The sequence below is a fragment of the Rhinoderma darwinii genome, chromosome 9 (assembly GCF_050947455.1).
Source record: "Rhinoderma darwinii isolate aRhiDar2 chromosome 9, aRhiDar2.hap1, whole genome shotgun sequence".
Taxonomy (NCBI): domain Eukaryota; kingdom Metazoa; phylum Chordata; class Amphibia; order Anura; family Rhinodermatidae; genus Rhinoderma; species Rhinoderma darwinii.
Window position 1 is genome coordinate 16,838,028 of NC_134695.1, and position 144,179 is coordinate 16,982,206.

Consider the following 144,179-nt stretch of genomic DNA (forward strand, 5'->3'; position numbering starts at 1 on the left):
TTTACTTCCACAAATATGGCACCGCCATACCCGTGAGAACCCTTTTAACAATTTTTGAGGTGTGTCTTTCCAGTGGCATAAGCTGGGCACGACATATTTGCCACTGAATTGGCATATCTGGGGATAAAATGGTAATTTTTACTTTGTACCATCTGCAGCGCATTCATTTATGGAAAAGACCTGTGGGTGGAAAATGCTCACTACAGCACTTAATAAATGCCTTGAGGGATGTCGTTTCCAAAATGGGTCACTTGTCAGGGATTTCTTTTATTATTTCACATCAGAGCCTCTGCAATTGTGAACCAATACTTTGTAAATCACCAAATTAGGCCTCAATTTTGCATGGTACTCTTTCACTACTGTGCCCTGTCGAATGTCCAGGCCAAAGATTAGTGCCCCATGTAGGGTGATTTTAAAATCTGGAAACACAGCATAATACTTAGAGAGCTGTCTTATTATGGTGGCACAAGCTGGGCACCACATATTGGCATATCTATGGAAAAAAGACAATTTTCACTTTACAACATCGAGTGCACACCAATTTCTGCAAAACAACTGCAGGGTTAACATGCTCACTCCACCCCTAGGTGAATACCTTGAGGGGTGTAGTTTCCAAAATGGGGTCACTTCTGGGAGGTTTCCACTGTTTTGGACCCACAGGGGTTTTGCAAATGCGACATAGCGCCCAGAAACCAATACAGAAAAATCTGCAATCTAAAAGCGAAATGGCGCTCCTTCCCTTCTGAGCCCTGCCGTGTGCCAAAAAAGCAGTTTATGACCACATATGGGGTATTGCCGTACTCGGGAGAAATTGATTTACAAATGTTGTGGTTCTTTTTCTCCTTTATTTTGAGAAAATGAAATTTTTTTCGCTAAATCTACATCTTATTGGAGAAAAAAATTTATTTTTATTTTTACTGCCCAATTCAAATAAAATCTATGAAACACCTGTGGGGTCAAAATGCTCACTAGACCCCCTAGAATAATTCCTCAAGGGGTGTAGTATCCCAAATGGAGTCCCTTTTGGGTAGTTTCCACTGTACTGGTACCTTAGGGGTTTTGCAAATGCGACATGGTGTCAAGAAACCAATCCAGCAAAATCTGTTTTTGAAAAGCCAAATGGCGCTCCTTCTCTTCTGATCCTTGCCGTGTGCCCAAACAGCAGTTTATGACCACATATGGGGTATTTCTATACTCCAGAAAAGTTGCTTTACAAATGAAGGGGCTCTTTTTTTCCTTTACTTGTTGAGAAATTGAAAAATTTTGAGCTAAAGCTACGTCTTTTTGAAGAAAAAGGGTTGTTTTTATTTTCACTGCCCAATTCTAATAAATTCTATGAAACACCTGTGGGGTCAAAATACTCACTACACCCCTAGATTAATTCCTCAAGGGGTTTAGTTTCCTAAATGGAGTCACTTTTTGGGCGTTTTCACTGTTTTGGTCCCACAGGGGCTTTGCAAATGCGATATGGCCTCCGCAAACCATTCCTGCTAAATTTGAGCTCCAAAAGCCAAATCGCGCTCATTCCCTTCTAAGCCCTGCCGTGTGTCCAAACAGCCATTTATGACCACATGTAGGGTATTTTTTTACTCGGGAGAAATTACTTTACAAATGTTGTGGTGCTTTTTCTCCTTTAGTCCTTGTGGAAATGAGAACAAATTAGCTAAGCCTACATTTTCTTTGAAAGAATGTAGATTTTCATTTTCACAACTTACTTCTAATAATTTATGCAAAACACTGCTGGGTCAAAATGCTCACTATACCCCTAGATAATTTCCTCAAGGGTTGTCGTTTCCAAAATGGGGTCACTTGTGGGGGGTTTCAACTCTTTTGTCCCCTCAGGGGCTTTGCAAATGCTACATGGCCTCCACAAACCATTCCTGCTAAATTTGAGCTCCAAAAGCCAAATTGTAATGACGGGGGTGGGGAGACAGACAAGTGAGCCCTAATCTACCCGCCACTCAGTCCCTGCCTACTTGCAACGACCCGCCCTAGGTGACGGGGTACAACTGGGTGACGGTCCCTACGCTCAATAAGTGCACGACAGACAAACAGACAAGGGTACACAGAGCTAGGGGGAGAAAGGGGCAACACCATGAGCAACAAGAGAAGTGAACAAGCCGAGTCAAACCAGGAGTGTACGAGGTACCAAACGTAGAGCAGGAGAGTAGTCAGCAAGCCGGGGTCAATATGAGCAAGGACAATAGTACAAGAAGCTGCAGCAGGGCCAGGAAACCACATGAGAAGAATCACAAGCAAAGGAGGAACAGGAAAGGCAGGTATAAATAGACAGAGGGCGGGAGCTAGCTCCGTCTGGCCAGGCTGTGATAGGTTCTCCCACTCCTAAGCCTGCCACCCTGAGTGGTGGAAGATGGAGTCACTCTCACAGAGATAGAAGCAGGTGCAGACTGATTATCTATGGGTGTTAACCCCGAAGCTGTGCCTGGCAGATCCTTTACAGTACCCCCCCTTTTATGAGGGGCCACCGGACCCTTTCTAAGTGGACTTGGTTTACTGGGGAAACGAAGGTGAAACCTCCTGACCAATCTCCCAGCGTGAACATCCCGAGCGGGTACCCAAGTCCTCTCCTCAGGCCCTTATCCTCTCCAATGGACCAGGTACTGGAGGGAGCCTTGGACCATCCTGCTGTCCACAATCTTGGCCACCTCGAATTCTGCCCCCTCAGGGGTGAGAACAGGGACTGGAGGTTTCCTCGAGGGAGCCAAGGACGGGGAGCAGCATTTAAGGAGGGAGGCATGGAACACGTTGTGTACTCGAAAAGATGGGGGCAACTCAAGTCGGAAGGAGACAGGATTGAGAACTTCAATGACCTTGTACGGCCCTATAAACTGGGGAGCAAACTTCTTGGACGGGACCTTAAGGCGCAAATTTTTAGACGATAGCCACACCAGATCCCCGACCACAAACAAGGGGTTAGCAGAACGTTTTCTATCTGCCTGAATTTTTTGTATGCTCTGGGACGCCTCTAGGTTCTTCTGAACCTGAGCCCAGACTGTGCACAGTTCTCGATGAATGACCTCTACCTCGGGATTGTTGGAACTACCAGGTGAAACGGAAGAGAACCGTGGATTAAACCCAAAATTACAGAAAAAGGGGGAGACCCCTGACGAGTTAGTGACCCGGTTATTAAGGGAAAATTCGGCGAGGTGAATGAATGAGACCCAATCATATTGACAGTCAGAGATAAAACACCTTAAATATTGTTCTAGAGACTGATTAGTCCTCTCAGTTTGGCCATTAGTTTCAGGATGGAAGGCAGAGGAGAAGGACAGATCAATCTCCAACTTTTTACAGAAAGCTCTCCAAAACAATGAAACAAATTGTACCCCTCTATCAGAAACAATATTGACAGAGACCCCATGGAGACAGTGGCGGATCCTCATATGGGCGTTTCGGGCGGCCGCCCGGGTTCCAAGGCTGCACGGGTGCCCATAGCTGCCCAAACCGCACACAAGTGAAAAAAAAACTCTCCAGGGCTGCTGCCGGCCGCATTCTAGCGGTCATCGGTCCCACGTGCTGCTGATGAAGAGGAGGGGGGAATGTGCAGGGGGAGTCATTTGCGGCCAGGGAACAGGGCCACAGCACATCAGCTGTAGAGAGCAGACTGTCAGAGATTGTGATTGGCAGGTGGTGGAGTCTCCCTGACAGTCTGCTCCTCTGTTTTGCTGTGCACTGTCCCTCCTGTTTAAATCTCCAGCAGCTGCCTGATAATGGCAAAACTGAAACTAGAGGGTGAAGGACCTGTGGTGACGTCACAGTCACATGATTAAGGTCCTGGAGGCTGCCAGAGACAATCACCGCAGAGGAAGAGACTGTGGTAAGTGTGTGTGTGTGTGTGTGTGTGTGTGTGTGTGTGTGTGTGTTTGTGTGTGTTTATGTGTTTATGTGTGTGTGTCATAATGTAAGTCTATATAGTGTGTGCTGTGTATATAGTGTGTGCTGTGTCTATAGTCTATATAGTGTGTGCTGTGTATATAGTGTGTGCTGTGTATATAGTGTGTGCTGTGTATATAGTGTGTGCTGTGTATATAGTGTGTGCTGTGTATATAGTGTATATAGTGTGTGCTGTGTATATAGTGTGTGCTGTGTATATAGTGTGTGCTGTGTATATAGTGTGTGCTGTGTATATAGTGTGTGCTGTGTATATAGTCTATATAGTGTGTGCTGTGTATATAGTGTGTGCTGTGTATATAGTCTATATAGTGTGTGCTGTGTATATAGTCTATATAGTGTGTGCTGTGTATATAGTGTGTGCTGTGTATATAGTCTATATAGTGTGTGCTGTGTATATAGTGTGTGCTGTGTATATAGTCTATATAGTGTGTGCTGTGTATATAGTGTGTGCTGTGTTTATAGTGTCTATAATGTAAGTCTATATAGTGTGTGCGTGTAGTGTGTGTGGTTTGAATATATAGTGTGTGGTGTTAGTGTGAATTGTATATAGGGTGTTTAATCTCACATTTTTTGTGTGTGAAATAATTTCCCACCCATAGAGCCCTCTGCAGTAAGTCAGATGCTCAGAACCCCCCAAGCAATATAATCTCCCCCATATAGCCCTCAGTAGTTATTATACTGCTGGGGGTCAGAGCGTTTGATTGACTGTTGAGGGTTCTATAGGGGAATAACTCCTTCCCCCCAGAGCCATAAGGGCGGATTTACACGAACGTGTAATACGTCCGTGCAACGTGCGTGCTTTTTACGCGTGTCGTACGGACCTATGTAAGTCTATGGGGCAGTGCAGACCGTCAGTGATTTTTGCGCAGCGTGTGTCCGCTGCGTAAATCTCACGACATATCCTATATTTCTGCGTTTTTTGTGCATCACACACCCATTGAAGTCAATGGGTGCGTGAAAATCACGCATGCCACACGGAGGCACCTACGTGTGACATGCGTGATTTGCTCAACAGCAGTAAAACTATGATTGCAAACAGAAAAGCACCACGTGCTACAAACATACAGAGTGTCATAATGATGGCGGCTGTGCGAAAGGCACGCAGCCGCGCATCATATGGTGATGACACACGGAGCTGTTAAGTGTCTTTTGCGCGCGCAAAACGCCGCATTTTTTGCGTACGCAAAACGCACACGCTCGTGTAAATCCGCCCTAAGTGTCAGACGCTTAGACCCTCCCATAGGGCACTCAGCAGTCAGTCAGATGCACTGGGGAGGGGTGTCTGACTGCTTAAAGGGTAACTAACGAAACTTTAAAAAAAAAATTACATGTCATAGTGACATGTCAAATGTTCTAATCGGTGGGGGTCCGGGCACTGAGACCCCACCAATCGCTGAAACAAAGTGGCAGAAGCGCTCAGGTGAGTGAGGAGCCACTTTGTTTCTGATCGTCTTTCCTCTGATAGCCGAGCATGCTGTCTATGGGCACAACAGAAAGTCTATGAGTCCGTACACCGCGACGAGGAAAGACAATCAGAAATGAAGTGGAACAGCGCTCACCCGAGCACTCCTGCTGCTTTGTTTCAGTGATCGGTGGTGGTCTCAATGCTGGGACCCCCATCGATCAAAACTTCTGACATATCACTCTCACTATGACACGCCAAATCTTTTTTAAAAGTTTAGTTACCTCTTGGGGACTGAATTTATTGGTTTGAGTTAATGTATGGGCCTGGGTCTTAATTTGCTTAGGGGTCTGGGGTATAAGACAATTTATGGTGTTCATGTCTGAATTTTTATGTTGCTATAGATGCTGAAAATGGCTACAGAATCAAGGGGAAAAGATTTCTCATCAGGAAACTCTGCAGTCATCAGGAGAAGTCGCCATAACGGTCTGTGTCAGATGGAGAAGAAAAGAGAATGACCCATCAGTGAAGACATCACCTGTGAGTCATTGCATTTATAGATCTGTCACCTCTCCTGACATGTCAGTTATCGGAAATCCTTGTATTCCACATAAAGTCTTTGTGTACCCAGGACTAATAGACACATGCGTGTTACCATTCCCCTTGTCAGGAGGATGTGTCCCTACACAGTGTGATACTGTCAGCGATGGTTGGAGACTGTCAATATGTAGGGACACAGCCCTTTGACATGGGGAATCGTAGCACTCATTTGTCAATGCTCACACAGAAAGGTGGTGTTTAATATAGACATGACGTGGCAGGGCGGTGGTGGACAAGGGGGCCCAAGCTTGAGGAACAGCCCAGGGCCCATGGTTTACTTAATCCGCCAGTGCATGGAGACGCAGGATGTGTTTGACAAACAAGGTAGCTAACGTCTTAGCATTGGGTAGTTTCTTGAGGGGCACAAAATGGCACATCTTACTGAAGCGGTCTACTACAACCCACACCACCGACTTGCCTTGAGATGGAGGCAAATCGGTGATAAAATCCATGGAGATATGGGTCCAAGGTCTCAGGGGAATGGGCAAAGAACATAATAAGCCCGCTGGTCGGGACCTGGGAGTCTTGGACCTAGCACAAACTTCACAAGCGGCGACGTAGGCCTTAACGTCTTTAGGCAACCCAGGCCACCAATAGTTTCTGGCAATGAGGTGCTTGGTACCCAGGATGCCTGGATGGCCAGATAGTGCAGAGTCATGATTTTCCCTAAGTACCCTTAGCCGGAATTGCAGGGGAACAAACAGCTTGTTCTCAGGAAGGCTCCCGGGAGCTGAACCTTGATCAGCCGCAATTTCAGAGACTAAATCAGAATCAATAGCGGAAATGATTATACCTGGAGCCAAAATACAAGCAGGATCTTCCTCCGAAGGAGGGCTGGCCATGAAGCTACGTGACAGTGCATCAGCCTTAACATTTTTAGACCCAGCCCTATAGGTAACCACAAAGTTGAATCTGGTAAAAAAATAACGCCCAACGAGCTTGTCTCGGGTTTAGCCTCCGGGCAGATTCTAGGAAAACCAGATTCTTGTGGTCGGTAAGGACTGTTACCTGGTGCCTAGCCCCCTCCAGGAAGTGGCACCACTCTTCAAATGCCCATTTAATGGCTAAGAGTTTGCGGTTGCCAATATCATAGTTACTCTCAGTGGGTGAAAACTTCCTGGAGAAGTAGGCCCAGGGACGGAGATGGGTGAGGGACCTGGTACCATGGGACAAGACAGCCCCCACTCCCACCTCGGACGCGTCAACCTCCACGATAAATGGCTCCATTTGGTTGGGCTGAACCAGCACCGGGGCCGGGATAAAGCACTTCTTAGACCTCAAAAGCCTGGACAGCCTCAGGAGGCCAGTGGAGGAGATCAGCACCTTTGCGAGTGAGATCCGTAAGAGGCTTAGCGATGACCGAGAAGTTAGCAATAAACCTCCTGTAATAATTAGCGAACCCCAGGAAGCACTGTAATGCCTTCAGGGAGGCAGGTTGGACCCATTCCGCCACAGCCTGGACCTTGGCAGGGTCCATGCGGAATTCATGAGGAGTGAGGATTTGGCCCAAAAATGGTATCTCCTGCACCCCAAACACACATTTTTTGGTCTTCACAAACAGTTTGTTTTCCCGAAGGACCTGGAGCACCTTCCTGAAATGCTCAATGTGGGAGGACCAGTCCTTGGAAAACACAAGTATGTCATCAAGGTACACTACAAGAAATACCCCCAGGTAGTCTCTTAAAATCTCATTTATTATATTCTGCAAGACCGCGGGAGCATTACACAACCCAAAGGGCATGACGAGGTATTCGAAATGACCTTCGGGCGTGTTAAACGCAGTCTTCCACTCATCCCCCTCTTTGATGCGGATAAGGTTATACGCCCCCCGTAGATCAAACTTAGAGAACCATTGGGCCCCCTGAACCTGATTAAAGAGATCAGGAATCAGAGGAAGGGGATACTGGTTCCTTACAGTGACCTTATTCAAGCTTCGGTAGTCAATGCATGGCCTAAGACCACCATCCTTCTTCCCTACGAAGTAGAAGCCAGCACCTACCGGAGAAGTAGAGGGGCGAATGTAACCCTTGGCCAGGCATTCCTGGATATACTCTCTCATGGCTTCACGTTCGAGACAAAGAGAGATTAAATATCCTACCCTTAGGGAGCTTAGCTCCTGGTACCAAATTGATTGCGCAATCATATTCTCTATGAGGAGGTAACACTTCGGAGGCCTCCTTAGAGAAAACATCGGCGAAGTCCTGAACAAACTCAGGTAGCGTGTTCACCTCCTCAGGAGGAGAAATAGAATTAACAGAAAAACATGACGTCAAGCATTCATTACCCCACTTGGTAAGGTCCCCAGAATTCCAGTCAAACGTGGGATTATGCAACTGTAACCAGGGAAGGCCTAAAACCAAATCGGACGATAATCCCTGCATTAACAGTACAGAGCACTGCTCCAAATGCATGGAGCCAACAAGGAGTTCAAAGACAGGGGTATGCTGTGTAAAATAACCATTAGCAAGAGGAGTGGAGTCGATACCCACTACCGGGACAGGTTTAGTCAAATTAATAAAACAGACATGATATTAGCAGAAGACCCTGAATCCACGAAGGCACTGCCGGTAGCAGACCTACCACCAAAAGAGACCTGAAAGGGAAGCAAGATTTTATTACGTTTCATATTTACGGGAAATACCTGTGCGCCCAAGTGACCTCCCCAATGATCACTTAGGCGCGGAAGTTCTCCGGCTGCATTCTTACGCTTAGGACAGTTGTTCACTTGATGCTTGTCAACCCCACAGTAGAAGCAGAGACCATTCTTCCTGCGGAAATCTCTACTTTGTTGGGGGGACACGGAGGCCCCGAGTTGCATAGGTAACTCCGAGTCTTCCGGGGAGGAACGAAGCAACGGAACCTCGGGAGGCATCATGGGGGAGTCAGAGGAGAAAACATCAAGACGTTCAAGTCGTCGTTCCCTGAGACGTCGGTCAAGTCGTACCGCTAAAGCCATAACCTGGTCTAGGGAGTCAGAAGAGGGATAACTAACTAGCAGATCTTTCAGGGCGTTCGACAGACCCAACCTAAACTGGCACCTTAAGGCAGGGTCATTCCACCGAGAAGCTACGCACCACTTCCTAAAGTCAGAGCAATACTCCTCAACAGGTCTCTTACCCTGACGTAAGGTCACCAGCTGACTCTCGGCAAAAGCAGTCTTGTCAGTCTCGTCATAGATGAGTCCGAGAGCAGAAAAGAAAAGATCAACGGAGGAAAGTTCAGGGGCATCAGGAGCCAAGGAGAAGGCCCATTCTTGGGGCCCTTCCTGGAGCCGGGACATAATTATACCCACCCGCTGGCTCTCAGAACCTGAGGAGTGGGGCTTTAAACGAAAATATAGCCTACAACTCTCCCGAAAGGAGAAAATAGTCTTCCGGTCCCCTGAGAACCGGTCAGGCAACTTGAGGTGGGGTTCAAGAGGTGAGGTGAGGGGGACTACCATGGTAGCATCAGGCTGGTTGACCCTCTGAGCCAGGGCCTGGACCTGTAGTGAGAGACCCTGCATTTGCTGAGCCAGGGTCTCAAGGGGGTCCATAGTGGTGTCAGGGACCAGGGTAGACTAGGTATGGGCTTGTGATTATGTAATGACGGGGGTGGTGAGACAGACAAGTGAGCCCTAATCTACCCGCCACTCAGTCCCTGCCTACTTGCAACGACCCGCCCTAGGTGATGGGGTACAACTGGGCGACGGTCCCTACGCTCAATAAGTGCACGACAGACAAACAGACAAGGGTACACAGAGCTAGGGGGAGAAAGGGGCAGTTGCCCACGGCAACACCGTGAGCAACAAGAGAAGTGAACAAGCCGAGTCAAACCAGGAGTGTACGAGGTACCAAACGCAGAGCAGGAGAGTAGTCAGCAAGCCGGGGTCAATATGAGCAAGGACAATAGTACAAGAAGCTGCAGCAGGGCCAGTAAACCACACGAGAAGAATCACAAGCAAAGGAGGAACAGGAAAGGCAGGTATAAATAGACAGAGGGCGGGAGCTAGCTCCGTCTGGCCAGGCTGTGATAGGTTCTCCCACTCCTAAGCCTGCCACCCTGAGTGGTGGAAGATGGAGTCAGTCTCACAGACATAGAAGCAGGTGCAGACTGATTATCTATGGGTGTTAACCCCGAAGCTGTGCCTGGCAGATCCTTTACACAAATGGCGCCCTTTCCCTCCTGAGCCCTGCGGTGTGTTCAAACAGCCGTTTATTACCACATATTGGGTACTGTTTTACTCGGGAGAAATTGTTTTACAAATGTTGTGGTGCTTTTTCTCCTTTAGTCCTTGTGGAAATGAGACAAAATTAGCTAAACCTACATTTTCTTTGAAAGAATGTCGATTTTCATTTTCACGGCCTACTTCCAATAATTTCTGCAAAAAAATTGCAGGGTCAAAAATTTTCACTATACCCCTAGATAATTTCCTGAAGGGGTGTAGGTTCCCAAATGGGGTCATTTTTGGGGGATTTCCACTGTTTTAGCAGTGCAAGATCCCTTCAAATCTGACATGGTGCCTACAATACATGCTAATAAAAAGGAGGCCCAAAACCCTCTAGGTGCTCCTTTGCTTCTGAGGCCTGTACTTCAGTCCAGTAGCACACTAGGGCCACATGTTGGATATTTCCTAAAACTGCAGAATCTGGACAATAAATATTAAGTTGCGGTTCTCTGGTAAAACTTTGTGTCACAACAAAAATGGATTAAAAATAAATTTCGAAAAGCATTCCGAAGTTATTACCACATAAATTGAAACATGTCAGATTTGAAAAATGAGGCTCTGTCAGGAAGTTCAAAAGTGGCCAAAGCGGGAAGGGGTTAACAGTGTCTAGAAAAAGCAACATAGAGGAGTTGTAAAATGCATAATATTGCTGTCAATTTCTGTCAGCCATGAATTTATTTGAAAATCGTCACAAACACCATTTTGCTAAATTTGTTGCTATTTTTGTTGTCTTGTAATTTCCACTTAACATGACGTTTGTGTTCTATGTTTATCATGTACATCAGGAAAGCTCATTGGGAAAGATGAACGTATCCATAGGGCTCCATTAGCCCAACAGAGACCAAAAGAGTGTACACTTGGGCTCCGTCGGGCTGGTATATGTCAATATACTGTACTTGTTTGTTTTTTTTTAAGGATGGAATAACGCAGTAGACTACACCAGGGTCTTCTCCAGGGCCGAACCCGCGGACAGAGCTCTTCTGATAGTCAGGCCGGGACTCCGGCATTGTTGCCCCTGACATAACTGTCCATATATAGACATCAATTCCAGAGTTTCCCCCTTCACAGCGCTTTAGGTAGAAACTTTTGCAATTAAGCAAATTTGCAAACATATCCTACCATATTGTGTCTAGAAATTCTATGCAAACTAATGTGTCTTCATGGTATCAGACTACAAATAATCCCTGCGTAGGCTGATCCTGCATTCCTACTTGCTCAATGGACATAAAGATGAACAATATTCAGTAGATGATCAAGGATTTTCTGAGATCATTTGCATCATGATGAATAATTATTCTGCTTGTGTGACAATGTAGTAATTTGAAAATAAAAATCATGTGCTGATATATAGGATTTTTAGTTGATATATAGGATAATTTTTAGTTTTTGTCAAAATTGTTTCCTCTATAGAAAGCACTAAGTACCGTCCACGGCCACGGACCGTCGGGATTACTCACCCCCCGACGTCTGCAGCCTTGGACGTTGGCCCGCATCTCCTCCCTAGGAGACGCCAGCGCTCACTTCCGCTCCGTTCTGCTGTGACCCGTAGAGTGCACGTGCACGTGCCCGGCCTTAAAGGGCCAGCACGTGCACATGAAAATGATCATCTATTAGCCCAGGATCACCCTGGACTAGAGAAGGGCCCTGCCCCTGAACTCCTTGCCGGAGCGTTATTGTGTTTGCCCGTGTTAGTATTGCAAATGGCCCCTTAGTGTTATGCTTTTCCCAGTGTTCCCGTACCTGCTACCTGTATCCTGTATTCCTGTGCCTTGGAAAGTTGGAGTTGTGTTGTGCCACCGATCACGCCTGCTGTGTTAAACCACGCCTGGTGTCTGCTGCCAAGGTCCCATCTGAGTCTAGCCAATGCTACTGTTCGAACTACTACAAGTACCCTTGTGCTTGGACTATATATACATTGACTTGGTACACTGTTTGGCCAGCTGCTATCCCGCTACTGCGGTACGGCCCAGTGGGCCCACATATTCACAGATCGTGACAGCACGCTCAGGCCCTGGACCCTGCTGGTCAACCCAAGACTGCAGGTGGAGATGCTTGACCTCCAGTCTAGACAGGACCAACTCCTCCAGGCGGTGAACATTAGTGCGCATCGGATGGATACGCAAGCTGCAACCATCCCGGCACCTGCTCCTATTGCTCCTCCTACTACACCTCTCTGCCACTGCCTCCCCGTTACGACGGAGACGCGAGGACATGCAGGGGATTTCTGAAGCAGTGTCAGATCCACTTCAGCCTACATGCCAGTGCATTTCCTTTTGATGGCGCAAAGTCCTACGGACTTAGCCAAAGGGTTGCCTCCATGGGCAAAGCTGCAGACTTAGCCAAAGGGTTACCTCCATGGCGGCAGAGCTGATCTAGAACAACAAAGCCTTAGTGGCTACATTCTGGCAAGGTCTTTCCTCTGATATCAAAGACGAGCTTTCCGCTCGAGACCTACCCTCTACCCTAGATGACTTCATCCTTCTAGCCACCGGGATTGACATGAGGATCCAGGAATGGTCTCAAGAGATTCACAGGGTCAGGAGATTGTCCAGGCTGGCTCCTACATTCCAGCAACCCCTGCTGCCCTCATCAGCTCTCCAATCAGAGGAGTCCAGTTGTCTGTCCAGGAGAAACAGCGCATACGCACTTCAGGACCCCTTCTGTAATGCGGCCTCGGAGGCCATTTTGTGCGTCTGTGTCCCCAAAAGCCTAAAAAACTCCAGAGTCTAGGATTGGTTGGAGAAAAAACCCTAGAAGGAAAAGGACTAAATAATAAATTCTCTCCCAAATTGTCCCTTCCCGTGACCATAGTGTCTGGTGAGAAGATGCACAGGGTCTCTGCGTACCTGGACTCCGGTTCCTCGGCAAACTTCATCCAACAGGACTTAGTGGATCAGCTCCAGTTGCCTATCGTTCCCTTGGAGACACCCCTGGCTGTTGCCTCGGTGAATGGATTTCCTCTGCTCAACCTGATTGTATCTGAAACCAAGCCGCTGAAGCTCCAAGTTGGAGCCCTTCATTCTGAACTAATTTTGTTTCTTGTTTTGCCTAAAGCCGTCAATCCTGTCCTACTGGGCCTGCCTTGGCTCCAACTACATGCCCCAGTCCTGGACTAGAATTCCAGAGAGGTTCTCCAATGGGGCTCCAAATGTCGCAGACGCTGTCTATTAGAGATCCATCCTGTCCAGCCTCCTCTGCCTCAGTCATTGGCAGGACTACCCCCTCATTGCTCTCAGTTTGCGGATCTCTTCAGCAAGAAGGAGGCTGAGACGCTTCCTCCACACCGGGCTTATGACTGCCCCATTGAACTGGTTCCAAATGTGTCCCCTCCCCGTGGACAGGTATACCCTCTCTCCTTGCCGGAGACTCAGTCTATGTCAGCCTAAATCAAAGAGAATCTGGAGAGGGGTTTCATACAAAAATCCTCCTTCAAAAACCCTCATATAAAAAAGACGGCTCTCCTCGCCCTTGCATTGAATTCCGTGGTCTCAATCAAATCACGGTCGAGAACAAATATCGGTTGCGACTAATTTCCAAACTATTTGACCGCATACGAGGAGCCAAGATTTTTTCTAAACTAGACTTGAGTGGGGCTTACAATTTGATCCGAATCCATCAGTGGAAGACGGCGTTTAACACTCGAGATGGGCACAGCGAATACCTGGTGACGCCCTTCGGTCTCTGTAACGCTCCCGCGATCTTCCAGGAATTCATCAATGATATCTTCCAAGATCATCTCTATGTCTGTGTTGTGGTCTATCTCGATGATATTCAGATTTTCTCTCCAGATCCGACGAACCATCGGAGGCATGTTCGTCAAGTTCTGCTGCGTTTAAGGGAGAATCGTCTGTATGCCAAGCTGGAGTAGTGCATTTTTGAGAAGAATTCTCTACCCTTCCTGGGCTACATGGGCTACATCATCTTGGATCAAGGACTCAAGATGGATCCTGAGAAGGTAAAGTCCATCCTGGAATGGCCATGTCCTCAGTGTTTTTTTGGGATTCGCCAACTTCTACCTGCAGTTTATCCCAAACTTCTCTTCACTGATGGCTCCCATCTCTAACCTCACCAAAAAAGGAATGAATGCCAAGATGTGGAGTCCAGAGGCAGAATCTGCATTCAATAGCCTTAAGAGTGCCTTCATGTCAACCTCCACCCTTCATCATCCTGACGTATCTCAACATTTTTCGTTTGAGGTGGACACCTCCTCTGTTGGTGCTGGTTCACTTCTGTTCCAGAGAGGTTCCAAAGGGAAGGCAGTGGTATGTGGCTATTATTCTACACTTTTTTCTCCCGCAGAGCGCTATTACTCTTTTGAGGATCGGGAGTTACTGGCCATCAAATTGTCTCTGGAGGCATGGAGACATCTACTAGAGGGCGCAGTTCACCCCATACTGATATAAACCCAAACCACAAGAACCTCACCCATCTCCAGTCAGCCCAACGGCTGAATACCAGTCAAGCCAGGTGGTCACTGTTCTTCTCCCGGTTCCAGTTTGTGCTCCACTACTGTCCTGGTGACAAAAATGTGAGGGCCGATGCCCTGTCCAGGTAATTTCAAACAGAGTACACTGTGGAGTCTCCGCAAAGTATTATTGATCCATCCTGTATTGTTTCTGTTAATCCTCTGCAAGTTAGAGACATCCCTTCGAGGAGGACTTTTGTGCGGTTGGTAGACAGGAGGAGAATCCTTCGCTGAGGCACAGCTCCAAATTGGCTGGGCACACTGGTGCTCGTAAAACCCCAAATCTGATTGTCTGTCATTTCTGGTGGCCCACGGTGCCCAAAGATATTGTGGACTTTGTCTCGTCTGGCACTGTGTGTGCTTCCAACAAAGTTGCTCACTCCAAGACTGCCGGTCTGCTCCAACATCTGCCTGTGCCCAATGCTCCCTGGCAGCATTCAGCAATGGACTTTGTCACTGACCTCCCTTCCTCTTCCTATGGCCTGGGTCGTGGTGAACTTGTTCTCGAAGATGGCTCATTTTGTTTCGCTGCCCGGCCTACCTTCTGCTTCTCGACTGGTCATGATGACTGGGTACAGCTTCTTCCAGGGGCTGAGTTCTCATAAAACAACCACACAATTGAGTCCACTGCTTCTACACCATTCTTCATTGTGTACGGCCAACATCCACGAATCTCTCTTCCTGTTCCGGCTACATCCCAGGTACCCGCAGCTGACTCTGCATTTTGAGACTTTCTACAGGTCTGGCAGCAAACCTGGTCCTCTATTCTGCAGGAAGTTGATCGCATGAAGCGAAAGGTGGATACTACGAGAAGAGAGCCGCCTCGGTATCTGTCGGGGACCAAACTCTAAACGGAAAAAGGAAAACAGAACAAAGCGCACATAGTGCATGAACCAGTAGGAAAACAATAAATGTGGGGAACGGTGGTCAAATATGCTGACCTGGTGTGGTTATGTTAGGACCACAACATCCATTAGAGCATACTCCAGTAGTCCACCGAGGCAAAATAGTTAGGATAAGGTTGCAGCCCAATTTCCAATCCGAGGGCAGTGGTAGTCTCGATATATATACTGGAGGTTAGGAAAGAACAGCGGAATATTCAAGGGCGCAGCCGTGAGGTATTTACTCTGTTGCCATGTGGGTACGGTGTAAACGATAATAAGCAAAATCAGATAAAGTTCAAAGGTAATTTATTTGCACAGGTAAAATGACGTGTTTCAAGGCTGAACCGGCCTCTTCATCATGTTAGGTACAAATGATGTGTGAGTTCCAGGTACATACTTTTTTGTATCCAAAGTTTAGGTCGGCCCTAACAAAGACTACCGGGTCAAGGTTACAGGTCAGATTCATTATAACATGCGGTCAATGTCAAACAAGAAACACAGTCGATTCCCCTTGTAGGAAATATAAAAATACAAGTATCACAAATTAAAATAGTAATAATATAAGTATAAATATACACCATATGTATTATATATAAAAAAGATGTACATATATATATATATATGTAAATAAAAATGTATATTTGCAGTTATATCACAGCATTTTAAAATATTAAAATTTCTATAAATGCACAGAGCAAGCATCGGGGTCACTATGTTCACAGAGATTAGATGAATATTGTGGACATGTGTGAGTTTTTTATAGATTGAAAGAGACGGACAATATTGTGTAAATATATAGTCGTCATAGTGATGTGACGCTAAGATGCTATGGAAGCCTAAGAGGCTAAAATCTGAACAGTGTGATAAGCGTCGGCATGAGTGACATTGAATGCCATATTTTCATGATTGAACAAAGGGAAAACAACCCAAAGAGAGGGGAGTTTTTCCTTTTATAGAAAGCTCTAAAGGTAAGTATGGAATTAGATGTAAAGTGCAAATATAGTTTATTTACTCGTTTCATGAAAACACAGGGCCATTTGTGTATCCCATCTCAATGTGTAACTTAGTAGCAGTAGCCACTAAAATTAAAGTTATAATGAATAATCTATACTCTTTATTGAACTTGAGGTCTCTAAATTTAAAACAAGGGGTATACTTTTTTTGGGAGTGATTATTTTTGGGCATACATGTGTATATCCATATACGCAGACAATGCACACAATAGACTGTAGTCATGATCAGGGGACTGTAGAGTGCGTTCACTCTCATAAGGGTAATGCTACTATAACTACTACCCCTCCCTCCTTCAGTGGCCATACCACCTACCCCACCCATCAGCTATAAGAAAAACGTGGAAAACTTGGGTTGGATAAATTTGGCCAAAGCAGCCATTTTATTTACAAACAAACATAATGGAAACAACAATTTACATATAAGAATAACAATGGAAGGGGAGTCCTTGGAGCTACAAAAGTCTGTCAACAAAATGGCCCACCTGCATCGTATTTTACTCCCAGCCGTCACCCTACAGGCTCAGGGGCACCGTCATACCTGCAGTTGGCTGACCTAAACCGCAACCACTCCCCGGGACACTACCCAGCAGGAGCCCAAATTGACCATAATAAATTAGGAAGGGACCATACCCCGATGAATCCCCCCCCACACCAATTTACCACCAACTGCAAGGACCCCCAATCCGCCACACGAACATCCTTAGACAACCTTTGTGTATGAGAGCCCCCACCCAGCAAGAGAGCTCGCTCGATCCCCTCCTGCTGGCACAGCGTCCAAAGATCAATCCCCACAGCCGTCAGGTGAACACCATCACCTAACCAGAAATGACCTTGGCCATCTTCAAAGTCATAATGACGCACGAAGATGCCCCCTTTCCTCACCACAAACCCCGAAACCGCCCTACTGACCGTCACCCGGGCCTTATTTAAGCGCGCCACAGACCTGGCATGCCGCTAGGCCTTACGTGGGACAATTTCTAACCACACCACCTTAACCCCTGGGAAACTGGACCACAACTTAAGTAGATCATACTTAATATCCCTGATCAATTCCCGAAAGGGGCGACGACCCAAATCATTACCCCCCCCCCCCCCACGTGCAACACTAAAACATCAGAGGCTCTATCCAACTGAGCAATCCTATGGACGTCAGGCAACACCTGACTCCACACCATACCTCTACTCCCCAGCCACCAAACCAATACCTCCTCCCACCGAAAACCCAACTGCCGCCCGTCCGGACGAACATCGGCCAGCTCCGCCCCCCAATGCACGTAAGAATGCCCGATAATCCACACCAACCGGCAAGGGAAACCTAGGATGATAAAAGCAAAGGGTAATAAAAACAAACCATATGAAGGGAAGGAGGAAAGAGGGAGAGGGTGGGGTAAAGAACCAACACACACATAATAAACATAAATACTGCAGGCGCACATACAACTGGAAACGGCAGGAATCCCACCGACCTATCCACTTTACCACGTCCGACCACAACCCCCAGGACACTGCCTCCATTGCCGCCCCAATACGAAATGAATGGGGGGAAAATAAAGACCCATCCAACCCCAACTGCTCAAAACACCTACGAAAAACCCAGGTAAACTGATAATGGGACAAAAAGGTCCCATCCACGTGACACAAAAGTTGCCCACTCGCAACAGGCCGAACATCCCTATAACCCGCAAAGCAGTCGACCGGGCACATCCTGGCCCCCCCCCCCCTGCTGCCTCCAACACCACTCGCTTACCAAGTCCACCCTGATCCGTCTTAGAACGGCAGATCCAGAACTCCACACTCCTGTCCGCCAGCAAAATATCCTCCATCCACAACCCCCCAGCCCCCCAGAACGCCAATCTATACAAGGTCACCTCAAAATCTGAAAAGCACACATCCACCAACTCCCCCCACAACTATTCCAATAACACAAAAGACACGGGGTGTCGACGATCAGGTAACACTCTCCCCTTTCTATAACCCTTCAGGGCCTGGCCAACCCAAAAACTTTTTGTAATATCCCTGCAACCCCCGGAGCTTAAAACCAAAGGCCAGGGCTACCACAAAACGACTAATCTTGGATACGGACCAGCCCGCAATAGAAGCCTGTCCCAGAAAAACCAGCAGCGCAACCACGCGATCCTCATCTGTCCTTACCCCATCCAGATATGCCAGCCAACCTTCCCAATCCCTCCACGCAGAGTCATAAGCAGACTAAGTCCCGGGTGCATGAGAAGATCGAATCAATCCTCCCGCGGCTCGTAACCCAGCCCCCACAGCCACTCGGGGAAAGACATCCCTTCCGAATCCGCGTCCGGAGCCAACAAGCGAAAACGATCCCACTGCAATCGAGAAAAAGAATCCGCAATGTCATTCTGGACTCCTGGCACATGGACTGCAACTATCCACGCGTTCAGGGACAGGCAACGTAACACTAAGTGTCTCAACAGGCGGACGACCGGGGGGGAAGAAGCTGACACATTGTTAATGGCCACCACCACCCCCAAATTGTCACAATGAAAACGGACCTTGCTGTCCCAAAACCTCTCGCTACCAAATCTCCACCGCAACCAGAATAGGAAAGAGTTCAAGGAAAGCAAGGTTCCTTACCAATCCCAGATCCACCCACTCCTGCGGCCAGCGAGCCACGCACCACTACCCCCTGCAGTAAGCACCGAAACCCATGCCCCCTGCCGCGTCTGTAAATAACTCCCAATCAACACTGTCCACCACCACATAATAAAGGACTTCCCATTGTACTTGAACAAAAAAAAACTCAAACCAAACCCCCAAATCCGCCCTGAGCTCTTTATTCAGCCGAATAAAATGATGTGGGGCCTTCACCCCGGCTGTCGCTCCCGACAGCCGGCCTACTAAAAATCCGACCCATGGGCATAATTCAGCAAGTAAAATTGAGTTTGCCTAACAAGGACTTAAACTCCCGCAAGGAGATCTTTCGCAATTGCCTGGTCCGCACAGCCTCTAGTTTTTCCCTAGGAAGCTGACACTCCAGCCTTACGGAATCAATCGTGATTCCCAGAAAGACCAGACAGGAGCTAAACCCCTCTGTTTTGTCCAGGGCCAATGCTACACCGAACCTACTCGCCACCCACTCAATCGTGCGCAGCAAATTAAAACAATCTGAGGAACCTGCCGAACCAACACATAATAAATCGTCTAAGTAGTGTATTACTGTCGAGACGCCGACCACATCACAGACCACCCACCCCAGGAAGGAACTAAAGGCTTCAAAATAGGCACAGGAAATCGAACAACCCATCGGGAGGCAACGATCCACAAAATAAGCCCCGTCCCAATAACACCCTAACAGCCTTATGCTATCAGGATGCAGCGGGAGGAGGCGAGAAGCCAATTCGATATCCGTTTTCACCATCAAAGTCCCCGCACCATAACGACGCACCGAGTCAACCGCCGCATCAAACGAGGTATAAACCATCGAGCAGAGTTCAGGAGAGATCCCATCGTTAACCGACCGCCCCCATGGATAAGTTGAATGATGTATGAGCCAAAATTTATTCGGATCCTTCTTGGGCACCACCCCAAGTGGAGATACCACTAGATCCGGTAAGGGCAATACACAAATGGACCCGCCATACGCCCTAACTCAACCTCTTTCCGTAACTTATCCCCAACCACCCCCGCATACTGCAACGCCGAACGCAGATTCCGCAAGAAAAACGGAACCTCGTGAGAGGGGGCAGGAATATGGAAACCAATCCGAAAACCATTTAACAACAAAACCGCTCACGATCCATCAAGGGATCTATTTAGGAAGGGCACAATTTCTTCCCACTTCACCGGAGTCAGGCCCTTGGCTAGCGTCCCCTGCCCCCCATCCTTTACCTTTTCGAAAAGACTTGGTGGACCCGTGGGAAGTCCCGCCGCATGAGGAACAGCCATATTTAAACTTACAACCCAGTCCGAACTTACACTGGCCCTCATTAAGCTGCCAACAGAACCTGGATTTCCCTCCTGCCCCACCTGACCCCCCACTAGAAGGCGCTGAGGGGCCGGCGGGACCGGCCCAACCTGCCGGAAAGGACTCGCCATAACGCACTGGTGCCATGACCTGCAACCACAACCCTATGTCCTTATTATCCTATCTAATGTCAGGCCGCACGACTTTCCGCTGCCGAAAATGCTCATCATAGCGCAGCCATGTCTGCCCGCCGTATACTCGATAAGCTTCCCCGATAGCATCCATATAACAGAAGAGCGCAGAACAATGCTCCGGCGTCTTCTGGCCTATCACGCTTGCCAAAATCGCAAATGCCTGCAACCAATTAACAAAAGTTTGGGGAATCAAGCGATAGCTTTGTTTTTCTTCCTTCTCCTTTTTACTTTCCAACCACTTCCCCTTATCTAAGTTGAACTTCTCTAACGGTAACAATGAAAAAATTTCGACGTATACGTACTTCCATATTTTTTCCCTAACTTCCGGCTTCAGATAAGCATCTAACGGGCCCTCAAAGCAGACATACACTTCACCCTTCGCCTTATCATCCAACCGCACCTCATCAACCTCCCCATTCTTCTCCGTCTGCACCGACACCGCCACACACGCTTCCCCAGCCCACCCCCAGTACCTCCCGGCAGACTATCCACCATTGCAGGCCCAACCGACGGCGGCACCCATGCCGAAACAGGAGAAGAGGACCTTAACGACCCCCTCCCGCAACGCACCAACAGCTCCCGCACACAACCCAGCAATTTCCGAATCTCTCCCCCATCACCTACCCCACAACTGGACCCACCCCCACCCCTGGGGACCGAAAATATAGCAGGCAATGCAAATGTAGGGGATATCAACTCACCGGGCTGCGTAGGTTCTGTGTCCACACCAGCCGGGGTGAAGGATTCATCCAGACGTCCATCCTGTCCACCGACCTCCCAGTCGTCAGCTTCATCCGGACCGATCGAACTCGGACAAGCGCCACACAACCGACACCCACGAATCTTCACGGAAGTGTTCTGGGCCAGCGCGGACGAACTGGGCCTCTCTGCCCGACAGTTGGGGGCCTCATCCACCCCGCGGCCCGCAGGTAGCCGTCCACCTGCCCGCCATGTCACCACCAACCGTGGCACACATCTGGAACTCAGTACATCATCCAGACGACAGGCAGGCCGCCCGACTGGATCATTGCCAGCACGGCCCGCCGAAAATCCAGGATCTCATCAACTGGTGGTAGAGGGCAGCCCCAGATGCAAGGGAGTCTGTCCTCCCACATCCACTGAGGCAGGCCGGCTACCAGGATTCCTCTCAGACTGGGCCGTCCTGATCCTGGCAGCAGAGCGGGGAGCCAGACCTGGAGGGTCCCTTGAGGGGCTCCTTACCCGGCGCCTGGCTCGCGGCAGCACTTCAGGGCTCAAGCACTCCGGAGGCCTCCTGCGATGGGACTGCTGCCGAGGAGGAGATGACGTCACCACCTGAGCCCCGGATCCACATGCCGACACACCACGTCTCCTGCCGCCGGAGCAGAAGGCCCCAACAGCTACTCTCCACCTCCGCTCACCGCCGAGCTCGGAGCCAAAGGCAAAGGGTCGGATAGCCCTAGCCCTTCCGCAAGCCACGCCATCCCCTGCTCTGCCAAAGCAGCCCGGAGCTGGGTAAGTAGGGCCTACATTGTAGTTTCGGCAGACAGTTTTCAAGCTTCACTGTCTGCTCTGTAATGGCGTCGCTCAACTCTCCCCACCCTTAAGTACACCTAGCCTCGCCCCACTAACCTCCGCCCCCCACTACCTCTTAACCACCCCTCCTAACTCCCTTAATTCTTTACCTGCCTACATCCCTGATCATGGTGGCCTCCCCCTATGGCCTTCTGCCGGGTCCGGCCTGTACGTGACCCTTATAGGGGTGGCCCATTTCAGTAATAAAAAAATATATATACAAATAAATAAATAAATAAATTAGATAATAGTTTCTATAATCTCATTGAGACCCACTGGCGTGAATGTCTTCAGTTTATAAATACAAAAAACCTTCTGTTTACATAGAGAATTGAAACGGTCTGCTTGACTTTCATCTATTTGGTCGATTGGTGTGGTGGTAAAGCAATCAAATTTACTATCATGTGCAAAAGTACAGTGTGCAGGAGAAATTTGTGTTTACAATTTGATCTGTGCTTATTTAGCTGACAGTGCAGAGATCGGATGGTCCTTCCAACATATTGGAGCCCACATTTACAGTTCATTAGATAAATCATGAATTGTGACTGACAATTCAACTTTTTTTCAATTTTGAATTATTTTCCAGTTTGTTGAGAGTAAAATGTATCAGAGTTATTAGTAATAATTTGACAGCACAAACATCTAGTTCTTCTGTATTTAAAACTGCCCATTTTACTTATACATGCATTTTGATATTTATTTTGCTTAGAGCTATGTAGTGTTCTGGAAAAGTTCACAGGAGCCAAGATGTTTTTAATCGTCTTTGCCCTTTTGAAAGTAATTTTTGGTTTTGGTGGTAAAATGGTTCGGAGAAAGGGATCAATTTGTAAAATATGCCATTGTTTGTTTAGAATATCCCCAATTTTCTCGTGAGCAAAATTATATTTTGTAATAAAATTAAAACTGAAATTGGGGTAGTTTTTAACAACTTTGTTGTTCCGTTTTGGTCTTCTTTTTTGTTTATTTATCAGTATTGTTGACCAATAAACAATCCCCTTGTGTTAGGGTCTCAGTTCTTTTATATGCATCAGACAAAAGTGCACGGGGATAATGAACTTTTGTGCAGAAAGAGCTATGGTAAGATCCAGAAAATCTATCTCATCATTTTGAATGTTAAAAGTAAAATTAATCCTACACATATTATCGTTTAGTGAATGACAGAAATTAGTGGTACTCAGTAGATCCCCTTCCCATATGAGGAACTGGTCGTCTATATATCATTTGTAGAGTAGGATATGATTGGTCACCCAAGGGTGTTTCCAAATATGATGTTCTTCGAAGGCCCCCATAAAAATATTAGCATAACTGGTTGCTACTCCTGTGCCCATCGCAGTCCCTTTGATCTGATGGTATATAGTGTGGTCAAAGGAAAATACATTATTTTTAAGAATGAACTCCATACTTTTACAAATAAATTCCGTTTGGAGTGGTTGTAGCTCCATATGACTCTCAAGAATATATTTAAGATGTTTTAGGCCTAGAGTGTGTTCTATATTACTGAAATGGGCCACCCCTATAAGGGTCATGACTACAGTCTATTGTGTGCATTGTCTGCCTATATGGATATACACATGTATGCCCAGAAATAATCACTCCCCAAAAAACTATAACCCTTGTTTTCAATTTAGAGACCTCGAGTTCAATATAGATTATTCATTATAACTTTAATTTTAGTGGCTACTGCTAGTACGTTACACATTGAGATGGCATACACAAATGGCCCTGTGTTTTCATGAAACGAGTAAATAAACTATCTTTGCACTTTACATCTAATTCCATACTTCCATTTAGAGCTTTCTATAAAAGGAAAAACTCCCCTCTCTTTGGTTTGTTTCTCCCTTTGTTCAATCATAAAAATATGGCATTCAATGTCATTCATGCTGGCGCTTATCACACTGTTCAGATTTGAGCCTCTTAGGCTTCCGTAGCATCTTAGCGTCACATCACCATGACGACTATATATTTACACAATATTGTCCATCTCTTTCAATCTATAAAAAACTCACATATATCCACAATATTCATCTAATCTCTGCGAACATAGTCACCCCGATGCTTGCTCTGTGCATTTATAGAAATGTTAATATTTTAAAATGCCGTTATATAACTGCAAATTACATTTTTATTTACATATATATACGTACATATTTTTTTAATAAATAATACATATGGTGTATATTTATACTCATCTTATTACTATTTTAATTTGTGATACTTGTATTTTTATATTCCCTACAAGGGGAATCGACTGTTTCTTGTTTGACATTGACCTTATGTTATAATGAATGTGACCTGTAACCTTGACCCGGTAGTCTTTGTTACAGCCGACCTAAACTTTGGATATAAAAAAGTATGTACCTGGAACTCACACATCATTTGTACCTAACCTGATGACGAGGCAGGTTCGGCCTTGAAACGCGTCGTTTTACCTGTGCAAATAAATTACCTTTGAACTTTATCTGATTTCGCTTATCAACGTTTACACCCTACCCACACGGCAACAGAGTAAATACCTCACGGCTGCACACTTGAATATGCCGCTGTTCTTTCCTAACCTACAGGGTACCAAAGTCTGGCTGTCCTCTTGGAATATCCGTCTAAAGGTGCCTTCCTACAAGTTTGCTCCCAGGTTCCTCAGACCCTTTGAGATACTACAACAAATAAACCCTGTCTCCTATAAACTTTGGCTGCCTCCTACCCTCAGAATCCCCAACTCCTTTCATGTATCCCTCCTGAAGCCTGTGGTCCTGAACTGCTGTAGTAAGTGGTTCCACAGTGGCTCCCAGCGGTTCATCTGACGTGTTCGAGGTTAAGGAGATCCTGGACTTCAAAAAAGTAGGAGGAAGAACTTTTTATTTGGTGGATTGGAAAGGGTTTGGTCCAGAGGACAGGTCCTGGCAGCCAGAAGAGAACCTCAATGCTCCTACCCTCATTAAGAGGTTCCTCTCTCGCTCTGGTGCCAAGAAGAGGGGGGCGTAACAGGGGGGGGATATTGTAGCATCACCACTCACCCCCCGACGGCCGCAGCCATGAATCTGTGAGCGTTGGCCCATATCTCCTCCCTAGGAGGCGCCAGCGCTCACTTCCACTCCGATCTGCTGTGTCCCGTAGGGTGCACGCGCACGTTCGTGCCCGGCCTTAAAGGGCCAGCGTGCGCACATGAAAATAATAATCTATTAGCCATGATCACCCTGGACTACGAGAAGGGCCCTGCCCCTTTACTCCTTGCTTGAGCGTTGTTGTGTTTACCCGTGTTAGTCTTACAAATGGCCCCTTAGTGTTATCCTGTTCCCATTGTTCCCATACCTGATATCTGTATCCTGTATCCCGTGCTACCTTGTTCCTGTGCTTTAGAAAGTTGGAGTCGTGTTGTGCCACCGGTCACGCCTGCTGTGTTACACCACGCATGGTGTCTGCTGCCAAGGTCCTATCTGAGCCTAGCCGTTGCTACTGTCTGTACTACTACAGGTACCCTTGTGCTTGGACTATATATACATTGACTTGATACACTGTTTGGCCAGCTGCTATCCCGCTACGGCGGTACGGCCCAGTGGGTCCACCTACCCACAAATCGTGACACACTAGATGGTGTCTAGATTGAGTTATATAGGTAATCAGGTTTTCTGCTTAGTTCTAGATTTTCCATGGATAAAGAGATGAGAAATGTTAGTTCTGTGCGGGTCAGGAGGAAAGGTAATATGAAGGAAACTATTGTACTGGGAAGGTGATGGGGAGAGTTGCTGGAGATGAGATTAGGATACTCTTGTACTGAGGAAGGGATGAAGAGATCATGTCTTATGTTGGGTAATGTTGCCATGTATGATACTGTTGCATGATGGACAAAGTTGGAAGATACTGACACATCTGGGGAGTGGTGAAACTATTGTGATGTGAAAAGTTTGGGACATAAGTTATTTCAATTGGGTTGTTTCTTTCATTTTCTTTAAAAAATATCATATTTAGAAACATTATGGAGGCTCCTGCTTTGCATTATAGTGACTATTTTTGAGAAGGAATACTTAAACAAAAGTGGTAAAAGACCCCAGTAATTAGATCATCTTGTTCTTTTCTCCTTCCTTGCTTTTAAGGCTCTGCCCTTAACAACATGAAGTGACATGGAACAGGGCAGTTAGTCCTCTGCCACATTCCTCATTAGCACTTGTGGAAAAGTCCAGGAAAGTCATGCAGACTGAATAGTTGGTAATGTGGAATATAAGATCTCAGTGGCTAGGCTATTAGTTAAAGGGGTTGTCTGGGATTAGAAAAAAAGGTCTATATTGTTTCTAGGAACAGAGCTACCATTGCTATTGGTTTTGTCGAGTATTCCTTTCACTTGAGAAACAGACTCTTTTTTTTCCTAATCCAGGACAAACCCTTTCAATTGAAAGGATTGTCTTTTTAGTTAGGGATTGTTTGGGCAATAGTGTGGGTCCCCTCTTTTACCTGACAACTCCTTTAAAGAGGCTCTGTCTCCACATTATATGTGTCCTATCTCCTACATAATGTTATCGGCGCTGTAATGTAGATTACAGCAGTGGTTTTTATTTAGACAAACAATCAAGTTTGTAAGCTCTTGCGAGCAGGGTCCTCACTCCCCAGGTTTGAATTGTAAATGAACTTTGTCACTATGTAATGTCTGATATTGTTTTCATGTTCCCTCTACATTGTAAAGTGCTGCGTAATATGTTGGCGCTATATAAATAAAGATTATTATTATTATTATTATTAAGTTTGACCAAGTTAAGACCTATTTTAGATTTATGCTTATGACTTTCTTAATACCCAACTGGGCGTTTTTTTAGCTTTTTACCAAGTGGGCGTTGTAAGGAGAATCAGCGTCATACACTTCATTCCATTCATGTACTCAGCACATAGTGATCTTGCGAGATCACGATGTGCTGTCACTTACTCACACATTAACGTTACCAAAGTGTCGGGATTGTGAATAGACATCGCGTTCTGGCTGGAAGCGATGTCTATTCACTCTCAAGACACTTCAGTAAAGTTAATGTGAGTGTAAGTGACAGCACATTGGGATCTCGCATGATCACTATGTGCTGAGTACATGAATGGAGAGAAGTGTATGATGCTGATTGGTTAGCGTCATACACTCCTCTTTACAACGCCCACTTGGTCAAAAGTTAAAAAACGCCCAGTTGGGCATTAAGAAAGTCATTAGCATAAATCTAAAATAGGTCATAACTTGGTAAAAATTGATGGTTTTTCTAAATAAAAACCACTGCTGTTATCCACATTACAGCGCCGATCATATTATGTAAGAGATAGGGCACTTATAATATGGTAACAGAGCCTCTTTAAATAGAACCTGTCCTCTCTCTCTGTTTTAGTAAATACTTGTATTTCCTGGGAAATAACATATTTTCTGAGAACTTATGTTGTGCCCTTCCTCTGTTAATTGCTTCTAAAACTGTATTAATAAATTGACAACTGGGTGTTAACCATGAGCTTGTTAAAGGGGCGTGTCCCTACACAGTGTGAGACTGTGAGTGCTTATTGGACAGTGTCAGAATGTGTAGGGGCAACCCTCCTCCAACTGATAACACCCAGTTTTCAATTTATTCATACATTTGTAGGAAGAATAATAGAGGAACGGTACACCACAGAGTTCTAAGATGCTCCAGAATTGTTATTTCATGGGGAATACAAGTATTTACTAAAACAGATGTTTCAGGAGAGCTGACAAGTCCTTTTAAACATATATGCGGGAGTTTAGAGATACCTGAGTTTTCACCTTTTTGGCAGGGTTTCCTTTAAGATGCCTGTTCACATAACTGGTACATATCAAAGGTGCAAAAAAATAAAATAATTTGCAGCATGGCAGCTCTGTGGTCAGCTATACTGCCTTGCAGCTTTAGGGCATGACCACACATGGCGGAATTCCTCCGCAACTGTCCGCATCGATGCCGCACAGAATCTGCGTTGCAGATTCTGCAGCGGATCTGCACAAAATGTGCAGTACATTGATGCGGACTAGCTGCTGCAGACTGCGGGAAAAGTGCTTCCCTTCTCCCTATCAGTGCAGGATAGAGAGAAGGGACAGCACTTTCCCTAGTGAAAGGAAACGATTTTCATACTTACCGGCCCTTGTCTTGGTGACGCGTCCCTCTTTCGGCATCCAGCCCGACCTCCCTGGATGACGCGCCAGTCCATGTGACCGCTGCAGCCTGTGCTTGGCCTGTGATTGGCTGCAGCCGTCACTTAGAATGAAACGTCATCCTGGGAGGCCGGACTGGAGACAGACGAAGGGAGTTCTCGGTAAGTATGAACTTATATGTTTTTTTACAGATACATGTATATTGGGATCGGTAGTCACTGTCCCGGGTGCAGAAACAGTTACTGCCGATCGCTTAACTCTTTCAGCACCCTGGACAGTGACTATTTACAGACGTCTCCTAGCAACGCTCCCGTCATTACGGGAGCCCCATTGACTTCCTCAGTCTGGCTGTAGACCTAGAAATACATAGGTCCAGCCAGAATGAAGAAATGTCAAGTTAAAAAAGCAAGACGCATCCGCAGCACACATGACATGTGCATGACAGCTGCGGACTTCATTGCGGAACTTAGAATCTCCATTGAAGTCAATGGAGAAATTCCGCCATGAGTCCGCCACTGCTCCGCAACAGACAGAGCATGCTGCGGACACCAAATTCCGCTCCGCAGCCTATGCTCCGCAGCGGAATTGTACGCATCGTGTAAACGAACACTGCTAAATTAAAGTGAAAGTCAATGGAGAAACGGCTCCGCTGCGGATTAACGCTGCGGAGTGTCCGCAGCGGAATTTAAGTGGAATTCCGCCATGTGTGAACCCGCCCTTAGGGTCAAGGTGTATGAAATCCACTATTTACATGGAGTTAAGATGTTTTTTTTATGTTAGTAGAGCTTGCCTTCCTCACATGCTTTCCTTATTTAGATATATTTTGTATATAGGAACAGATAAAAATGTTGAATACCCTGAATGAACAGGTGCAGAAAAAATAGTGAATTTTTACTCTGCATCTCATACTCTATGGTTCATTCTGTTTGTGTAGCATATCCACAATGAGAAATTCTTTGGCTAACATAATTACAGCGATCACTTGATGCCATTACTCACACTAAGTTAGATGATATCTCATGACATTTTGTATCACGTGTGAATGCCAGACCCTACATTTAACCTATGATCAGCTAGTCTTATTTTTATGATTATTATTATTTTTACTGTTGTTGTTGTTGTTGTTGTTGTTGTTGTTATATGTTTCTTTTACTTTTCTTATGTTCTTTCAATTACACTATCAGTACAATTAAAGTCTCTGCAGAGTGATTTTCCATCAATTCTTTTTCTCATATAAAACCTCTCCGGCAGCAGCTCTTTGCCAAACTAATCTTGTAAACAAATTATTGGGCTTGTGACCCAGGGAACAAATTTATCCAGAGTTGCAATGACATTTCAGCTGAAAACAAGGTGAACAGCACTGCCTTCTCTGTTTTACAGGGTGCTCAAGCTTAGTTTATATATGGATCTATAAAACTACAGGCTGGTTAGAGCATTTTATGCTTTTTGAATAATATTGTATATAATCGCCATAGATCAGTCTTAATAATATTACATCATGTATTGTATTAGTCATATGAGATATCATTAGAATTATATATTCTATGCTAATTTTTATGCTAATCTAATACTTTACCTGTTATAAACCAACTTTGTCATTTACTTACAGTTAAGATGTAGTTGTTTTATTCAGGCAAGTTCTATGTGAAGTTACAGCCACTAGATGCCTCCCTTCCTATAATCTGCTGTCCACCCCCTGTTGTCAAGCATTGGCCGTCCGTGGTTACAGAGTAGAGGAGATAGAGACTGACTACAGAAGGTGGGGATGTGTCACTTCACTGCCTGGCTATATCTTTCTTTGGGGAGGGGAGAAGGGAGCAGGAACAGGGAGCAGAGAAAGAGTGTGACTCAGCAACACACGCTTCATGTAAGTCTATGGAGGGGGCAGGGGTGAGCATGGGGAGGCAGCCGGAGCAAAGAAAAACACACACACACACACACACACACACACACACACACACGCATACGCACACGCACACAATGGTAAGCTTTCTATGTCACACCAGTGCTGGATTTTAAGCTACACTACACAGTACTGCTGTATAATCTCCTCTATGCTGCTGCAGCTTCTATATATGTGATAGATAAAGAAAGGGGAGTCGAATTCTCCTCCTCTATGTGTGCAGTGTATAGAAGACATGAAAGCAGCAGTTAGGCTCCGATCACTAGAGTTGAGACAACTGAGAATTAGAGTTAGAGTGTAAAGGATTTGCCAGACACAGGTTCTGTGTCGACGCCCGTGGGCAATCAGTCTGCACCTGCTCCTATGTCTGTGAGACTGACTCCATCTTCCACCACTCAGGATGGCGGGCTTAGGAGTGGGAGAGCCTATCACAGCCCGGCCTGACGGAGCTAGTTCCCGCCCACTGTCTATTTATACCTGCCTTTCCTGTTCCTCCTTTGCCTGTGATTCTTCTATGCTTGTTTCCTGGCTTGCTGCTGCTGCTGCTTGTACTACTGATCCTCTGCTTGTTATTGACATTGGCTTTCTGACCACTCTCCTGCTCAGCGTTTTGTACCTCGCTCAATCCTGGTTTGACTCGGCTCGTTCACTACTCTTGTTGCTCACAGTGTCTCCGTGGGCAGCTGCCCCGTTTCCCTAGCTTCTGTGTACCCCTGTCTGTTTTGTCTGTCTTGCAATTACTGAGCGTATGGACCGTCGCCCAGTTGTACCACGTCGCTTAGGATGGGTCGTTGCAAGTAGGCAGGGACTGAGTGGCGGGTAGATTAGGGCTCACCTGTCTGTCTCCCTACCTTGTCATTACATAATCACAGGCCCATATACCTAGTCTAACCTAGTCCCTGACACATCTATGGACCCCCTTGAGACCCTGGCTCAGCAGATGCACGGCCTCTCCCTACAGGTCCAGGCCCTGGCTCAGAGGGACAATCTGCGTGATGCTTCCCTGGTAGTGCCCCCCACCTCACCTCTTGAACCCCACCTCAAGTTGCCTGACCGGTTCTCAGGGGACCGGAAGACTATTTTCTCCTTTCGGGAGAGTTGTAGGCTATATTTTCGCTTGAAGCCCCACTCCTCAGGTTCTGAGAGACAGCGGGTGGGTATAATTATGTCCCGGCTCCAGGACGGGCCCCAAGAATGGGCCTTCTCCTTGGCTCCTGACGCCCCTGAACTTTCCTCCGTTGATCTTTTCTTTTCTGCTCTCGGGCTCATTTATGACGAGACTGACAAGACTGCCTTTGCCGTGAGTCAGCTGGTGACCTTACGTCAGGGTAAGAGACCTGTAGAAGAGTATTGTTCTGACTTTAGGAAGTGGTGTGTAGCTTCTCGGTGGAATGACCCTGCCTTGAGGTGCCAGTTTAGATTGGGTCTGTCGAACGCCCTGAGAGACCTGCTAGTTAGCTATCCCTCTGCTGACTCCCTAGATCAGGTTATGGCTTTAGCGGTACGACTTGACCGACGTCTCAGGGAACGACGACTCGAATGTTTTTGTGCCTTCTCCTCTGACTCCCCCATGATGGCTCCCGAGGTTCCGTTGCTTCATTCTTGCACGGAAAACTCGGATGAACCTATGCAACTCGGGGCCTCCGTGTCCCCCCAACAATGTAGAGAGTTCCGCAGGAAGAATGGTCTCTGCTTCTACTGTGGGGATGACAAGCATCAAGTGAACAACTGTCCTGGGCATAAGAATAAGCAGCTGGAAGAACTTCCGCGCCTAAGTGATCATCGGGGAGGTCACTTGGGCGCACAGGTATTTCCCTTAAAGATGAAACCTAATAAAATCTTGCTTCCCTTTCAGGTCTCTTTTGGTGGTAGGTCTGCTACCGGCAGTGCCTTCGTGGATTCAGGGTCTTCTGCTAATATTATGTCTGTGGAATTTTCTATGTCTCTAGCTATGCCATTGATTGATTTGCCTAAACCTGTCCCGGTAGTGGGTATCGACTCCACTCCTCTTGCTAATGGTTATTTTACACAGCATACCCCTGTTTTTGAACTCCTTGTTGGCTCCATGCATTCAGAGCAGTGCTCTTTACTGATGATGCAGGGATTATCATCCGTTTTGGTTTTAGGCCTCCCCTGGTTGCAGTTGCATTGTCCCACGTTTAACTGGAATACTGGGGATCTTACCAAATGGGGTAATGAATGCATGACGTCATGTTTTTCTGTTAATTCTATTTCTCTCCCTGAGGAGGTGAACACTCTACCTGAGTTTGTTCAGGACTTCGCTGATGTTTTCTTTAAAGAGGCCTCCGAAGTGTTACCTCCTCATAGTGAATACGATTGCGCAATCGATTTGGTACCAGGAGCAAAGCTCCCTAAGGGTAGGAAGCCATGAGAGAGTATATCCAGGAATGCCTGGCCAAGGGTTACATTCGCCCCTCTACTTCTCCGGTAGGTGCTGGCTTCTTCTTCGTAGGGAAGAAGGATGGTGGTCTTAGGCCATGCATTGACTACCGAAACTTGAATAAGGTCACTGTAAGGAACCAGTATCCCCTTCCTTTGATTTCTGATCTCTTCAATCAGGTTCAGGGGGCCCAATGGTTCTCTAAGTTTGATCTTCGGGGGGCTTATAACCTTATCCGAGTCAGAGAAGGGGATGAGTGGAAGACTGCGTTTAACACGCCCGAAGGTCATTTCGAATACCTCGTCATGCCCTTTGGGTTGTGTAATGCTCCCGCGGTCTTCCAGAATATCATAAATGAGATTTTAAGAGACTACCTGGGGGTATTTCTTGTAGTGTACCTTGATGACATACTTGTGTTTTCCAAGGACTGGTCCTCCCACATTGAGCATGTCAGGAAGGTGCTCCAGGCCCTTCGGGAAAACAAACTGTTTGCTAAAACCGAAAAATGTGTGTTTGGGGTGCAGGAGATACCATTTTTGGGTCAAATCCTCACTCCTCATGAATTCCGCATGGACCCTGCCAAGGTTCAGGCTGTGGCTGAATGGGTTCAACCTGCCTCCCTGAAGGCGTTACAGTGCTTCCTGGGGTTTGCTAATCATTACAGGAAATTTATTGCTAACTTCTCGGTCATCGCTAAGCCTCTTACGGATCTCACTCGCAAAGGTGCTGATCTCCTCCACTGGCCTCCAGAGGCGGTTCAGGCTTTTGAGGTCCTTAAGAAGTGCTTTATCTCAGCCCCTGTGCTGATTCAGTCTAACCAAATGGAGCCATTCATCGTGGAGGTCGACGCCTCCGAGGTGGGAGTGGGTGCTGTCTTGTCCCAGGGTACTAGGTCCCTCACCCATCTCCGTCCCTGTGCCTACTGCTCCAGGAAGTTCTGACCCACTAAGAGTAACTATGATATTGGCAACCGCGAACTCTTAGCCATTAAATGGGCATTTGAAGAGTGGCGCCACTTCCTGCAGGGGGCTAGGCACCAGGTAACAGTCCTTACCGACCACAAGAATCTGGTTTTTCTTAGATTCTGTCCGGAGGCTAAACCCGAGACAAGCTCGATGGGCGTTATTTTTTACTAGATTCAACTTTTTGGTCACCTATAGGGCTGGGTCTAAAAATATTAAGGCTGATGCACTGTCGCGTAGCTTCATGGCCAGCCCTCCTTCGGAGGAAGATCCTGCTTGTGTTTTGCCCCCAGGTATAATCATTTCCTTTGTTGATTCTGATCTAGTCTCTGAAATTGCGGCTGATCAAGGTTCAGCTCCCGGGAACCTTCCTGAGAACAAGCTGTTTGTTCCCCTGCAATTCCGGCTAAGGGTACTCAGGGAAAATCATGACTCTGCACTATCTGGCCATCCAGGCATCCTGGGTACCAAGCATCTCATTGCCAGAAACTATTGGTGGCCTGGGTTGCTTAGAGACGTTAAGGCCTACGTCGCCGCTTGTGAAATTTCTGCTAGGTCCAAGACTCCCAGGTCCCGACCAGTGGGCTTACTATGTTCTTTGCCCATTCCTCAGAGACCTTGGACCCATATCTCCATGGATTTTATCACCGATTTGCCTCAATCTCAAGGCAAGTCGGTGGTGTGGGTTGTAGTAGACCGCTTCAGTAAGATGTGCCATTTTGTGCCCCTCAAGAAACTACCCAATGCTAAGACGTTAGCTACCTTGTTTGTCAAACACATCCTGCATCTCCATGGGGTTCCTGTCAATATTGTTTCTGACAGAGGGGTAAAATTTGTTTAATTGTTTTGGAGAGCCTTCTGTAAAAAGTTGAAGATTGATCTCTCCTTCTCCTCAGCCTTCCATCCTGAAACTAATGGCCAAACGAAGAGGACTAATCAGTCTCTAGAACAATATTTAAGGTGTTTTATCTCTGACTGTCAATATTATTGGGTCTCCTTCATTTCCCTCACCGAATTTTCCCTTAATAACCGGGTCAGTAACTCGTCAGGGGTCTCCCCCTTTTTCTGTAATTTTGGGTTTAATCCACGGTTCTCCTCCATTTCACCTGGTGGTTCCAACAATCATGAGGTAGATGTCGTTCATCGGGAACTGTGCACAGTCTGGGCCCAGGTTCAGAAGAACATACAGGCGTCCCAGAGCATACAAAAGACTCAGGCAGATAGAAGACGTTCTGCTAACCCCTTGTTTGTGGTCGGGGATCTGGTGTGGCTGTCTTCAAAAAATTTGCGCCTTAAAGTCACGTCCAAAAAGTTTGCTCCCCGGTATATAGGGCCGTACAAGGTCATTGAAGTCCTTAACCCTGTCTCCTTCCGACTGGAGTTACTCCCGTCTTTTCGAATACACGACGTGTTTCATGCCTCCCTCCTGAAACGCTGCTCCCTGTCCTTGGCTCCCTCGAGGAAACCTCCGGTCCCTGTTCTCACCCCTGAAGGGGTAGAATTCGAGGTGGCCAAGATTGTGGACAGCTGGATGGTCCAAGGCTCTCTCCAGTACCTGGTCCATTGGAGAGCATAGGGGCCTGTGGAGAGGGCTTGGGTACCCGCCCGGGATGTTCACGCTGCAGTATTGCTCAGGAGGTTCCATCTTCCGTTCCCCAATAAGCCAGGTCCACCTAGAAAGGGTCCATTGGCCCCTCATAAAAGGGGGGCTACTGTAAAGGATCTGCCAGACACAGCTTCTGTGTCGACGCCCGTGGTTAGTCAGTCTGCACCTGCTCCTAAGTCTGATCAAGTGACCCCCCTCCTTCTACCAATCAGGCTGGGAGGCTGAGGAGTGGGAGAGCCTGTCACAGCCTGGTCAGACGGAGCTAGCTCCCACCCTCTGTCTATTTATACCTTCACTTCCTGCTCCTCCTTTGCCTGTGATTCTCCTGTTTCCTGGCTCTGCTGCTGCTTGAACTATTTGTCCCTGCTTCATATTGACCCTGGCTTACTGACTACTCTCCTGCTCATCGTTTGGTACCTCGTACACTCCTGGTTTGACTCGGCTCGTTCACTACTCTCCTGCTCTGAGTTTGGTACCTCGTACACTCCTGGTTTGACTCGGCTCGTTCACTTCTCTTGTTGCTCACGGTGTTGCCGTGGGAAACTGCCCCATTTCCCTTAGCTTCTGTGTACCCATGTCTGTTTGTCTGTCGTGCACTTATTGAGCGTAGGGACCGTCGCCCAGTTGTACGCCGTCGCCTAGGACGGGCCGTTGCAAGTAGGCAGGGACTGAGTGGCGGATAGATTAGGGCTCACCTCTCTGTCTCCCTTCCCCGTCATTACACCTCCTCTATGTTTGTATTGTGGTCTATCTTGATGACATCTTCATTTTTTTCTCCATATATTATGACTCATCAGAGACATGTCCGTCAAGTTCTGCTACGGTTAAGTGAGAATCGTCAGTACGCCGAGTTGGAGAAGTGCGTGTTTGACATAGATGCTCTACCCTTCCTGGGCTACATCGTCTCGAAACGAGGTCTCGGGATGGATCCTGAGAAGGTAAAGTCTGTCCTGGAATGGTCACGCTCTCATACTCTATCCTCCATTATGCGGATGTCTCTTTACAGTTCTCGTTGGAGGTGGACGCATCCTCTATCGGTGCTGGCGCACTCCTGTTCCAGAGAGGTCCCAAGGGCAAGTCAAGGGTATGTGGATATTTCTCTAAGCTCTTCTCTTCCGCAGAACGCAACTACTCGATTGGGGATCGGGAGTTACTGGCCATCAAATTGGCTCTGGAAGAGTGGAGACATCTACTAGAGGGCGCTGCTCATCCGATCCTATTTTTTACAGACCACAAGAATCTGACCTCTCTCCGGACAGCCCAACGTCTAAACCCTCGTCAGGCCAGGTGGTCACTGTTCTTTACCAGGTTCCAGTTTGAGCTTCATTATCGCCCGGCCGACAAGAATGTGAGGGCCGATGCCTTGTCAAGGTCTTTCGAGACAGAAGACACCATGGAGATTCCACAGAATATTATTGATCCGTCTTGCATTGTCTCTGTCAATCCCCTGCAAGTTGGGGGCATTCCTCGAGGGAGGACTTTTGTGCGCCTGCCTGATCGTGGAAGAATCCTACGCTGGGGACATTCCTCTAGACTGGCAGGTCACGCGGTGGTCCGTAAGACCCGGGATCTGATCGCTCGTTATTTCTGGTGGCCCACACTGCCCAAGGACATTATGGACTTTGTATCTTCCTGTTCTGTATGTGCAGCGAACAAGGCCGCTCACTCCAGACCTGCTGGTCTCCTTCAGCCATTGCCTGTGCCCAATGTTCCCTGGCAGCATATAGCTATGGACTTTATTATGGATCTGCCTCTCTCTGCCGGATGCAGTACTGTCTGGGTGGTGCTGGACCGATTTTTCGAAGATGGCCCACTTCGTTCCTCTGACCAGTCTTCCTTCTGCTTCTCAGCTGGCCAAGCTGTTCATCCAACACATCTTCTGCCTGCACGGCTTGTCGCAGCATATTGTGTCTGATCGAGGGGTTCAGTTTAACCTCTAAGTTCAGGAGAGCCCTCTGTAGACTCCTCGGTGGGAAGTTTGACTTTTCCTCAGCCTACCATCCTCAGTCCAATGGTCAGGTCGAGAGGATCAATCAGATCTTGGAGAACTACCTATGCCACTTCATCTCCAAGCAGCATGATGACTGGGTGCAGTTGCTCCCATGGGCTGAATTTTCCTACAATAATCACACCAGCGAGTCCACAAGTAATTCACCCACAAATTCCTCTCCCAGTGCCCGATACTGCCGAGGTATCAGCGGCTGACTCCGCTTTTAGAACCTTTCCTGCAGACCTGGCAGCAGACTCGATCCTCCATCCTAATGGCAGTCGACCGCATGAAATGGAAGGCTGACACAAGGAGAAGAGAACCCCTCAGTTTCTTCCTGGCACGAGGATCTGGCTGTCTTCCAGGAATATCCGACTAAGGGTGCCTTCATGCAAATTTGCTCCCAGGTTCCTCGGACCCTTCGAGATCCTACAGCAGATCTACCCTGTCGCCTACAAGCTTCGGCTGCCTCCTACCCTCAAGATCCCCAACTCCTTCCACGTCTCCCTCCTGAAGCCGGTGGTTCTGAACCGCTATACCAAAACTCCAACCCCTATGGTTGCCTCCAGCGGCCCTAAAGACACCTTTGAGGTTAAGGATATCTTGGACACCAAAAAAGTGAGAGGAAAGACTTTTTATTTGGTGGCTTGGAGGGGGTTTGGTCCTGAAGAGAGGTCTTTGGAGCAAGAGGAGAACCTCAATGCTTCTACTCTTCTGAAGAAGCCCCTTCTAAGCCCCGTTCCCACGACGAATGGAGCTGCTCCACAATGCCGACGACAGGATCCTTGCATAGGCCAAGGTGATCCAGTGTTGCTGAATGCCCTTTAGCCTAGTACAGAGTTTCCCTACCTTTTCGGACATGAGGCACCCTTGGAAAAAATAAATTCCTCAGGGCACCCCTGCCAAAAATTGTTTAGAGATACAGACAGTAAACGGCTAAAAATAAGCACCACACTCTTAGGGTATGTTCACACAGCGTTTTTTTGTATGGTAAATTTTGAATTGACAGATTTCTTTAACGTTTTTTATGCGGTTTTTTAACCCGTTGAAGCTAATACAAAAGACGCAGGCAAAAAAGCACTCCAAACGAGCACCGCAGGTATTTTCTGCCTCCTATTAATTTCAATTGGAGGTCAGAGGTGGAAACCACTTGAAGACCGTCAGCCCCCCACAACTCACAGTAAAATGACCATCAGCCCCCCACTTATAGTAAAATGACCTTCAGCCCCCTTCACAGTAAAATGACCATCAGCCCACCACTCACAGATGTCCCTTGTAGATAGTGCCGCACAGCCACCTTGTAGGTAGTACCACCACAGATGCCCCCTGTAGATAGTGCCACACAACCCCGTGTAGATAGTGCCACACAGCCCACTTGTAGGTAGTGCCACACAGCCCCCTTGTAGGTAGTGCCACACAGCTCCCCTGTAGGTAGTGCCACACAGCCACCTGCAGGTAGTGCCATACAGCCCCTGTAGGTAGTGCCACACAGCCTCTTTGTAGGTAGTGCCACACAGCCCCCTTGTAGTGCCACACACCCTCTTGTAGGTAGCGCCACACAGCCCCCTTGTAGATATCACCCCCCCTTCCTGTAGATAGTGCCACTGTAGCTTCCTGAAGGAGCGGAATTCCGCTGTGGCCGGGGATATTCCGCTCCTGGACAGAGTGCTTGTTTTCTCTGTCCATATATGGACAGTGACATCAGCGGAAACTCCTGAAGTGGAATCCCCATCCACAGCGTTGCTGATGCGATGACCAGGGATTCCATTCCAGGAGAAATGCCTGATGTATCTGTCCATTTATGGATAGTAACGTCAGAGGCTTCTCCTGGAGCCGAATCATTGGCCACCGCGTCGGTAATGCAGTGGGCGGGGATTGCGCTTCAGGAGTTGCCCCTGATGTCACTGTCCATACAGCGGGATTCTCCTCCTTCAGGGAGCTACAGTGGCGCTATGTAAAGGAAGCGGGGTGGCGGGTGCCATCTATGGAGTCAGGGGCTGTTATCTACAAGGGGTCTGCAAAAAATCTTCTCCTCACAACCACTTCGCGCTGTGAGGAGTAGGAGAGAAAGCACGGCCGTGGCAATGGTTCAGACCAGTGTCACGGCACCCCTGGAGGGTTCTCAAAGCACCCCAGGGTGTCACGGCATCCCGGTTGGGAACCACTGGCCTAGTAGATAGCAGAGCAGGGAGATACCTCCCTGATCTGCTATAGTGTTCAAAAGTATCTGCGTTCTTAGCAGGGCCGTATTTATAGCTCACGCTGCCCTAGGCACTAAGCCTTAATACGCCCCCATGAAAGGACTATTTACTTTAGCCAATTATCATCATGATTCGCTAGCCTATGACCAATTATAATGATATTTTGTCAGTGTTAACAAAGGAGAATATCAACGACAAAACCTTTGCTTATCGTTGCTCTGCAATTGGGAACTAAAAATAATTGTTATCAGTGACACGATTGATAAATGTGAATGCCGCTCATAGTGAAATTTACACTTGGCTTTGATGCCCAGTGCACAGTCTGGCCCTGGTGTCAGGTGGTGTGGACTGTGTTCCCCAAAACTCATGTGTTCTATTGGGAAAAACAGGCCACACTATGCCGTACCAAAATATGGAATCTGCATACATGGATTAGCCCTACCCGCAAATTATAATAATCCAGTGCTTGAAAATTACCACTATGGCTAAGTAATATCCCCATACAGTGACTAGATAACACTGCCATACACTGACTAAATAATACCACCATACACTGAATAATACCTCCATACAATGACTGGATAACACTATTGGAAGAAAAAAGTGGTGCGCGATCTTGCGAACCTTTCAAAATGTCTGTTGAGAAACATTGTTGCATTCATATTTTGCTGCAATTTTCACAAAATTAAATGCAGTAAAAACTGCACAATGGCGGCAACACATGAATATATTCTTAGGGTAGTAATACACACAGCGTAAACACTGCAGATTCTCCGCAACGGATTTCATTGCGGAAAATTCGTAGCATAATACAGTAACAGCAGAGTGGATGAGATAAAACAAATCTCACCTGCACAGAAACTGTACATAAATTGACCTTCGTTTTTTTAATCTGCAGCATGTCAATTTATTCTACAGAATCGCTGCTCTTGTATTGTAGGATTTCACCATTAAATTCAATGGGAGGCAAAACCCGCAACAAAGTCATGTGTTGCGCAGAAATGCTGCGATTCCACCTCAAAAATCTCAAATGAGAAAAGAAAAAGGTAATACTCCCGGCCGTAGTCATAGCAATGCGTATTCTGTTGTGAGCGTAGCCTCGCCTCCTGGGATGATGATTTATTCCATGTTACTGCTGCAGCCAATCAAAGGCTGCAGCGGTCACATGGACTACAGCATCATCCCAAGAGGCCGAGCTACTCTCAGAAAATAGCATTTTTTTTTATTTATGCATTCTTTCCGCTGTGGACATGCCGCCCGAAAAACTGCACCAAAATTTGGTGCTGTTTTTCAGGTGGAAATCCCTGCAGTTTCCAGGACGGATACTCTGTGTAGTTTTATGCATCGTATCTGCCCTGTGTGTTCCTACCCTTATAATCAAGTTGCTCTCCCCACAAAAAATTATCCTAACGAATCCTTTCTCCCCCATACATAACATTTGCAGCCAAGTTCCCCTCCCCATATAATTCATAATTTGCTCCTACACCACATATTAAACTATACAGAAGACCACTCCCCCACAAAATAGATTTATAAAGAATCCAGCCACACTCCTATAGCATTTAGAGCAACGTCTCCTCTGCCACAAAATCTATCTATAAAGAATCACCACACACAGTGCACTTATAACCTAGTCTCCCTTCCCCCACAAAATCGATCTATGAAAAAAAAAACATCCTGTTACACATATCATTTTTAGATCAATCTTCCATCTGCTGGAGTGATGCGCCCTGTGCAATAGCACAGGTCACAGACCCCTAAGGCCAACCCTGTGTGGACCCACTAGGTCGCACCACCGTAGCGATGTAGCAGCTGGCCAAACAACAGTGTACCAAGTTTATACAAAGTCCAAGCACAAGGGTACTTGTAAGTAATAGTCCAGACAGTAGCAGAGGTTTAGGCATAGCTGGAACTTGAAGGCAGATGACGCCACACGTGGCAGATGATATCAGGCATGGCAGATGACACTAGATGTGTTGTATGAAAGTAGGCGTGACAGGTGGCAAAACATGACTCCAACACTAGATAAGGCTCAGGAACAAACACAGCACGGGATACAGGATACAGGTAGCAGGGCACGGGAATACTGGGAACAGGATAACACTAAGGAACCATTTGCTAAGACTAATATGGGGAAACACAACAACGCTGTTAGGGATCTGCCAGGTACTTCATCTAGCTATACTCCTGGGATTAATCAATCCACACCTGAGGCCAGACCTGTTCGACTGACACCATCTCCCACCAACCAGGGTGGCAGGCTCAGGAGTGGGAGAGCCTATCGCGGCCTGGTCTCTCGGAGTTAGCTCCGCCCCCTGCCCTTTATTACCTGCCCTGTGCTCTCCCTCAGTGCTTGTAATTCTTTTGGATTCCTGGCCCCACTGCTGCTTGCTCCAGCCTGCTTCTGCCGTGCTTCTGCCTTGCTGCAGTTCTGCTTGACCTGCTTGCTTGCCCTGACTTGCTTCTGTCTCCGTGCCCGCTCGGGTGTACTCACTTCGTCCTGGTCCTGACTGTTCGTTCGCCGCCCCGTTTCCTCGTGGCGTTCCGTGGCAACTGCCCCTTCCCTTGCGTGTTCCCTGTTTGTCTTCCTGTGCACTTAGCCAGCGTAGGGACCGCCGCCCAGTTGTACCTCGTCGCCTAGGGCGGGTCGTTGCAAGTAGGCAGGGACAGGGCGGTGGGTAGATTAGGGCTCACTTTCCGTTCACCTCCTTCCTGCCATTACATAATTACAAGCCTACATAATTACAAGCCCTTACCTAGTCTACCATTTCTCCTACGCTGACGCTATCATGGACCCCCTTGAGACCCTGACCCAGCAGATGCAGGGCCTCTCCCTACAGGTCCAGGCCCTGGCCCAAAGGGTCAATCAGGGTGACGCTGCTTTAGTAGTACCCCTCACCTCACCTCTAGAACCCGACCTCAAGTTACCTGACCGGTCTTCAGGGGACCGTAAGACGTTTCTCTCCTTCCGGGAGAGTTGCAGACTGTATTTCCGCCTAAAGCCCCACTCCTCAGGTTCCGAGAACCAGCGGGTGGGTATCATCATATCCCGACTCCAGGAAGGGCCCCAAGAGTGGGCCTTCTCCTTGGCTCCTGACGCCCCTGAACTTTCCTCTGTTGATCGTTTTTTCTCTGCCCTCGGACTCATTTACGACGAGACTGACAGGACTGCTTTAGCCGAGAGTCAGCTGGTGACCTTACGTCAGGGTAGGAGACCGGTTGAGGAATACTGTTCTGATTTTAGGAAGTGGTGCGTAGCTTCTCAGTGGAACGATCCGGCCCTAAGGTGCCAGTTTAGGTTAGGATTATCTGACGCCCTGAAGGATCTGCTGGTTAGCTACCCCTCGCCTGACTCCCTTGACCAGGTTATGGCCCTAGCAGTACGACTTGACCGACGTCTCAGGGAACGTCAGCTAGAACGCTTCAGTGTGCTCCCCTCTGACTTTTCTGCGATCCCCCCCGAGGTCCCGTCTCCTCGCCCCTCCACGGAGGACTCTGAGGTACCTATGCAACTCGGGGCCTCCATGTCCCCTCGACAACGTAGGGAGTTTCGCAGAATGAATGGTCTCTGCTTCTACTGTGGGGACGACAAGCATCTACTGAACACCTGTCCCAGGCGCAAGAATAAGAAGCCGGAAAACTTCCGCGCCTAAGTGATCATCGGGGAGGTCACTTGGGCGCACAGGTATTTCCCGTTAATGTGAAACGCAATAAAATTTTGCTTCCCTTTCAGGTCTCGTTTGCTGGCCGGTCTGCCACGGGCAGTGCTTTCGTGGATTCTGGCTCATCTGCTAATATCATGTCTGTGGAATTTGCTATGTCTCTAAAGATGCCTTGTATTGATTTACCTTATCCTATCCCTGTAGTAGGTATCGACTCAACTCCCCTTGCTAATGGTTATTTTACTCAGCATACTCCTGTTTTTGAACTCCTGGTTGGCTCCATGCATTTGGAGCAGTGCTCTGTACTGGTGATGCAGGGATTATCGTCTGATCTGGTTTTAGGCCTTCCCTGGTTGCAGTTGCATAATCCCACATTTGATTGGAATACTGGGGATCTCACCAAATGGGGTAATGAATGTCTTATGTCATGTCTTTCTGTTAACTCTATTTCTCCCCGGGAGGAGGTAAACACGCTTCCTGAGTTTGTTCAGGACTTCGCCGATGTGTTTTCTAAGGAGGCCTCCGAGGTGTTGCCCCCCCATAGAGATTACGATTGCGCTATCGATTTGGTGCCTGGTGCCAAGCTTCCTAAGGGTAGGATATTTAATCTTTCATGTCCTGAACGTGAAGCGATGAGGGTGTATATCCAAGAATGCCTGGCCAAGGGTTTCATTCGCCCCTCGACTTCTCCTGTAGGTGCTGGCTTCTTCTTCGTGGGGAAGAAGGATGGTGGTCTTAGGCCGTGCATTGATTATCGTAACCTGAATAAGGTCACCGTAAGGAACCAGTACCCACTTCCTTTGATTCCGGATCTTTTTAATCAGGTTCAGGGAGCCCAATGGTTTTCTAAGTTCGATCTACGGGGGGCATATAACCTTATCCGCATCAAAGAGGGGGATGAGTGGAAAACTGCGTTCAACACACCCGAGGGTCATTTCGAATACCTGGTCATGCCCTTTGGGTTGTGTAATGCCCCTGCTGTCTTCCAGAATTTTATTAATGAAATCCTGAGAGAGTACCTGGGTAATTTTCTTGTTGTGTACCTTGATGACATACTGGTGTTTTCCAAGGACTGGTCCTCCCACGTGGAGCATGTCAGGAAGGTGCTCCAGGTCCTTCGGGAGAATAATCTGTTTGCTAAGACTGAAAAATGTGTCTTTGGGGTACAGGAGATACCATTTTTAGGGCAAATCCTCACTCCTCATGAATTCCGCATGGACCCTGCCAAGGTTCAAGCTGTGGCGGAATGGGTCCAACCTGCCTCCCTTAAGGCGTTACAGTGTTTTTTAGGGTTCGCCAACTATTACAGGAGATTTATTGCCAACTTCTCGGTCGTCGCTAAGCCTCTTACGGACCTTACCCGCAAGGGTGCCGATGTACTCCATTGGCCCCCTGAGGCCGTCCAGGCCTTTGAGACTCTCAAGAAGTGCTTTATCTCGGCCCCCGTGCTGATTCAGCCCAACCAAGAGGAGCCATTTATTGTGGAGGTTGACGCTTCCGAGGTGGGAGTGGGGGCCGTCTTGTCCCAGGGTACCAGCTCCCTCACCCATCTCCGCCCCTGTGCTTACTTCTCTAGGAAGTTTTCGCCCACGGAGAGTAACTATGATATTGGCAACCGCGAACTTCTAGCCATTAAATGGGCTTTTGAGGAGTGGCGGCACTTCCTGGAGGGGGCCAGACACCAGGTAACGGTCCTTACGGATCACAAGAATCTGGTTTTCCTAGAATCGGCCCGGAGGCTTAATCCTAGACAAGCTCGGTGGGCACTATTCTTTACCAGATTTAATTTCTTGGTTACCTATAGGGCTGGGTCCAAGAATATTAAGGCTGACGCTCTGTCACGTAGTTTCATGGCCAATCCTCCTTCCGAGAAGGATCCCGCTTGTATTTTACCCCCTGGTATAATCGTCTCTGCCACGGATTCTGATTTAGCTTCTGATATCGCGGCTGATCAGGGTGCAGCTCCCGGGAACGTCCCTGGGGACAAACTGTTTGTTCCCCTGCAATACCGGCTGAGGGTACTCAGGGAAAACCATGACTCCGCTCTATCTGGTCATCCTGGCATCTTGGGCACCAAACACCTCATTACCAGAAACTATTGGTGGCCTGGGTTGCCTAAAGATGTTAGGGCTTACGTCGCCGCTTGTGAGGTTTGCGCTAGGTCCAAAACCCCTAGGTCCCGACCTGCGGGCCTACTACGTTCCTTGCCCATTCCCCAGAGACCTTGGACCCATATCTCCATGGATTTTATCACCGATTTGCCTCCATCTCAGGGCAAGTCGGTGGTGTGGGTGGTAGTCGACCGCTTCAGCAAGATGTGCCACTTTGTGCCCCTTAAGAAGCTACCTAACGCCAAGACGTTAGCTTCTTTGTTTGTGAAACACATCCTGCGTCTCCATGGGGCCCCAGTCAATATAGTTTCTGACAGAGGGGTACAATTTGTTTCCTTATTTTGGAGAGCTTTTTGTAAAAAGTTGGAGATTGATCTGTCCTTCTCCTCCGCCTTCCATCCCGAAACTAATGGCCAAACGGAAAGGACCAACCAATCCCTGGAACAATATTTAAGGTGTTTCATCTCTGACTGTCAATTCGATTGGGTCTCATTCCTTCCCCTTGCTGAATTTTCCCTGAATAACCGGGTCAGTAACTCGTCAGGGGTCTCCCCGTTTTTCTGTAATTTCGGGTTTAACCCAAGGTTCTCCTCCGTCTCCCCTGGTTGTTCCAATAATCCTGAGGTAGAGGAGGTTCATCGGGAACTGTGCACTGTCTGGGCCCAGGTTCAGAAGAACCTAGAGGCGTCCCAGAGCGCACAAAAGATTCAGGCGGATAGTAGACGTTCTGCTAACCCCCGGTTTGTCGTCGGGGATTTGGTCTGGTTGTCGTCCAGGAACTTGCGCCTTAAGGTCCCGTCCAGGAAGTTTGCTCCCCGATTTATTGGACCTTATAAGATCATTGAAGTCCTCAACCCTGTATCCTTCCGTCTGGAGCTCCCCCCATCCTTTCGCATACATGACGTCTTCCATGCCTCCCTCCTTAAACGCTGCTCCCCGTCCTGGTCCCCCTCGAGGATACCTCCTGTTCCCGTTCTCACCCCTGAGGGGGTGGAATTCGAGGTGGCCAAGATTATGGACAGTAGGATGGTCCAGGGCTCCCTCCAGTACCTGGTCCATTGGAGAGGATACGGGCCGGAGGAGAGGACTTGGGTACCTGCCCGTGATGTTCACGCTGGGGTATTGATCAGGAGGTTCCACCTCCTCTTCCCCACTAAACCGGGTCCCCTTAGTAAGGGTCCGGTGGCCCCTCATAAAAGGGGGAGTACTGTTAGGGATCTGCCAGGTACTTCATCTAGCTATACTCCTGGGATTAATCAATCCACACCTGAGGCCAGACCTGTTCGACTGACACCATCTCCCACCAACCAGGGTGGCAGGCTCAGGAGTGGGAGAGCCTATCGCGGCCTGGTCTCTCGGAGTTAGCTCCGCCCCCTGCCCTTTATTACCTGCCCTGTGCTCTCCCTCAGTGCTTGTAATTCTTTTGGATTCCTGGCCCCACTGCTGCTTGCTCCAGCCTGCTTCTGCCGTGCTTCTGCCTTGCTGCAGTTCTGCTTGACCTGCTTGCTTGCCCTGACTTGCTTCTGTCTCCGTGCCCGCTCGGGTGTACTCACTTCGTCCTGGTCCTGACTGTTCGTTCGCCGCCCCGTTTCCTCGTGGCGTTCCGTGGCAACTGCCCCTTCCCTTGCGTGTTCCCTGTTTGTCTTCCTGTGCACTTAGCCAGCGTAGGGGCCGCCCAGTTGTACCTCGTCGCCTAGGGCGGGTCGTTGCAAGTAGGCAGGGACAGGGCGGTGGGTAGATTAGGGCTCACTTTCCGTTCACCTCCTTCCTGCCATTACAAACGCTTAGGCAATGAGTGAAAGGCCAGGGCCCTTGTTTTAGTCCAGGGTGATCTGGGGATAATTAATTAATCAATTACATATGTGCATGCTGACCCTTTAATGCCAGGAACGAGCATGCACCCTGGAGACTAGTGCAGAGCTGGGCGGAGCGCTGGCATATCCTGGGAGAGAGGCACCGGGCCGAACATGGAAGTCTGCGGTCACGGCCGTTCAGTGGTGAGTAAGAGCGATGGTCCACGGCCGCGGACGTTACAATTTATATTTCAAAGTATATGTAGATTGCAGATTGTAACGCCCATGGCCACGGACCGTCGGGATTACTCACCTCCCAACGACCGCAGCCATGGATCTGTGAACGCTGGCCCGCATCCCCTCCTCAGCGCTCACTTCCGCTTAACTCTGCTGTGTCCCGTAGAGTGATTGTTGCTTTTACACAGCACATACAAGTGGCGCACAATTTGTAGAGAACCGGCTTTGAGCAGGGTGCCACCATCTTGGGGGCTAGCCCGTGCCTGCAAGAGAGGGGTGAAGAACCACCAGTGGGAAGAAAGGACTTCGGGAGGCACCTTATTAGTCATTTGATACATAAACTGATATCATCTCGTTTTAGTTATTTTTTTTCCATAAAAATAACATGTTTCATGTTTTTGGGGATCTGTGAAAATAAATCCTGAGGGAATAGATGCAAACTGAGATTAGTCAAAGAATCTTTCAAACAAAATATATGTCAAAACACCATACGTAAAATCACTAGTGTAAACCAGGTCTTAAAATCTTTTATTCAGCCATGTCTTAGTTTTTATTTATTTAGTTGTTGTTGTTGTTTTTTTTTTGTAAATTCAGGTGACAACCAATATGGTTGTCATTACAGCTCCTACATGAGTTTTCACTCAGTTTTTCTAGCATTCGTAACATGGGGGATGCATCACTTCATAACTAGGCAAAGTTGATGTTCTTTAAAGGAAAGCTTTAACATGCTCAGTTCTTATTTTACACAATTTTACCTTTAATATATTTTCCTGTTAGCTGTAGAAGGTATTTCATTTATTGGTGGGTCCTGAATAATGTAGTCCAAGAATGAACAAGACTGAGTATCAGCAAGAGCTCAACAATCCCTACTAAAGCATAACCTCAAAGATGCATCTGATTTGATGAGCTCAAGAAGGCACATGTACAGGCCCGTCTGAAGTTTGCAAATGAACATCTGGATGATTCTGAGAGTGATTGGGAGAAGGTGCTGTGGTCAGATGAGACTAAAATTGAGCTCTTTGGCATTAACTCAACTCGCCGTGTTTGGAGGAAGAGAAATGCTGCCTATGACCCAAAGAACACCGTCCCCACTGTCAAGCATGGAGGTGTAAACATTATGTTTTGGGGGTGTTTCTCTGCTAAGGGCACATGACTACTTCACCGCATCAATGTGAGAATGGATGGAGCCATGTACCGTCAAATCCTGAGTGACAACCTCCTTCCCTCCACCAGGACATTAAAAATGGCTCGTGGCTGGGTCTTCCAGCACGACAATGACCCGAAACATACAGCCAAGGCAACAAAGGAGTGGCTCAAAAAGAAGCACATTAGGGTCATGGAGTGGCCTAGCCAGTCTCCAGACCTTAATCCCATCGAAAACTTATGGAGGGAGCTGAAGATCCGAGTTGCCAAGCGACAGCCTCGAAATCTTAATGATTTACGGATGATCTGCAAAGAGGGGTGGGCCAAAATTCCATCTAACATGTGTGCAAACCTCATCATCAACTACAAAAAAACGTCTGACTGCTGTGCTTGCCAACAATGGTTTTGCCACCAAGTATTAAGTCTTGTTTGCCAAAGGGATCAAATACTTATTTCTCTGTGCACAATGCAAATAAATATATATCATTTTGACAATGTGATTTTCGTTTTTTTTTTAAATATAATCTATCTCTCACTGGTAAAATTAACCTAGCCTAAAAATTCTAGACTGTTCATGTCTTTGACAGTGGGCAAACTAACAAAATCTGCAAGGGATCAAATACTTATTTCCTTCACTGTATATATTTCTTGTTTTAATATTTTATTTAGTAAAATAATGCAAAATAACAATCTAGCAATACCCTCCAAATCGCCCACCCTCCAAATCCAAGGAATGAAGAAGAAAAAAAATGAATAAAGCCCCAACCGCTTCTCCACTTCACCTCAGTTCCAGATACCCCAATGTTCCTCCCATTTATGCAATTGATTCCCCTTTTTAGCTCTAATTTTCTAATACATTATGATTTTAATAATAATATTTCTCTGAATCTGTGATCCATTTCCTTTCACTAACTAATTTTACAAGCAGTAGAACGCTCAAGATAAGCCAAATTTGCATTTGCGAAAACTCCGCCATTACTAACTCTTTGGTGCAATTCAAAAGTGCTGACTGAGCAGACTTTAGGATCTCACGATCTAACTTGGACGCAACTTCTTTAAATATCAAAGACCAATATGAATTAATAGCTGGGCATTCCAATACCATATGCCAGAACTCCACTACTGGGAATTGGCATGTATGGCATTTTGAATCCACAGTTAAGCCCATTTTATAAAGTAAAGAAGAAGTATAGTAAAAACGATGCGTAATTTTAAACTGAATCATTAGACGGTTTACGCTAACCGAAATCTCCTTCCCATTCTTTTACATTTTAAAAAAATTATTATTTTATATATACTTGAGGGAGAAGTCTTACCTGCATTCATCTTAAGAATACAAATTTCTTATTTACCCCATACCCGGATTGTAAGTCCTCAAAATAGATTAATTGCCCTTGTTTAAAAATGTCACGCACCAATGTAATACCAACTCTTTCCCAAAAACTATAATTAGGAATTGTCATAAATTGTTTATAGTTATAATTATTCCAAATTGGAGTGAAAGATACGGCCCCCCTAATCCCACATAACCTCTTAAAATCCGCCCAGCTTTTAGAGAGTAAGCTACTAATATGAAGGGATTTAAACCAGCCATGGTTCAGTTGCCAAGATTTCAAAAGTTAAACAATATTTTGTACGTTACCAACCACATTATCAATTTAGAATCCTAAGGGCAAGAGAGTTCTACCAGCTCACCACGAATTGAAGTTGATTGGCCAAAAAGTAACCCTGCATCCAAGGAAGGGCTAAACCTCCCTCTCTAACCTTAATTCATAAATACTTCTGTTTGAACCTACCCCATTTTCTGCCCCAAATAAGATCATTGATAATTACTTCTATCAGCTTAAATATCTTACTAATGATCCATACCGGACAGGATGATAAAACATATAAAAATTGGGGAAACAAAACCAGTTTAACAAGAGATATTCTGTCGCTCCTTGATAGGGGTAGTTTACCCCAAGTATGCACCTTCGCTTTAATTTTCTAGATCAGCAGCATAATATTCAAACATATATTGTTTTCCAGGTTACCATCAGTCTTAATTCCAAAGTATTCAAAGTTTTGGGAGGGATTCAAGACAGATGGAAGCAGAGTCGATTTGTTCCACTTAATCTCTAATCCAGAGAAAGAACCAAATTCTTCTATTACAGACCTCACTGCATCGTTCAGGCATAATAACACATCATCCGCATATGAAAGGATATTATCCCTCACCCCTCCACAACCAAATCCGGAAATTGACTCATCCTCTCTTATTAGAATCGCCAAAGTTTCAATAAATATGTTGAATAGAAGTGGAGAGAGGGGATTCCCCTACCGTGTTCCACTGAAGAGCTCAAAAGGGTGAGATAATATTTTATGTTGCAATTTCTTTAAATAATAGAACCTCCTGCTCCTTCTGTTTGTCATTCAGGATCCCCCAGGCTGCCTCAGATTGATGTGCTAAGAAGGCCTTCTCGCATCCAGGTTCAGCAAATTACTTTCCTGCTCCCGAAATGACTTTCTAGGATGGCTGATATTCTTGAGCAATAAGCCCCTCAAATAAGATTTGAATGCACCCTAAACAAAATAGATATGAGTAGAGTTCAAATTAGTCTTTCAAAACATTGTGATTTCCCTGCGAACATTCTCGAAAATGTCTACGTACATTCAACACAGCAAGCCAAAACAGATTCAATCTAAACACAGGTATTATGCCCCCTCAACCCCCAACAGATTTCATGACCATCATAACAATACAGTTAACTGAGATACTGTTGGGTTCATATTTCATTCTTTGAATGCGATCAGCAAAGACATTATTAATAAGAGCCATATCAATTCGGGACATTGATTTATATGTGCGGCTAAAGGAAGAAAAAATTAGTTTGTCCCAAAATTCAAATTACTTTTTAACAAAATACTATTTAATGCTTCATTTGTCCCGTGGTGACGCTGCACGGAAAATTAACACTTGCTTTCGACTTCCCCCACAGATTACATCTGATTGCTGATTAACTCTGGGAGCCATTCTAGCACAAAGGCATTGTCCAAAGTAGACAACATATTTAACCGCTTCCACTCTTTCACAGATTTAGGCTTCGTTCACATCTGTGTAAGGGTCCTGTTCTGACGTTCCGTCGGAGCGTCCGTTCAGAACAGGACTCTGACTGAAACAAATGAAAACCATAGGTTCCCAAATTCACAAGCAGGCAAACCAAGGTATCTCAAACTTGACTTAAAAGCTGAGTCAAATTGGAAACACGTGAGAGGGGATCCATTCTTGTGCAATAAAAATTTTTGAACCATCAACCCGAACCGAAACAAAGTTATTGACCATTATCACAGGGCAATACGGGCCACCAACTCTCCAAACCGACAACCAAGAACCCCTCCCAGCTTGATCAGTTTTTGACTTGCGTACACAAACCCTAAGAGAATCCCCAAAAAGCACCACATCAGACCCTAAGAGTCTGCCGACATCCTACCGCTCGGCACAACCAACTCACTGATACACAACGCTGCAAAGAAAGCTAATAGAAAGGCTGCACTGAAGAAACAACATTCATATGCATCACGACATACACAGTTTAATATAGACAAAATTCTACCCAGTAATGCAAAAGAAACAGGGCGTCTGGTGTCAAGGGAAACACCCTCCTTCTTCCAGCCCTTAAGCGCCTGGTGCACTACAAATTATTTAGTGACATCCCTAACCCCCTATAATTTAAACATAAAAGCCACACCGGCCAAATGCTTACCGACCGTGGCAGCACTACAACTATCCCGACGCAACTTTACCAAGAAATCTAGCGTGAAATCAAGGTACAAACGATCATCCGCTGGAAAGTTAACCTCAGCTGTCTCCAACCACAAGTCCCATGCTCTACAATGATTCCTCCACATCGCTGGTACCCCAGAATCCTGCAACAGATTCACAAGTTCGCCTTGACCAGGGACCACAAGTGTGGAGGGGGAGCTCCCCTTCTGTCGTTGCTTCTGGACGCAATACCCGGAAAAATGACATCTGTGAACGAGACAAAGCGTCACCCATCTCATTACAAACACCCGGGACATGTTTAGCACAAAACCATATATTCAGTTGTCAACACCTCAAAACTAAATAACGTAACAATGCAAGAACAAGCAAAGAATGGGACGACAAACCATTCACTGCATGAACAACAGCCATATTATCAGTACAGAAGAGAATGCACTTATTAACCATTCTATGTCCCCAGAAATCTACAGCGACTAATATCGGAAAAAGTTCTAACAACGTCAAATTCTTTAACAGACGGATATCACCCCAAAGAGGATTTACACCAACTACGACCCAAAATCGCATCAAAACCGCTGCTCCCAGCAGCATCCGTGAATAGCTGGAAATCCACACTTGACACTCTGGGATCCTGACAGACTGCCCGCCCATTAATAGAGCCCAGAAACTACTGCCAAACAATCAAATCATTCCGCATATTTGAAGTCACTCTAATGAAATGGTCTGGTTTACGCACTCCCCTAGTCGCCAAAGACAAACGCTGAGAAAAAACACGCCCCATGGGGATGATGCGACAAGCGAAAACCATTAAACCTAACAAGGATTGAAGCTGTTTCAAAGTCACTTTTCTATACCCTATCACCTGGTCAATTTGGGACACCAAACTCACCAATTTATCATTGGGCAGCCGAAAAAACATGTGTACAGTGTCAATCTCTATACCTAAAAATGACAAAACAGTCACTGGACCTTCCGTCTTCTCTCAGATATTGGCACGCCAAAACGATCCATCATTTGGCGAAACACATGTAACAAATAACTACACAACCCGGAGCCCTTAGGACCAACAAAAAGAAAATCATCCAAATAATGAATGCTCAAAGAGCACCCAAATTCAAAATGAACTATCCATTCCAAAACAGGTTTGCTAACCTCCACTTCAGAAATTTCTGGACAACTGAGCTAAAATTCATGGACAGACCAACATTTTTACGGACATATTACAAAATCGTGTAGTGTAGTGTGCTAGGAGTAACTCACCAGTCACAGCTCCGCTTCTAGCTTTCCCCCCGCTAAATTAGGTGATGTTTTCTCTTATTAGAGTCGTTTACTTTCCCTTTTTCTCCATACGGCTCAGACCACTGTGACGACTTATTCCAGCCACGACTCGTCCCTGTAAAATTTGACACATAGACATGTTGGTTTCTTGCTATTACAGCATTCTCCTCACATATACCCCATCCTCTAAACAAACTCGTAATCCAGAGTGCCCCTGCTGGTAATAATGATCCCTCAGTGCTGACACAATAAAAGTGCCCCATCAGTAACCGAGCCCCCTGTAGACAACACCACACACAGCCCCCAATGTAGAAAGCCACACACAGCCCCCCTTGTAGATAGCCATACACAGCCCCCCCCCCTTGTAGGTAGCCACACACATCCCCCCTTTGTAGATAGCCACACACAGCCCTCCCCTTGTAGATAGCCACACACAGCCCCCTTGTAGATAGTCACACACAGCCCCCCTTTGTAGATAGTCACACACAGCCTCCTCTTCTAGATAGCCACACACAGCCCCCCCCCCCCTTGTAGATTGCCACACACAGCCCCCCCTTGTAGATAAACACACCCTGCCACCCCTTGTAGATAGCAACACAGCCCTCCTTCCCTTGTAAGTAGCGCTGCGCCGCACAGCCTCCCTCCCCCTTCCCTTCCACTTAGTGCAAACAGAGTAGAGCGGTAGTCTACCGCTACCACTCTCTGCTCTGCCTGACACCACTCACCATCAGGAGCAGGTGGTCATGCGGTGGATGATCACTATTGAATGGGGTCGGTGATGGCAAAGGACTGGGCCAGTCCAGTAACCTGAGCTGAGTCACCTGACCTCATGTCAGGTGACTGGATTGGTCCACTCCCGGCACCGACCTCACTTGGCAGCGGCCGGCCTGCATATTTTTAGATTCCGCAGAATCTGCAAATATGCCCGGCCGCACTACTATTCCTTTGCACTGCGCATGTACATTTTGGCGCATGCACATTGCAAATTTCTGGGAGACTGCCGAAAATCCCGGATGGTGTTTTTTTCTGCCGGACGCTACAGACGGCAGAAAAAAACACCCATTTTTGCAGACAGCCCTTAAATTTACGGACGGTTTGCAACCCTATTCCAAAAACGAACCAAACATTTCAAAATAGCTGCAAAATATTGAACAGCCCATGGGGAGGCACATGTCAACGTAGAAAAAACCTTCCAAACTACAACCTAACAAGTGAAAGCACTCCGAAAGAAACGGCAACAACCAAAACGCAACTTCAATATCTGTTTTAGCCAAAAGAGTGCCCTGACCCGCAACACGCACAAAATTAACCGCGGCATCAAATGAAGTGTACGAAACCGCTGCATTCTCCCTAGAGATCCCGTCATTGATCGATCCCCCATGAGGGAAGGAAAGATGGTGAATAAGTATAAACTTCCCTCACTCCTTTTAGGAACCAGTCCAAGGGGAGAGACCCTCAGGTTGGGATAAGGCGGTTCCCGGAACCGGCCAGCCATTCTACCCAAATCCACTTCTTTAGCCAGCTTTTCACGCGCTACATCAACATTCTCATTGAGCGACTTCAAATCGTCAGGCAATAACAAGGTTGATGAGTATTCAAAAGGAATAACAAAACCATAGGAAATACCGCTAGTGAGCACCTCGGCCTCCTGCTTCCTGTGGTAACGATCTAACCACAGGTCCATTTAGAAGGCGCTCACCAGCGTCCTCCACTGCGTTGGAAGGAGGTGCCTTGGCAGGCGGCTTTCCTCTCCGGAAAAATTGAAGTGCCGAATGAGCGCCCCCGCAGATGGAGCACTCATGTCGGAACTTGCATGTAGCAAAGAACCGGCAATGATTCTCGTTGTAGAGCCAACAGGCTCTTGTGGGTCGTACAGCCGCAGCCCCAGGTGTGGATCCTGGAGCCGCGGCCGCACTTGGAAAGTGCCTAGACTGTCTACTACCCTGTACTAAAATAAGCTGCAAACAGACATCGGTTGCCTTTGATGCCCAACCAATGTCCAGCGTCAAAGCCAAACGACGATGAAATTCTTCATCGTCACAGTACCAGGCTGCACCACCTGTGGGTGCTGAATATCGTGTCAAAGAACACTAATAATTTAGACCCCTTTTCTGGGTACTGTTGGCAGATAACATGGGCCAAGGTAGAATAAGCCAGGAGCAAGTTACTAAAAGTCGCAACTTTTACTTTTTTGTCTGAAACCTTTTTCAAAAACTCGCTCCTTATCGACCGAAACAAAAGACCAAATATCTATAAATTTATTTTTCCAAATTTTTTTTCTGGTCTCTGTCGACAAATCAGATCCGAGGGGAGAAACCCCACAAAACAAAGAATCACAAAATGTTACACGCAATAAATTAGCCTCTCTTTCAGTCGGGGGTTTTGCCCCCCTGCAGGAACAGAGGGAACAGCCGCTCCCTCATTTGTACTCAAACCAGCCACCACGGCTTTCAACACTGAAACTAGATCATTACCTGATAATAAATTCTTATTAAGCCATGTGTCACCTCATGTAGACTCACCAAGTCCAGAGGTCCCGTCGACTCCAGAGGATATTTCTTCTGCTGAAGGGTGCACCGTTGCTATGGCCTGATCCCCACTAACTGAGCTGGCAGGTGGGACGTCTGGTCAGCCTCTGGGGACAAATGAAGAACCTCCTGGCGTCGACCACTTCCCAGCCTCCGCAACGACTTCCTGGAAGAACACTGTGGCGAACCATATGAGGAAGAGGATGAAGAGGAATAGGGTACATCTCTGGACGAAGAAGATGAAGATTGACGTTCATGTGCCCTGCTTCTACCAGACCTGTGATATCTGCAACAGTCATGGTGGCGATGCTTCCCGGAACGACATTTCCTCCCTCTTCTGGAAGGTTCCTTCTCCAGACCTGCAAGAGAAATTGAGGACAGGGCAGAAGAAGGACAACAAGCACAACTAATCTCCCTGGTACTACGAACTTGAGAGCCAGCGCCACTCTGCACCAACCCCTGTGATAAGGAGCATGAGGGCCTATTCAACAAAGGATATGTAGCAGGCGGTGCAGCGGAAGCCCCGGCGATGGATCCAGGCGGAACACTACTCACCGCACGTATCACCTGATCAGAACCTCTGTCCATCCCGGTCAAGCAGTCATCCTGCCTCCTGGTCTGAGGATGACGTCTCCTATTAGGTATAGCCTCCACATTCTCTCTCCCCTCATCCTGCAGGAGAGAAGTGTCAGCGCTGTGTAGTGACGTCAATGGTGGAACCACCCGCAAGGTCTCAGCGAGGCCCAACTTCTGAGCGCAGGCCTCGTGATAGGCCATCATGACTACCATGTCGTCTACACCTATCTCACCCCTTCCGAGTTCCAGGCACGCTGCGCAAGTGGTCCCGTTCCTCAACTGCTGGCAGAGGAGTATTGTGCCGAACTGCCGTCATTTTAACTGCAACCGTCCGAGCACTGTGAAAAGGGATACCAGAGCGGCAGAAGGGTATTGGGGAGGGAGGCACCACATCCACCAACGATGCACCGGATTAAACAAGCATACGGCCTGTGCTGATCGCAGCAGCCGCTGCAGGCTGTTCTAGGACCGTCACAGTCACATCCCCCTCTCCTCTTGCCAACAGGGATTCCAGCCAGGCAGTCCCTTCTGAAGCCACCCGCTGTGCAACCTGGCACAAGAGATCTTCACAAAGAAAATAGAGAGACCGCAGCACACACAGTTGTCAAGGTATCAAAAAAGGTGTCTTTATTCCACCATAAATAGCGAAGTTTCAACCCAAGTGAGGGTCTTTCTCAAGAGATCTTCAGCTATCGGGAGAAATGGAGTCCTAACAACGAGAAGGGGAAAAGCTCAAGATCTTCAAGCCACAACCCAAGTGTGTACCTCACGCTAGAGCTGAAGGTAAGAGGGCGTTCTGCTCAAGACCTCTTACTTTTATCACCTTTACCACGCCCCTCCCAAACATTGAAAACCAATCATCTTCCCAGGCATTTTTTTTATAAGTTAACTCCTTTCTACCTTAACCCTTACAGTCCCTGACACTTTCCCTAATCAGTTCAGTGTCTACAAGAATCAGGGTTGTTCAACACTCATTTTGGTTGCTGTACCCAGCAAGGCTCACATTCCACAGTAATATACAATAACAAGAAAATAATTAGTACGTTAAGGATCTGCCAGGCACAGCTTCTGTATCCACGCCCATAGGTAATCAGTCTGCACCTGCTTCTATGTCTGTGAGACTGACTCCATCTTCCACCACTCAGGATGGCAGGCTTAGGAGTGGGAGAGCCTATCACAGCCTGGCCAGACGGAGCTAGCTCCAGCCCTCTGTCTATTTATACCTGCCTTTCCTGTTCCTCCTTGCTTGTGATTCTTGTTTTGTTTCCTGGCCCTGCTGCAGCTTCTTGAACCATTTGACCCTGCTTCATATTGACCCAGGCTTACTGACTACTCTCCTGCTCTGCGTTTGGTACCTCGTACACTCCTGGTTTGACTCGGCTCGTTCACCACTCTTGTTGCTCACGGTGTTGCCGTGGGCAACTGCGCCTTTTCCCTTGCTTCTGTGTACCCTTGTCTGTTTGTCTGTCGGGCACTTATTGAGCGTAGGGACCGACGCCCAGTTGTACCCCGTCGCCTAGGGCGGGTCGTTGCAAGTAGGCAGGGACTGAGTGGCGGGTAGATTAGGGCTCACTTGTCTGTTTCCTTACCCCCCATCATTACAGTACGAAGCTTTGTACTTTTGAAGGGGTATTCCAACTTAGACATTTATGGCATAACCACATATATGGGCATCTCTTTCCACTCACTTCTATTAGTTACAGGAACAGCTGAAAAAGCGGGTAAACATGTGCAGCCACCTCGCCATTAATTCTCCACCTGGAAGTGGCAGCCTCCTACTCACTAGGTGGGGCAGGGGTCAGGTGATACCCATTCTGGAGATAGGTGCAAGTCCCAGAGAAGTGAACATATATACCTACAAGGTGTAACGTCTATGGCCACGGCCCGTCGATCGGTCGTTAACCCCGACGGCCGTGGCCATGGACAGCTTACCTGCCTGCAGCGTTGTCCCCCAGTCAGGCGCCGGCACTCTCTTCCGGGTTCCGAGTGTCTCCGGCGGGTGCGCGCGCCCGCCCGTGCACGGCCTTAAAGGGCCAGTGCGCGCGTTTTGCAAAAACCTACAATCTGGCCCAGGATACCCTGGGCTATAAAAAGGGCTCTGCCCTCTTGCCCTTTGCCAGAGCGTTGTTAGTTTTCCCGTTGTTCGTCTTGCTTATGGTCTCCCGGTGTCTTCCAGCCTCCCAGTGTACCTTGCTCCTGTATTCCGTATCCCGTATCCTGTTTCCGTGCTACCTAGTGCTATTGCCGTGCTGTGCTACCTACCGTGCTGTGCTACAGTCTACGCTACCCTGCTACGCCTCACCGAACGACTTCCCACCGCCTGGTTCTGGACGTGTCCGCCTCGCCACTGCCTACGATTGCCTCAGGTACTCTCGCTGAACCATTGAACTGTGTACTTTACGGTTTGGCCAGCTGCCATCCCCGCTACGCGGTACGGCCCAGTGGGTCCACACCCCGCATCGTGACAGTACGCTCTGGCCATGGACCCCGCTGGCCAATTCAAGGGCTTGTCACCCTCCCAAGCCATGCAGGCGGATCTGCTGGATCTCCGAGCTAGGCAGGACCAGCTCCTCGTGGCCGTGGACTCTATGGCGCAGCAGCTAGGGACGCTAGTTGCCTCCATTCCTGCTTCTATGCAAGTTCCTCAAGCCGACCCTCCTGTTGCTCCTCCTGGCAGTTCCTGTACGGACCCTCGGTTCTCGCTGCCATTGCCCTCTCGGTTCGATGGAGACGCCAGTGCTTGTCGGGGGTTCCTGAACCAATGCCACATTCATTTTACCCTGCACTCTCGGGCATTTCCGTCAGATGGAGCCAAGATCGCATTTATCATCTCCCTCCTGACCGGCAAGGCCCTGGCATGGGCTAACCCTATCTGGGAACGTCAGGGACCCGAGACTTCCTGGAGTTCGCACGAATATTCCGAACTGTTTTTGAGGAACCAGGACGAGTCTCATCAGCCGCCACAGCCATATTCAACCTTCGCCAAGAGGACAACTCCGTGGGCGAGTATACTATTCAGTTCCGGACTCTGGCAGGAGAGCTATCCTAGAACAATGAGGCATTTGTGGCATCCTATTGGCATGGCCTGTCGCCCGATATCAAGGACGAACTGGCTGCTCGAGACCTGCCTCCCGCGTTGGACGACTTGATTCTGCTTGCCACTCGGGTTGACATAAGGCTGAGGGAGAGATCCCATGAGGTTCGTCAGGAGCGCCGGCGTCCTAGACTGGCGCCCAACTTTCAGCAACCCCTCTTGCCTGCTTCTATCGCTTTGCCTGAGGTTCCGATGCAAGTTGACCGACTAAAATTATCGGTCCAGGAGAAACAGCGCAGGCGCACCTCTGGACTGTGCTTATATTGCGGCCTCGCTAGCCACATCGTGTGTCTGTGTCCTCACAAGCCAAAAAACCCCAGCGCCTAGGCTTGGTTGGAGAGACAACCCTGGGTGTCAACACATTGAAGCAAGAACTCTCCTCCAAACTATTTATCCCTGTAACCATTATTGCTGGCGAGAGGTCTCATCAGGTCTCCGCATATCTGGACTCCGGCTCTGCAGCCAACTTCATCTGCCAGGATCTTGTGGATCTCCTACAGTTGCCCACTATCCCGCTTGAAAGGCCGCTGCCTCGTTGGATGGACTGCCATTACCAGACCCAGTTGTGTCCGTAACCAAGCCGTTGAAACTCCAAGTGGGAGCCCTTCATGCTGAGATCATCTCTCTGTTCGTCCTGTCCAAGGCCGTCAACCCCGTGCTGCTGGGGTTGCCTTGGCTTCATCTGCACGCCCCCGTCCTGGATTGGAACTCTGGAGAGGTTCCGAAGTGTCTTGACCGCTGTCTGAGTCACATCCAGTCGCCACAGCCCGCTCCTCTTCAGTCGTTGGCAGGTTTGCCCCTCTGTTTCTCTATGTTCGGCGATGTCTTCAATAAAAAGGAGGCCGAGACCTTGCCGCCACACCGGGCATATGACTGCCCAATCGACCTGGTTCCGGAATCGTCTCCCCCTCATGGTAGAGTGTATCCTCTCTCCTTGCCAGAGACCCAGTCCATGTCGGCTTACATCAAGGAGAACCTGGAGAGGGGTTTCATTCGTAAATCTTCATCCCCGGCCGGAGCAGGGTTCTTCTTTGTTAAAAAGAAAGATGGATCATTACGACCTTGCATCGACTACCGAGGTCTAAATCAGATCACGGTGAAGAACAGGTATGCTCTGCCTTTAATTTCTGAACTGTTTGATCACATACGGGGGGCAAAAAATTTTTCTAAACTGGACCTGCGGGGGGCCTATAATCTGATTCGGATTCGTCGAGGTGACGAGTGGAAGACTGCCTTTAATACTCGTGATGGGCATTACGAATACTTAGTCATGCCCTTCGGCCTGTGTAACGCTCCCGCAGTATTCCAAGAATTTGTCAATGACATTTTTCGTGATCTCCTGTATGTTTGTGTTGTGGTGTATCTCGATGACATTCTGATTTTTTCCCCAGACCCAGTAACTCATCAAAGTCATGTCCGCCAGGTGTTGCTCCGTCTAAGAGAGAATCGACTTTACACCAAATTGGAGAAGTGTGTGTTCAAGAAGAAGTCTCTATCCTTCCTGGGCTATATTATCTCAGATCAGGGTCTCAAGATGGACCCCCAGAAGGTAAAGGCCGTCCTGGAGTGGCCACGCCCCCAAGGCTTAAGGGCCATCCAACGCTTTCTAGGATTCGCCAACTTCTACCGACTCTTCATCCCCAACTTCTCATCTTTGACAGCACCTATCTCCACCCTCACTAAGAAAGGTATGAATGCCAAGTTGTGGACCCCGGAGGCTGAAGCCGCATTTGAATCCTTAAAGAAAGCCTTCACATCTGCCTCCATTCTGCACCATCCGGACGTATACTTACAGTTTTCGTTAGAGGTGGACGCCTCCTTGGTGGGTGCTGGTGCACTGTTGTTCCAGAAAAGACCGAGAGGCAAGGCCGTGGTATGCGGTTACTATTCCAAGCTGTTTTCTCCCGCAGAGCGTAACTACTCGATTGGGGACCGGGAGTTACTGGCCATCAAACTGGCTCTGCAGGAGTGGAGACACCTACTGGAAGGCGCGGTTCATCCTATCCTGATCTTCACGGATCACAAGAATTTGACCTACATACAGACGGCCCAGCGGTTGAATCCTCGTCAAGCCAGGTGGTCGTTGTTCTTTGCTCGGTTCCGGTTCGAACTCCACTACCGTCCCGCCAACAAGAATGTGAGGGCCGATGCCTTGTCTAGATCTTTTGAAACCGAGGACGCCATGGAATCTCCACAGAATATCATTGACCCATCCTGTATCTTCTCTGTGAATCCCCTGCAAGTCAGAGACATTCCTCCGGGTAGGACTTTTGTGCGTCGGGGTGACCGAGGAAGAATTCTTCGCTGGGGTCACAACTCTAAGCTGGCAGGTCACGCGGGTGCTCGTAAGACCCAAGATTTAATCACCCGTCAGTTCTGGTGGCCCACGCTGCCCAAGGATGTCATGGACTTTGTCTCCTCTTGCACAGTCTGTGCAGCAAATAAAGTTGCTCACTCCAGACCTGCGGGCCTGCTCCAACCACTGCCTGTGCCCATTGCCCCGTGGCAACGTGTCGCTATGGACTTCGTCACGGATCTTCCTCCTTCTGCGAGTTGCAGTGTGATCTGGGTGGTGGTGGATCGATTTTCCAAGATGGCTCACTTCATCCCGTTGACCGCTCTGCCGTCTGCTACGCGGTTGGCTGACCTCTTCATACAGCACATCTTCCGTCTGCACGGATTGCCCCTGCATATTGTCTCGGACAGAGGTGTCCAGTTCACCTCGAAGTTTTGGAGAGCACTCTGCGGGCTCCTTGGTGTGAAATTGGACTTCTCTTCGGCCTATCATCCCCAGTCCAACGGGCAAGTCGAGAGAGTTAACCAGATTATGGAGAACTACCTACGTCACTTTGTGTCCAGGTGCCATGATGATTGGGTGCAGTTGCTCCCGTGGGCAGAGTTCTCCTATAACAACCACACCAGTGAGTCGACCACATCCAGTCCATTTTTCATCGTCTATGGCCAACATCCTCATATACCTCTTCCTGTTTCTACAATGTCACAGGTGCCTGCAGCCGACTCCACCTTCAGGGACTTTCTACAGATATGGCAACAGACCCGATCTTCTATCCTCTTGGCGGTGGACCGCATGAAGAGAAAGGCAGATACAAGAAGACGGGTTCCTCCGCAGTTCCTTCCAGGGACTAAAGTCTGGCTGTCTTCTAGGAATATCCGGCTGAAGGTGCCGTCATGCAAATTTGCCCCGAGGTTCCTTGGTCGCTTTGAAGTCCTGCTACAAATTAACCCGGTATCCTACAAGCTGCGGCTCCCCCCCACTCTCAGGATCCCTAACTCCTTTCACGTCTCCCTGCTAAAACCGGTGGTCCTGAACCGCTACTCCAGGACTCCTAGTCCCACAGTGGTTCCTGGCGGCCCCTCTGGGACTTTCGAGGTAAAGGAGATTCTGGCTACCAAGAAGGTGGGAGGAAGGACATTTTATTTGGTGGACTGGAGGGGGTTCGGCCCAGAAGAGAGGTCTTGGGAGCCAGAGGAGAACATCGATGCCCCTGTCCTTGTGAGGAAGTTTCTCTCTCGCTCTGGTCCCAAGAAGAGGGGGCGTAAGAGGGGGGATACTGTAACGTCTATGGCCACAGCCCGTCGATCGGTCGTTAACCCCGACGGCCGTTGCCATGGACAGCTTACCTGCCTGCAGCGTCGTCCCCCAGTCAGGCGCCGGCACTCTCTTCTGGGTTCCGAGTGTCTCCGGCGGGTGCAGTTGCTCCCGTGGGCAGAGTTCTCCTATAACAACCACACCAGTGAGTCGACCACATCCAGTCCATTTTTCATCGTCTACGGCCAACATCCTCGTATACCTCTTCCTGTTTCTACAATGTCACAGGTGCCTGCAGCCGACTCCACCTTCAGGGACTTTCTACAGATATGGCAACAGACCCGATCTTCTATCCTCTTGGCGGTGGACCGCATGAAGAGAAAGGCAGATACAAGAAGACGGGTTCCTCCGCAGTTCCTTCCAGGGACTAAAGTCTGGCTGTCTTCTAGGAATATCCGGCTGAAGGTGCCGTCATGCAAATTTGCCCCGAGGTTCCTTGGTCGCTTTGAAGTCCTGCTACAAATTAACCCGGTATCCTACAAGCTGCGGCTCCCCCCCCCCCACTCTCAGGATCCCTAACTCCTTTCACGTCTCCCTGCTAAAACCGGTGGTCCTGAACCGCTACTCCAGGACTCCTAGTCCCACAGTGGTTCCTGGCGGCCCCTCTGGGACTTTCGAGGTAAAGGAGATTCTGGCTACCAAGAAGGTGGGAGGAAGGACATTTTATTTGGTGGACTGGAGGGGGTTCGGCCCAGAAGAGAGGTCTTGGGAGCCAGAGGAGAACATCGATGCCCCTGTCCTTGTGAGGAAGTTTCTCTCTCGCTCTGGTCCCAAGAAGAGGGGGCGTAAGAGGGGGGATACTGTAACGTCTATGGCCACAGCCCGTCGATCGGTCGTTAACCCCGACGGCCGTTGCCATGGACAGCTTACCTGCCTGCAGCGTCATCCCCCAGTCAGGCGCCGGCACTCTCTTCCGGGTTCCGAGTGTCTCCGGCGGGTGCGCACGCCCGCGCGTGCACGGCCTTAAAGGGCCAGTGCGCGCGTTTTGCAAAAAACTACAATCTGGCCCAGGATACCCTGGGCTATAAAAAGGGCTCTGCCCTCTTGTCCTTTGCCAGAGCGTTGTTAGTTTTCCCGTTGTCCGTCTTGCTTATGGTCTCCCAGTGTCTTCCAGCCTCCCAGTGTACCTTGCTCCTTTATTCCGTATCCCGTATCCTGTTTCCGTGCTACCTAGTGCTATTGCCGTGTTGTGCTACCTACCGTGCTGTGCTACAGTCTACGCTACCCTGCTACGCCTCACCGAACGACTTCCCACCGCCTGGTTCTGGACGTGTCCGCCTCGCCACTGCCTACGATTGCCTCAGGTACTCTCGCTGAACCATTGAACTGTGTACTTTCCGGTTTGGCCAGCTGCCATCCCCGCTACGCGGTACGGCCCAGTGGGTCCACACCCCGCATCGTGACACAAGGCCATGCAAAAGTAATTACCTCCTTCCACCCTTGGTGTTTTTCCTGTTTTGTTGCATTACAACCTGGATTTAAAATGGATTTTAGATAAAATGTTATTTAATGGACAAAATAGTCCAAATTGTCACAGTGGAATAAAAAAAAAAAAAAAAAAAACCTTGTTTAAAAAGAATAATAAGGGGGGGGCGGAGCTTGCCGCTGACTGAGATGGCGGTGTAAGACAAGTTCTCCTGCATACCGAGTAGCTAAGTAGCGGCTCACAGCGACAGATCGCCTTGAAAAGAAGCAGAAAAAAGAGGGTTCCACTCAAACTTCCTAGCACCGGGGAGCAACATGACTAAGAGGAGGGGAGCAAAGGTAGAGCTGAAAAAGCTCCCGGACTACTTCCCAGCGACGGACCGCATCCAAGATGGCGCCGGCTCGCCTCATGAGAGGGAAGACACGCGTCCCTGTGCCTCAACAATGGCTAACCCAGGTTAGTCAGCAGACAGGGATATATCTATCCAGGGGAGCTCAAAAGATGTGGGCACCCCGGCCAAACTGGGGGCGACTCGTTCAGCACCCTCCCCGCCTAATAGCATGAACCCGAGTCAGGAGAAAGCACAGTCCGCTGCTCCATTAACGGCCTGCGTGGGCGGCCCCACAGCAACCAGCGTTCCTGAAATGGCAGCCATCTCAGACGATGCACCCCTTACTACTGCTATCATGAAGGGATTAATACAGTCGTTGCAAAGCTCAATATCGGAGACATTACATAAAATGATGTCACAGATTCAAACGTCGGTGGATGACCTGGGGTGCCGCACCGACCACATTGAACGCAAAATGGGTGACTATGCTGCAGCCCATAATACGCTTATAGATGCTCACTCTGCCCTTAAAGACGAAGTGGTATGGCTGAAGTCCAAACTAATGGATGAGGAAGATAGATCCAGACGTAATAACTTGAAGGTACGGGGGGTCCCAGAGACCGTCTCCCCTGGGGACTTGCAGAATTATCTACAGGACATGTTTAAGGCCTTGTCTCCTACGATAGCTCCTCTAGACCTGACTCTAGATAGAATGCACAGGATCCCTAAATCCCGCTCAGCTCCTATTGATTCTCCAAGAGATGTATTAACAAGAGTACATTTTTATCAAACTAAAGACCGCATCCTTCAAGAGTCCAGAGGATTGGGAAAACTTCCTGAACCCTACACCCAAGTCTCGATTTTTCCGGATTTATCTGCTTCTACGTTGATGCTTCGCAAGCAATTCCAACCAATTACAGTCACTCTCAGGGAGCACAATTTCAAGTATAAATGGGGATTCCCGGTCAAGTTGATCGTCAATAAGAATGGTTCTTCTCATGTGATATCGTCCCCTTCGGATGGAGTATCGCTGCTGCGAAAATGGAATATCCCGATCACTAACTTGGCGGCCGTCCCTTCAAGAGCATCTCCACGCCGTATTCCCCCCGAGTGGGAAACGAATTAAGGACACCCTACGGATGGACTCTCAAAGGTGACTGTCTGATAATAAACGCGCGACATATGCTACCTTGATGCCTTTTTCTCTCCCCCCATGGAGGTTCTTTCGGCGCAGTGTAGGCGCCATGTGTTTCTCATTTATGCTTTAATGCTTTTGGTTTTTATGTTTAATGTTGCCAGGTTTTGTCCATCCAGATGTCTTGATTGGATCACCCGCAGCCAGCGGGCGACAACCAGGTATTTAGCTCTCACTAACGCACCTTCAGATTTAACACTATGCCGGTTACAATATCCTCCTTGAATGTCAAAGGGCTTAACAGCCCCTTCAAGTGCCAAATGATGTGGAAAGAGGCGCTAAACTTGAAATGTGAGGTTTTCTTTGCACAAGAAACTAATTTCTCGCAACTCAACCCCCCTAAATGCACACACTCTAAATTTGCGCATGTTTATCAGGCCAATAGCTCCAAGAAAACCAAAGGAGTCCTTACGGCAATTAAGGAATCGGTGGTTTTTAAAGAGCACGAGGTGATATTAGATCCCCAGGGCAGATTCTTGATCCTCATTTGTGATATTAATCATATTACGTATACTTTGGTTAATCTATATCTCCCGAACTCTCATCAACTCAGGGCCTTCCATAAAATCCTCCGTAAAGTTCGGAAAGTTGAAAAGGGTTTACTAATTATTGGCGGCGATTTTAATGAGGTAATGCACCCTATAACTGACTCCTCAAACGCACTTAGGCCACGCTCCCAATTACATCACACGATACATGTGGAGGAGCTGTATGACATTTGGCGATGTCAGCATGGAAATGAACGTGACTTTACGTATTTCTCAGCACCTCACAGGGTATATTCTAGAATTGACATGTTCCTGGTATGTAAAAGGAGCCTGCGATATATGTCTACATCGTTGATAGGAGATATTTCGTGGTCTGACCATGCCCCGATTACTGTGGTGGTTTCGGATGCGTCCCCCTCCCCTCCCTTCTCTTCTTGGAAATTGAATGGTCTGGTCCTAGATCACCCAATGACTGAGGATCTTATGAATAACCACCTCAACTTATACTTTGAGGTGAACTCTCCCTCCTCCGAGAATAGTTTCTCCCTATGGAACGCGCATAAGGCGTATATGAGGGGAATGGGGATTCAGGCCGCGTCTAGATTAAAAAAGCATCGGGAAAAAACGACTGCTGACATTCTCTCCCAATTACATAGTCTAGAATCCCTTAATAAAAAACAGGTAACTCCGGACACTTCCCTCCGCATCAAAGCTCTTAGAGGGCAACTCCAGAGTGTGCTTATGTCAAGATATTTGACATTGTCAAAGTCTATGCAGCTGGGGTTTTACACTCAAGGGAATAGACCGGGAGCCTTACTAGCCAAAATGATCAAAAAGCGCAATGCTAAACAAAGAACTGCGCACCTATTAGATCAACAGGGGGGTCACATCACTCACCCTCAGGAGATAAGTGAACAATTCAGGAACTATTATTATAGTCTGTATAATCTGAAAGAGGATCAATTGACGCACCAGCCTTCCCCGGAGGATATAAATAACTTCTTGGGCAGCCTGAATCTCCCTTCCCTCTCAGAAACCGATAGTACGGCCCTGAAAGCGCCTTTTACAGAATTGGAGCTCTCCCGAGCCATTAAAAGTTTGCCGCAGCACAAGGCACCGGGCCCTGATGGGTTCACTAATTATTATTATAAAAAATTTACGAAGGTGTTGTCCCCACATCTGGTGGGGGTGTTCAACAAGGCGGCGGCAGTAGGCTCCTTCCCAGAGGAGATGCTGTCTGCTACTATAGTCACACTCCCAAAACCTGGGAAGTCTCCGGATTCCCCGGCAAACTTCCGTCCCATTTCACTTTTGAACGTGGATATTAAACTTTACGCCAAAGTGATATCTAATAGATTGATTAATCTGCTCCCTACCATTATACATGAAGACCAAGTGGGATTTGTTGCAGGGAGGCAGGCACCTGATGGCACAAGGCGATATGTTAATCTGATAGACTGGGCTGTAAAAAGACGAGTGCCTTCTGTGCTCCTTGCTCTGGACGCGGAGAAGGCATTCGACAGGGTTCATTGGGGATACTTGGAGGCGATCCTTATCAAATTCGGATTTACAGGATGGATTAAATCTGCGATCCTAGCGTTATATTCTAACCCTTCCGCCCGAGTCTTGGCATCAGGCTTCTTTTCCACGCCATTCCCCATTACTAATGGTACTTGACAGGGATGCCCACTCTCCCCCCTGATATTTGCTTTAGTAATGGAGCCATTAGCGGCAGCAATCAGGCAAAACAATGATATTCAGGGAATTCAGGTTGGTCACACCCTGCATAAAATAGGGCTATATGCGGATGATGTGATTCTCTCCTTAACAAATCCGTTAGCTTCTCTGACAGAGGCTCAAAAGACGCTAGACAAATTTGGGGAGGTGTCATACTATAAGGTTAACTGCAACAAGTCCCACTTGCTGAATGTGGGTCTCCCTTTACATGTCCAAACCTCCATACGAAGTACATTTCCCTTTCAATGGAATCCCCTTAAAATTTCGTATCTCGGCATTTCTCTTACCAAGTCCACTAATCTCCTTTTTAAGCATAACTTTAGCCCATTATTGCAAACCATTCCTCAACAACTGGCATCATACTCCCATGTCAGTACGTCCTGGGCGGGCAGAATCGCGGTCATTAAAATGATGATCATTCCCATAATCTTGTATCAATTTCGTACGGTGATAATACCCCTTCCTAACTCGTATTTGAGAGAGCTCCAAAGATTGCTGAATAATTTTATATGGGCACACAAAAAACCACGAATCAGGATGCACACGATGTACAGACACTGGAGGAAGGGGGGGATGGGGGTGCCAGACGTCCAGAGATATTACCGGGCGGTTATTCTTGATCATCTAAAATTTTGGTGTACGCCTACGCCCTCAAAACAATGGGCCCAAATAGAGCAGACCATAATAGAGCAACCTCTTTTATCACTCCTGAGGGTAAACCCCAAGGTAAACATTAAGCCTTTCGGGGTAATGTCCCCGCCTATCTCAGCTTCACTTAAAGCTTGGAAACACTACTCAACACATCTCCCCTCATCGGCTCTTACACCTATAAAAAATTTACCTTTGAAATTCCTGAACTCGGAGCTCCCGGGGGTGTCTCTGGACAATTGGATATCATCTGGAGTCTCCCACATATACAAGCTGTTCACGGGTAGCACTCTGCGGGCATTCTCTGACCTGGTGTCGGAGTACTCTATCCCGAATAGGGATTTTTATAAGTATCTATGTATCAGGCATCTCTTTACTTCTCTGAATGTTAATGTGCCATTATTCCCTTCTGTGGCCCAGAATTATTATTTCGTTCCTGTAAATCAAAAGAAGGGTATCTCTATGTTTTATGAAGATTTGTGTGCCGGCCTTCTCTCCAGCAGGCCTCCTTAGTGTGTAAAATGGGAGGGAGAATTACGCTCATCCTTCACATTGAGGGAATGGGGTACGGCCTTCACGTGGACTAGGAAAATATCGAAAGGGGTAAAACATTGGGAATCGTCTCAGAAACTACTACTACGATGGTATATGACTCCTTCACAGATTGCGAGATCAGATCCTACTTGCTCGGAGGCGTGCTGGAGAGGATGTGGGTGCAGGGGTTCATACTTTCATATGTGGTGGCAATGTCCTGAGGTCCACTCATTTTGGGTTAGGGTATTTGCAATGATTTCCCAAGTGTCTTCCTGCACAGTAGAACCAAGTCCGGCTATGGCATTATGTTTTCTTGATATGTCAGAGATCCCAGGACGGTGTCTAGCCACATTATTATAGCGGCTCGTTTGTTGATTGCTAGATCATGGAAATGCAGTGACACTATTTCCAGTCCTGAACTTGTCAATCTAGTGAATGTTTCATTCACGATGGAACGCATGCATGCGTTACGAACACATCAGTTGCCAAAAATTTTAAGACTATGGGAGCCATGGAAGACTTATCTGGCTTCTTCAATCCCGGGCTCCAATGCAGGAGCATCTATATGTCCCATAGTTTGACCCTGTCGAAAGCAGACACTTGGGACTTCATAGGAGACCTAGAAACCCGTGGAAGGGAAATGCCTGGCCACGGCCGGGGGCTCGGATACCAGAGCACGGGTAATGCCAGCCGGTATTGTGTATGGTTTTTCTACCTCATTCATAGGCATGTAACGAAGCCAAGACATGTTTAGTTCTGGATGGACGATGTTTGTTTGTTGTTCTTTTTGTTCCTCTGGTTTTGATTATTTCAATTGCTGTAATTTATTTTTCTTTTCTATGAATAATGCACTGATAAGCACTGTAACTGCCCGGGCCTTATGTCTCTATGTAAGATTGTGACAAGAATTGTTCATTGTGAATACCGTGGGTTATGTATAATTTTGTCATTGATAGCCTGATTAGAGATATATTGGCGTATGCATTGTTTTTGTATTACCTGAAAAAACTTAATAAAAATTTAATGTTGAATAAAAAGAATAATAAAAACTGAAAAGGTGCCGGTGCATATGTATCCACCCCCTTTTCTAGGAAACCCCTAAGTAAGGCCTGGTCAATCCAAATTACTTCAGAATTCGCATAATTAGTTAATGAGTCTCCAACACCACTAAGCAAGCATGAAGACCAAGGAGTTCTCCAAACAGGTCAGAGACACATTTGTGTAGGAGTATAAACCAGCGTTGGGTTAAAAAAAAGTATCCCAAACTTTGAACATTTTGCGGACGACCATTAAATCCATTATAACAAAATGGAAAAATATGGCACAACTACAAACCTGACAAGACAAGACCACCCACCAAAAGTCACAGAAACGCCGCTCCACGAAATGAGGGTATATAGAAAAGGGGACAGAAAAACAACATTGCTTAAAGAAAAACATAACAAAAGACTTCCTAAACACACGGAAAAAGGTTCTCTGGTCAGATGAGACTAAAATTAAACTTTTTGGCCATAATAGGAAATACTATATGTGTCAGAAACCCAACACTTCCCATCACCCCAAGAACGCCATTCTCATAGTGAAACATGGTGGTGGCAGCATCATGCTGTGGGGATGCTTTTCATCTGCAGGGACTGAGGAACTGGTCAGGACTGAAGGAAGGATGGATGGAAGTAAATACAGGGCAATTCTTGAGGAAAACCTGTTTAATCCCTTCACGCACCACGACGTAATAGCAAGTCGTAGTGCGGGGGCGGGTGATGTTTGGAGTGGTCTCAACCACTGAGCCTGCTAAGTACGCAGCAGGTGTTAGCTGCGTTTTAGAGGTGACACTCGGGACTACCGGCCAGATGCAGTGATTGCGCAGTTCCTGTTTTTTTAACCCCTCAAAGGCTGTGGTCAATCACCACCGCAGAATCTTAGGCGTTAAAAACCGATGGGCCAACCTCCTCTGACAGCTCATTAGCGCCCCGGCAACACGATCGTGGGGTGCCGATGGTTCTCATGGTAACCCATGGGCCTAATGAAGGCCCCAGGACTGCCTTTACTCTGCCTCCCTCTGTTAAGCCAAAGGCAGGGCTTAACAGAAGCCTGTAAAAATTACAATATATTGCAATACATTAGTATTGCAGTGTATTGTACCAGCGATCCAACGATTGCTGGTTCAAGTCCCCTAGGGGGACTAATAGAATGTTAAAAAGTTAAATAAAGTTTTTAGTAGTGAAAAAAAATAATAAAATATTTAAAATATTAAATAATAAAATATTTAGTTCAGAATATTTAGTTCAGAATATTTAGTTCAGAAAAAACCTTTCCCCATTTTTTTCTAATGTAGTTTTCTAAAAATAAAAAAATAAACAAAATTGGTATTGCGCCATCAGTAAAAGTCCAAACTATTACAATATACCATTATCTAACATGCATGGTGAACGCCGTAAAAACGAAAAAATGTAAAACGCAAGAATCGTTGTTTTTTGGTCAACTTAGTGCTGCAAAAAATGTTTATAAAAATGTATCAAGAAGTCGTATATACCAAAACATTGTACTATTAAAAATGACAGCTCGTCCTACAAAAAAATTAGCCCTCAGACCGCTCAATTGACCAAAAAATAAAAAAGTTATTGCTCTCAGAATGTGGTTAAACAAAACAACTTTTTTTTTACAAATAGTTTTTTCTTTGTAAAAGTAGTCAAATATATAAAAAATATATATATAAATTTGGTATCACCGTAATCGTATTGAGCGATAGAATAAAATAAAGTTGACTGTGAAAGCCGTAAAAACGAAACCCAAAAAACAATGGAGGAATCGCAGTTTTCTCCGATTTCAGCCCGCAAAGATTTTTTTTGTTTCCCAGTACATTATATGGTACTTTAAGTAGTGCCAATAGAAACTAAAACTCCTCCCCCAAAAAGTAAGCCCTCACACCACTCTCTAATAAAAATGTTATGGCTCTTGGAAGGCAGGGAGTGAAAAACTAAAATGAAAAATCAAATCACTGCAACGCTTCTCAATTTATCTATCAATGCCCCTGAATATCGTTATCTAAATTTTTATTTTTTAATTTACCATTATTCTCTTTTGTTTAGATTGAGAGCTTTTTTACCTCTGTGTGTTCGTTGTGTTGCTCTTCCGGTCATACAGTTCCCGGCATGCACCGCTTGTGTCCCAGCATACAATGCGCCAGCAGCAGGGACGCATCACGCCTACTACACCCAGCTATAAATATTTTCTAATCTCCGTTGCCATTTTACTGCTCTCATTAGATCAGTGAGAGCTAACGATAAATGTGCAACATATCAGTGCTGTACCAAACAACACTCTCTTACATAATGGTAAACAATAAAATTAATTTGACACTAGAGCCGGAGTCCCAGAGCAGAGCGCTAGTATAGGCTCTGCTCTGGGACTCTGTGGAACCCCCTGACATCACTGTCTATATATGGACAGTGTTGTCAGGGGCTTCCCCAGAGCCGGAGTCCCGGGCAGAGCGCTAGTATAGGCTCTGCCCTGGAACTCTGTGGAATCCCCTGATATTACTGTCCATATATGGACAGTGTAGTCAGGGGTTTCCCCACAGCCGGAGTCCCGGACAGAGCGCTAGTATAGGCTCTGCTCCAGGACTCTGTGGAATCCCCTCACATCACTGTCTATATGTGGACAGTGTTGTCAGGGGTTTCCCCAGATCTGGGGTTCCGGGCAGAGTGCTAGTTTAGGCTCTGCTCCGGGATTCTGTGGAATCCTCTGACGTCACTGTGCATATATGGACAGTGTTGTCAGGGGCTTCCCCAGAGCCGAAGTCCCAGGCAGAGTGCTAGTATAGGCTTTGCTCCGGGACTTGGGGAAGCCTCTGACGTTACTGTCCATATATGGACAGTATTGTCAGGGACTTTCCCAGAGCCAGGGTCCCGGGCAGAGTGCCAGTTTAGGCTCTGCTCTGTGAGATCTACTGGCTCCTGACATCTCTGACATAATTTCTTCTGATAGTTTCCGGTCTGCTGCTAGGGGGGAGAAAATGATGTGCAGGCTCTGTGATAGCGCAGGAGTGGGCATGCGTGGTAAACACTGCTAGTGTAGAAACCATGCATGCTCAGAGTCTAGCAGTGTTTACCACGCATTCCCACTCCTGCGCTATCACAGCTCTGGCGCGTCATTTTCTCTTTCCTAGCAGCAGACCGGAAACTATCAGAAGAAAAGGAGTATCCGGTCCACCACTTCCCTTAGTGTACAGTGACATCAGGAATGACGTACCCGTACATTGAGCCAGACGGAAAACGAAACTCAGATAATGGAGGGGCTAGCGCTGAAAGTAAGGATTTTGCTACTGGAGATGCATCACTGACTGGCACTGGAATCGGGTGTTAGAAGATGAAATCAAAACGTAAGTATATCACAAATTACATTATTTTTATATGTGCAGTGAAAAAGAGATTAGTTAATTGGTTCCGTAAAACCCCTTTGTCTGCCAGAGATTTGAGACTGAGACGGAGGTTCACCTTCCAGCAGGACAATGATCCTAGACATACTGCTAAAGCCTCACTGAAATGGTTTAAGGGTAAAACATTTAAATGTCTTGGAATGGCCTTGTCAAAGCCCAGACCTTAATTCAATTGAGAATCTGTGGCATGACTTGAAGACTGTTGTACACAGGGCCAATTCTAGCTTTTCTTCTGCCTGTTGCGAAAATGGAAATGGTGCTCCCCTAGATCATGATTGACATCCCCCTGGCTGTTCTACATCACTAGCAGCCTCCTCCAACTCTTGCAGATGCGTCATTGCCTTGTACTCCCCAGGAATGCGTGGTGCAGCCAGGCAGAGTATACCTCACTGCACGGTGCGTGCCCATGTACAAGGCAATGGCGCATCTGAGAAAGTTGGATGAGACTGGTAGTGATGTATAATATCCGGGGGGATGTCAATCAAGCATGGAAATGTGAGTTTGAATGCAGGACTATGTGACTCTTCAGGTTGGCAGCACTGCCCCATGAACCTATAATGAGTAATTAGCCCATAGTGTGCGCCATTTTAAAAGTTGATTTAATAGATTTTGCTGCATCTGAAAAAACATACAAGGGAATGTTTGGAAATATTGTCAGGTCACAATGAATTGACAACAATTCCATCTGCCCTGCAATTTTGTTATTATAAATATATCCTGTATAATTACAGCTCTAGAACCAAGCTCATACATATATACGGTACCAGAACAAAGCTTAATACATAAATACAGCAACAGAACCAAGCTCAGTACATAAATTCAACACCAGAACCAAGATCAGTGCATAAATACAGTACCAGAAACAAGATCAGTACATAAATACAGCACCAGAATAGAGATCAGTACATAAATGCAACACCAGAACTAAGCTCAGTACATAAATACAGCATCAGAACCAAGATCAATACGTATATACAACAACAGAACCAAGTTCAGTACATAAATACAGTACTAGAACCAAGCTTAGTACATAAATACAGCACCAGAACTAAGTTCAGTACATAAATACAGCACCTGAACCAATATGAGTACATAAATACAGCACCAGAGCAAAGATCAGTACATAAATACAACACTAGAACTAAGCTCAGTACATAAATACAGCACCAGAACAAAAAAAGTACATTAATACAGTACCAGAACAAGCTTAGTACATAAATACAGTACTAGAACAAAGCTCAGTACATAAATACAGCACCAGAACAAAGCTTAGTACATAAATACAGCACCAGCACAAATACAGCTCAGTACAGAGATAATTTCCAAATTTAGTGCAACCCCTGCCGTATAGGTTTGTACGGCACAAAACTACAGCTCCCAGCATGGCCCGAACAATGGTAAGGATATGCTGGGAGTTGCTGTTTCACAAAAAAATAAATCATACCACCCATCATCTCACTGCAGATCATACAGTGACTACAGTACTGATTAGAGGCAAAATAAACATTTACTTTGAGTGACTCACAGGTGATGTCTTCTCAGATTCTAGTTGTTATTTTTCTCTTTTCTTCTCCATCCGGTCCAGACCTCATGACGATTTCTCCCGGCCACGGCCCATTTCTGCAGTTTGCCACTAAGATGCCTTCAGCTTCTCAATTTTCAAACATTTCTGCACGTATAAACGAAGATAAAATTCTCATGGTGCCAGACATTACTCCCCTAAATATAATAGTGCAATACACTGCACCTAGAAATATAATAGCACCATACACTGTATCTCTGATTATAATATCACCATATACTATGTCTCACACACACACACACAAACAGTGCCACCTGTAGATAGTGGCCCCATAGAGCCCCCTGTAGAGAGTGCCCTACATAGATCCCCCTGTAGATAGTGGCCCCCATAGATTCCCGGTAGATAGTGGCCCCCATAGATCTCCTGTAGATTATAGCCCTTGTAGATAGGACCCCACATGTAGCCACCTGTAGATTGTGCCCCACATATAGCCCACTTTAGATAGTGCCTCACATATAGCCCCCTGTAGATAGTGCTTCACATATAGCCCCTAATACAATAAACTTTAGTCTCACAAGGCAACTAAGTAAGCTAGGTGCTTCTTGAGTATAGCGTCACAGCCCCAAAAGTCAAGGAATTGAGACTCCAAAATTATGATCACATGCAAACAAGAGAACCAGGAGTCATATACTATTATAGTATGAAAATAGAAAATATAAATTTTTATTAATAACCGTAAATTGACAATAAAATGTATAAAATACGGAGGATCCAAAAACTGGATTTAACGGTATGTGAGGCAATTGACAAAATACAGGTGACGAAAACATCGCATTACTAATGCAACAAAGTCGCACAAATAAAGAGAGGAAATTATAACAAATGTAACCAGTCAATGTAAAGCAACACCTTCTCAAAAACAAGTGAATGGCCTAATGCATGTCAAAAAGGAGTATATCATGTTAGTCATAATAAATGCAAAAGTGTACAGAGTACAGTTGTAAATGGAATAACCCCAGAAAAAGGGAGGTATGAGCTGGTATTATGAAAATACAAATCCATCTCAATGGGAAAATCTAGAGTGATCTGCTGGTAGTGCAGTTCCCGAATCAAACAAATGCTGGCGGACAAAGTTTCATTAGAGGTATCAAAAGCAAAGTGCCTTACCCATAAGTAGTGATGTGGTCAAATGGCTCGTAAATGCGCCCGACGCGCATATCGCATGTAGCTTTATCAAGATGTAATGGCAGTGTGTTCGAGTCAAATTTAAATAGAGGGTTGTACATAGATATGTGATGCATCCTAGACCTATCATATCAATACCTATAAATTCCAAGCCAAACAGAAAACCTGTTTCAGCAATAAACGTCCACATATATCGACACTAGAAGTAGAATACCTATAAGGACATATATAGACACAATAGATCCAGAATATAAATCACCAATAATACAAATATAGCACTATCCAATACATCAAAAAATATCTTTATTAGAATTTATAAAACATATATAGGCCATCACACAAAATATAAAACAACATACAATAAAATGTGGTGGTGGTGTGAGGGATCACAATGCATCACATTACATATACATGCGATAGGGCAGTATGGTATAGTATATAGATATTCAAAGACACTGTACATAATTACACCTCATGAATTACCAGTACATGAATACATAATCACTGGATAAGGGGTACAGATGAAACATTAAAAAAGATCAAACATCCAGATTAAATCGAATAACAACCCGTATTTTGCATATTTATCCCTCGAGAAGACAAACCACAGACCACAACCAAGCAAACCGACACGCGTTTCGTCGTCAGCTTCTTCAAGGGGTAATGGTCAGTGAGGAGTCTTAACCTTGAATAGGAGGAACTGGATCTTGTGCTCCAATCGGAACACGTCATCCATCCCATAAGCAGGTGTGGTATAAATAAATGGATACATAACAATTGGTTCGCAAACCTGGTAAATAGCTGTCATGTTACCATGCTGCGCCGCCATGATCCCGCTATCCCGGAACAGCGGGGAAGCGGATATCACATATTCATGCTTACCCACGTCATCACACAGCGCCGGAAGGGAGGGAGCAGGACGGCGCATACACACTGCATAGATGCATGCGGCCATCTTGCAATAGGGCAAAGTTGCCAGGAGTGTATATATTTATTAACCCATCCGTGATGGACGCGAAACACCAGACCGAGGGTTCAGATGCATGACAGACGAGTACAAACAGGGGTTTATAAGATATTTTAAGAAACACATATAGAACATGAGCCAAGTATATCAGCTCAGAACCTACTAAAGAACCATCATTTATATCAGTATAACATTTCTCTATAGGAATATATCATCATAGCTTTATATGGATATATATATAAAGAACTTTTAGATCAAAAACCCTTTATATTATTGTGAAAAGCATTAAATAAAAATATCGACTTACCTGCAAACGCTGATGCTGCTGCAGAATCAACTGTAGCCTCTGGTGCCGATGTGGCCGTCACGATGCAGGACCTGTGAGTGACGTCACAGATCTGCACTGTCAGAAGCTGGGCGTTCTGAAGAGAAGAGGATGTTACTTCTCTTCAGAGCGCCCAGCTAGTAAAAGTATTAAAAACGCCCCGATGTACGCACATAATACACGCCCACTTGGACTTTTACTTTTAAACACACCCACTTGGATTTTTGCAAGCCTCATTTGCATAACTACAAAAATGGTCATAACTTGGCCAAAAATGCTCGTTTTTTTAAAATAAAAACGTTACTGTAATCTACATTGCAGCGCCTATCTGCTGCAATAGCAGATAGGGGTTGCAAAATCTGGTGACAGAGCCTCTTTAATGTCCCTCACATGATCCTGAATTCATATTCTTATCTCCCTTGTGGTCATCTCCACATATACACCACACCCGTAGTTCTGCAGTTTATAAAGTGTACAATTTTGAAAGACTTCTGATTTTCAGAATCAGAGAATGTATTTGTTTTTACAATCAATTGACAGATAGAACAATGACCCCAAGAGAAAGAACCCCAATCAGGTCCCTTTGAGCTAAAGAGACATGTATCTGATTTCTGAGCACTATAATGGCTTCGAATCAGATAATCCCTCAAGGTTTTGCTTCTTTTGGCTGTCAATTGTGGTCTCAAAGGTAAACATTTTTTAAAATCAGGATCTGATAGCAAAAATTGGCCAAAAACGAGCCACAATCTCCCTCATTTCTGTCCACTGCGTATTATATGTAGTGATCAATCTTACCACCGGATCTGGATGCTTTCGTGTATGTTGAGTAAGAAGATTATTCCGGTCAGTTGTACATGCTTTTTGATATCCTTTTTCAATATCTTGTCTGTGGTAACCCCGCTGTAAAAAACGATTTTTCAATTGGTATGTCTAATTTTCAAAATTTGATTTAGAATCGCAGACCGGTCTTGCTCTCAAAAATTGGCCTGTAGGAATGGCACATATGGTATGTATGGGATGAAAAGATGATGCAAGTAACAGAGCATTAACTGATTTTTTTTTGCGAAAGATGGTGGTGTTAAGCCAACCTGTATTGTTGGTCGTAAATTTTTTGTCTAAAAATTCCATAATCTCTTGGCTAATCTCAATGAGTTTGATGTTCTTTTGGTTGCTATTTAAAATAGTGAAAAATCTATCTAATTCCATCCGCATCCCCTGCCAAATAAAAAGAATGTCGTCAATAAAGCGCATCCACGTGACATCACATTGAGAGACCATGTCCATTGCCTCTTGTACACAATCCTGCTCCCAGAAACAGGTTTGCGTAGGAAGGGGCACAAGTTGCCCCCATGGCTGTGCCACGCAGTTGTAAATAGTGTCTATCCCTAAACACAAAATTGTTGTGTTCAAGGATAAAACACATGAGTGGTAAGGGACTGTACCAATTCAGAATCATAATTCTGCAAATGTTAAGATCATTGGTATTTAGCTGCTGCTTAAAATGCTGCAGCTGTGTTTCTGTGCCTTGCCAAATTATAAATAAGTCATCAATGTATCTCAACCAGCACTGCACACGATCAGCGGCGCAGGAGCCATTGCCGTGGAAAACCTGCCTCTCCCAGCGCCCAAAAAACAGGTTCGCATATGATGGCGCGCACGCCGCCCCCATGGCAGTGCCTTGTTTCTGTAAGTAGAACACATCTCTAAGCACAAAAAAATGATGAGTCAGAATGTATGTGAGAGTTCCACTATAAGTTCACAAACGTGGCTGTCCCGATTGCTCATCCCCAGGAATAGGCAAACCGCATCGACTCCATCTTTGTGTCATATACAAGTATAAAGGGATTCCACATCTGCAGTGACCAAAAACACATCAGGATCCAAAAACATCCCATCAATTTTCGTTAACACATCTGTGGTGTCCTTCACAAAGGTGCGTAAACACTCAACCATTGCACTGTTCAGACCAATATTACCTCTATCAGCGATTGTTAAATTCATACATATCGCCTTGCTCACCTTTTTTATATTTTTTATATTTATGGTTTATACACTCTTTATAATATGACTCCTGTCATTGTGATCTGTAAAATTATCCACTGATCAAATACACTGTGGAGTTAGAGGAGGGGATGCAAGGAAATTGTTAGCTCAGAAGAGTGTAAATGGATAATAACCTTCGGCACAATGGTCTCCAATGGCCTCAATGAAAAACTGAGTTTTGCGTCTTTTCTTTAGTCTCTCTGCCTTTTTTAAACTATGTCTATATTAATTAATCTTTGTGTTCAGTTTGTACGTTTAGATATTGCCCCACCACCTTATTGATGCACTGACGTTGGATGTTGTGCTTACAGATATAGACCTCAACAAGATCCTCTACGTATGAAACCACCTCCTTCCATGGATGGACTAGAGGGATGCAAGATTTGAATAACACCATTTCCGTGTATTTATGATATAGTCTGGTAGCGTGATTGATTTCCTTCCTAGGAAGTCCCTCCTCTTATGCACTTTCTCCATTTGTGTTTATTATATATTATTCACTATAGTTTTGACTTTTTAGTATTGTGCTCACAATTTAAAATACTGCTTCACACGCAGCACCCTTTTTCACCTTACATGTGTTTGAACAGATGTAATGATTGTGAAGACGGTATCACTCTCTTTGTGTGCGATCTGTCGCATCCTGTGTCTCTTCAAACACCTGTATCACCTTACATATATGTAATCCATGCTCTGTCTGTGATCACATTCAATGTTTACTTCACATTAGGTACATAATTATTTTCACCATATCTTTATTCTATTGCACTGTTCAGACCAAAATTACCTCTGTCATAGATTGTTAAATTGCCTTATATCGCCTTGCTCACCTTTTTTATATTTTTTATATTTATGGTTTATACACTCTTTATAATATGACTCCTGTCATTGTGATCTGTAAAATTATCTACTGAAGAAGGGGATATTCTCTGGTATATTGATATTGTAACTGTTAAAACTATGCGCTACATACTCACATACATACACCTCTGATGTCCAAACTATTCATCCCTCACCCATATATCCTCCTGGGGGCGCGCATGTGATGTGAAGCGATCTGCCGAGTCTCCGTTCTGAGCTGTCTCTTTGACGCTCTGCGCCTCCGCTGTTTCCCTGGTGGCTCATCTGGGGAGCGGCGAATGCGCGGATGCGCCTGACAGTCTAAGACGGTTTTCTTGTGTAATTTCGAGATATCACGCACATGCGCCATTGACCCAAGTTATGATAGGTCTAGGATGCATCACATGTCTATGTACAACCCTCTATTTAAATTTGACTCGAACACACTGCCATTTCCCCTTGATAAAGCTACACGCGAAACGTGCGTCGGGGCGCATTTACGAGCCATTTGACCACATCACTCCTTATTGGTAAGGCACTTTGCTTTTGATACCCCATTGAGATGGATTTGTATTCTCAGAATACCAGCGCATACCTCCCTTTTTCTGTAGTTATTCCATTTAAAACTGTACTCTGTACACTTTTGCATTTATTATGACTAACACCATATACTCCTTTTTGCCATGCATTAGGCCATTCACTTGTTTTTGAGAAGGTGTTGCTTTACATTGACTGGTTACATTTGTTATCATTTCTTCTCTTTATTTGTGCGGCTTTGTTGCATTAGTAATGCGATCTTTTGGTCACCTGTATTTTGTCAATTGGCTCACATACAGTTAAATCCAGTTTTTGGATTATCCGTATTTTATACATTTTATTGTCCATTTACGTGTATTAATAAAGGTTTTTATTTTCTATTTTCATACTATAATAGTACATGACTCCTGGTTCTCTTGTTTGTACATATAGCCCCCTGTAGATAGTGCCCCACATATAGCCCCCTATAGAAAGTGCCCCACATATAGCCCCCCTGTAGATAGAGCCCCACATATAGTCCCCCTGTAAATAGTGCCCCACATATAGTCCCCGGTAGATAGTGCCGCACATTTAGCCCCCTGTAGATAGTGCCCCACATATAGCACCCTGTAGATAGTGCCCCACATATACCCACCCCTGTAGATAGAGTCCTACATATAGTCCCCCTATGTAGTAAGTGGCACTCACACTTTTAACAGAAAAAAATAACTTGACATACTCACCGATCCCGTTCCCGCGCTATCCTCTTGCAATGCTGGCCTGCTCTCTTCCGAGCAGGTCTGTTGGGGCGGATTGACGCAAGCGGCGCAATGACGTCATGCGTCATTAAAAGGCTCTGAATTACAGGGCAAGGCTTTCTGGCCTGCCATTCAGTGCCTTTCAAAGAAGCAAGAGGCACAATGACATAATTGAAAGGTGCTGATCAGCAGGGTGCCGTGCCCTGCCAATCAAAGACGCAAGCGGCGCAAAGTTGTCACTGCGCCGCTTGCATCATTGACGTTCCGCTTATGCATGTAATTGTATCTGCGTCCTTTAGACTAAGACGAGAAGTTCATCTCGCCTCATGGACAGTGCGGCCCTGGCTGTACACCAACACAACACATCTAACTTGAAGGAGTTTAAGCTGTTTTGCTATTCCTGGAAGAATGGGCAATGTCACGGCTGTGAGGTATCTGGACCCACAACACCGCTCCACCGTAGCGGAGAAGCAGCTGGCCAAACAATAGTCAATAACAGTCTCTTGGACAAGAGTACCTGGGAGAATGTTCAGGCAGATGCTCGTAGTAGCAGACACGTGGCACAGGTAATGCTTGGCGTGGCAGATGACACCAGACGTGGCAGATGATACCAGACGTGGCAGATGATGCACACACGACTCCAACAATAGGCTTAGAAACAAGAACAAAAAACACAGCAACAGGATATGGGAAGCAGGATACAACTAAGGGACCATTTGCGTAGACGAGCACAAGAAGATCAACAACGTTCAGGCAAAGAGAGGAAGGGCAGAGCCCTTTTTAAAGTCCAGGGTGTTACTGGGTTGATTGGAAAACTTTAGACAGGTGCCCTTTAAGGCTGGGAGTGAGCATGCTCACACACCCTACAGGACACATGGGAGCACTGCAGCCATGCGTGTTGGTGTCTCTGAGGAGGGAGATGCCGATATGAAGATACAGTCCTGCGTTTGCAGCTGCCGGTAAATGGGACCTGCCCGTGGTCAGCGATCGTTGGCATAACACATACCCCAAGAGACTTACATCTGTAATTGCTGCAAAATGTGGTTTCAGGGGCTGAAGGCTTATGCAAATTTAGGCCCCATGCACACGAACGTGTTTTTGCGGCCGCAATTCCCCGGAAAATCCACGGGAGAATTGCGGCCCCATTCTTTTCTATGGGGCCATGCACACGACCGTAGTTTTTACGGTCCGTGCATGGCCCGGGAACCCGCACCGCAGAAAGAACGGGCATGTCCTATTACGGACATCTTCTGCGGTCCGGGCTCATTGAAAACAATGACGGCGGCCATGTGCATGTCGTACGATTTGCGGGCGGCCTGCGGCTGACAGTGCGCCGACAGTCCGCAGCCGCCCGATCCGAAAATCACGGCCGTGCACACGGCTACGGTCGTGTGCATGAGGCCTAAATGTTCTGTTTCTTCTTAAATATTATTTGTGTCACAATAAAAAATATTTTGCATTTTTTAAGTGGTAGGCATGTTGTGTAAATCAAATGGAAAAACCCCCATTTTAATTTAAGGTTGTACTACAACAAAATAGGAAAAACACAAGGCACTGTAATCTTTACGTTTAAGCATTGAATTCCTAAAATCACATACAGATCCAGACATTACATTAATATATATACTCTATAAATATGTCATTAAAAATACATAATCATTAATATGTGTTTAGTCCCGCTTTTGCTGCTGGAACAGCCAAGACTCTTCTGGGAAAACTTGATGTTGAACATGGGTATGGAAACTCACATCCATTCAGGTATGGCATTGATATTGGTCATCCTAAATATTTCCAGGCTGGTCAAGTTGTATCATACTAAACTCAGTAAAGCATTTTTATGGTCCTCACTTTATGCACTGGAGCATTGTCATGGTATAACAGGAAAGGACCTTAAAGGCTACGTACATCTTTGAAATCGATATTATATATTTATATATATATATATATATATATATATATATATAGAAGGTGGAAGAAAAAAAGCAGCACTTCGCGACTGTATAGGTTGGTGCTATGCGAACCTGACCTTAATCCAAAACGGTCCTATAGACATGTGAAGAAATGATCGCAGCACTCCAATAGGTTGATGTCAAACAAAAATGTGGTTTATTGTTCCATGTTTCAAAGGATAAGCTACGTTTCAGTCCTCTCACAGGACGTTTTTCGAGCTGAAGTGACATGTGAAAAGCAGGGTTTTTATACCAATGTGCAATCAAAGCATAATCAACAGTGATTAACATACAAGCATATAAAAAAGGCGAACATTTGGCTAATACAAATGTAAAAAAGTGCACAGCACCATATAACAATCTACAAACAATTATTGCATAAAGTGTATATAAAAATTCTGTGTTACAAAACAGTGTATTTAATCCATTACACTAACATTGAGCAAGTATATGTATTAGTGAAGAGGAGGAGTTACGAGCCGCTCACCAGTCGCAGAGCCTCAGACCAAATCGTGCAAGTGCTGTTTCAATTAAAATCTACAATCCTCCGGTGTCTGCAATAGTCATCAGAGCATGCACTAACAACACGTTGTGCAAGGAAGGGCAAACATCCAATTTGTGGACGGCATCCCAGGTTGCCATGACAAAAGTCTACAGCAGCCCATCAGAAACAATTTCGTCCCGTAGTGAGAGTTACGAATCCTCAGCTCTTGACATCACTCGAGCAACATATGAATTGTAAGTAAAATGTATTTTTTCAAGGGAAAATGCCAAAGTCAACCACACCATGGATTCCCAGACAGTCTCCCATACTGGTACTAGCGAGGCCTTAAGCTGTGTAACTTCTGCAAGCTGACAAAAGCAGGCACATTCAGCTTAGAATGGTCATTGACATTATATTTCTCACTTGGTACTTAAATCTACTTTACTCCATAGTATCAAAAAGAACTTTAGCTGTTAAGGATCTGCCAGGCACAGCTTCTGTATCCACGCCCATAGGTAATCAGTCTGCACCTGCTTCTATGTCTGTGAGATTGACTCCATCTTCCACCACTCAGGATGGCAGGCTTAGGAGTGGGAGAGCCTATCACAGCCTGGCCAGATGGAGCTAGCTCCCGCCCTCTGTCTATTTATACCTGCCTTTCCTGTTCCTCCTTGCTTGTGATTCTTCTCTGTTGGTTTCCTCAACCTGCTGCAGCTTCTTGAACTACTTGTCCCTGCTTCATATTGACCCTGGCTTACTGACTACTCTTCTGCTCTGCGTTTGGTACCTCGTAAACTCCTGGTTTGACTCGGCTTGTTCACTACTCTCCTGCTCTGCGTTTGGCACCTCGTACACTCCTAGTTTGACTCGGCTCGTTTACTACTCTTGTTGCTCACGGTGTTGCCGTGGGCAACTGCCCCGTTTCCCTTTGTTCTGTGTTTCCTTGTCTGGTTGTCTGTCGTGCACTTACTGAGTGTAGAGACCGTCGCCCAGTTGTACCCCGTCGCCTAGGGCGGGTCGTTGCAAGTAGACAGGGACTGAGTGGCGGGTAGATTAGGGCTCATTTGTCTGTTTCCCTATCCCTGTCATTACGTAATCACAAGCCCATATACCTACTCTACCCTGGTCCCTCACACCACTATGGACCCCCTTGAGACCCTGGTTCAGCAAATGCAGGGTCTCTCCCTACAGGTCCAGGCCCTGGCTCAGAGGGTCAACCAGCCTGATGCTACCATGGTAGTGCCCCTCACCTCACCTCTTGAACCCCACCTCAAGTTGCCTGACCGGTTCTCAGGGGACCGGAAGACTTTTCTCTCCTTTCGGGAGAGTTGTAGGCTCTATTTTCATTTAAAGCCCCACTCCTCGGGTTCTGAGAGCCAGCGGGTGGGTATAATTATGTCCCGGCTCCAGGAAGGGCCCCAAGAATGGGCCTTCTCCATGGCTCCTGACGACACTGAACTTTCCACCAATGATCTTTTCTTTTCTGCTCTCGGACTCATTTATGACGAGACTGACAGGACTGCCTTTGCCGAGAGTCAGCTGGTGACCTTACGTCAGGGTAAGAGACCTGTTGAGGAGTATTGCTCTGACTTTAGGAAGTGGTGCGTAGCTTCTCGGTGGGATGACCCTGCCTTAAGGTGCGAGTTTAGGTTGGATCTGTCGAACGCCCTGAAAGACCTGCTAGTTAGCTATCCCTCTTCTGACTCCCTAGACCAGGTTATGGCTTTAGCGGTACGACTTGACCAACGTCTCAGGGAACGATAACGTGAACGTTTATGTGTTTTCTCCTCTGACTCCCCCATGATGCCTCCCGAGGTTCCGTTGTTTCGTTCTTCCACGGAAGACTCGGAGGTACCTATGCAACTCGGGGCCTCCGTGTTCCCCCAACAACGTAGAGAGTTCTGCATAAAGAATGGTCTCTGCTTCTATTGTGGGGATGACAAGCATCAAGTGAACACCTGTCCTAGGCGTAACAATAAGCAGCCGGAAAACATCCGCGCCTAAGTGATCATCGGGGAGGTCACTTGGGCGCACAGCTATTTCCCGTAAATATGAAACGTAATAAAATCTTGCTTCCCTTTCAGGTCTCTTTTGGTGGTAGGTCTGCTACCGGCAGTGCCTTCGTGGATTCAGGATCGTCTGCTAATATCATGTCTGTGGAATTTGCTATGTCTCTAGCTATGCCTTTGATTGATTTGCCTAAACCTGTCCCGGTAGTGGGTATCGACTCCACTCCTCTTGCTAATGGTTATTTTACACAGCATAACCCTGTTTTTGAACTCCTTGTTGGCTCCATGCATTTGGAGCAGTGCTCTGTACTGTTGATGCAGGGATTATCGTCCGATTTTGGTTTTAGGCCTTCCCTGGTTGCAGTTGCATAATCCCACGTTGGACTGGAATACTAGGGATCTTACCAAATGGGGTAATGAATGCTTGACGTCATGTTTTTCTGTTAATTCTATTTCTCCCCCTGAGGAGGTGAACACGCTACCTGAGTTTGTTCAGGACTTCACTGATGTTTTCTCTAAGGAGGCCTCTGAAGTGTTACCTCCTCATAGAGAATACGATTGCGCTATCGATTTGGTACCAGGAGCTAAGCTCCCTAAGGGTAGGATATTTAATCTCTCTTGTCCCGAACGTGAAGCCATGAGAGAGTATATCCAGGAATGCCTGGCCAAGGGTTACATTCGCCCCTCTACTTCTCCGGTAGGTGCTGGCTTCTTCTTTGTAGGGGAGAAGGATGGTGGTCTTAGGCCATGCATTGACTACCGTAACTTGAATAAGGTCACTGTAAGGAACAAGTATCCCCTTCCTTTGATTCCTGATCTCTTTAATCAGGTTCAGGGAGCCCAATGGTTCTCTAAGTTTGATCTACGGGGGGCGTATAACCTTATCCGCATCAAAGAGGGGGATGAGTGGAAGACTGCGTTTAACACGCCTGAAGGTCATTTCGAATACCTTGTCATGCCCTTTGGGTTGTGTAATGCTCCCGCGGTCTTCCAGAATTTCATAAATGAGATTTTAAGAGATTACCCTGGGGTATTTCTTGTAGTGTACCTTGATTACATACTTGTGTTTTCCAAGGACTGGTCCTCCCACATTGAGCATGTCAGGAAGGTGCTCCAGGTCCTTCGGGAAAACAAACTGTTTGCGAAGACCAAAAAATGTGTGTTTGAGGTGCAGGAGATACAATTTTTGGGTCAAATCCTCACTCCTTATGAATTCCGCATGGGCCCCGCCAAGGTCCAGGCTGTGGCGGAATGGGTCCAACCTGCCTCCCTGAAGGCGTTACAATGCTTCTTGGGGTTCGCTAATTATTACAGGAGATTTATTGCTAACTTCTCGGTCATCGCTAAGCCTCTTACGGACCTCACTCGCAAGGGTGCTGATCTCCTCCACTGGCCTCCTGAGGCTGTCCAGGCTTTTGAGGCCCTTAAGAAGTGCTTTATCTCGGCCCCGGTGTTGGTTCAGCCCAACCAAATGGAGCCATTTATCGTGGAGGTTGGCGCGTCCGAGGTGGGAGAGGGGGCTGTCTTGTCCCAGGGTACCAGGTCCCTCACCCATCTCCGTCCCTGTGCCTACTTCTCCAGGAAGTTTTCGCCCACTGAGAGTTACTATGATATTGGCAACCGCGAACTCTTAACCATTAAATGGGCATTTGAAGAGTGGCGCCACTTCCTGGAGGGGGCTAGGCACCAGGTAACGGTCCTTATTGACCACAAGAATCTGGTTTTCCTAGAATCGGCCCGGAGGCTAAACCCGAGACAAGCTCGATGGGCGTTATTTTTTACCAGATTAAATTTTTGGGTTACCTATAGGGCTGGGTCTAAAAATATTAAGGCTGATTCACTGTCGCGTAGCTTCATGGCCAGCCCTCCTTCGGAGGAAGATCCTGCTTGTATTTTGCCCCCAGGTATAATCATTTCCTCTATTGATTCTGATTTAGTCTCTGAAATTGCTGCTGATCAAGGTTCAGCTCCCGGGAACCTTCCTGAGAACAAGCTGTTTGTTCCCCTGCAATTCCGGCTAAGGGTACTTAGGGAAAATCATGACTCCGCACTATCTGGTCATCCAGGCATCCTGGGTACCAAGCACCTCATTGCCAGAAACTATTGGTGGCCTGGGTTGCCTAAAGACGTTAAGGCCTACGTCGCCGCTTGTGAGGTTTGTGCTAGGTCCAAGACTCCCAGGTCCCGACCAGCGGGCTTACTACGTTCTTTGCCCAGTCCCCAGGGACCTTGGACCCATATCTCCATGGATTTTATCACCGATTTGCCTCCATCTCAAGGCAAGTCGGTGGTGTGGGTTGTAGTAGACCGCTTCAGTAAGATGTGCCACTTTGTGCTCCTCAAAAAACTACCCAATGCTAAGACGTTAGCTACCTTGTTTGTCAAACACATCCTGCGTCTCCATGGGGTCCCTGTCAATATTGTTTCTGACAGAGGGGTACAATTTGTTTCTTTGTTTTGGAGAGCCTTCTGTAAAAAGTTGGAGATTGATCTGTCCTTCTCCTCTGCCTTCCATCCTGAAACTAATGGACGAGAGGACTAATCAGTCTCTAGAACAATATTTAAGGTGTTTTATCTCTGACTGTCAATATGATTGGGTCTCATTCATTCCCCTCGCCGAATTTTCCCTTAATAACCGGGTCAGTAACTCGTCAGGGGTCTCCCCCTTTTTCTGTAATTTTGGGTTTAATCCACGGTTCTCCTCCATTTCACCTGGTAGTTCCAACAATCCCGAGGTAGAGGTCGTTCATCGGGAACTGTGCACAGTCTGGGCCCAGGTTCAGAAGAACCTAGAGGCGTCCCAGAGCATACAAAAAACTCATGCAGATAGAAGACGTTCTGCTAACCCCTTGTTTATGGTCGGGGATCTGGTGTGGCTATCGTCAAAGAACTTGCGCCTTAAAGTCCCGTCCAAGAAGTTTGCTCCCCGGTTTATAGGGCCGTACAAGGTCATTGAAGTCCTCAATCCTGTCTCCTTCCGACTGGAGTTGCCCCCATCTTTTCGAGTAAACGACGTGTTTCATGCCTCCCTCCTTAAACGCTTCTCCCCATCCTTGGCTGTCTCGAGGAAACCTCCTGTCCCCGTTCTCACCCCTGAGGGGGTAGAATTCGAGGTGGCCAAGATTGTGGACAGCAAGATGGTCCAAGGCTCCCTCCAGTACCTGGTCCATTGGAGAGGATACGGGCCTGAGGAGAGGACTTGGGTACCCGCCCGGGATGTTCACGCTGGGGTATTGGTCAGGAGGTTCCACCTTCGTTTCCCCAATAAACCAGGTCCATCTAGAAAGGGTCTGGTGGCCCCTCATAAAAGGGGGGGTACTGTTAAGGATCTGCCAGGCACAGCTTCTGTATCCCCGCCCATAGGTAATCAGTCTGCACCTGCTTCTATTTCTGTGAGAATGACTCCATCTTCCACCACTCAGGATGGCAGGCTTAGGAGTGGGAGAGCCTATCACAGCCTGGCCAGACGGAGCTAGCTCCCGCCCTCTGTCTATTTATACCTGCCTTTCCTGTTCCTCCTTGCTTGTGATTCTTCTCTGTTGGTTTCCTGGCCCTGCTGCAGCTTCTTGAACTACTTGTCCCTGCTTCATATTGACCCTGGCTTACTGACTACTCTTCTGCTCTGCGTTTGGTACCTCGTACTCTCCTGGTTTGACTCGACTCGTTTACTACTCTTGTTGCTCACGGTGTTGCCGTGGGCAACTGCCCCGTTTCCCTTTGTTCTGTGTTTCCTTGTCTGGTTGTCTGTCGTGCACTTACTGAGTGTAGGGACCGTCGCCCAGTGTTACCCCGTCGCCTAGGGCGGGTCGTTGCAAGTAGGCAGGGACTGAGTGGCGGGTAGATTAGGGCTCACTTGTCTGTTTCCCTATCCCTCTCATTACATTAGCATACCGGGACATTATCTGGACACCAACATCTACAATGTACATTTTTATGGCCTCTATGGAGGAGATGTCTGTCTATGCATCCCACCACTTCAGCCTGGTGCTGAGGTGGTGGCATTACATCGATGACGTCTTCCTCATTTGGCTAGGCACCGAGGCACAACTGCTGGATTTCCATAATTTTCTTAATGAGATTGATCGGGATATCAAATTTACTTTGGTGTCTTCAAATGAGTCAATACAATTTTTGGACAACAAGGTAATTATTTCAGGCACAAATTTACACACTGAACTCTTCACTAAACCTACAGATCGCAATACTCTTATCCATTATGATAGTTGTCACCCCATAAAAATTATAGACTCCCTACCATTTAGTCAGATGCTACGTGTGAGAAGGATTGTGGATGAGGAAGAAAGTATTGATCCCACTTTTAAGATCATGATAAAGAATTTAAAAAAAAGGGGATATACACAACGAGTCATCACTAAACTGAAAAACAGGGTACAACTATTTTCTGGAGAACAGGCACTGTGCAAACATCGTAAGAAACAGGATTTAGATAGAATGCCTTTTGTTTCTACCTACAATGATTTAAGTCGCGAGATAGGGAATATCATTAGACACCATTGGCCATTAGTGAGGGATAGCCACAGTGATATAAAAAATTCAACGTTTGTCCCCTTATGTCATATAGATGTCCCACAAATTTAAAGGATAGATTGATGAAATCGGACATTATAAGTAACACTGGTAAGAGACAACAATATTTGAAACCACGTAAAATGGGGTGTTTTCCGTGTTTGGGTTGCATTAATTGTGCATTGATGGTAAAAGGCAGTAATTTCATACATCCAGACAGTGGTCATAGCTTTAAAATTAAGCATTTTTTGACATGTAGTTCTGATTGGGTTGTATATGTAATCTGGTGTCCGTGTAAATTTCTGTATGTTGGAGAAACAATGTGTGACATGAAGACACGCCTCAATAATCATAGGCATACCATTCGCAAGGAAAGGAAAGATCTACCGGTGTCTAAACACTTTTTTGATAAGGGACACGGTGAACGTGACCTTCGTTTCATGATTATTGACCAAATTGACCGGCATTGAAACGTTGGGGTGATAGGCTCACTGCTCTAAAAAAGCGTGAATTAGAGTGGATTTACAAACGTAACACATTGAGACCTAATGGACTCAATGTTGACTTTCAAGTGTCAAGAGTGATATCCAGATAATCCTATGGGATATTATATTTGGGAATTGTTCTGCTTAAGTGGGGGTTTTGCCTTCTTTCCTCTATTATTTATCTGCCAATGTTTGATGAAGTGTAATGGTGACATGATAAAAGTCATTTTTTTAATTGCTCTTTACTTTTTTTCCCTTTCTAGAATTGAAATATCGTATGGGGATGAGCCACACATCGTCGATGAACAACAGACTCTGTAAAATCAATTGTGGAGCAAGCTATATATATCTATTGATATTTTTTCTTCCCCTACTGTCTGTTAAATCTCAATAGTCAACATTTATCACCCATATTACTATAGATTATATGAATGTCCTATTCTAGGGATTTGCCTACTCCAATAAAACACTCTTTAAACTTCTATTGCTTTTTGGTGCTAATATAACAGACCGTTATGTCTATAATGGATAGCCACCACACGAAGGTGTGGGTGACAGACATAGTCCCCCTATGTAGTAAGTGGCACTCACACTTTTAACAGAAAAAAATAACTTGACATACTCACCGATCCCGTTCCCGCGCTATCCTCTTGCAATGCTGGCCTGCTCTCTTCCGAGCAGGTCTGTTGGGGCGGATTGACGCAAGCGGCGCAATGACGTCATGCGTCATTAAAAGGCTCTGAATTACAGGGCAAGGCTTTCTGGCCTGCCATTCAGTGCCTTTCAAAGAAGCAAGAGGCACAATGACATAATTGAAAGGTGCTGATCAGCAGGGTGCCGTGCCCTGCCAATCAAAGACGCAAGCGGCGCAAAGTTGTCACTGCGCCGCTTGCATCATTGACGTTCCGCTTATGCATGTAATTGTATCTGCGTCCTTTAGACTAAGACGAGAAGTTCATCTCGCCTCATGGACAGTGCGGCCCTGGCTGTACACCAACACAACACATCTAACTTGAAGGAGTTTAAGCTGTTTTGCTATTCCTGGAAGAATGGGCAATGTCACGGCTGTGAGGTATCTGGACCCACAACACCGCTCCACCGTAGCGGAGAAGCAGCTGGCCAAACAATAGTCAATAACAGTCTCTTGGACAAGAGTACCTGGGAGAATGTTCAGGCAGATGCTCGTAGTAGCAGACACGTGGCACAGGTAATGCTTGGCGTGGCAGATGACACCAGACGTGGCAGATGATACCAGACGTGGCAGATGATGCACACACGACTCCAACAATAGGCTTAGAAACAAGAACAAAAAACACAGCAACAGGATATGGGAAGCAGGATACAACTAAGGGACCATTTGCGTAGACGAGCACAAGAAGATCAACAACGTTCAGGCAAAGAGAGGAAGGGCAGAGCCCTTTTTAAAGTCCAGGGTGTTACTGGGTTGATTGGAAAACTTTAGACAGGTGCCCTTTAAGGCTGGGAGTGAGCATGCTCACACACCCTACAGGACACATGGGAGCACTGCAGCCATGCGTGTTGGTGTCTCTGAGGAGGGAGATGCCGATATGAAGATACAGTCCTGCGTTTGCAGCTGCCGGTAAATGGGACCTGCCCGTGGTCAGCGATCGTTGGCATAACACATACCCCAAGAGACTTACATCTGTAATTGCTGCAAAATGTGGTTTCAGGGGCTGAAGGCTTATGCAAATTTAGGCCCCATGCACACGAACGTGTTTTTGCGGCCGCAATTCCCCGGAAAATCCACGGGAGAATTGCGGCCCCATTCTTTTCTATGGGGCCATGCACACGACCGTAGTTTTTACGGTCCGTGCATGGCCCGGGAACCCGCACCGCAGAAAGAACGGGCATGTCCTATTACGGACATCTTCTGCGGTCCGGGCTCATTGAAAACAATGACGGCGGCCATGTGCATGTCGTACGATTTGCGGGCGGCCTGCGGCTGACAGTGCGCCGACAGTCCGCAGCCGCCCGATCCGAAAATCACGGCCGTGCACACGGCTACGGTCGTGTGCATGAGGCCTAAATGTTCTGTTTCTTCTTAAATATTATTTGTGTCACAATAAAAAATATTTTGCATTTTTTAAGTGGTAGGCATGTTGTGTAAATCAAATGGAAAAACCCCCATTTTAATTTAAGGTTGTACTACAACAAAATAGGAAAAACACAAGGCACTGTAATCTTTACGTTTAAGCATTGAATTCCTAAAATCACATACAGATCCAGACATTACATTAATATATATACTCTATAAATATGTCATTAAAAATACATAATCATTAATATGTGTTTAGTCCCGCTTTTGCTGCTGGAACAGCCAAGACTCTTCTGGGAAAACTTGATGTTGAACATGGGTATGGAAACTCACATCCATTCAGGTATGGCATTGATATTGGTCATCCTAAATATTTCCAGGCTGGTCAAGTTGTATCATACTAAACTCAGTAAAGCATTTTTATGGTCCTCACTTTATGCACTGGAGCATTGTCATGGTATAACAGGAAAGGACCTTAAAGGCTACGTACATCTTTGAAATCGATATTATATATTTATATATATATATATATATATATATATATATATATATATATAGAAGGTGGAAGAAAAAAAGCAGCACTTCGCGACTGTATAGGTTGGTGCTATGCGAACCTGACCTTAATCCAAAACGGTCCTATAGACATGTGAAGAAATGATCGCAGCACTCCAATAGGTTGATGTCAAACAAAAATGTGGTTTATTGTTCCATGTTTCAAAGGATAAGCTACGTTTCAGTCCTCTCACAGGACGTTTTTCGAGCTGAAGTGACATGTGAAAAGCAGGGTTTTTATACCAATGTGCAATCAAAGCATAATCAACAGTGATTAACATACAAGCATATAAAAAAGGCGAACATTTGGCTAATACAAATGTAAAAAAGTGCACAGCACCATATAACAATCTACAAACAATTATTGCATAAAGTGTATATAAAAATTCTGTGTTACAAAACAGTGTATTTAATCCATTACACTAACATTGAGCAAGTATATGTATTAGTGAAGAGGAGGAGTTACGAGCCGCTCACCAGTCGCAGAGCCTCAGACCAAATCGTGCAAGTGCTGTTTCAATTAAAATCTACAATCCTCCGGTGTCTGCAATAGTCATCAGAGCATGCACTAACAACACGTTGTGCAAGGAAGGGCAAACATCCAATTTGTGGACGGCATCCCAGGTTGCCATGACAAAAGTCTACAGCAGCCCATCAGAAACAATTTCGTCCCGTAGTGAGAGTTACGAATCCTCAGCTCTTGACATCACTCGAGCAACATATGAATTGTAAGTAAAATGTATTTTTTCAAGGGAAAATGCCAAAGTCAACCACACCATGGATTCCCAGACAGTCTCCCATACTGGTACTAGCGAGGCCTTAAGCTGTGTAACTTCTGCAAGCTGACAAAAGCAGGCACATTCAGCTTAGAATGGTCATTGACATTATATTTCTCACTTGGTACTTAAATCTACTTTACTCCATAGTATCAAAAAGAACTTTAGCTGTTAAGGATCTGCCAGGCACAGCTTCTGTATCCACGCCCATAGGTAATCAGTCTGCACCTGCTTCTATGTCTGTGAGATTGACTCCATCTTCCACCACTCAGGATGGCAGGCTTAGGAGTGGGAGAGCCTATCACAGCCTGGCCAGATGGAGCTAGCTCCCGCCCTCTGTCTATTTATACCTGCCTTTCCTGTTCCTCCTTGCTTGTGATTCTTCTCTGTTGGTTTCCTCAACCTGCTGCAGCTTCTTGAACTACTTGTCCCTGCTTCATATTGACCCTGGCTTACTGACTACTCTTCTGCTCTGCGTTTGGTACCTCGTAAACTCCTGGTTTGACTCGGCTTGTTCACTACTCTCCTGCTCTGCGTTTGGCACCTCGTACACTCCTAGTTTGACTCGGCTCGTTTACTACTCTTGTTGCTCACGGTGTTGGCGTGGGCAACTGCCCCGTTTCCCTTTGTTCTGTGTTTCCTTGTCTGGTTGTCTGTCGTGCACTTACTGAGTGTAGAGACCGTCGCCCAGTTGTACCCCGTCGCCTAGGGCGGGTCGTTGCAAGTAGACAGGGACTGAGTGGCGGGTAGATTAGGGCTCATTTGTCTGTTTCCCTATCCCTGTCATTACGTAATCACAAGCCCATATACCTACTCTACCCTGGTCCCTCACACCACTATGGACCCCCTTGAGACCCTGGTTCAGCAAATGCAGGGTCTCTCCCTACAGGTCCAGGCCCTGGCTCAGAGGGTCAACCAGCCTGATGCTACCATGGTAGTGCCCCTCACCTCACCTCTTGAACCCCACCTCAAGTTGCCTGACCGGTTCTCAGGGGACCGGAAGACTTTTCTCTCCTTTCGGGAGAGTTGTAGGCTCTATTTTCATTTAAAGCCCCACTCCTCGGGTTCTGAGAGCCAGCGGGTGGGTATAATTATGTCCCGGCTCCAGGAAGGGCCCCAAGAATGGGCCTTCTCCATGGCTCCTGACGACACTGAACTTTCCACCAATGATCTTTTCTTTTCTGCTCTCGGACTCATTTATGACGAGACTGACAGGACTGCCTTTGCCGAGAGTCAGCTGGTGACCTTACGTCAGGGTAAGAGACCTGTTGAGGAGTATTGCTCTGACTTTAGGAAGTGGTGCGTAGCTTCTCGGTGGGATGACCCTGCCTTAAGGTGCGAGTTTAGGTTGGATCTGTCGAACGCCCTGAAAGACCTGCTAGTTAGCTATCCCTCTTCTGACTCCCTAGACCAGGTTATGGCTTTAGCGGTACGACTTGACCAACGTCTCAGGGAACGATAACGTGAACGTTTATGTGTTTTCTCCTCTGACTCCCCCATGATGCCTCCCGAGGTTCCGTTGTTTCGTTCTTCCACGGAAGACTCGGAGGTACCTATGCAACTCGGGGCCTCCGTGTTCCCCCAACAACGTAGAGAGTTCTGCATAAAAAATGGTCTCTGCTTCTATTGTGGGGATGACAAGCATCAAGTGAACACCTGTCCTAGGCGTAACAATAAGCAGCCGGAAAACATCCGCGCCTAAGTGATCATCGGGGAGGTCACTTGGGCGCACAGCTATTTCCCGTAAATATGAAACGTAATAAAATCTTGCTTCCCTTTCAGGTCTCTTTTGGTGGTAGGTCTGCTACCGGCAGTGCCTTCGTGGATTCAGGATCGTCTGCTAATATCATGTCTGTGGAATTTGCTATGTCTCTAGCTATGCCTTTGATTGATTTGCCTAAACCTGTCCCGGTAGTGGGTATCGACTCCACTCCTCTTGCTAATGGTTATTTTACACAGCATAACCCTGTTTTTGAACTCCTTGTTGGCTCCATGCATTTGGAGCAGTGCTCTGTACTGTTGATGCAGGGATTATCGTCCGATTTTGGTTTTAGGCCTTCCCTGGTTGCAGTTGCATAATCCCACGTTGGACTGGAATACTAGGGATCTTACCAAATGGGGTAATGAATGCTTGACGTCATGTTTTTCTGTTAATTCTATTTCTCCCCCTGAGGAGGTGAACACGCTACCTGAGTTTGTTCAGGACTTCACTGATGTTTTCTCTAAGGAGGCCTCTGAAGTGTTACCTCCTCATAGAGAATACGATTGCGCTATCGATTTGGTACCAGGAGCTAAGCTCCCTAAGGGTAGGATATTTAATCTCTCTTGTCCCGAACGTGAAGCCATGAGAGAGTATATCCAGGAATGCCTGGCCAAGGGTTACATTCGCCCCTCTACTTCTCCGGTAGGTGCTGGCTTCTTCTTTGTAGGGGAGAAGGATGGTGGTCTTAGGCCATGCATTGACTACCGTAACTTGAATAAGGTCACTGTAAGGAACAAGTATCCCCTTCCTTTGATTCCTGATCTCTTTAATCAGGTTCAGGGAGCCCAATGGTTCTCTAAGTTTGATCTACGGGGGGCGTATAACCTTATCCGCATCAAAGAGGGGGATGAGTGGAAGACTGCGTTTAACACGCCTGAAGGTCATTTCGAATACCTTGTCATGCCCTTTGGGTTGTGTAATGCTCCCGCGGTCTTCCAGAATTTCATAAATGAGATTTTAAGAGATTACCCTGGGGTATTTCTTGTAGTGTACCTTGATTACATACTTGTGTTTTCCAAGGACTGGTCCTCCCACATTGAGCATGTCAGGAAGGTGCTCCAGGTCCTTCGGGAAAACAAACTGTTTGCGAAGACCGAAAAATGTGTGTTTGAGGTGCAGGAGATACAATTTTTGGGTCAAATCCTCACTCCTTATGAATTCCGCATGGGCCCCGCCAAGGTCCAGGCTGTGGCGGAATGGGTCCAACCTGCCTCCCTGAAGGCGTTACAATGCTTCTTGGGGTTCGCTAATTATTACAGGAGATTTATTGCTAACTTCTCGGTCATCGCTAAGCCTCTTACGGACCTCACTCGCAAGGGTGCTGATCTCCTCCACTGGCCTCCTGAGGCTGTCCAGGCTTTTGAGGCCCTTAAGAAGTGCTTTATCTCGGCCCCGGTGTTGGTTCAGCCCAACCAAATGGAGCCATTTATCGTGGAGGTTGGCGCGTCCGAGGTGGGAGAGGGGGCTGTCTTGTCCCAGGGTACCAGGTCCCTCACCCATCTCCGTCCCTGTGCCTACTTCTCCAGGAAGTTTTCGCCCACTGAGAGTTACTATGATATTGGCAACCGCGAACTCTTAACCATTAAATGGGCATTTGAAGAGTGGCGCCACTTCCTGGAGGGGGCTAGGCACCAGGTAACGGTCCTTATTGACCACAAGAATCTGGTTTTCCTAGAATCGGCCCGGAGGCTAAACCCGAGACAAGCTCGATGGGCGTTATTTTTTACCAGATTAAATTTTTGGGTTACCTATAGGGCTGGGTCTAAAAATATTAAGGCTGATTCACTGTCGCGTAGCTTCATGGCCAGCCCTCCTTCGGAGGAAGATCCTGCTTGTATTTTGCCCCCAGGTATAATCATTTCCTCTATTGATTCTGATTTAGTCTCTGAAATTGCTGCTGATCAAGGTTCAGCTCCCGGGAACCTTCCTGAGAACAAGCTGTTTGTTCCCCTGCAATTCCGGCTAAGGGTACTTAGGGAAAATCATGACTCCGCACTATCTGGTCATCCAGGCATCCTGGGTACCAAGCACCTCATTGCCAGAAACTATTGGTGGCCTGGGTTGCCTAAAGACGTTAAGGCCTACGTCGCCGCTTGTGAGGTTTGTGCTAGGTCCAAGACTCCCAGGTCCCGACCAGCGGGCTTACTACGTTCTTTGCCCAGTCCCCAGGGACCTTGGACCCATATCTCCATGGATTTTATCACCGATTTGCCTCCATCTCAAGGCAAGTCGGTGGTGTGGGTTGTAGTAGACCGCTTCAGTAAGATGTGCCACTTTGTGCTCCTCAAAAAACTACCCAATGCTAAGACGTTAGCTACCTTGTTTGTCAAACACATCCTGCGTCTCCATGGGGTCCCTGTCAATATTGTTTCTGACAGAGGGGTACAATTTGTTTCTTTGTTTTGGAGAGCCTTCTGTAAAAAGTTGGAGATTGATCTGTCCTTCTCCTCTGCCTTCCATCCTGAAACTAATGGACGAGAGGACTAATCAGTCTCTAGAACAATATTTAAGGTGTTTTATCTCTGACTGTCAATATGATTGGGTCTCATTCATTCCCCTCGCCGAATTTTCCCTTAATAACCGGGTCAGTAACTCGTCAGGGGTCTCCCCCTTTTTCTGTAATTTTGGGTTTAATCCACGGTTCTCCTCCATTTCACCTGGTAGTTCCAACAATCCCGAGGTAGAGGTCGTTCATCGGGAACTGTGCACAGTCTGGGCCCAGGTTCAGAAGAACCTAGAGGCGTCCCAGAGCATACAAAAAACTCATGCAGATAGAAGACGTTCTGCTAACCCCTTGTTTATGGTCGGGGATCTGGTGTGGCTATCGTCAAAGAACTTGCGCCTTAAAGTCCCGTCCAAGAAGTTTGCTCCCCGGTTTATAGGGCCGTACAAGGTCATTGAAGTCCTCAATCCTGTCTCCTTCCGACTGGAGTTGCCCCCATCTTTTCGAGTAAACGACGTGTTTCATGCCTCCCTCCTTAAACGCTTCTCCCCATCCTTGGCTGTCTCGAGGAAACCTCCTGTCCCCGTTCTCACCCCTGAGGGGGTAGAATTCGAGGTGGCCAAGATTGTGGACAGCAAGATGGTCCAAGGCTCCCTCCAGTACCTGGTCCATTGGAGAGGATACGGGCCTGAGGAGAGGACTTGGGTACCCGCCCGGGATGTTCACGCTGGGGTATTGGTCAGGAGGTTCCACCTTCGTTTCCCCAATAAACCAGGTCCATCTAGAAAGGGTCTGGTGGCCCCTCATAAAAGGGGGGGTACTGTTAAGGATCTGCCAGGCACAGCTTCTGTATCCCCGCCCATAGGTAATCAGTCTGCACCTGCTTCTATTTCTGTGAGAATGACTCCATCTTCCACCACTCAGGATGGCAGGCTTAGGAGTGGGAGAGCCTATCACAGCCTGGCCAGACGGAGCTAGCTCCCGCCCTCTGTCTATTTATACCTGCCTTTCCTGTTCCTCCTTGCTTGTGATTCTTCTCTGTTGGTTTCCTGGCCCTGCTGCAGCTTCTTGAACTACTTGTCCCTGCTTCATATTGACCCTGGCTTACTGACTACTCTTCTGCTCTGCGTTTGGTACCTCGTACTCTCCTGGTTTGACTCGACTCGTTTACTACTCTTGTTGCTCACGGTGTTGCCGTGGGCAACTGCCCCGTTTCCCTTTGTTCTGTGTTTCCTTGTCTGGTTGTCTGTCGTGCACTTACTGAGTGTAGGGACCGTCGCCCAGTGTTACCCCGTCGCCTAGGGCGGGTCGTTGCAAGTAGGCAGGGACTGAGTGGCGGGTAGATTAGGGCTCACTTGTCTGTTTCCCTATCCCTCTCATTACATTAGCATACCGGGACATTATCTGGACACCAACATCTACAATGTACATTTTTATGGCCTCTATGGAGGAGATGTCTGTCTATGCATCCCACCACTTCAGCCTGGTGCTGAGGTGGTGGCATTACATCGATGACGTCTTCCTCATTTGGCTAGGCACCGAGGCACAACTGCTGGATTTCCATAATTTTCTTAATGAGATTGATCGGGATATCAAATTTACTTTGGTGTCTTCAAATGAGTCAATACAATTTTTGGACAACAAGGTAATTATTTCAGGCACAAATTTACACACTGAACTCTTCACTAAACCTACAGATCGCAATACTCTTATCCATTATGATAGTTGTCACCCCATAAAAATTATAGACTCCCTACCATTTAGTCAGATGCTACGTGTGAGAAGGATTGTGGATGAGGAAGAAAGTATTGATCCCACTTTTAAGATCATGATAAAGAATTTAAAAAAAAGGGGATATACACAACGAGTCATCACTAAACTGAAAAACAGGGTACAACTATTTTCTGGAGAACAGGCACTGTGCAAACATCGTAAGAAACAGGATTTAGATAGAATGCCTTTTGTTTCTACCTACAATGATTTAAGTCGCGAGATAGGGAATATCATTAGACACCATTGGCCATTAGTGAGGGATAGCCACAGTGATATAAAAAATTCAACGTTTGTCCCCTTATGTCATATAGATGTCCCACAAATTTAAAGGATAGATTGATGAAATCGGACATTATAAGTAACACTGGTAAGAGACAACAATATTTGAAACCACGTAAAATGGGGTGTTTTCCGTGTTTGGGTTGCATTAATTGTGCATTGATGGTAAAAGGCAGTAATTTCATACATCCAGACAGTGGTCATAGCTTTAAAATTAAGCATTTTTTGACATGTAGTTCTGATTGGGTTGTATATGTAATCTGGTGTCCGTGTAAATTTCTGTATGTTGGAGAAACAATGTGTGACATGAAGACACGCCTCAATAATCATAGGCATACCATTCGCAAGGAAAGGAAAGATCTACCGGTGTCTAAACACTTTTTTGATAAGGGACACGGTGAACGTGACCTTCGTTTCATGATTATTGACCAAATTGACCGGCATTGAAACGTTGGGGTGATAGGCTCACTGCTCTAAAAAAGCGTGAATTAGAGTGGATTTACAAACGTAACACATTGAGACCTAATGGACTCAATGTTGACTTTCAAGTGTCAAGAGTGATATCCAGATAATCCTATGGGATATTATATTTGGGAATTGTTCTGCTTAAGTGGGGGTTTTGCCTTCTTTCCTCTATTATTTATCTGCCAATGTTTGATGAAGTGTAATGGTGACATGATAAAAGTCATTTTTTTAATTGCTCTTTACTTTTTTTCCCTTTCTAGAATTGAAATATCGTATGGGGATGAGCCACACATCGTCGATGAACAACAGACTCTGTAAAATCAATTGTGGAGCAAGCTATATATATCTATTGATATTTTTTCTTCCCCTACTGTCTGTTAAATCTCAATAGTCAACATTTATCACCCATATTACTATAGATTATATGAATGTCCTATTCTAGGGATTTGCCTACTCCAATAAAACACTCTTTAAACTTCTATTGCTTTTTGGTGCTAATATAACAGACCGTTATGTCTATAATGGATAGCCACCACACGAAGGTGTGGGTGACAGACCATATTAGACGTGGAGCTGGTCTGATACACTACATTGTAGATGTTGGTGTCCAGATAATGACCCGGTCTGCTAAAGTTCTTTTCCAGTACATCCCTCATGACAGCACCATAGGAGGTTGCCCTATTGACCTCTATAGGGACAGGAAGACAGAGAGGTTAAAAGGCCCCTCCCACCTCCCACTTGCCAGTGTTCTTCCTGTCCCTACAGGGTCAGGAGCAGAGAGACGTTGCTACTGTGTTGCTGCAGGATAAAAAACTCGGGCAGGGGGCAAGATCAGGGGGTCCGTGCACTCCCCCTTCTCTTCCCCCTAAAGCCTAGGCTAACACCCCTCTAACGAGAGGTCCCTTAGCTCCCAACCTAAGACACCTACCTGAGGAATCCTAGGCAGGGTTCCGGTAGGGTGTGGGGTTCGGGATTCCCAAGCAGGCTTCGGCCGGGCTGCGTGACCAGGCGGAGACCGGCAGCTCCATAGGTTTGGACGCACCGGCAGGGTATCCTCGCTGCACCGCATAGCAAGCCTCAATCGCCGGCTATGAGCGGCTGCACCTCAACGAATAGCCGCGACCAGAAATGACGTTGGGCTACTTCCGGTCCGCGTCCATCTTCGAAGGCGGTAAATTCAAAACGCCCGCATTTAAAGGGACACACACAGGTATGTAGTTAGAGCTGATACCTCTAACTTGGATTGATTTTGTGGATTGCATAAAGCATTGCCTGTTACCTGTTGCGGAATGGAACTTCCTCGTTCTGACGGAACTCCAGATATGTCCCAGGGTCACGTGAGTCTCACCCTTGGGATAAGGGTTATGACTCCTTATGTATGTACACCATACTTTACCTACCTTCTGTTTTCTCTAGGATAAAGATTCCTCTCAGAGACAAACTGATAAAAAGAAGGTTAAAAAAATGTGCAACTTGTGCAAAAAAATTGCCAGAGTCACATAGGAAACAATTGTGTCAGGATTGTATTGCAAAAATACTAAAAGAGGAACAACCAACGTTTATGTCTGAACTTAGGGCTATGATTCATGAAGAAGTGAGTCAGTCAGTAGCCTCCCTCGCCCCTCCTCAAGAAACTCCCTCACACTCCCGGGCAAAAAGACCACTGATTGAAGTGGATCAAAAATATTGTCCTCCTTCTCAGGGGTCTGACTCTGAGCAGGAGTGTTATTACCTATCGGAGGGTGAGTTAGAGTTTGCTTGTGCTCTCAGTTGGCCACTGGGGGCGCATGGCAAGGTGAGCTCATTCCATCTGTTCACATGTTGTGGTGCTGTATGGTGGTGTCTGTTGCTGTAGTGCTGCACTTGTGGGGGGACGTGGCCCAGAGCCAAGGAGGCTTGGCACGGTCTGAAGGCATGGGTGCTTTTCGGCCCCTGGGTTGCTCCCTCTGCAGGAGCGGTGCTGCGGTGGCGGTAGCCGCCATGCGGTGCTGCAACCGCTAGAGTAGGGACCCACTTTAAAGAGGTCGCCGTGAAGTGGCAAGTGGGCTTATACAGTTTGATCAAAATGTTTACAAAGAACCTCATGTTCATGTTTCTAAATTATGCCTAGCGGCTCAGATCAACGTATATACTGTGGATTGTGCGGTCCATGTCTAGTTTCTCACAATGCTGATATTGTATAGTCTATCCTCCTCATTTCCTTTGTTTTACTTGGTACCAGCACTCCACGCATTTGAAAAAATACCCAGCTGATTTTAATTCCAGAATGACCTCATAAGTGTTCCTGCTCTTGCTTGTGCTCTCAGTTGGCCACTGGGGGCGCATGGCAAGGTGAGCTCATTCCATCTGTTCACATGTTGTGGTGCTGTATGGTGGTGTCTGTTGCTGTAGTGCTGCACTTGTGGGGGGACGTGGCCCAGAGCCAAGGAGGCTTGGCACGGTCTGAAGGCATGGGTGCTTTTGGGCCCCTGGGTTGCTCCCTCTGCAGGAGCGGTGCTGCGGTGGCGGTAGCCGCCATGCGGTGCTGCAACCACTAGAGTAGGGACCCACTTTAAAGAGGTCGCCGTGAAGTGGCAAGTGGGCTTATACAGTTTGATCAAAATGTTTACAAAGAACCTCATGTTCATGTTTCTAAATTATGCCTAGCGGCTCAGATCAACGTATATACTGTGGATTGTGCGGTCCATGTCTAGTTTCTCACAATGCTGATATTGTATAGTCTATCCTCCTCATTTCCTTTGTTTTACTTGGTACCAGCACTCCACGCATTTGTAAAAATACCCAGCTGATTTTAATTCCAGAATGACCTCATAAGTGTTCCTGCTCTTGCTTGTGCTCTCAGTTGGCCACTGGGGGCGCATGGCAAGGTGAGTTCATTCCATCTGTTCACATGTTGTGGTGCTGTATGGTGGTGTCTGTTGCTGTAGTGCTGCACTTGTGGGGGGGCGTGGCCCAGAGCCAAGGAGGCTTGGCACGGTCTGAAGGCATGGGTGCTTTTGGGCCCCTGGGTTGCTCCCTCTGCAGGAGCGGTGCTGCGGTGGCGGTAGCCGCCATGCGGTGCTGCAACCGCTAGAGTAGGGACCCACTTTAAAGAGGTCGCCGTGAAGTGGCAAGTGGGCTTATACAGTTTGATCAAAATGTTTACAAAGAACCTCATGTTCATGTTTCTAAATTATGCCTAGCGGCTCAGATCAACGTATATACTGTGGATTGTGCGGTCCATGTCTAGTTTCTCACAATGCTGATATTGTATAGTCTATCCTCCTCATTTCCTTTGTTTTACTTGGTACCAGCACTCCACGCATTTGAAAAAATACCCAGCTGATTTTAATTCCAGAATGACCTCATAAGTGTTCCTGCTCTTGCTTGTGCTCTCAGTTGGCCACTGGGGGCGCATGGCAAGGTGAGCTCATTCCATCTGTTCACATGTTGTGGTGCTGTATGGTGGTGTCTGTTGCTGTAGTGCTGCACTTGTGGGGGGACGTGGCCCAGAGCCAAGGAGGCTTGGCACGGTCTGAAGGCATGGGTGCTTTTGGGCCCCTGGCTTGCTCCCTCTGCAGGAGCGGTGCTGCGGTGGCGGTAGCCGCCATGCGGTGCTGCAACCGCTAGAGTAGGGACCCACTTTAAAGAGGTCGCCGTGAAGTGGCAAGTGGGCTTATACAGTTTGATCAAAATGTTTACAAAGAACCTCATGTTCATGTTTCTAAATTATGCCTAGCGGCTCAGATCAACGTATATACTGTGGATTGTGCGGTCCATGTCTAGTTTCTCACAATGCTGATATTGTATAGTCTATCCTCCTCATTTCCTTTGTTTTACTTGGTACCAGCACTCCACGCATTTGAAAAAATACCCAGCTGATTTTAATTCCAGAATGACCTCATAAGTGTTCCTGCTCTTGCTTGTGCTCTCAGTTGGCCACTGGGGGCGCATGGCAAGGTGAGCTCATTCCATCTGTTCACATGTTGTGGTGCTGTATGGTGGTGTCTGTTGCTGTAGTGCTGCACTTGTGGGGGGACGTGGCCCAGAGCCAAGGAGGCTTGGCACGGTCTGAAGGCATGGGTGCTTTTGGGCCCCTGGCTTGCTCCCTCTGCAGGAGCGGTGCTGCGGTGGCGGTAGCCGCCATGCGGTGCTGCAACCGCTAGAGTAGGGACCCACTTTAAAGAGGTCGCCGTGAAGTGGCAAGTGGGCTTATACAGTTTGATCAAAATGTTTACAAAGAACCTCATGTTCATGTTTCTAAATTATGCCTAGCGGCTCAGATCAACGTATATACTGTGGATTGTGCGGTCCATGTCTAGTTTCTCACAATGCTGAGTTAGAAGGAGAGGAACTCTTGCCTTCAACTTCATCCACGCAAGAGAAAAAAAAATTCTTCTCTTCCGAGATGTCTGATACCTTAATCCAGGCAATACGGGAAACCATGGATATTCCCGAAGAAGACCAACCACATACCATCCAGGATGAGATGTTTGGGGGTCTAACGGAAAAGAAAACAAAGGTTTTTCCGGTAAACGAAAATCTCAAGAGAATGGTGACAACTGAATGGGAAGATTCAGAAAAAAGGCTCTTCATTTCAAGAGAGTTTAAAAACAGACTTCTCTTTGATCCAGAAGACACTAAACCTTGGGATGAGATCCCAAAAGTAGATGTCCCAGTAACCAGGGTTGCTAAAAAAACGCAATCCCATTTGAAGATTCCTCTCAGTTGAAGGACGCCATGGACCGAAAGGCAGACGGGCTACTGAAAATAGCTTGGGAATCTTCCTCTGCTTTGATCTCTACTAATATCGCGGCCACATCAGTAGCAAGAGCAATGTTTATATGGTTAAACCAGCTGGAGACCCATTTGATGATGAAGACATCACGACAAGAGCTATTAGAATCTCTACCCTTACTAAAGATGGCAACCGGATTCTTGGTAGATGCTTCAGCGGAATCCATTAGATTTGCTGCCAGGAATAGGGCTCTCTCAAATACTGCTAGAAGACCATTATGGCTCAAAATGTGGTCAGGAGATACGAAGTCCAAGAACAAATTGTGTTCTATCCCGTTTACAGGGTCTCAGATGTTCGGTCCTCTCCTGGATAACATGCTGGAGAATGCAGCAGATAGGAAAAAGGGGTTTCCAGAAGAGAAACCAAAAAAACCCCCTCAGTTTGGGAGGTTTCGCCAACAGAGGCAACCTACCTTACAGAACTACAGCGGGAAAAGGAAGCCCGGTCGCTGGAGTTACCCCAAAGGAAGAAGGGGTCGAGGATATCGCCTTAACCCCAATAATTCATTTCAGCTCTCAAAGCAATGATGCCAAGAGTGTGGGGGGAAGACTCTTACAATTTTATCCCAAATGGACCGGAATAACCCAGAACCCCTGAGTTCTAAAGATTATAGAAGAACGGTACAAAATAGAATTTTCCTCCATTCCTCCAGAGAAATTTCTAATAACCCAGTACCAAGCAAAAGACCTTCATCAGATCCTTATCCGGGACATCGAGAAACTACTCAAATTGAGATCAATTACTCCAGTTCCCCACAACGAAAAATTCAGAGGCCACTATTCAAAGATCTTCTTAGTCAAAAAACCAAACAGGACAATGATCAACCTGAAGGTCCTGAACAAGTGGGTGAAATATCGAAAATTCAAGATGGAGTCTATCAGATCGACTATTCCTCTAATAAGGGAAGAGGCATCAATGTGTACGATCGATTTAAAGGATGCGTATTATCACGTTCCTATCCACACCGCTTACCAGAGATTCCTCAGATTCGTGATTCAGAACGGTCCTTCCATTCTCCACTTCCAGTTTGTCTGCCTCCCTTTCGGCATTTCCTCCGCCCCAAGAATTTTTACAAAAATTATGGCAGAGATCATGGCATTCGTAAGAAGTCAGGGCATAGTAATTATCCCATATCTAGACGACTTCTTGTTGACAGCAGATACTCCGTCTATCTTAGACAGTCATCGGTCACAGGTTCTTTCCCTACTACAGGAATTGGGATGGATAATCAACTTTCAGAAGTCAAGTCTTCCTCCCCAAAAACAGAAGGTCTTCTTAGGAGTGCTACTAGACTCCTCCCCTCAATATTCCTTCCTCCCAAGAGAGAAACAAATACTCCTACTGACAGAAGTAAGGAAATTTTGGGGGAAAGACGCCTGTTCCATAAGGGAATGTATGCGGATGTTGGGAATGATGACGTCTTGCATCCAATCTATTCCATGGAGTCAATTTCACTCCAGACCCTTACAGAATCTGATTCTGTCCCAGTGGGATCAAAAACAGGACTCGCTGAATTCAAGAATTCAAATTTCCGAGATCGTGAAATCATCCCTCCTGTGGTGGCTCTGCACAAACAACATAGACAAGGGAGTCCCTTGAGAATGGTCCCTAAACAGGGAAGTCTTTCTATCCTTAACCCGAAGATGGGGTTATTCACAAATAGACCTGTTTGCCACAAGGAAAAACTCCCAAGTAGAGACATTCTTCTCCCTAAATCTCAAAGACAACCCATTGGGGGTAGATGCATTGTCCCAACCCTGGGACATGGATCTGGCCTATGCCTTTCCTCCCTTTCCTCTAATACCAATGGTATTAAGAAAAATCCAGGAAGATTTGACAAAGCTCATCATCATTCTTCCCTATTGGCCAAAAAGAAGCTGGTTTCCAATCGTAAAATACCTAGCGTTGGAAGACCCTATCATGCTCCCAGTCAAGGAGAATCTTCTCTCCCAGGGTCCCTTACTCTTTCAGGGAATATGAACTCTGAAGTTGTCAGCCTGCATCCTGAAAGGCAGATCTTGAGAAACCACGGTCTGTCAGATGAGGTAATTTCAACTATCTTATCAAGTCATAAAGAAGTTACCCCAAAAATGTATCCAAAAATTTGGAAGAAATTCTGTTCCTGGTATGGAGACTAGAGATGAGCGAACCGGGACAACCGAACCCGGTTTCGGTCCGAACATCCGGAAAAGTTCGGTTCGCACCGAATCCGAACTTCACCTGGTTCGGCCGAACCCGTTTTGACCGAACCCGGTCAAAAATATTATACAAATCGGCAGCCACTTATCTCTATCAATCACTGATAGAGAAAAGAGGCTGCTGATTAAAAATAAAATAAAAATAATTTCATACGTACCCGGTCGTTGTCTTGGTGAAGAGTCCCTCTTCTTCCTCCAGTCCGACCTTCTTTTCTGACGCGGCAGCCTGTGATTGGCTGCAGAGGCCTCTGCAGCCTGTGATTGACTGCAGCGGTCACATGGGCTGTATCGTCATCCAGGAAGGTCGGGCCGGATGTCGAGAGGGACGCGTCACCAAGGCAACGGCCAGGAGACCGGACTGGAGGAAGCAGAATGTTATCGGTAAGTATGAACGTCTTTTTTTTTTACAGGTTACTCTATATTGTGATCGGTAGTCACTGTCCAGGGTGCTGAAACAGTTACTGCCGATCAGTTAACTCTTTCAGCACCCTGGACAGTGACTATTTACTGACATCGCCTAGCAACGCTGCCGTAATGACGGGTGCACACATGTAGCCACCCGTCATTACGGGTAATATATTTTATAATGGGAGCACGGCTCGGAAAAACGACCGGCTGCCCGTGGCCGGCCGTGCCCGGCCGTGCTCATCTTCTTAAAAACTCTGTGCTGCCTTAAACTCTGTGGACAGGTCAGGATCCTGTTTCTTTTAAATGCTGCTGGGGAACCCGCTCGATCCACTATATAAGGCTGCGCTACAGTGCAGCATTTAAAAGAAAGTTTAAGGCAGCACAGAGTATTTCAGGAGATGAGCGTGCAGATTCAGTGCTGCTGTGAACTCTGCTCTTACCATTACGTAGCTCAGTTGTACCTCTCCTCCACTCCTGTCCTCAATAACACCTTCACATGATTGGCAAGTCACCACGTAATGGTAAGAGCAGAGTTCACAGCAGCACAGAGTATTTCAGTAGTTGAGCGTGCGGATCTTGTGCGGGGTGGTGACTTGCCAATAATGTGAAGGTGTTATTGAGGACAGGAGTGGAGGAGAGGTACAACTGAGCTACGTAATGGTAAGAGCAGAGTTCACAGCAGCACAAAATCTGCACGCTCCTCTCCTGAAATACTCTGTGCTGCTGTGAACTCTGCTCTTACCATTACGTAGCTCAGTCTGTTACCTCTCCTCCACTCATGTCCTCAATAACAACTTCACATGATTGTCAAGTCACCACCCCGCACAAGATCCGCACGCTCATCTCCTGAAATACTCTGTGCTGCTGTGAACTGTGTGTGTGTTTTTGTATATGTGTGTTTGTGTATATGGGTGTGTGTTTGTGTGTTTATGTGTGTGTGTTTGTCTATATATGGGTGTGTATATGTGTTTGTGTATATGTTTGAGTGTGTGTGTTTGTGTGTATATGTGTGTGTTTGTGTGTATATGGGTCTTTTTGTGTACATGTGTTTGTGTATATGTGTGTGTTTGTGTATGTGTGTGTTTGTGTATATGTGTGTGTTTGTGTATGTGTGTTTTTGTTTGTATATGTGTTTGTGTATATGTGTTAATTTGTGTATATGTGTGTGTATATGTGTGTGTGTGTGTGTTTGTCTCTTTGTGTGTGTTTGTGTATATCTTGTTGTGTTTGTGTATAACTGTGTGTGTTTGTGTGTGTGTGTGTGTGTTTGTGTATATGTGTGTGTTTGTGTATATGTGTGTGTTTGTGTATATGTGTGTGTTTGTGTATATGTGTGTGTTTGTGTATATATGTGTGTTTGGATATGTGTGTTTTTGTTTGTATATGTGTGAGTTCGTGTATATGTGTGTGTGTGTGTGTGTATATCTTGTTGTGTTTGTGTATATATGTGTGTGTTTGTGTATGGTTGTTTGTTTGTGTGTGCGTGTATATATGTGTGTAGGTGAGTAGAAGTATTGCTATTGTTCACATTGATAAGTGTTTTTTTATGTTGTTGCAGATTTTGATGTACCGATTGGACTACATCTTCGATTCGTTGGACTACTGCGTAGATCTACGTTTTTTCAAATTTTAATAAAATGGTTAACGAGGGTTTTGTTGGGGATTTCTTAGTTCAATAAAAAAGAATTGTCTTTGTGGTTTTTTTTAAACTTTATTAGTGCCTAGATAATGGCAGTTGGCTGATTGACAGCGTCCATTATTAAGGCGGTACTTAGTGTTAGCCGGTGCAGAGGCTAGCACTAACCACCCATTATTACCTTGGTACCCACCACCACCAGGGGTGCCGGGAAGAGCTTGGTACGATCCAGTACCCGACCATCTGTTGTGATGGTCGGGTACTGGGGCGGCCGTAGGCTGGTATTATGAGGCTGGGAAGGGCCAAAAACAGTGGACCTTCCCACCCTTGTAATGCTAGGCTGCTGCTGTGTTGTATCGGGCTGGTTATAAAAATGGGGGGGACCCGCACGTCGTTTTTTTTTTTTAATTTAACAAATTTAACAATAGACGGGTCCCCCACATTTTTAATAACCAGCCATATACAAGGCCGCAGCAGTCTGGCATTACATGGGTGGGAAGGGCCACTGGTTTTGTCCATTCCCAGGCTAATAACACTGTGTTGTATGTGGCTGGTTATGATAAATTGGGTGGAACCCCATGTCTTTTTTTAAAAATTTTAAAAATTAATAAATAAATAATTTAAAAAAATGACGTGGGGTCCCCCCCACTTTTATAACCAGCCAGATACAACACAGCAGCAGCAGCCTAGCATTACAAGGGTGGGAAGGTCCACTGTTTTTGGCCCTTCCCAGCCTCATAATACCAGCCTGCGGCCGCTCCAGAGCCCGACCATCACAACAGATGGTCAGGTACTGGATCGTGAAATTGGTAGAGTAGACCTCCAATTTATATTATAAGTTGTTAAATTTATCCCTCCATGCTCTGGTGTACACCACCTATTAAATCATGAAAAATGTAGGTATAGGGAGAGATTGTTGGCCCTACTACTCAGGTGGAAATAAACGAGGTGGTGCAGCACCACCTCGTTTATTTCCACCTGAGTAGTAGGGCCAACAAGCTCCCTACCCAGTGGAATTTGTTTAAAGCTGTAATCACACTGTGCAATAATTTAATCAAAATACCACACAATGTGGCAATAAAGGGGACATTGCATAGTATAATCCTTCTCCTACTACACTAGTCGGTATCAATAAAAAATTGAAGGCGACATTGTCCACCATGCTCTACCTTTCCTCCTCTCTCCCTATACCTACATTTTTCAGGTACTGGATCGTACCTGGCTCTTCCCGGCACCCCTTTGTGGTGGTGGGTACCGGGGTAATAATGGTGGTTAGTGTTAGCCTCTGCACCGGCTAACACTAAGCCTCACCTTAGTAATGGATGTTGTCACTCAGACAGCGTCCATTACTAAAGTGGTAGTAATAAAATTTGAAAAGAAAAGACAAAGATATAGATAAAATATTTAATTGAAATAAAGCACCCCCAACACAACCCTCATTAACCATTTTATTGTAGAAAAAAAAAACGTCATCTAAGTAGTCCTCGAAACCGACGTAGTCCAAACACCAAACCTGTAAAAAAATAAATGTAAAAAAAATGAAATAAAACATGTCGTAGGCTTAGATTCAGTTTAATGTGTGATACTGACTGTTATACCATGTATAGAAGCCTGCCGCAAAGTTGACTTAGATACAGGGCGCCAGCAGATAGTATCATACATGGCCATACAGACATATATACAAACAAACATACATGCAAACATACATACATACATATATACAAACATACATACATACATACAAGCATGCACATATATACATGCAAATATACATACATGCAAACATACACACATATATACATACATGCAAACTATCATACATACATACATACATGCATACACACACACATGAAAACATACATACATACAAACAAACATGCAGATACATACATACATATATACAAGCATGCACAAATATACATGCAAACATAAATACATGCAAACATAATTACATACATGCACATATATATAAACATACATGCAGACATACATGCAAAAATAAAAACATGCAAACATACATACATGCACATATATACATACATACATGCCAACATACATACATACATGCCAACATACATACATGCAAACATACATACATGCAAACATACATACAAACATACATATGTGCAAACATACATACATGCAAACATACATACATGCATACATACATACATGCAAATATATACATGCAAATATACATACAAACATGCACATATATACATACATGCCAACATACATGCAAACATACATGCACATATATACATACATACATACATGACAACATACATACATACATACATACATACATACATGCAAACATACATACAAACATACATACATACATGCAAATATACATACAAACATGCACATATATACATACATGCCAACATACATGCAAACATACATGCACATATATACATACATACATACATACATACATACATACATGACAACATACATACATGCCAATATACATACATGCCAAAAAAATAAATAAATACGTTCATACTTACTTTCCTCCTGTCCGGCCTCCAGCGATGACGTTTCATCCATGTCGCCGCTGCAGCCTGTGATTGGCTGCAGCGGCGACATGGATGAAACGTCATCGCTGGAGGCCGGACAGGAGGAAAGTAAGTATGAACGTATTATTTTTTTTTTTTTATTACATTCAAATTTTATTTTCCGCGCGCCGAGCATGTACTGTCAAGGTTGCTGAAAGAGTTAGTGCAGCCCATTAACTCTATCAGCACCCCGGACAGTAGCATGCTCGGCGCACGGAAATTACAGGTTCGGTCCGAACTAGTTCGGTCCGAATCGAACTTTTTCGGGAAATTCGGCGAACTAGCCGAACCGAACTTTTGATAAGTTCGCTCATCTCTAATGGAGACCCAGGACCAGACCCCTTTTCTCCCAACATCGCGAAAATCCTAGATTTTTTATAATCGGGATTCAAAAAAGGGCTTAGCCCTAGTACCTTAAAAGTGCAAATTTCAGCCTTAGGTAATTTTTTTAACACTCCCTTGGCTGAACATCGGTGAATCAGAAGATTCACTCAAGCAGTCTCTAAACTGAAACTTTCCCTAAAGAAATCAGTTCCTACCTGGGATTTGAATGCAGTGTTAACGGCTCTTTGTGATCCCCCCTTTGAGCCGCTCGACACGATTAGTATGCATTTTTTAACTCTAAAAGCTGCATTCTTAGTCGCTATTACTTCAGCAAGAAGGATTGGAGAAATCCAATCTCTGTCAGTCATAGAACCGTACCTAAAAGTACAAGAGGATAAGATCATCCTAAAGCTGGATCCTTCCTTTATTCCAAAGGTATCTACTGCTTTCCATAGAGAACAAGAAATAATTCTACCTTCCTTTTATCCAGATCCTAAAAACCAACAAGAAGAAAAATTCCATTGCCTGGATGTCAGGCGAACAAGTCTTCAGTATCTGGATAGAACCTCCTCCTGGAGACGAGATAAAAATCTATTTGTCCTGTTTGGGGGAAAGAATAGAGGAAAGAAAGCCTCAAAAGGCTCTCTAGCGAGATGAGTAAAAACCACCATACAAGAAGCCTACAAGTCCCAAGTACTATGTGCCCCACAAGGCATCAGAGCCCATTCAACGAGGGCAGTTTCGGCATCCTGGGCAGAAAGAAGAGAAGCCTCTATGGACCAAATCTGCAGAGCTGCCACTTGGTCAAGCCATCATACGTTTTGCAAACATTATAGGCTAGACGTTCTGTCAGATATGGATTTAAGTTTTGGACGGAAAGTCCTCCAGTCCGTAGTCCTCCCCGAGCATTATAATTTGGTATTGCTCCTGTGGTGCTGTCATGAGGGATGTACTGGAAAGTAGGAATTAGACCTACCGGTAATTGTATAATTTCCAGGAATCCATCTTGACAGCACCCTTACATTCCCTCCCTTATTGAAATTCGGATTTGTGCAAGTAACATGTCAGTTATTATCCCTAGAAATAAAATAGGGTTGCATCCATCCTGGTGTAGTAATTGAAAAACACTGGCAAGTGGGTGGTGGGAGGGGCCTTCTAACCTCTCTGTCTTCCTGTCCCTACAGAGGTCAATAGGGCAACCTCCTGTGGTGCTGTCATGATGGATTCCTGTAAATACAAGGTCTAATTCCTACTTTTGATACTATGGAGTAAAGTAGATTTAAGTAGCAAGTGAGACATAAAATGTCAATGACCATTCTAAGCTGAATGTGCCTGCTCTTGTCAGATTGAAGAAGTTACACAGCTTAAGGCCTTGCTAGTACCAGTATGGGAGACTTTCTGGGAATCCGTGGTGTGGTTGACTTTGGCATTTTCCTTTGAAAAAATACATTTTACTTACGATTCATATGTTGCTTGAGTGATGTCAAGAGCTGAGGATTCGTAACTCTCACTACGGGACGAACTTGTTTCTGATGGGCTGCTGTAGACTTTTGTCATGGCAACCTGGGATGCCGTCCACAGATTGGATGTTTGCCCTTCCTTGCACAACGTGTTGTTAAACGAAAAACCTATTGGTACAGACAGGAGGCGATCTTGCTGATAAAAGTAACAGAAATATAACCAGAATGCTATATTTGAGACAAGATCTTACGTAAAACCAAGTGTGACTTGGTGCATTGACCCTCAACAACTGATATATATAGCCTATAAAGTGTGGGGTACAATTAACACAAAAAGTATAGCAGAAAAAATATAAACTTTATTAACATATATCACAACAATTAAAAGATGAGTCATACAGAGCATGAATAAAAACGTTCAAAAATCGCAAGGGATAGGAGTATATAGAAATGGGGACAGAGTCTAGTAAGGTAAGGTAAACAGACTAATTGCGTCAAAGCAAAAATGCAGATGGTAGCATGTGTGATACAATAATGTACATAAGTATTAATGTATAGTGATAAACACACTGAAAGTCTGTTGCCAACAAAATATATATTAATGACCTCCCGAGAAACTGCTTAGAAAACAAAAACATGAAAGCAGGTAAATACTCAAAGCAGAGGCGTAGCTAGGTTCTTCTGAACCCGGGGCAAAGATTCAGATTGGTGCCCCCCCCCCCCCCCCCAAACTTATTTCCCGACATCTCCTTCCCCCTCGCCATGTTTTCTTTCCCTACCAATCAATGAGATGTAATTTTTTGTTCACAATTTTTTTAATGTAACTTGAGTATAAAAGCATTTCTACATTTTACAAGCGATATAGTTCTATAATGTAATTAACATAAAAATAAATTAAAAGAAAATAAATTAAAGAGGCCACACACAGCCGCCTGTAGATAGCGCCACATACAACCCCTCTCTTGTAGATAGTGCCACGCACAGCCCCCTGTAGATAGTGCCACACACAGCCCCCTTTGTAAATAGTGCCACACTCCTCCCCCCTTGTACTTAGCGCCACACTGTGAACAGACCGGTGAGCGGTAGCCTACCGCTACCACTCTCCGCTCTGCCTGGTGTGACTTACCGGAGAAGCCGAGGAGGTCATGCGGCGCAGGCAGCGGTGGAGTTCCTTCTGACTAGGGTTAGTGACAGGCAGGGCTGGCCTTCGCTTGGATGGTGCCCTGTGCGGGACTCTCTATTGCCGCCCCCTACACAAACAAAAAATGAACCACATATATGGACCCGCTGGAACATATATACTGTACATACATAAAGATAGATATTTAGACATACAGGCAAATATACATACACACAACTGGAATATATACAAACAGGTAAATATATAGACGTACAGACACACACACACACACACACACACACACACACCGGCATATAAATACACAGACAGGAACATATACAAATACATAAAAGGCACAAATATACAAGCACAAAGACACATTCACAAACAGACCCATATATACCCACACAGGCACATATATACCCAGTACAGATAATGTTGTAGATGTTACCTGCAGTCCTATGTAACAACACAGATAACACAGTGATAACTCTCTAAATACAGATAGTAGTGTTACCTGCAGTCCTATGTAACACCACAGATAACACAGTGATAACTCTCTGAGTACAGATAATGTAGTAGCTGTTGCCTGCAGTCCTATGTAATACCACAGATAACACAGTCATATCTCTCTGAGTACAGATAATGTAGTAGTGTTATCTGCAGTCCTATGTAACACCACAGATAACACAGAGATAACTCTCTGAGTACAGATAATGTAGTAGTGTTACCTGCAGTCCTATGTAACACCACAGATAACACACAGTGATAACTCTCTGAGTACAGATAGTAGTGTTACCTGCAGTCCTATGTAACACCACAGATAACACACAGTGATAACTCTCTGAGTACAGATAATGTAGTAGCTGTTGCCTGCAGTCCTATGTAACACCACGGTTAACACATTGTAGCAGAGCTGAGATTGTAATTTAGCACAATGTGTTATCTGTGGTGTTACATAGGACTGCAGGCAACAGCTACTACATTATCTGTAATCAGAGTTATCACTGTGTTATCTGTGGTGTTACATAGGACTGCAGGTAACACTACTATCTGTATTTAGAGAGTTATCACTGTGTTATCTGTGGTGTTACATAGGACTGCAGGTAACACTACTACATTATCTGTACTCAGAGAGATATCACTGTGTTATCTGTGGTGTTACATAGGACTGCAGGTAACATCTACTACATTATCTGTACTGTGTAGCAGAGTTGAGATTGTAATTTAGCACACAGTACAGATAATGTAGTAGTGTTATCTGCAGTCCTATGTAACACCACAGATAACACAGAGATAACTCTCTGAGTACAGATAATGTAGTAGATGTAAGAGACAAACACATGCAGAGACAAACACATGCAGAGAGACACACACACACACACACACACACACACACACACACAGACACACACAGAGGCACTCACCATCTCTCCTTGCTGACAGGTCAGGACGGGCTGTGTGTGGGCGGAGCTTCCTCTCTGCTTCTCGGCAGAGCACAGGCAGATGCAGGAAGGCTGCAGCACGGGAGTGGACCTGTCCCCTGACCTGAGTCATCTGACCTCATGTCACTGACGTGAGGTCAGGTGACTGGACTGGTCCACTCCCTGGCCGTCACAGACCCCAGGCAGAACGCCGTAATGTCCTGGCTGTTCCTAAGCTGCTGCAGGTGTCCCACATACGGGGCGCTTGTCAGCAGCGATCAGCTGCTCTTCGGCGCCCCCCCTTCCCTATCCTCCGGGTTGCGCCCAGGGCAAATGCCCCGCCTGCCCCCCCCTAGCTACGCCCCTGCTCAAAGTAAGTATATTTGCAAGAGCAAGCAGCATGGGAGGAACAAATTACATGACATACCCATACTGGTGATGGTATCCCTTCAATGAGAGACCGTCAGACCCGACGCGCATTTCGGCGGGATGCCCGGACGAAGGCATCCCGCCGAAACGCGCGTCGGGTCTGACGGTCTCTCATTGCAGGGATACCATCACCAGTATGGGTATGTCATGTAATTTGTTCCTCCCATGCTGCTTGCTCTTGCAAATATACTTACTTTGAGTATTTACCTACTTTCATGTTTTTGTTATCTAAGCAGTTTCTCGGGAGGTCATTAATATATATTTTGTTGGCAACAGACTTTCAGTGTGTTTATCACTATACATTAATACTTATGTACATTATTGTATCACACATGCTACATCTGCATTTTTGCTTTGACGCAATTAGTCTGTTTACCTTACCTTACTAGACTCTGTCCCCATTTCTATATACTCCTATCCCTTGCGATTTTTGAACGTTTTTATTCATGCTCTGTATGACTCATCTTTTAATTGTTGTGATATATGTTAATAAAGTTTATATTTTTTCTGCTATACAACGTATTGTTAGTGCATGCTCTGTTGACTATTGCAGACACTGGAGGATTGTAGATTTTAATTGAAACAGCACGATTTGGTCTGCAGCTCTGCGACTGGTGAGTGGCTCGTAACTCCTCCTCTTCACTAATACATATACTTGTACAATGTTAGTGTAATGGAGTAAATACATTGTTTTGTAACACAGAATTTTTATATACACTTTATGCAATAACTGTTTGTACATTGTTATATGGTGCTGTGCACTTTTTTACATTTGTATTAGCCAAATGTTGGCCTTTTTTACATGCTTGTATGTTAATCACTGTTGATTATGCTTTGTTTGCACATGGGAATAAAATCCCTGCTTTTCACATGTCACTTCAGCTTGAAAAAGGTCCTGTGAGAGGACTGAAACGTAGCTTATCCTTTGAAACATGGAACAATAAACCACATTTTTCTTTGACATGTGTGGTACATGCAACTTTTTAATTACTTTTTAATAAATATTATTTTTACTTTTTGAGATACAGCTGCTTTGTATCCTGTATACAGAGCAGCTGTATCGTGCGCTGAGACCTGTATCTGTAAGTACGGGTTTTGTGACAGCGGGTCCTGCGAGTCTCTGACATGCAGAATCCACCTGTTATCGATCACATCTAAGGCCCCCTGCACACGGCCGTAGCTGTAATCATGGTACGTGATTACGGGCACGGCCGGCTGCGGACAGTCAACCGCATTTGCAAGCTGTGCTCCCATTATAAAGTATGGGAGGACGGTCCGTAAAATAAAAATATAGTACATGTCCCATTTTTTGTGGATCATTTCTACAGCCTGGACACCTTCTTGTACATATACGGGAAGGTGTCCGTGGGCCATAGAAATGAATGGACCAGTATTTTGATCTGCAATTACTGTCCGTAATTGCAGATCAAAATTACGGTCATGTGCATGGCCTAAGGTATGAACTTAGATGTTATCGGTAACAGCTCGATCCTGCGTGTCAGAGACACGCAAGACATGCTGTCACTGAACCTGTCAGTGCCGCAGATACAGGATTCAGCGCAAAATACAGCTGCTCTGTATACGTTATACAAAGCAGCCCGAACTCAAAAAGTTAAAATATTTTTTAACAAAATGTAATTCCAAAGTTTTTGATTGGTGCAATCACACTGATACACTTTTTTATATTAAAAAAAATTGTTTTCAAAGGTGTACATAGCCTTTAATCCAGACTTTGGCTGCAAAGTTAGAAGCAAACAGTTCTCTACAATGTCATTGCATACTATACTAGTAAGATTTTCCTTCCTTGCAACTGAGGGGCCCAGCCCAAACCATGTAAAAAAAAAAAGACTAGATTATTCCACCTCCTTAAGTTTTGGGGTTGGCAGTATGAGTGTGGTCAGGAAGCATTTTGGCATCCAGTAACTCCAAATTCATCTGTCAAACTGCCATATGGTGAAGCATGATTCAGTACTCCAGAGAACATGTTTCCACTGCTCCTAGTATTGGTATGCTGTATACCACTCCAGCCAACTTTTTGTCTTTGGCATAGTATATGGTAATCTCAGGCTTGTTTGCTGCTGCTGCTGCTGCTGCTGCTTGGCCATGGAAATCCCCAGTCCATGAAGTTCTCAAAGAACACTTCTTTTGTGGATGTTGCTTTCATAGATAGTTTGCAATCTGTTAATAAATGTTGCAACCATTGGAACTGGATATAGTTAATAAATAATTTAAAGAAAATGTTCACCTTTAACACCTTGTCCTTTTTTAGGTACAACATTCTGTGGTGAATCATTCCCTAATATATCTTTAAAACAAAGCACCTATATGAAAACAAATACAGCACACATATACATATATCAAAAAGTAACATCTTTATTAATTCATGATCTTTAAAAGCATATAAAAAGCAGCAAGACACATATACTTATCATACCCTTTTACAGCCGACACTTCACTCCAACGGGTGTAATCGGAGATAGCTCCGAACCCGCCCATTTAACTACTTAGATGGCGCGGTCAATTGCAGCCAAGGCATCTAAGCTGTTAGGAAGAGGGCTTAGATGCCAGAGGCAAAATAATTCCTTTTTCCCATTCTAACCCAAAAAACAACGAAAAAAATGTTATAAAATAAACATAATTGGTATTGCCGTGTCAGTAAAAGTTCGAACTATTACAATCTATCATTCCTTGATGTCCTCAGCAGCACAAATGGGGGATATTCTATCGTCCTAGAAGATAGGACAGGTGTTTTCAATTTTCTTGAATTAATTGGCTACCCTACTAGAGCTAGTCTCACAGTGGTCATATCGTGGGTTTTTTCTGTCCTTTCCGAAAGGACAGGTGGTGTCTACAGGGTTGGGAAGTATATCTTAACTTATTCAAATGCTATTCCAATTCTGTTTGTTGATATACCACTTGCGCATGGGTCCATGTTTAAGTGGGTTTTTTTCTTTCTAGGTCACTAAAGAACAAAAAGGTAAATCTCTCTAGATAATTTACCTTCTGTTAGCCGGGCGCAAGTCTTCCACTGTGTTCCGGGTCTAGAGCACATGTGCACATGCGCCGGCGGGCGCGTGATGTCATTACACTTTGTTGTAGCCTGTTCTCTGATGACCACAGGTGCGCATTCAAAGAAACCTTCTCCATTGAGAGAGGAAAATCAGGGGAATCATCGCAATCCCATCCGCAAAGATCTGGACTACAGAAGGAAGCCGCGTAATCCTCTAGGGAATCAGACATAGTCGACGGTTTCAAGGTTATCGATGAGGTTAATACTTCCCCATCTGAAAGTGATGATGACCAGTAGATTAATCTCTTTTCCATAGTAAAAAATGGCCAGACTCAATAAAGCAATCCATTCAGATGAACGTGTGCAATATGAGGGGATCGGGGAAGATGGATTGCCCATAAAAGTTAGGGCATTCAAGGTCGACACCATCACTAAGAAACTAATGACTAATGAATGGGAGTTTCCAGACAAGTGGCCCATTCTAACTAAAAAGTTAAAGACAATGTTCGTCATTGATGACGAACAAGATAAAGAATGGAGCGAACCTCCTAAAGTTGATGTTGCTATTGCAAAACTCTTTAGCGTACAGTGCTTCCCAGTGAGGACGGTTCAAATTTTCATGATCCTATGGACCGTAGAATTGATAGCGCACTGCGTAGAGGGTACCTAACGACTGCAGCTCAAGCAAAGACAGCATTTGCCTCTTCTACTGTCGCAAAGAATTTAAGATCATGGCTCCTCCAGATGGAGGAGGACATAGATAATGGACTTTCACGAGACGATATTCTAAAAAAATTTAAGACAGGTCCCCTTAGCCTCGGATTTTCTTTGTGACGCCATGGTCCAGCAGGCCAGACTGGCAGCCCATGCAATGGCCCTATCATCAGCTGGGAGAAGATACTTCTGGATAAAGCCATGGGGGGCATATGTGCACTCTAAGAACGCACTCTGCTCCATGGAGTTTCAGCCTAGTAGACTGTTTCGGGCAGAATTGGATTCCCTAATGGAGGATCTATCTGAAAAAAAGGTAAATCTCTCTCTCAGTCAGGAAAACGTAAATGGAAATGTTCCTTTCGTAGCCAGCCTAGAGGTCAGAGCCGGCCAGGGAGACAAGATAGAGGGGAGAATTCCTCCTCAATCAGTATTCAAGGATCCCAACGAGGCAGCTATAGACGTCAAAGAGGTAGAGGAAGAAGCAATCCAGCCCCTGGCAGGAAGCTGGACTTCTGATGCCAGAGAAATACAAGTGGGAGGAAGATTGTCTCTTTTCTACCCCAGATGGGAAAAAATCTATAAAAGACCGTTGGGTGATAGACATAATAATCATGGCTACAAAATAGAATGCATGTCATACCCCCCAGAAGAGGTTAATTCAAGTAAATTGATACCACCTGTCCTATCTTCTAGGAGGATAGAATATCCCCCATGGGTGCTGCTGCTAGGACTAAAGGAAAGAGAATTTACGGTGAGTAGAAATTACACTTTATTTAGCCATGCCGTGAAAAAAATTGCTATTTTTTTTGTCACCTTATCTCTTACAAAAAAGGAATAAAAAGTGATCAGAAATTTTACCCCATAATAGTACCAATAAAAACTACAGCTCGTTCTGTGAAAAAAAGCCCTCACACCGCTCATTTAACAGAAAAATAAAACAGTTATGTCCCTCAGAATATGGCGACACAAATTAATTTTTTCAAAAATACACTACCGTTCAAAAGTTTGGGGTCACCCAGACAATTTTGTGTTTTCAATGAAAACTCAAATTTATATTTATCAAATGAGTTGCAAAATGACTAGAAAATATAGTCAAGACATTGACAAGGTTAGAAATAATGATTTTTATTTAAAATAATAATTTTCTCCTTCAAACTTTGCTTTCGTAAAAGAATGCTCCATTTGCAGCAATTACAGCATTGCAGACCTTTGGCATTCTAGCTGTTCATTTGCTGAGGTAATCGGGAGAAATTTCACCCCGTGCTTCCAGAAGCCCCTCCCACAAGTTGGATTGGCTTGATAGGCACTTCTTGCGTACCATACGATCAAGCTGCTCCAACAACAGCTCTATGGTGTTGAGATCTGGTGACTGCGCTGGCCACTCCATTACAGATAGAATACCAGCTGCCTGCTTCTTCCCTAAATAGTTCTTGCATAAGTTGGAGGTGTGCTTTGGGTCATTGTCCTGTTGTAGGATGAAATTGGCTCCAATCAAGCGCTGTCCACAGGGTATGGCATGGCGTTGCAAAATGGAGTGATAGCCTTCCTTATTCAAAATCCCTTTTACCTTGTACACATCTCCCACTTTATCAGCACCAAAGCAACCCCAGACCATCACATTACCTCCACCATGCTTGACAGATGGCGTCAGGCACTCTTCCAGCATCTTTTCAGTTGTTCTGCGTCTCACAAATGTTCTTCTGTGTGATCCAAACACCTCAAACTTCGATTCGTCTGTCCATAACACTTTTTTCCAATCTTCCTCTGTCCAATGTCTGTGTGCTTTTGCCCATATTAATCTTTTCCTTTTATTAGCCAGTCTCAGATATGGCTTTTTCTTTGCCACTCTGCCCTGAAGGCCAGCATCCCGGAGTCGCCTCTTCACTGTAGACGTTGACACTGGCGTTTTGTAGGTACTATTTAATGAAGCTGCCAGTTGAGGACCTGTAAGGCGTCTATTTCTCAAACTAGAGACTCTAATGTACTTGTCTTGTTGCTCAGTTGTGCAGCGTGGCCTCCCACTTCTCTTTCTACTCTGGTTAGAGCCTGTTTGTGCTGTCCTCTGAAGGGAGTAGTACACACTGTTGTAGGAAATCTTAAATTTCTTGGTAATTTCTCGCATGGAATAGCCTTCATTTCTAAGAACAAGAATAGACTGTCGAGTTTCACATGAAAGCTCTCTTTTTCTAGCCAATTTGAGAGTTTAATCGAACCCATCTTTTTGCTATCATGGGACAGTCCTGCAGAAAAACAGGTCTTTCAGTTTCCCAAAATAGCAGATATCTTCCACACTCCCAGGAAGTCAGGCGTCTACCGCAATGTTTGCTGGTAGCCAGATATTTAATCTTTAATGTAAACATTTAATGGGGGAATGTAATTTTTAGGTGGAGTTAACATAGAAAGAAAACTTCCATGGTACGCAAAACGTGCTGTATCTCAGATTTCCATGAAAATGAGTCTTAACAACAGGCAACTATCATTTAAGGCCCCATGCACACGAACATGCTTTTGCGGCCGCAATTCTCCTGAAAATCCACGGGAGAATTGCAGCCCCAGTCATTCCTCTGGGGCCATGCACACGACCGTGGTTTCCACGGTCCGTGCATGGCCCAGGAGCCCGGACAGCAGAAAGAACGGGCAAGTCTTATTATGGCTGTGTTCTGCGGTCCAGGCTCATAGCAAATAATGGCCGCGGCCATTTGCACAGCCCGCGCGGGTGGGCGGCTTACCGGTGACACTCCGCCCCCAGCCGACCTGAAAATCATGGCCGTGCACATGGCTACGGTCGTGTGCATGAGGCCTTAGGGTTATTTCCCCATATTTCCATAGTTTAGAGTAAGTTGTATGTCGTCACCAGCTGTAGGCGTCATTCCCCAGGGTGCAGATACAGCTGAACACTGCCTGCAACTGAAGTGATATCACAGATCTCTCAGACACAGACTCTTGCAGGAGGAGGGACTGACCTGTAAGCTGATTGGCTACTTACAGGTCACTTCCTCCTGGACGGCACATGAGGAGGAGGTGAGTGCTCACTGATACTTGGGGTTACTGTACCTAAATGGAGGACACCAAACAGCTCCCTAGAACATCCGTTGTAAATGGCCCTTCACAATGGTGTATGGGCTCTATAGGGAACCGGGCCACAGGCCCATAATGAGCATGGTGGTAACGGTGAACCCGCTAGATATGAAACAAAACCTATAACTTGGAGTCTGACACACGAGAAATGAATTAAAACAGTGAAAGTTTATTGAATCAATTAAAATAAACACATATGTAAAAGCATAGAGATGATTACCACAAGGAAAATGGACAACCAGAACATATAGTACAAATGGCGGCACTATGTAGACAGACTAAGCACAACTATGGCAGATAACATTTATGTTTGAAAGGTAATGTACAAGCAGCCAACTGTATGTAAATACAAAGTACTGGGTAATAAATGCAACAATTGTGTATTCACTTTATGATTTCTCTGCATAATACATCTGGGACAACAGCCCATGAGTGGTTGAAGAGAGTAGCTAAAAGTGTATGCACATCACAATGCAAATGACTATTGCAATATATGAGAATATCTCGTTCCCATCTCCAGGTTGAGTGTCTGGCGTCCACCCCGACGCGCGTTTCGGCCCGGAAGCCTTCGTCTATGTTATCTGCCATAGTTGTGCTTAGTCTGTCTACATAGTGCCGCCATTTGTACTATATGTTCTGATACTTGGGGTTACCTAATGGCAGACAATTAGTATGGGGGCACTTTCTGGCAAGGATTTAATATGGGACATATGCTGGCTAGCATTGTATATGGGGTACTTTCTGGCTGGGCACAGTTTATTAGGTTGCTCTCTGACTGGGGTGTTGCATATGCGGCATTTGTTGACACTTCATATGGAGGCACTTTCTTACACACTCTGTTTAAAGGGTAATTTTTTATGGAGGGTGTGTGTGTGTGTGTGTGTGTGTGTGTGTGTGTGTGTGTATACATGTTCTTTTATCTGTGTGTATGTATGTAATTTTGTTTTCTTTAAAGGAGAATGTGCTTTAACCTATTTTTTGCACCACAACTGCAGCTATTCTGTACAGATGTACGCCCTTTCGTGAAGAGATAGCCTTGCCTTGATAAATGTGCATGTTATTATTCATTGTGAGAACACTGTCGGGTAATTGGGCAGGAAAGGAGCCCAGGGGACGGCTCGGGAAGTGAATCCCAAGGATGGAATTTTGACACTGTGTGGAATGTGCCTCTCACATTCCGACCTGCAGTACTGAGCACGGAGGGGGAGGGAGGCTTTCACTGGTATAGGCGTATTGCAGCAAACTTGATGTGTGGATTGTTTTTATGTAGTGTTTGAAGAATAATACTGAAATAGAAAGGGGTTGCCAGACACCAGTAATTCTACCCATTTGTAATTTCTGTATGTGTAAAATATTACTGTTACCACCGGATTTGTTAGCGTAGGATACTGAGGTATACTAATTTATTTAGGAACGATAGGAAAAGTATTCCATTCTCTATGTATGTACTGTATACATTGTATGAATGAAAAAAAAAAAAAAAAAGCTATGCAGAAGGGATAGGTTATGTGTTAAGCCCTGTGCAAAGATCACATTACTGGGCTGCCACTCATTGTTAAAAATGCAAGTGTCAACAAACAACTGTACGGCTATGTTCACACAGAGTATTTTGCCGAGTTTTTTGACGCGGAAACCGCGCCGCAAAACTCGGCAAAAACGGCCCGAGAACGCCTCCCATTGATTTCAATGGGAGGCGTCGGCGTCTTTTTCCCGCGAGCAGTAAAACTGCCTCGCGGGAAAAAGAAGCGACATGCCCTATCTTCGGGCGCTTCCGCCTCTGACCTCCCATTGACTTCAATGGGAGGCAGAGAAAGCGTATTTCGCTGTGTTTTATGCCCGCGGCGCTCAATGGCCGCGGGCGAAAAACGACGTGAAAATCACCGCGAAAATCGGCGTGCAGGGAGAGGAAAATCTGCCTCAAAGTTCCAAACTGAATTTTGAGGCAGATATTCCTCCCCCAAAATACTCCGTGTGAACATAGCCTACCCAGGGTGCACGTAATTGTTGTTCACAGCATAAAGAATGAAAACAAAACCACATGTATAATATAAATAGGGGGCCTTTCAGGACCCATACTTTTTTTCTGGATGTAGCTTTTCTTACTACTAAAAACTTTTTGGGGATATCTACTGGAATTGCACGCCAATTCACTAACTAAAGGTGGTTTTACACAGGCAGAAATTCACCCTTGTTCACCACCGATTATTGAGCGCTGCTTGATAATATAGCATGGTGGCTCGAGGTTAGCACTATTGCCTTGCAGCGCTGGGGTCCTGGTTTAAAATCCAACCCAGGACAACATCTGCATGGAGTTTGTATGTTCTCCATGGGTTTCCTCCGGGTACTCCGGTTTCCTCCCACACCCCAAAAAGCATACTGATAGGGAACTTAGATTGTTAGCCCCAATGGGGACAGTAACGCCTCATTCACATGACAGGGTCCGAGTGTCGGCCGATAAAATCCCGGCCGGTTTGCATCCGTTTTGCATCCGTTCCGATTCTGTTCCGGGCCGTGTTGCCGTTATTAACGGCCGATTTTGACCCGTTTTGCATCCGTTTTTTTCCCTGTCCGTTTTAAAATTGGATACATTTTATTTACATTTGTTGCCACACACAGCCCTCTGTAGATAATGCCACACAGCACCCTGTAGGTAATGCCACCCAGCCCCCTGTTGGTAATGCCACCCAGTCCCCTGCAGGTAATGCCACCCAGCCCCCTGCAGGTAATGCCACCCAGCCCCCTGCAGGTAATGCCACCCTGCCCCCTGTAGGTAATGCCACCCTGCCCCTTGTAGGTAATGCCACCCTGCCCCTTGTAGGTAATGCCACCCAGCTCCCTGTATGTAATGCCACCTAGTCCCCTGTAGGTAATGCCACCCAGCCCCCTGCAGGTAATGCCACCCAGCCCACTGCAGGTAATGCCACCCAGCCCCTGCAGGTAATGCCACCCTGCCCCCTGTAGGTAATGCCACCCTGCCCCTTGTAGGTAATGCCACCCTGACCCTTGTAGGTAATGCCACCCAGCCCCCTGTAGGTAATGCCACACAGCCCCCTGTAGGTAATGCCACACAGCCCCCTGTTGGTAATGCCACCCAGCCTCCTGTTGGCAATGCCACCCTGCCCCCTGTTGGCAATGCCACCCTGCCCCCTGTAGGTAATGCCACCCTGCCCCTGTAGGTTATTCCACACAGCCCCCTGTTGGTAATGCCACCCAGCCCCCTGTTGGCAATGCCACCCTGCCCCCTGTAGGTAATGCCACCCTGCCCCTGTAGGTAATGCCACCCTGCCCCCTGTAGGTAATGTCACCCAGTCCCCTGTAGGTAATGCCACACAGCCCTCTGTTGGTAATGCCTATCCAACAACCCTGTTGGCAATACCACCCTGCCCCCTGTAGGTAATGCCACCCTGCCCCCTGTAGGTAATATCACCCAGCCCCCTGTAGGTAATGCCACCCTGCCCCCTGTAGGTAATGCCACCCTGCCCCCTGTAGGTAATGTCACACAGCCCCCTGTAGGTTGCACCCACCCCCCTCCCCCCTTCCAGGAGAAGTCACTGACTTCAATGTCCATATATGGACAGTTTAGTCACTGACTTCTCCTGGAGAGGAATCCCCGGCCACAGGGTCGGGGATTCCGCTTCAGAAGTGAGTGACGTTGCTGTGTCCATATATGGACAGTGTAGTCACTCACTTCTCCTGTAGCGGAATCCCCGGCCAAGGTGTCGGGGATTCCGCTTCAGAAGTTAGTGTCGTCGCTGTGTCCATATATGGACAGCGTAGTCACTCACTTCTCCAGTCAACCCCTGACGAAGCACCAGCGAAACGCGCGTCGGGTTAAGCAGAGGTCCCCTCTCCCGGTCCTGGTCTCCTACTTTCATCTCCTGCTACGTAGGTGTAGGTATATTATATTGCCTTGCATGTTATGTATACTTAGGACTGCATTTTATATATACTTTTTATATTGCACTTATGTGTCCATCTGTGCAGGACGTACCACGCCTAGCACCTGCTCAGTAATATATATGTATGCACTTTAGCCATTTATAGGAGGTATTGGACCATTTGTACATCTGGGGGGCCACTCTGCTTTCATGTTCGAATTCCGTTTCTGTTTGAGGGTCTATGGTATTTTATTATGTATAACTGTTATATGTTGTTTTTTTCTGTGTGTCTAATTGACTCAATAAAGATTGTTTGTATTTTTTCAAATACCTGGTCGTGACTTGTTCTTTTTTCTGGTTTTGTTAAAATTAGTTACTAGGACCACTAGTACCAATTGGGGTATTGTTCGGTTTGTCACTCACTTCTCCTGTAGCGGAATCCCCGGCCAAGGTGTCGGGGATTCCGCTTCAGAAGTGAATGACGTCGCTGTGTCCATATATGGACAGTGTAGTCACTCACTTCTCCTGTAGTGGAATCCCCAATCCCCGGCCGGGGATTGGAGATTCTGACTTCTACAGGGAGCGTAAAAAGACCCTCCTCCTCCTCACATGCACTCTGCACTGTGAGGAGGAGGAAGAGAGAGAGCGCGAGCGATGGAATACATGGCCATCACTCGGGACACATTCCGGTGATGGCCGTGTATTACCCGGCCCCATAGACTTCTATGGGAGCCGGGCGGCCGGGTAAACGGCCGAAAATAGGGCATGTCCCATTTTTTGACGGCCAGGTTTCCCGGGCCATCAAAAAATCGGTCGTGTGAATAGCCCCATTAGGGGTCTATTTTTCCTACTGCAGCCGGGTGACGGCTGATTTATGAATAGCCGTCACCCGGCCGGGAAACCCTGTCGTGTGAATAAGGGCTTAGTGTGGACCTTTTGTACAGCGCTGCGGAATATGTTGGCGCTCTATTAGTAACAGGAATAAATAAATAGCATGTTCATCGGCACTCGTTTGCTCCATTCAAACAGCAGTGATCGGGAGTATGAGGACGTAGTAAAATGGCCTAAAACGACACTTTACGTCCCAATATAGACGGTAGGCCCTGTTTATGATATGACTAAGGACGCAGCAGGCGTCTGAAACGCGTAGGCTATTGCCTATTTTGTCAAATCATCCTTTGTACTCTGGACTAAACCTGCACTTACTAGATTTCACTGCTTTTAAACCATATGAAAATAAAACTTGGAAGAAGCTTCCTGTTTTTAACAGATGCACTAAATTTCAGCGCTGGATCCAGTTCTTTACCTCCTTCCCCCCAAATAGAAGTTAGGCCCCCAGTTTGTACGCCAATAAGGATGCCAGACAGCCCCCCTCCCAGGTCGTGCCAATCAGCCCCCTCGTCCCAAGTAGTGCCACATAGCCCACATCGCTGGTAGTGCCACACAGCCACCCTCCCTGGTAGTGCCACACAGTGCCCCTCCTTGTAGGTAGAGCCATTGGGGTTCCCTCTAGGATCGGTATCCCCAGTCAGAGCATTGCTGATGCTCTGGCTTGGGATTCCGCTTCACAAGAAGCCCCTGACATCACTGTCCATATGTGGACCGTGTTGTCAGGGGCCACCCCAGAGTCATTGTCCCGGGCAGAGCACTACTAGCCCTCTGCCTGGGTCCAGGGGCATAGCTAAAGGCTCATGGGCCCTGGTGCAAGAATTCAGCATGGGCCCCCTACCCTTCCCCAACACCACCAGACCCCCGCTCACGCCTATGCCCAGCTGCCTTGCCCGACAGACCCCTGGAATGCCCCCACAGTATAATGTCCCCATAGCTGCCCCCCACACAGTATAATGCCCCCCATAGCTGCCCCCACACAGTATAATGCCCCCTATAGCTGCCCTCACACAGTATAATGCCCCCTATAGCTGCCCTCACAGCTTCCCCCCACAGTATAATGCCCTCCATAGCTGCCCCCTCAGTATAATTCCCCTATAGCTGCCCCCACAGTATATTGCCACCCATAGCTGCCCCATACAGTATAATGCCCCATACAGTATAATGCCCCCATAGCTGTCCCATACAGTATAATGCCCCATAAAGTATAATGCCCCCCATATCTGCCCCATACTGTATAATGCCCCCATACAGTATAAAGCCTTCCATATCTGCCACATACAGTATAATGCCCCCATAGCTGCCCCATACAGTATAACGCCCCCTCAGCAGCTACCATATGAGCCCCCCTCCCATACCCAGTATAATGCCCCCATATGTATGTACCTAATAGAAAAGTAATAACATAATTACTTACCTATCCCAATTCCCACGACGGGTGGTGGAGATCCTTCTCCTCTTCTGCATTGTGCTGTGAGTGACTTGGCGCAGACAGGCACTTTGCTACGGGGCCCGTGGCATGAGGAGACCCATGCCTCCCGGCACATAAATTTTGTCTGCCGGGTGGCACAGGCCCCCTAATACCTAGTGGCATCGCTAGCACCAGAGGGCGCCCTGGTGCTAGTAACTGCCACATTCACTTGTATCTGCGTCCGCAGATACAATTGAATAGTATAGGCTGCAGGCCATGTTAGGCCGGAAGCCTATGAGCCGCTGGGACGGAGTCCCCGCTCAGGCTGGCGTGATGACATCATTGCAACACGCTGGCCTACGACATCTGAGGAATGGGGCTAGGTAAGTAAAAATATTTTTTTTGGGGGTGTGACGCTATCTACTGAGGGCTGTGTGGCGCTATCTACTAGGGGGCTGTGTGGCACTATCTACTAGGGAGGGTGTGGCACTATACACGTGGGAGTGCTGTATGACGCTATCTACTTGGGGTGGGCTGTGTGGCGCTACATACTAGGGGGGTTGTGCGGGACTATACAGGGGAGGGCTGTGTGGCGCTATACATGGGGAGGTCTGTGTGATATCTACTAGTGGGAGCTGTGTGGCACTATCTACTAGGGGGGCTGTGTTGCACCATACGAGGGGGCTCTGTGGGCCTATCTACAAGAGGGGGGATGTGTGTGGCACTATCTATGTACAAGAGGGGGGCTGTGTGTGGCACTATCTATATGGGGCTGTGTATGGCACTTTCTACAAGAGAGGGGGCTGTGTGTGGCACAATCTACAAAATGGGGCTGTGTGTGGCACTATATATAAGAGGGGGGCTGTGTGTGGCAGTATCTACAAGAGGGGGGCTGTGTGTGGCACTATCTACAAGAGGGTGGCTGTGTGGAACTATCTACAAGAGGGGGCTGTGTGTGGCACTATCTACAAGAGTGGGGCTGTATGTGGCACTATCTACAAGTGGGGGGCTGTGTGTGGCACTATCTACAAAAGAAGGAGCTGTGTGTGGCACCATCTACAAGTGAAGGGGCTGTGTGTGGCACTATCTACAAGAGGGGTGCTGTGTGTGGCAGTATCTACAAGAGGGGGATGTGTGTGGCACTATCTACAGGGGGCCGTAAGTGGCACTTTCTACAAGAGAGGGGGCTGTGTGTGGCACAGTCTACAAGAGTGGGGCTGTATGTGGCACGATCTACAAGAGGGGGGCTGTGTGTGGCACTATCTACAAGAGGGGGCTGTGTGTGGCATTATCTACAGGGGGCTGTGTGTGGCATTATCTACAGTGGGTTGTGTGTGGCACTATTATTATTGTAGGGCCTAAAGGGGGTACTATTATAGTGTGTGGCAATGGAGGAGGCATTATTTCCATCTGGGGCCCTATAGATGGTGAGAGTTTTGTAGTGGCTGGGGAGATGCTACAAAAGCGAGAAGCCAAAGATGTTTGTGTTTCAAATTCTGCAGAGGAGATTTGTAGTTGGGAGAAGGCGTCAGGGCAATCTGGGTCAGATGAAGAAGAAAAGGAAAAGTAAGACACTCCAATCTGAGAAGACGTCACTGGATTTCACTGTATTATATTAAAGTCGTTTTCCCATCTTGGACATTTATGGCATATCCACAGGAAATTCCAAAAATATCTGTACCAGCTCTGGTACCCACACCTGTATCTATAACTGGCAACGGAGATCCTGCTCGAGGAGTAGGCACTGACATCACTGTTCATATATGAACAGTACTATAAGGGCCTATGCCCTGGCTGGGGATTCCGCTCCTAGAGGGAGTCCCAATGGCGCTATCTACAGGGGGGGCTGGCGCTATCTTCATGGGGGTTTGCTACCATCTAAATGGACATTGTGGCGCTATATAGGGGCACTATCTACAGGGGACACTGTGGTGCTAGGTACATGGGCACTATATACATGGGCACTGTGTCACTATCTGCCAGGGCACTGGCACTAGGGGCAGGCAGCTAAGGGGGCATTATACTTTATTTGGCAGCTAGTGGGGCATTGAGCTGTATGGGGGAATGTGGGCATTATATTGCATGGGGGCATCTCTATGGGCATTATACTGCATGGGAGAATATGTGTGGGCATTATACTATATGGGGGCATCTGTGTTGGCTTTATACTGTATGGTGGCAACTATGGGGGCATTATACTGTATGGTGGCAGCTATGGGGACATTATACTGTGTGGGGCAGCTATTTGGTATTATACTATGGGGAGCATGATACTGTGTGGCCTGAATCGGGTGTGTATGTGCGGGGATTGGATGGGATTAGAGGTGTGGACTAAAAGAAAAAAAATTGGCGTGCATCGGTTGACCCTCTTTGTGATTCTTGAAAGTTGGGAGGTATGCAATGTGTGTGTGTTAAAGGGACGGTGTCATTAATTATTTTTTTTTTTTATATAATATTGCTTTTAGTATGATATTAAAATGAATTTTATTTATTTGTGTTCTTGTGTTCTACTTTTTACTTTTTTTGTACTTTTACTTCTCTATGGGGGCTGCCATTTTTTCTTTCATCTCTGTATGTGTCGATTAACGACACATACAGAGATGGAATACGGCACATACATCCCAATAGAGAATACGAACGGGAGCTGTTCCATTCTCTGCAGCGTACGGCGTCTGTGTGGGAACGGCGCATGCGCCGCTCCCACACGGACCAAAACGAAGCTCGTTCGCAGAGAGAAATCCGGCACCATTTTCTTGTGGTCCGGAAGCCGCTGCCGGACAGTAAGATGACAACTTCCGGCCTCGGCTTCCGGCCATATGTTCAAGGAAGCGAAGGCGCAAGGCATAGGAGCGGAGGCAGCAGCGGCGGCAGGTAATTTATGTTCGTGTATGTGATGTGTGTATTATGTTCGTGTATGTTCGTGTTATACTGTCTGCTGAGCACTGTATCTAATCCTCCTACACTGTGCAGTCGCTCAAATGGCGGCACACAGTGTAGGAGGTTTGAAGATTCAAACCTCTCCTTCTCCTGGCACTAGCCAGAATAACAGAGGGGGGATTGTGTGAGAACACTAGAGCGAGTGTGTCTACCCCAAATTTGCAGCATAAAGCAATGAGGTTGCTTTACCACATTGACCATGCTGCAATTTTTGGAACTGCTCCCTCTAGTGCCCAGCACATGGAAATGTTATCTAATTTATAATATTTCCTGACTTGTGAAAAAATTAAAAAAATTAAAACAATGTGTAATCACTCTATAATAATAATAATAATAATAATTGTTTAACTAAAAAAAAAAAAAATTCTAGCGACACACTCCCTTTAAGTACCTATCAGCCCAGAACCTGGTAGGTGGTGGAAGCGCCTTGTGTATGGGATGTGTGGGCTGTGGTTTTTCTCAATTTGCAACCTGAGTGGAAGGTTGAGTGTAAGGGTATGTGCACACGATAACGACCATTAGGCTGGGTTCACACACCCTATTTACGGACGTAATTCGGGCATTTTAGCCCCGACTTACGTCCGAAAATACGGCTGCAAAGCGTCGGCACACTTCTGCCCATTCTTTTGAATGGGTTTTACGATGAACTGTGCTGACGGTCATTTTTTTTACGCGCCGCTGTCAAAAGACGGCGTGTAAAAAAGACGTCCGTGTCAAAGAAGTGGCTGTCACTTTTTCAGACGTAATTGGAGCTCCAATTACGTCCGTAATGGATGCAGCGAAAAGCGCCTGCACATGCCATTACGTCTGAAATTCCGGAGCTGTTTTCTCCTGAAAACAGCTCCGTAATTTCAGCCGTAACAGAGGCTGCCGTGTGAACATACCCTTACATCTGAAATTACGGAGCTGTTTTCAGGAGAAAACAGCTCCTGCATTTCAGACGTAAATGTGTATAATACGTCCGTGCAACGCACAGGATTTTCACGCGCCTCGCACGGACCTATGTTAGTCAATGGGGCCATTCAGACAGTCCATGATTTTCATGCAGCGTGTGTCCGCTGCGTAAAACTCACGACATGTCCTATATTTGTGAGTTTTTCGCGCATCACGCACCCATTGAAGTTAATGGGTGTGTGAAAATCACGCGCAGCACACGGAAGCACTTCCATGTGATGCGCATGTTTCGCGCAACAGCAGTAAAAACTATGAATGAAAACAGAAAAGCACCATGTGCTTTTCCGTTTACAAACATACAAACAGAGTGTCATAATGATGGCGGCGGCGCGAAAATCACGCAGCCACGCATCATATGCTGCTGACACACGGAGCTGTTATGTACCTTTTGCGCGCGCAAAATGCGGCGTTTTTTGCACGCGCAAAACGCACTCGCTCGTGGGAATCCGGCCTAAGTGTAAGATTGAGTTTAAATAGATTAACCCCTTACAGTCGCACCCATATCACAAGCTGTAAAGGTGCATATGTGACAGGGCCGTACTCTATTTTCTGTAAGCATCCACCAGGAAAATAATTGTGGCATGCTCCATCTGATTCCATATTACGGAGGTATTCTCTGTAGAAGCATTGCAGCTTATGGTGGCACACAGAGTGTCTACAGTTCCGTAGTAAGCAGCTGCAGGGACGCCATTTGCCTCCGTAAAGGCTCTGTGCATATGACTCTGCCAAGTGTATGAGGCTTAAAGTAGAAAGCAACAATAAAGATTATATGAAGAGCTGCTAATATATTTCTTCAGAGGTTCTTAGAACTGGAAATAAATATGGTAACAAAAAATTCAGTCAATTGTTAAATGTAAGCTCACTTTAAAAAATAAGAAGGCAACCCTCTTGCTAGAGGAAGTTTCAACCTCCAGCGGTAAAAAAGTCCTTCACACACACTTTATGTTGCATTTTGAAAAGCATGTAAAAAACGCCATGCGTTTCAAGTGATTTTTAAGGCTTTTTTTACATGCATATTTTTTTACAAATACCAAAACACTGTGTTGTAGACGTTACCATATACCTGTTGGAATTTTGATCCAGTCTTCATGCCTTAATCGGTAGGTTAAACAAAAATCCCCCCCCCCCTCTCCTTTCCCTCCTCATCCAGGTCCTCTTCCCTCCCCAGGTAGAAATTGATGGGCGTTTTTTTAAACTGTATTAACTAAAATATGTGAAATACAGTAGTGATCGCTGGGGGAGACATTATCCTGGACTTCCTGTCATTAATCCCATTTAAGAAGCATACAGTCAGCCTTTCTCAACATACAAGTGGCTGCTTATAGTAGAGAATAGAGTATGCTGAACTACATAGAAAATAAATATGAGATAAGGCACTTTTACACGGGCCAATAAACGGGCAAACGAGCATTCAAACTCTGTAAACGCTGTAAACGCTCGTTCATTGGTTGATTATATCGTATATGCTGGCAGAAATATTATCGTCTTTGGCAGCTCATCTCCCTAAACAGGGGGATGTGCTGCTGACATGATAGAAATGTATGGGGACGAGCAATTGTAGTAACATTCGTTCGTCCCCCTCCTTGTAAAAGGAGCAAACGAGCACTGATCAATGAGCTGTCTCGTTGAGCGGCGCTCGTTTACATGGCCCATGTCGGGTCATATAAGAGGACCCATAGATTGTAGGTTTAGTGCCTCTTTAACTGGTTCCCGACCGCTGGCTGTATATTTACGGCCTGCGGTCAGGGTCCTTAAAACCCGAGCCATAGACTTTTTACGGCTCAGGTTTTAACTTGCTGCCCGCGCGATCGGGCAGCTGAATGTCGGGTCTCCGGCTGTCAGTGACTGCCGGGGACCCTGAGGAGAGGATAGAAGCAGCTTTCACTGCTTCTGTCTTCTCCGATGTCTTTTTACACAGCGTTCAATGAACGCTGTGTATAGGAATAGAGACAGCAGCAGCGGCGCTGTCTCTATTCCTCCCGGTGATCATGTGACTGGTCACATGATCGGCGGGTGCCGTTACTAACAGGCTGCTGCTGGGTCTTACAAGACCCAGCACAGCCCTATTAGTGACAATCGACACTATGAGAGGGCTGATTTCCCCTGTAACTGGGGCTGCTGTGCAGCTCCAGTTACAGTGGAAAAGATGGTGTAAAAGAAAGAAAAAAATATATATTGTAAAGGATCTGCCAGGCACAACTTCGGGGTTAACTCCCATAGGTAATCAGTCTGCACCTGAATCTACATCTCTGAGACTGACTCCATCTTCCACCACTCAGGATGGCAGGCTTAGGAGTGGGAGAGCCTATCGCAGCCTGGCCAGACGGAGCTAGCTCCCGCCCTCTGTCTATTTATACCTGCCTTTCCTGTTCCTCCTTTGCTTGTGATTCTTCTCGTGTGGTTTCCTGGCCCAGCTACAGCTCCTATCTATTTGATCCTGCTCCATACTGACCCTGGCTTACTGACTACTCTCCTGCTCTGCGTTTGGTACCTCGTGCTCTCCTGGTTTGACTTGGCTCGTTCACCACTCTGGTTGCTCACGGTGTTGCCGTGGGCAACTGCCCCTTTCCCTTTGCTTTGTATTCCCTTGTATGTTTGTTTCGTGCACTTACTGAGCGTAGGGGCCGCCGCCCAGTTGTACCCCGTCGCCTAGGGCGGGTCGTTGCAAGTAGGCAGGGACAGTGTGGCGGGTAGATTAGGGCTCACTTGTCCGTTTCCCTACCCCCGTCGTTACATATATAAAGTGGGGGACAGACCATAGTAATAAAAAAATAATAAAGTAAAGTGCAAAAAAAAATTAAATAATAAATACACATAAAATACCCACCCCCAAAAAAACGTTACCCCCGCCAATCATTGTTGTAACGCTAGCGCTGACCCAATTACCCTAATATAGACATTTAATATATTAAAATTTACGGTAGACAATGACGATCACAAATAAAAGGTCTATTTTAGGGTAAAACTATGTTATTACCCAAAAAAAATAGCTGAAACGTAAAAAAGCTTATTTTTTTACTATTATTTTCAAACTTTATGAATAAAAATTCTAAAATAGCAAAAAAGGTGTGTATAAAAACGATAAAAAATGAAACCTGCATTGTCTACGGAAAAAACGTCGCAAAAATCACGTCGTTAGCCCAACAAATAAAAACGTTATAGCCATTTAACTAACACGTGCTAAAAATGGCTAAACGGTGTCTGGTCCTGAAGGCGCAAAATAGCCCGGTCCTGAACTGGAAAAGCTCAGGGTTAAGGATAAAGCTTTTGTGGGATCATAGTAAGTCTAAGGTCTTCTGTCTTTAACCCCTTAATGACCAAGCTTGTTTTGACCTTTATGACAATTTTTTAAATCTGGTATGTCTGACTTTATCAGAGAATAACTCTAATAGATTTGCATATCCGAGTAATTCTGAATTGTTTTTTCATCACATGCTGGACTTTATTTAGGTGGTAAAAATAGAGTGATACGATTTGCATAAATTACTTAAAAAAGTTAAAAAAATTATGACATTTTGTAAAAATTTTCATTTTTCACTATTTTAAACTGCAGTCACATACGTAATGTACAATTTTTTTTATTAAATATATATTTCCATCTCTTTATTAGAATAAAGAGATGGAGGGGGCGTGGCCTGACTGGAGATGTGGGAGGACGCACGGTGTGTTAGCTCCTGCTCGAACTCTTTACTTTATCCTTTTTATCCGGAGACATATCCTGGCTTAATTTGCTACAGCCTGACGGCTCTTACCTGGGGGATCGTTCCTGCGGGATTGTAGCCCTGTTTCACCGATCCTGTGGCAATGACCCATCGGAATAAAGATGCGGTGGTGGAGAGAGAAAACCAAAATGGCGCCGGCGCCCCGTCTGCAGCCGCACGTGCAGCGGCCTCTAAACTGGCAGGGTATGTGTAAAGGATCTGCCAGACACAGCTTCTGTGTCGACGCCCGTGGTTAATCAGTCTGCATCTGCTCCTAGGTCTGATAGAGTGACTCGATCTGCTACCACTCAGGCTGATAGGCTGAGGAGTGGGAGAACCTATCACAGCCTGGCCAGACGGTTCTAGCTCCCGCCCTCAGTCTATGTATACCTTCATTTGCTTCTTGTCTTTGCCTGTGATTCTCTCTTGTTTCCTGGCTCTGCTGGTCCAGCTATTACTATTGACCTCAGCTTCATATTGACCCTGGCTTTACTGACTACACTCCTGCTCTGCGTTTGGTACCTCGTACACTCCTGGTTTGACTCGGCTCGTTCACTATTCTTGTTGCTCACGGTGTTGCCGTAGGCAACTGCCCCATTTCCCTTAGCTTCTGTGTACCCTTGTCTGTTTGTCTCTCGTGCACATATTGAGCGTAGGGACCGTCGCCCAGTTGTACGCCGTCGCCTAGGACGGGTCGTGCAAGTAGGCAGGGACTGAGTGGCGGGTAGATTAGGGCTCACCTGTCTGTCTCCTTACCCCGTCATTACAGTATGGCAGAACTCCGTCTGCTACTTCAAGCAAATCTGTACAGCCAGCGGTGATCCCTAAAGATCTACCGATTCCAGCGCTGGAAGTGGACACTGAGGTGAGCGGTGCGGAAACCTGTGAAGGATAGTTAATGGACTTGGGTTCTCCACCTGAGTTGGATTCCTGCTTATCATTTACCCCTACTGCACTGCCTGGGCAAGGGAAGGGTGAGCCCTCCATGATTGACGTGTTTCTGGCCATTACTAAATGCAATACCACACTGTCCTCCATGTCACTGCAGTTGGGAGGTGTTCGTGAGGATGTGGGGCTTATCCGGCATGATTTACAGAAAGTCTCTGAAAGGATGTCGGCGGTGGAGGGTCGAGTTAGTGAGATTGAAGACACCATTTTACCCATGCAAAGGGATATTTCAAAGCATGATCGTGCCATTTTGAATTTACAAGCTAAGGCGGATGACTTGGAAAACAGGCTCTGACTAAATAATGTTCGATTGGTGGATTTGCCTGAATGCACGGAGGGTAATACCTCGACTGAACATATTGAGACATGGCTTTCGGTGATACGATTTTGTCACCCATGTATGCTGTAGAACGTGCTCACAGGGTCCCCATGCGACCACTACCACCAGGGTCAGCACCGCGGACCATGCTTTTTAAGCTCCTGCATTATCGTGACAGGGATGCCATTCTGAAAGCGGTTAGAGATTTGAAGGATGTTACTGTTGATGGACATCGTATAGCATTTTTTCCGGACTTCTCTGCAGATATCTAAAAGAAACGTCTCCTATTCCAGGAGGTAAAGAGGAGATTGAGTACTCTCAAAATCCCATATGCGATGTTGTATCCTGCGAAACTTTGTGTGGTCGCCTTGGGGGAAACACACTGTTTTCAAAATTCTAAGGATACTGTGAGATGGCTGGATCGCAGTGAGCGCCGTATTCGTGATGCAGATGGATAGATGGCGGAACAGGATTTGATCTATTTGCGGGGTTGTTCTCTCCAGGGAGCCGGTTGCTCCGAACCACAAATGCTCCTTCGATGTTGATTTGATGGACTTTCCCTTGAATCCAGGAGTGGTTACAGGACGCTGACGGTTGCTTTGTCTGAAACATGTTGTCCAGGTTCAAGGAGGACTGGTGCCCTAACTTGCTTTGGCTAAAGCAAGTCTTTTGGCATGTGTGAGTTATGTTGGTATGGGGGGTGGGAGTTGGGGGTGATTTTTTGGGGTTCTTTCAGAGTATGCATCTTTGTTTTGAATATAATGTGTATATATACCGTAATTGTGTGAAAATACTGTCTTACTCCCGCTTCACTATTTTCTGTAAACCGTATGGCTCTTAATATCTTGACTGTATCCTGGAATGTGCGAGGCCTTGGAGACCCTATTAAACGTACAGCTATCTTTGAATTTATTAAGCCTCATTTACATGGCATATTATGTTTACAAGAAACGCATTTATCCAAGGATAGAGTCGCAAATATACATCGTGCATGGATGAGCCATGAATATCACTCTGTTCACACTAGCTACTCCAAGGGTGTCAGTTTGGTGATACATCGTTTGATACCATTTCAGTGTCTTCAGGTTGATATTGATGATGAGGGGAGATATGTCTGTTTACATTGCACTGTATACTCCATACAGTATATAATTATTGGGATTTATATTCCGCCTCCCTTTAATTATGATGTACTCAGAAAAGTTCTGAACTTTAATGGCGCTAGGCCGGGTGTACCATTTGTCTTGCTGGTTTATTTTAATAATTATGTACATCCTTATTGGGATAAATTTAACAATGATGGAGAAAGTGTGGATGGTCCTATGACTGCTTTTGGATCTTTTCTTCGGGAGGTACATGGAATGTTCCGAAAGCTACGCTAAGGGGGTGTCTGATACAGTTAATAAGTAGGGTCAAATTGAAAACTAGAAAGTTGGGGGATACTCTTAGGAGTAGAATGCAGCAGACTGAGGTGATCCATGTTCTGAATAATACTGTCAAGTCTCTGGTTGATTGGCATGAAGCTCAAGAATTACTTAGGAAGCATCTACTGGTGGTGGCCGCAAATAAGAGGATGTTTCAGAAACAGTGTTCTTATGCAGAAGGGGAAAAGGCGTGACATATGCTTGCAATGGTGGCAAGAGCACAGTAAGAGCAAGGCCAAACGTACATTGCTGCAATACAAAATACTGAGGGGGTCCTGGTCTATGATAAAGCAGAGATAGCAGAGATATTTAAATCTTACTACACCTCTTTATGCAGTTCACATGTGCATGTGTCTGAAGTACAACTAAATACTTACTTATCAGGTATCACTTTGCCATGTCTAGCTTCTAGTGATAAAGAATTTCTGGAGACTCCTTTACAATTGGAAGAGTTGCAGGAGGCGGTAGCATCTCTAGCTAATGGTAAGGCTCTAGGATCGGATGGCCTGCTGGTGGAAATTTTAAAAAAATTGGGTGTCATACTCCTGCCACAACTTTTGGATGTTTTTACGTAAGCTGTTAGAGACAAGGATTTACCTGGCACTATGAGAGAAGCCGTGATAGTGGCTCTTTTGAAACCCGGTAAGGATCCTTTGCTGACAGGCCCTTATAGACCGACATCTTTATTACCTGTGGACATTAACCCCTTAATGACCAGCCTATTTTAGACCTTAATGACCAAGCCATTTTTGACGTTTTTCCATCGTCGCATTCCAAGAGCTATAACTTTTTGATTTTTGCATCAACATAGCTGTATAAGGTCTTGTTTTTTGCGGGACAAGTTGTAATTGTTAATAGCACCATTTTGGGGTACATAGAATTTATTGATTAACTTTTATTAACTTTTTTGGGGGGGGCATAGAAAGAAAACTGCAATTTCACCACACTTTTTTGAATCCTAAATTTACGCTGTTTACTGTGTGGTATAAATAACATAATAACTTTATTCAGTGGGTTGTAGCCATTGCAACGATACCAAATTTGTATAGATTTTGTATGTTTTACTACTTTTACACAGTGAAAACACTTTCTTTCAAAATTATTTGTTTTTGTGTCTCCATTTTGAAGAGCCATAACTTTTTTATTTTTTCGCCAATGCAATTGGATGAGGGCTTTGTTTTTGCGGAACGACTTGTAGTTTTTATCGATACCATTTTGGAGTAGATACGACTTTTTGATCACTTGTTATCAAATTTTTTTTAAGTCTGAATTCAAAGAAAACAGCAATTTCTGCATGTTTTTATTTTATTTTTTACGACATTCACCGTGCGGGTTAAATGATGTAAGAAGTTTATAGTTGGGGTCGTTACGGACGCGGCAATACCAAATGTGTGTAACTTTCTTTTATATATTTTGTTTTTTAATAATAAAGCAGTTTGTAAGGGGGAAAAGTGGGTTTTTAATTTTTTTTTTTTATTATTATTTTTTTATTCACTTTTTATTTTACTTTTTTTTTACTTTTTTACTAGTCCCACTAGGGGACTTCACTATGGGATTATCCGATCGCATTTATAATACACTGCAATACTTTTACATTGCAGTGTATTATGCCTGTCCGTGTAAAACGGACAGGCATCTGCTAGGTCATGCCAGAGATATGACCCAGCAGGCAATCACTACAGGCAGACCTGGGAGCCTTTATTAGGCCCCCGGCTGCCATCGGAGACACAGACACTCGGCGATTTATTGCCGGGTGTCGGTGGGATGAGAGGGAGCTCCCTCCCTCTGCCCAAAACCACTCAGATGCTGCGCCCGCTATGAGCGCCGCATCTGAGGGGTTAAACGGGTGAGATCGATACTGATATCGATCTCATCTGGTCAAGCAGTGATGCCCCCAGCCCTCAGCTACCCCTGGCAGCTGAGAGCAGGGAGATTTGACAGCTCCCTGCTCTATTTACTTATTCTGATGCAGCGCCGTAAAAAGGCTATTGCATCGGAATAAAGCCCATTAGTGGCCGCCGTAAAAACACTATGGGGCGGTCACTTACGGGAAAAAAGGTTTACAAGGCAATAGCTGTGCGCCTTTCTAAGGTTGTCTCATCAATGATACATCCTGATCAAACTGGCTTTATGCCCAATAAATCTACAGCTATAAATCTTAGGCGGATATTTTTAAATTTACAAATTCCAGCTGACAACTCGGGTAGAAGGGTGCTTTGATCTTTGGATGTAGCAAAAGCCTTCGATAGTGTGGAATGGGCATACTTATGGGCAGTACTTAAGGAAATGGGCTTTGGGGAATCATTTATGTTACGTCTATGGCCGGGGGTCGTCGTTCTGACTTACCCCTTGACGATCCCGGCCATGGACGTCTCTCTTCTCGATGTTCGCTCCCTCCAGGGAGATGCCGGCACTCTCTTCCGGGTCCTTGGACTGTGTCCCGCGAGGCGCGCGCGCCTGCGCTTGCACGGCCTTAAAGGGCCAGTACGCGTCCAGTTGCCTTACATCAATTATCAGCCCAAATAGCTGCTGGACTATAATAAGGGGCCCTGCCCACTGGTTCCTTGACTGAGCATTGTTGTATACCCTAGTTTGTCTTGGTAAAGGCCTCCCAGTGTTTTCCAGTTACCAGTGTTACCCGTTCCTGCTGCCTGTACCCTGTATCCCGTGCTATCGTTACCTGCTGTGAAAGTCAAGTTGTGTCTTCCCGCTGCATCCGCGGCATCACCTGCTGTGAAAGTCAAGTCGTGTCTTCCCGCTGCATCCGCGGCGTCACCTGCTGTGAAAGTCAAGTCGTGTCTTCCCGCTGCATCCGCGGCGTCACCTGCTGTGAAAGTCAAGTCGTGCTCCTGCCACTGTCTACATTGCCTTAGGTACCCGTTCAGAACTATAGACATTGTTTTGTACCTTGTTGGCCAGCTGCTACCCC

General features: G+C 46.2%; 1 long non-coding RNA gene across 1 annotated transcript; it reads left to right on the forward strand.

Moving 5' to 3' along the window:
• Positions 1–3,804: 3,804 nt before the first annotated feature.
• On the forward strand, positions 3,805–91,999 carry LOC142660275 (uncharacterized). Its single transcript, XR_012850444.1, has 3 exons — positions 3,805–3,838; positions 5,722–5,857; positions 91,809–91,999. It is a non-coding gene; the product is annotated as an uncharacterized LOC142660275 (long non-coding RNA).
• Positions 92,000–144,179: the final 52,180 nt, after the last annotated feature.